This window comes from Xenopus laevis, chromosome 8S, assembly GCF_017654675.1.
Source record: "Xenopus laevis strain J_2021 chromosome 8S, Xenopus_laevis_v10.1, whole genome shotgun sequence".
NCBI classification, from domain to species: Eukaryota; Metazoa; Chordata; class Amphibia; order Anura; family Pipidae; genus Xenopus; species Xenopus laevis.
In genome coordinates, this window is record NC_054386.1 from 23,280,867 (window position 1) to 23,425,045 (window position 144,179).

At 39.8% G+C, this 144,179-nt stretch overlaps 1 protein-coding gene across 1 annotated transcript; it reads right to left on the bottom strand.

Moving 5' to 3' along the window:
* Positions 1–13,152: 13,152 nt before the first annotated feature.
* Positions 13,153–59,920, bottom strand: flrt2.S (fibronectin leucine rich transmembrane protein 2 S homeolog). The gene is made up of 2 exons (XM_018232441.2): positions 59,226–59,920; positions 13,153–15,865 (listed from the first exon to the last, which is right to left on the bottom strand). Exon 2 carries the CDS (start codon positions 15,543–15,545, stop codon positions 13,470–13,472), a length of 2,076 nt encoding a protein of 691 aa, XP_018087930.1. The 5' UTR covers positions 15,546–15,865; positions 59,226–59,920; the 3' UTR covers positions 13,153–13,469.
* Positions 59,921–144,179: the final 84,259 nt, after the last annotated feature.

Here is a 144,179-nt window from a genome sequence, read left to right on the forward strand (position 1 = left end):
AAAATGAGCTGCCAGCGCCTGGAACACCCCTAACTTGAGTGCCATTCAGAATACGCACACTAGGAATAGAAGGAAGAAGACAGAAACCTTGAAATGTCATTGTATTTTTCATCAAGGAATCAGACTGGCATCCTGAAAATTACTGTAAAGCACTGCGCCAATGGTTAAAGGAAATGTTTATTTCAAGCTGTTGATGTTCACTGAACATCTTGTAAATAATCAAAAACATCCATGTTGCACACTGACATATTCCATGGTGTTATAAATATATATAATGGTTTTCTAAGCACCTACAAGGCAGAAGGACTGTGGTAGGAATGAACCTGCAGCACAATAACACCTGCATCTGATACGCTCCGATGCTTCCTGCAACTTCACTTTGCACAGTGTGACATTTTGCAGTAAGAAATAGGAAATATATCACAGAAGGGTATTTGCTTTCTTTGCTGTCAGAGCTGTTCTTGTTCTTCTATCATTCCATAATATGCCTCTTTCAGCACCGTTGTTTACTTTTTTAATACAATCATTGGGTAGTAAATACTTACATTACATATGTAAAATACTGTTTGATTTTCTTTCTTATTGCTACATCGTAAAAAGCATGGCGACTGTGCTAGAAATTACACTTAGCCCACTGCACTTGCAGTGGTGAATGACCGCAGTGTTTCAGACAGGATCTGTCACTTTTCTAGCCGAAAGTGTTAAATTGTGTAAATAACAATTTACTAAGCGTCAACAATATGACAGCAATGGCTTTGCAGGCAGCACAACCCTTCACCAGCGAAAATTCGCTCAGACAATGCTAATTCACTAACATGCGAAGTTGCGTCCAGGGCGCCGATTGCTGGCGAAGTTACGCTATCGTTAATTCGGCAAGTGGAGTGAAGTTGCACTAGCGTTGGCTAATTTGCATACGACGGGAAGTAAATACATTACACAAGCCCGGGAAACCTTAATAAAATAAAATAGAGTTGTTATATTGCCCTACACATGAGCCCAGTGTTTGGTTTATGTGCCATATGTTAGGAAATGTAGGGGGGAAGCCAGTTACCCCAAAAGAAATTTACGCTCTTTTGCAGCCTATCAACCTGAAAAAAGGAAAAGACGCCAGCGTTTTTTGGGACATAGAAACATTTTCAACTAACTTTTTGAGAAGTTCTATCTACTCTATTGCACTTCGCCTGGTCTGAGGTGGTGAAGGCAAGTCTGGTGCAAGAGGTAACGTTCAGTAAAATCCACATCTTAGTGAATTTGCGAAGTTACGTCCCTTCGCCAGAGCGCAACTTTGCCTGGCGAATGAGTGCGAATGAGCGCCAGCTTTAGTCTCTTTCGCAACCAAAGTTACGCCTGCGCCTGTTAGCAATCGGCTAATGACGTCACACTGGCAAATTTTCGCCAGCATTAGTGACTTCGCTCTTTAGTAAATTTGCCTGCAAGAACCTTAATCATAATGCTAAGCAAGAAAGCTTTAGAAGGAGATATTGGTTGATGGCTTATTCTGGGGTATAAATAGCAGTTACTCTGGATCCCAGGCAGTGGTGTTACTTGAGTGTGCCGGGCCCCCCCCTGCAAAAATATCTTAAGAGGTGCCCTCCGATCTCCATCCTCCTGCCCACTTTCCGTCCCGCCTCCGCCCTGCCAATGTTCCACCTCTGGCCCACCCACTCACTGCCCAACTCCACCACTCAAAACCCGACTCCACCCACTCCCGTCTGACTTGCGTCCTACTTCCTCGCTGCAAGTAACAGCGGTTGGGGAGGAGGCTTTTTTGATTAGCTATAGAGGAAGCAGTCCCCTGTTCCCCGGGCCCCCCTGCGACTGTGGGGTCTGCTTCATCTATAATTAGACCACTGATTCCACACCCAGTGTTTCCAAAACCACTTCTTGCTTGTGCTATCTCTTGTATATTGAGTCAGTTTTACCACAACGAACAATGTTTCGGGGGGGGAGTTTGATCCTCCCTTCCCTGATGAAGGGAGGTGCAGACCCCACCAAACATTGTTTTTTTGTGGTAACCTGATGAAGGGAGGTGCAGACTCCCGGAAACATTGATCATTATGGTTAAAGTGGCGCAACAAACAAGAGATTGCATAAGGAAGAAGTGGTGAGTGCTATGACCTCATTTGCAATGTGTTGTACAGTTGTGATGTGGCAAAACATCTAAGAAGCTTGCACCACCCCTAGCATCTGCACATGTGAAGTACTTATAGTGCTCTCAACACCCTTGCAACCTAACAGTCCATCGTGAGGTGCACCACTGTTTCATCTGTTATTAGTACATCTTAAAAATATGTGAATATGCCTACACCAGGTCAATAACAACGCATACAATGTCAAATAGCCACTTCCTTAGAAGCTCAAACACTTTTGATATGGCTTTTGATATTATAGCCAGAGGTGTGCATGATTGGAAACTTTTTTCACCTTTAGGTTCAATTTTAATATGTTAGGTTAACTGGTCTGAATGTTTTTATTTTCAACAGTTTTTTAATTATTTGCATTCTTCTTCTGGCCCCTTTCAGCTATCAAATGGGGAGTCATTGACCCCAGCAGCCAAAAAACTATTCCTCCATGTTATTCTTACTCTTTGTTACTGATCTTTCTATTTAGGCCCTCCTCTATTAATATTCCCATCTCTCTGTCAGACCAATGTCTGGATGCTAGGTGACATTGGACCCTAGCAGCTGCCCAAATTCCAAACTGGAGAACTGATGAACCTAAAGCTAAACAATTCAAAAACAGCAATTAATAACAAAATGAAAACCGATTGCAAATCATTTCAGAATAGCACTCTCACTATCATACTAAACGTTAATTAGTTAATGTGAACTACTTCTTAAGCCCGTTTTTTAACCTGTTCCCTTCCTTAATTTTTCTCCCCTGTGTGTCTTTCCAACAAGGCTGAAGAGGGAAGCTGGTACGGAAGGCAGCTCATTATGTACAAGCATTTCAGTGTGGGGGTGTAGTTGTGAGTTAAATTGGCAGGATACTAGTTTCTTCTGATGTTGGTGTGAGCAATTTTGTAGACTTGTAAGTAAACGCTGTGGCTGCTTTTATTCCAGATTGGAGTGGTTCTTGTGTCCCATGGGGTAACAGGAAGGGGTAGTATTCAAGGGGTAAGAGGGCAGCTTTTAATGAACAGTTTGACGCTGCACCAATCAAGGAATGATATTTTACTGTATTCAAACATAGAACTGGCTTTTTTTCTAGTATTACCTTAAATGGGAACTCCACAAAAATATAATTTAAGCTTTTTGAAATTTCAAGCAACTTTGCAATATACATCAATTAAAAAAATATGGAGACTTTTCATGATTTTTAATGGTTTGGAACAGTTCCCTAAGCCTAGCCCCCTGCTCTCCTGCTGATCTGTCTGACTACTTTGCTGAGCTGACTGACTACTGTTGCTTTGTATCAGCAGCTAGCTGTACTCAGCCTGCATACTTCAAATTCCCTGCACACATGATTCAACAGTAACGTAACTTGGTGGGGGCGGGCCCTGGTGCGGGCCATGCAGATGCCCCTCGTCTGCACGATTTTTCTCTGCGCCTGCAGCCGACTCCAGCCGGCTGCAGCGTGCACGATCTTCCAGGGGGGCCCTGCGGTGTGCGGGCCCTGGCCCATTTGCACCCCCGGTAGTTACGCCCCTGGATTTCAATAAGGAATGGAACATCACAGTGCAATGCATTGTGGGTTATGTAGTTCCTGCATGCTGTCTGTGGAGAACTTGTTACAAATTGTAAAATCAGTGTTTAGTCCCTCCTTCCCTGCCAGGATTTCAAATGATGCAGAAAGAGAAGAACTGTTCACCAGCTGGATTTTATCATAGAAAATGGAGTTTATTCATACTTTTTGAAAAAACAGGTAACTGTGATGGGTATATTAGGGATTTCTGTGTTATGTGGGCTTCTTTATCAAATATTGGTTTGGAAGCCGGAGTTCACCTTTAAGTATTAGCATTTGTTTTCAGGTACAAATACTAAGATTTGCTCATGAATCCTCTTTTCAGGTTTTGAAATAGATTCAGTTTATAGCATTTCCTTACGATAGAGATATCTTCTGGCTACAAATCACTGTCAAGTAGCATGAATTACATTCTCAGTCCACAAACCGATAACATTTATTCTTTCCAATTACTTAAACAAGGGGAAAGTTTTAATGCTTTCAGCAAATCCAGGCGCAGAATGAGAGATACACGACTGGGCCACCCAACTAATTGGATGTAATTCATCTGAAAGAATATAAAAGGAAAAGAATGATTCTCAAAGAAAGAGTTCTTCCTCTCATCTTAAACTGAAATAATTTTACAGCTCTTTCATTTGTGGATGATCTCATTTCAGTTATGGCCTGGACTATAGAACAAATTAGGATAATACTCACAGCAAATCTGGGCATTTTAGAGGAGCATTAAACTGTTTGATTAATCTAAGGGGTCACTTGGGATAAATTACAGGAACTAAACATCCAAGGTGAAAACAATCCACTTTTATACCCATAAAGCTTTGTCTGTCATGTCTATGTACAAAGGAAGGAGCACCAAAGGGGACAACGTGCTTTGTAGCCCTACGGAAGCATTAGTTCTGCCTTTAAAGGAAAAGAAAAGGTTAAATCTAAGTAAGCTTTATCAGAAAGGTCTATGTAAATACACAAGTAAACTCTCAAAGTAATGCTACTCTGAGTTCTCTGTCAAAAGAAACACAGCATTTCTTTTCTTCTATTGTGTACTCAGACTTCCTTCTTTTAACTTAAACCTCCATGGGCTTGAGCATGCTCAGTTTGCCCCTCTCTCCCTCTCCTCCCCTCCATGCTGTAATCTGAGCCCAGAGCTATGAGTGGGCAGAGAGAGACTCAGTCAGGAAGTGATGTCACACCAACTAATATGGCAGCTGCTATCCTAAACAAACAGAGAGAGCTTGCACTATTGTGGCTAATCTATTGGCAACAAACTGTCTATGTAACTTTCCTTCACCCTTAAGTACACCTTGCCAATTTTAATGGGAAACTGTCTTGGTAAAAACACGTTTTTTCAAATGCATCAGTAAATAGTGCTATTAGTGTTCCAGCAGACTTCTGCACTGAAATCTGTTTTTCAAAACAGATTTTTTTTCATATTTAATTTTGAAATCTGACATGGGGCTATATAAGGTGCCCCCAGTCATGTGACTTGTGCTCTGATATCCCCCCTGCCTGGGTGATATCACCCCCTGCCATTCTCCCCCCCCCAGTAGCCCATCATCAGAAGACAGGAAGGTAATCAGATAACAGCTGTCTGGTAGATACAAGAGCAGCACTCAATAGTAAAAATCCAAGTTCCACTGAAACACCTTCAGTTGCATTGATTAGGAGAAACAACAGCCTGCTGGCTCTTTCTGAAAACACATGACTAGGCAAAATGACCTGAGATGGCTGCCTACACATATTACAACTAAAAAATGTACACTAGTTGGTATAGGAATGAAATTGTATATGGTAAAGTGAATTAATTGCAGTGTAAACCATACAAATCATGACAGAAGCCCTTATAGGTGCTTCAACACCTGTGCTGGGTGCAATTGCTTCTTTAATTTCACACTGATGATCAACAAGTGTTTGTTAACTATTATGTGTTTATGTTTCTGAATTTAAATCTATAACTGCATTTCAGCAAAATTGCAACACCTACTCAGCATTAAAGTATATTTTACTGGTATAAACCAGGGCTGGAACTAGGGGTGGGCAGAAGAGGCACCTGCCTAGGGTGCAACAACAGAAGGGTGCCAGGCACGTACCTCTAAAACCATCTTCTGCCTCTAGTCCCTGTTTACTGGTCTGTGTAACACTCTCCACTCCCTTCCCGCCCATGAGACGCTCTCCCCTCATTCACCATCTGCTACTGTGTATGCGTGGAGAGGTTGCGGTCAGGCAAGCTCACGTTCGTGCATGCCTATGTGCAGTGGGGGCAGCTTGCCAGTCGGGATGCCTAGGCCGCCCGGTTGGCTTGGCCCGGCACTGGTTTAAACTTCTTTGAAAATTTAATGCAAAGCCAGATATATAGTTTTCCAATTATGCACTTGCCATGTATTGGAATAATAAGGCCTAGATAGCTAGGAGTTGTGGACTAGACACAAACATTTTCAATATTAAATAGGCAAGTGTTATATGTTTATTTGGTAATCCCACAAGATAATTCAGATCATGATTTCTGGCCACGATAAATAATTCATGAAGACAAAAGACTAGATTTACAAAAGGGTTTACAAAGGGGGGAAGGATCAGGGAGACATACAGTAGAGGCAGATAGGCAGAGCGATGAAGAAGCAGATAGGCAAAATACTGAAGCAGGATAGGACGAAGCAGGCAAGATTTTCACCAGCAGAAATGGAGGAGGAGGTGCATTACATGTCTGTGTTGTAATATCAATATGAGGCACATTAAACCTCTTCCTCAATCATCTCCTAGGCCTTTGGCTAGTGTTAACATACGGGGGTTTGCTGTGAATATGAACGGATTGATGTTTGTGTATCTGTGGGTATTTGGTAAAGTAAGTATGTGATGTTATTGGGTGGGGACTGAAGTTTTTATCTATTATCTTTCTGTTCATGGTCTCTTTCAGTTATGACTTATAACACAGCTATAGGAGCTATCACACTGCATGTTTGGAACCTGGGATTTTCTGGATAAGAGCTTTTTTCTTGAATTTGGATCACTCCACCTTAAGTCTACCAAAAAAATGTGAACATTAAATTAGCCAAATTCAGTTATTTTGCCAAAAAAACATATTTATAAAGCACAGTCACTGTCAAGTACAAGTTATGATTTTATTATCACATATTAAAGGTAAAAAAAAAATAATTATTTGATTATCATGGGACATGGCCTTCATTTCTGAATAAGGGATCCCATACCAGTAGAGCTGTCTACATTATATGGTAATTTTTAAGATGAGCATCCCCTTACGAATATATAATTAAGACAGACTTTTCCCTGCGAATTCTCAACACCCAACAAATCTCCAGGCAGCAGTGTCTGAAACAGACTGTAGAACTACAAATCATTTGTGGATTACACTTCTCTGAAATTAATTTAAAAAACACAGATAAGATGTTGTGTGACATTGTGGTGCCGAAGTAGAGATTTTTCATGTGTAATTCTTCTAAATGAATATATCATTAGCATACTTGTAATCAGGGAAATAGCCCTGGCATGTGCTTCCAATTCTGTATATTCTTGGTAGAAAGGCTACTGTTAGTCATTAACAGAAATTCAAGAAACCCAAGCATAGATACAGAGCATGAAACAGAAAAACAAGCACTAATGAAGTCTTAGCTTTTACTGACAGTACCATGTTGAGAAAAGCAGATGGGTTCTCATAAGGATTAAATTATTTTGTTCCTTTATACCTAATATGTAATCTTGCTACCTGCTAAAGAATCTAACAAGCGTAAGTCAGTTACTCTTTATAGAATAATGCTAATAATACCCTTTCAACACCATCAATCAAACAGGTATTAAGAGAATATATCAAAGTACTTATCAAGAGTATACATAGTACATTTTAATGGGAAAACACGTAAACTGCAAAACTGTTTTTATATACCAGATGGCACATTATCCAACTGTATGTGTCCTGTGAACATAAACCACATAATTGTTAAAGAATTAAAGCAATATTTTTAGCCCAGCTGTTGAAGCAGCCTCCTGGAGTGATAGACTTGGATGGCACCAGATGTATTCCATGAGCTACAGGAGAATTGGACCAAAATAAATGTTGTATCAAAAAAGAGCAGGCACTTCCAAAGAGCAATCTTCCAGACAGACAATTGGTAGTTTATTTTGTTACACAAGGATACAGACTTAAGGTGGCCATAGACATAGAGATCTGCTCATTTGGCGATGTAGCCAAACAAGTGGATCTCTCCCCGATATGCCCACATTGAAGTGGGTGATATTGGGCTGATTCGATTGTGGGACCTAGGGCCCAACGATCGGATCACAATGCATCTGATACGGGTGGTAGGATCACGGGACGGCATACAGGTACAGATGCCCCCGCGATCCAACAGCATTTTTTACCTGTCCGATCAAGATCTGGCCAGATATTGATCGGGAAAGTCCATCAAGATGGCCCCACACAATAAGCTGCCGATTCGGTCTGTTAACAGCTTTTATTGGCCCGTGTATGGGGGCCTTTACGTGTTTCACATTTTTCAGACATGATTAAGGGGGTTATTTACTAAACTCCGAATGCAAAAAATCCGAAAAAAATTGTGTTTTTTTAGTATAAAACTGGAATTTAAAAAAAAAAAACACCAATTTTTCTGCGTTTATTATACACCGATGATGGAAAGACCTGCCGAGGTTGCATATAAGTCAGTGGAAGAAGTCCCAAAGATTTTTTAATCTGAAGTTTTTGGCGTTTTCTGGCAAAAATATGAAAAAAAAATTCTTAAAAAATAGTATTTTTCATGATTTTTTCGCGCAAACTGGTTGAAGACTGTATTATTAGTAACTGAAATAAAATACCAAACATTTTACAAGTCTGTCTGGAAGATTGATTTTTGGAAGTGCCTGCTCTTTTTTGATATGGCTATCCGCTCCCCCAGCTGAAGGTTCAGGGTGGTGGACCTGGACCTCTTGCATTTGGTGAGTTTTACATTTTAAGACCTGAAAACTTCATTATACCTGTTATCAGCTTGTGTTCATTACTTCAAAATAAATGTTGCTTTGTTGCAGCTGTTACAGATTATTGTTTTCAATCTTTGAAGTTAGGGCTATGTGGGGATGTACAGGACACCAATGCCTACATACACATAGTTTTTATGAAAGCAGAAAACTGCTGGCTGGTGTCACCAACTATCTTCCTGTTTCAAGGCCTCAGTAAAGGAGTGTATAGAGTTCAAATGTGAGTACAGGTATGGGACCCGTTATCCAGAATGCTCTGGACCTGGGGTTTTCCTGATAATGGATCTTTCTGTAATTTGGATCTACATACCTTAAGTCTACTAGAAAATCATGTAAATGTTAAATAAACCCAATAGGCTGATTTTGCTCCCAATAAGGATCAATTATATCTAAGTTGGAATTAAGTAGAATGTTCTGTTTAGTACTGTATTACAGAGAATTTTGATTATTTGGATAAAATGAGAAACAGCCTTTCCTTAATCCGGAGCTTTCTGGAAAACGGGTTTCTGGATAATAGATCCCATACTTGCACTGTAATCACAGAGCTGTTGTGCATGTATTGCTATTCATCCGGAATATTGATTTGCTTCTGTGGTCCCAAGGTATGTCTAGAACCCATTAGCAGTCATCTTTTGCACTGTACCGGCCATGTACACCATTCTGCAAAATTAAGTGAAGGTTCATATTTGAGTTAGAGTATCGGAAGAGTGCTTAGCATGACCAAAAAAAGGAACCAAATAAAATATTTACAACTACTTTAAACACCATGTCCCATGTACATAAGTTTTCAAGTCACAAGTTTGGGCTCATTTTTATTGAGTAGCAAATCTTTATTGGTGTTCCAAGGTACAGAAGCCACTTCTGCTTATTACAAAGCAAATATATTTTGCACTGCATGTAAAGTGATGCTATACTGCACCAGTAGTGCACTTACAGCAATCTTTTTGCAGCTGATCAAAACTAATGCTCGATTGTTTGTTGCTATTAGAGAAGGAAAGGTTAAAATTTAATAAGCTGTATCAGAAAGGACTATATAAATACACCAGTAAACACTCAAAGTAATGCTGCTCTGAGTCCTCTGTCAAAAGAAACACTGTATTTCTTTCCTTCTATTGTGTACACATGGGCTTCTGTATCAGACTTCCTGCCTTCAGCTTAAACCTCCTTGCCCTGGGCGTGAGCATGCTCAGTTTGCTCCTCCCCCCCCTTCTCTGCTGTAATCTGAGCCCAGAGCTATAAGTGAGCGGGGAGAGACTCAGGCAGGAAGTGATGTCACACCAAGCTAATACTGCAGCTGCTATCCTAAACAAATATGAAGCTTCTAGAGCTTTTTACTCAGGTACTGTAAAGCATTCTACAGAATAAATATAATGGTGCCCCTGTTGTGCTAGAAAGACTACAATATCACATTAAATGGAATATATCAGTTCTCCAGCTAATCATCATGGCCATTTTGGGGCTGAAATGAACAAAGGATGAACAAAAGGTATTTGAAAGCAAGGAAATAAATCTCACAGTGCTTGTTGCTGATACATTATCAAGAAGGGGAACCTTTTGTTCTTTTTTGGATAATACATGAGTATGTTCCACTGATGCTGATCTGTGTGGCAAAGGTGGCTCTAAATTCCCCTTTCATTCTCTAGCTATGTCAAGAAGACATCTAACATAAGCACTTGAGTCTCTCAGGTAGTCTTCAAAGGTAAAAAAAAAAAAAAAAACTTAAAGGGATACTGACCTCTCTTTTCTCATAAAATGAATTATATCTCCCTTTATCAGGACTGTTTAGAAGTGTGGTAGAACCAGAGCAACCAAACACAGGTAATATATATATTTGTCATGATGGAGAAATGGAAAAAATCAGTGATCAGTTGGGAGTTTTAAAAACAATTGAAATTTTATTTAGTTGTACTTGCTGTGTAAAACAAGAGTGTGTTCCCTTGGGTACTAAGCAAGCATTCTACCATTTTTGCAGTTGGCCACTTGAGACTAAAGTCTTTGGATGAGACTTAAGGTGGCCATAGACTAACAATTACAATCTTTCTTAGAAAAGATCTTTCCAAGAAAGATTGTTTGTTCCAATGCACATGTGTAGAGTTGAATCGACAAATATACAAGTAGAAACAATAGAATTCTACCTGTATCTGACGATTCAGCACTTAACAATGACCGATGTTTGGGTGCTTTCAAAGGCACCCAATTAAAATTTTCTGTCCAGCCCGATCGACGAGCCGACCAATATCCAAGTCTTCTGCCGATATTGGTCAGCTCTTTTCCCACCATACACGCACTGAATATCATACGAAAATTTGTTTAGTGCGATATTATCTGCACATCTATGGCCACCTTTAAAGGCCACTATACCTCCATTTTTTCTATAGAACAATGATTAAAACAAGAGGGAAAATGTTGCAGATGTACATTTCTGCTATCTGATTGTAAAAGTCTATATGAGTTTCTAATATGGAAAGTGCTTTTAAAGAAATTGATGGATTATTTATGCCTCCCAAAAAGGGCACTCCCCATATTCTTCTTATGAGATTGTAACAACATAGGAGAATTACGGAAATTATAAAAAAGCTGGAAGCAACTGCAGGTTCAACCAGTAATAACTTCACAGTTTGGGGCCTATCAAGCAAACTGAAAATAAACATACAATGAGCTCAGTTTACTTTAGGTATCTACGGGGAAAAAATGGAGGTACTGTGGCCTTTTAACTGGTTGCTCTGATAAGCATCTTCATTTAAACCAGTGATCCCCAACCAGTAGCTCGCGAGCAACATGTTGCTCTCCAACCCCTTGAATCTTGCTCCCAGTGTCCTCAAAGCAGGGGCTTATTTTTGAATTCCAGGCTTGGAGGTAAGTTTTGGTTTCATAAAAACCAGGTGTACTGCCAAACAGAGCCCCAATGTAGGTTGACAAATCACATAGGGGCTACCAAATGGCCAATCGCAGCACTTATTTGGCACCCCAAGAAAAATGTTCATGCTTGTGTTGCTCCCCAACTCCTTTTACTTCTGAATGTTGCTCACAGGTTCTAAAGGTTGGGGATCCCTGATTTAAACCAACTAAACTAAAATATGCAGCTATATAAAGATATGCAGCTATATACATCTTCCTGGTCAGCATCACTTGTGCAAAAGTGCCTCACTGTACATGTACATGAAAAAAAAAGTAAAGGTGAAATGTACATATATATATAGGGTATATTTTTCTTTTAAGTCTGTGTAAAAATGATTAGGTGTTGTTTAAAATAAATACATGCCACCATTCTTCATATAGCCATATCTTTAAATTAGGAAGCAGTGGTTTGGCAATGTAAAACTTAGGAACACTGCTATATTTTAATTCTGAGCTGAAATTCGCTTTCGGTTAGGCCTACCTGAGTGATATGGGTGCTTGGTACTCGCTGAACAAGGGTCTCAGACACCAACATGGAATGCAGAAAACATTGCTGTATAAAGAATTAAAGACCTGTTTTTCTGTGTTCAGTGTTGATGCTGGCTCCCATTGGTACAGCTCATGGTCCAACCATTTACAGTAACTTCCAAGCTGAAATTAACCTTCAGACCCCAGCCATCCGAGCACATACCCAAGGGGCATTTTGACGTTCATGTCTATTTACCCTTGATTTCTATGTCTTTCACATTATAATAAAAAATGTGTTCATTGACTGCATTGGTATGTACCCTAAAGGCCCCTATACAGGGGCCGATAAAAGCTGCAGACAGACCGAGACGGCAGCTTATTGGCCCGTGTTTGGGGCCATCCGACGGGCGTCCCCGATTGAAATCTGGCCGAAAGTCGGCCAGATGTCGATCTGGCAGGGTAAAAAATCCCGTTGTATCATGGCCGCATCTGTCCGTTGATGCGGACCTCAATGTGGGCATCCCGGGGAGAGATCTGCTCGTTTGGCGACATTGCCAAACGAGCGGATCTTCCAGTGTATGGCCACCTTTAGGATGAATTAATTTGGAATGTATAATCATTTAGAATTGTGCCATAGCATCAAGGAACCACAGGGTATTGAGAAGACTTGCTACACCTCTCATTCCACTGCATCAAATAAAGCTACACAATTTATCGTAGCTTAAGAACAAATAGAGAAGAAACCTGATTTGATGTACACTTAAGGCCCCAGAAAACAGAGGAACCAAATAAACACAGTTATTATACTTATCTGCTCCAATATTTTATAACTGGATATAAAGAGATAAAGATCAATATGGGGAAAAAGCAGCAACTTAATCTCATTATATTCAGATCCTGAATCTTGAGCCTGCAGCATTTCTCTCTGCAGCTCTTGCAAAAGCAGAGCAGAGGATGTGTAAGTTTTAATAAGCTAAATCTGTAGAGCTGCTGGTTGTTTATCCTTTCCTATGAGAGCATACCTTTCAACCATGATGCTTTATATCTATAATATTAACTTTATGGCTTCATTAAAGCCATTTAGGATTTATATTCGAGAAAAAAAAACACACACACAATGCCTCCTTATCATGGCAAAGGGGTTATTATTGTAGAACCCTGTACAGTACTTCAGCATTTTTTTTTTAAAGATTTAAAAAGCAAAGAGTTACAAAACTGTTTGCGACGAACCGGAAATAGAAAAGATAGCGCTTTTTTTGTTTTTTTTTGTTTTTTAAATTCCATTATATAGTACATTGTATAAATTACGGAGTATTCCGATGCATAAACGCATCTGCCTATCATGTATATCAAATGTAACTTTGTGTATTTGTTCTGGTTTGGAAGGTCTGTATTTAATTGTAGCTTAGCATCTCCCAGAGTCCAAGGCATTAAAGTATCTATCACGTGTGACAGTGCTCCAAGTCTGGAACACTGCTGTTGTTGCAGTACCTCAAGTTATTGGGGATGTGACAATCTGTGTAACCAATACCCCCATTTGGGGCGTAAATGGGCTGCAGTCTAAAATCTCCTTTAAGGAGCTGGTCATTGTTTAAGGAGACAATCTGGAAGCTAGTTTCCGTCATCTCCAGGATGGAGTTGTCTTTCTTGGTGCCTGCTTCACAATAGTCGTCTTTCCGTCGCCCACGGTTATATTTCCACTTCTGAGATGTGTAGCGACCCTTTTTGTGCATGTGCCAACAGAAGATGCTCAGGAGAACAACAAGTACAATAATTACAGCCCCGCCTATCAATCCTGCCAGCAGAAATGGAGAGCCCATGCCGTTAATCGTTGTCTGTTCATGACTGGACGGACTGTTGCTGCCATTATTTAGAAGAGAGACCTTTGTGGTTGCCTCTGCACACACTGTCTCTTCCCCGGCTTGATAGTTATTAAAAGCATCAAGTGGAACCAAGCAAATCCTATAAGTGGATTTAGGCTCCAGATTTACAAGACTGAAATGCTGTCTTTCACTGCTAACTATCCGTTCATGGACAATGCCCTCAACCAGACTATGTCCCATTTTAACCCAAGTGAGCTTGAAGGATATTACTGAAATAAATGAAATCCACTTGACAATGATGCAGGTGTCATTTACATAATAAATGACTACTTGAAGACTATCATGACTTATGGGAGTCACCTTGTCAATAATGATTACTCGGTTAGGTAAAGTAGGCAATATTGGGGCTGGTGATGGGGTGGGTGTTGGTTCTGTAGGTGCTTCAGTGGGTGTTAAGATGAAGACAGTAGATAGTGGTGTAGTTGGTGCAACAGTTGGAGAAGCATATGTAACTGGTGGCAGAACAGCAGTGGTTGTTGGACAGGATAAAAGATTCACATTCAATTCCCTAACAGCCATTCCTCGGAAATGCTCTGGTCCCTGGCACATGAAAGCACGAACATTGATTGCTGCTGGAAGAGATTTAAGCCACTCTGTAACCCATTTAATACTGCAGTCACAATACCAAGGGTTATTTCTTGCAGTTAGCTGCTTTAGATTTGTTAGGTTATCAAAAACTCCTTTAGTCAACACCTTGAGGCGATTGTTGGAAATATCCAATCTCTCAAGCTTGTGCAGATTGGCAAAGGCTGACACTGATATGTCGTTAATTTGGTTGTCTTGTAGATTTAGCTTTACCAGATAAGTGCCCTGGAGATCAGTAGGAGGACTGGTGAGCGAGTTGCGTACCATTGAAAATTCCTTAAGTTTTGGTAGATGGCTAAAGGTACCATCTGCAATTCCTTTATTAGTGAGGAGATTGCCATCCAAAATTAATCGTTCTACGTTAGTAAGATTTTGGAAGGCTTGATCTGAAATTGTGGCTATGCGGTTTTCATCCAGTCGTAACTCTTGCAAACATAATGGAAGGCCTACTGGCACACTACTCAAGTGATTTTTGGATAGGAATAGCATCTTTAAACTAATTGCTTCCCGAAATGCACCATCCTCCACCCCTACAGTTGATATAGAGTTATCATCTAAGTGCAATTCTTCCAGCTTTGACAGCTGTGCTAGTGCCGCCCTTGAAATGGTCTGAATATTGTTCTCCTGAAGGTGGAGCACTCTGACATTTTTGGGAAGGTTCATAGGGAACTCATCTAACTGGTTGCCATACAGGTAAACCGTGTCCACTGACTGGACATTGTGCAGTTCTGCTGGGAATCCAGCATTATTAATTTGGTTATTATGGAGGTAGAGCACGGTTACACCCTCTGGTACTCCAAGAGGCACTGAGGTCAAGCTCCGCTCATTGCAGTAGACAAAGTTCCGGTCGCATCGGCACACGCTTGGACATGCCAAAGATTGGGATAACTGTATAGACAGTGCAAATGAAAACACAAGCCATGACTTCAAAAATGATACCCAGTTTCCGGGCCAAATTACTGTCCCAAGGCCCATTTCTAATTTGCAAAACAAAAAAGGCCTTTGTAGAAATATGAGGTGAGAAAGAAAATGAAGTGCAAATGTCAGCATTTAACGTGTTTTTGTCCAGCCATCTGGCAATCACAGATATCTAGCAGCTAAAGGTATTATAATCCTTTCACACTGGCATGTCTTCTGACATTGGTGAGGCTGCTGAAGTCTTGTTTGCCAGGATTGCACTTATCCATACAAACTGCTCTTCTGACTAATCCTTGCCTCTTTCCAATCTTTTAAAGTAAACAGCCTTTCCAAAGTTCTGTGAAAATGAGAAGGGTTTTGACAGTGTCCTCCTTGAACTTCCAGTAGACTTTGGAGCAATCTTGTTAGACATGGACTCTCATCTCATCTGCTTCAACCTCCAGCTGAACAGCCTGTGTAGAAAAAATAGAAATAAAATGTCAGAAAGTAGAAAAGCCATGGTCAAACACAGATAATATAACACTGAACAATGCTATAAATGTCCATCATTTTAAAGAGTCTTGAGGGATCAGATGAAAGCAGTTCCAGAAGCAAAGTCTTGATCTAACAATCAAACATCTCCCTTTCAGATTTGGGTTATTAAAAATAAAAAGTCTCTCTTTTTCCAACACTAGGATAACTGGGGTGAGTCTCTAATTCAGTCCTGCCTCCTCTCAAAATCTCCTGTAGGCTTGTTAATCAGAAAGCCACTAAGAAACTGCAAGGCACGCTCACATAAAGTAAAATGGAATGTGCCGTTATTTGCACCAGCTAAAATAAGTATGTCCAAATATATCCTCGTGAAGCTCGGAAATGTAACATATGTCAAAGTGGTATGCACATTTAAACCATAATGGCTGTTATTTGTATTCCTGAAAGGTGAGTGTAAATTAAATACATACACACATGGACAAATTGATTTGATTCCATTGCTCACATTCCTGTTTCATACAACTTGAAAACATTCTTTAAGATGATCCTACCCTACAAGGATAACCTAATTATTATAAGCCTGAGCATCCAAGCACTGGTAACCTTTGCTAATGTAGTTGCTGCATGACTAAAACTCCCAGTAACCCCAGAGTCTGGAGTATCATTATCATCTTTTACCACACATTTTGGGACCTAAGATTTGTATGCATATCCAAACACCTGTCTGTTTGTCTGGCAGTGGTCTTTCTTTTATTACTACTATATGTGGTGTTGGGAGAACACTGTAGCCTGAGGGTTCTAACTGAATTCGGGTGGTTTGCTTGCCTTGCACCCTAGCTATTAAAGGACATGTAAAGCATACATTTTCCTACTATGTATATAAGTTGGGCACATCTCCCTCACCCAAATGGCATTATTTGCACTGCATACATCCCCTCCGTTTGCCAGCGTCATTACATTTCGCTAAAACAAATAGCAGCTTTCACCCGGGGGCCATTTTCCCTCTGACACATCATCAGTGCATTTATATCTGCAAACAGCACATATGCGATGTAAAGGTCATGCAATTAAATAATGCAGGCATACACAGGCAGAATTTACTATGATGACAAGTCCTGCTTGGATTGAGCACTGTAATGGTTACTCTGAGCTCAGGAGAGGGGGTTAGGATTTAAAAATAGGATCAGACAGCTAGAGCAGAGTTTCTATGGGAACCAGCTATGCCATCTCTTCATTGGCTGTTAGACAGGAGGGTGTGTTTATTAATCTGAGTTGAGAAGAACTGAGCATGCTCATGAGCCAACAGCCAACGCAAATTCCTGAGGGAGGGGGCAGAGTGGGTTAGAGAAGCAGAAGGAATCCTAAGTGATTAAGGTGGATGCTGCAGCCTTATTATTAACCCTTGAACAACCAGTGGCAGTTATCAAGTTATAAAGATTTCAAAGAGGTTGTTCACTGATTACATTTTTGTGTGAGGGGTTTACATGTCCTTTAAGCATGTCTAGAAAACAGTAGGGATTTCTTCCCTGTTCTTCTTGACCTGTTCATAGCTTTGCTTGCACAAAATGAATAAATCATGTTATCCTTTTTCTTAAAATAATACAGGCCACTGACAGAAGCGATCAGGAATAACCTACATTTCAGCTATCGCTGTAGACTATTAAGGTATCTATCTCAAAATAAAATAATAAAACCATCAACAGGACAAAAGGATAAGCGGCTTTCAAAATTTTTACATGAGCCTGTCTATTTAACCAACCATCACCGGTAAATCACAGGGAGATTTGTTACTGTATATCTCATGCAGTATTATAGGGGTGAAGGGTTTGGGCCTTCTCCAAACATTGATGTTTTCTAGACTCTAGAGCACTGATCCCCAACCAGTGGCTCGTGAGCAACATGTTGGGCAAATTCACTTATGGTCAAATATCGAGGGTTAATTAACCCTCGACATTCAAATGCCGAATGGAAATCCTTCGACTCCGAATATCGAAGTCGAAGGATTTACCGCAATTCGTTTGATCGAACGAACGAAAAATCATTCGATCGAACGATTAAATCCTTTGAATCGTTCGATTTGAAGGATTTTAATCCATCGATCGAACTATTTTTCTTCGACCTAAAAAAGCTTGCAAAGCCTATGGGGACCTTCCCCATAGGCTAACATTGACTTCGGTAGGTTTCAGGTGGCGAACTAGGGGGTCGAAGTTTTTTTTTAAAGAGACAGTACTTCGACTATCGAATGGTCGAATAGTCCAACGATTTTTAGTTTGAATCGTTCGATTCGAAGTCGTAGTCGAAGGTCGAAGTAGCCAATTCGATGGTCGAAGTAGCCAAAAAAAACATTCGAAATTCGAAGTTTTTTTTATTCTATTCCTTCACTCGAACTAAGTAAATGTGCCCCGTTGCTCACCAACCTCTTGGATGTTGCTCCCTGTGGCCTCAAAGCAGGTGCTTATTTTTTAATTCTAGGTTTGTGGGCAAGTTTTGGTTGTATACAAACCAGGTGTACTCCTAAACCAAGCCTCTTGTAGCTGCAAGTCTATATAGGGGCTTTTCACAGCCCAAAAGTGGCACCTCCAGGAAATGTTTTCATGATTGTTTTGCTCCCCAACTCTTTTTACATTTGAATGTGGTTCACGGGTAAAAAAGGTTGGGGATCCCTGCTCTAGAGGAAGCAAGATATATTCGCAGAAAGGAAACTCATTTATATACAGTGAGCACCCTCTGGGAAAATACAAATGTAATAATACTAAAGCAATTACGAATGCAAACTGTGAAAGTAATGACTGACTCATCTGATGCGCTCTCAAACATGACAGTTGTAGAAAAAAAAGGTTTAATTGACGCACTCATCATTCTCCGACTGTTAAACAGAATACGTTGGCCCTTTCACAGGAATGCTACTTGCACTCTGGACAACTGTTGAGCAGGGGTGGCAAAACTTCAGCCTTTGACTGTCACGGGATCTGGGAGCTGTAGTTTAACTGTCTCTGCATGGCCAGGGCTGGACTTACAGACCCAAAAGTTGCAACATACTTCTAATTCCTTTTTTCAGAAACGCTAGAATTAGGCAAAGCAGTGGAGTCACGTGGCAACTGGCTGATCAGGGACAGTGAGGCTCCAATTATTGCCAGTGACGTGAGGCTGCATAAAAAGATCCTGTAACTGGATTAGGTTTCTAACTCAATTCTGGCTGTCACAGTTCATCCTTCTTAACGCAGTGAGGTTTGTGTCTCAATCGTGCTGTCTTGTTTGTGATGGTTTCATCTGTCTGTGTGGACTGAATCTCAATGACTCTGTCTTGCTGTGCAGAAGGTCTTCTCGTTGCCCGTCACATTGTGGTGCAGGGCACACGGATAACACTTACTACCTTTGCCCTGACTGCCAACTGAGATCTCTTTTGCACCCAAGGACAGTTCCCCACAAATAATTCCATACTGTATATTCGTCTCTGACAATTCATCGTCCCAGATATTGTTTCTTCTCCATCCTGCTCTTGTTTTTGATCTGCTGCTCAGAGCTACTCCATCAGCCAAGGGCGGCTGTGCTTCTCAGTAAAAGAAGTCACAGAAGGATAAATAAAGTTCATAGCTTATGTCACCCCCCCCCCTCAAATCCCATAATAGCATAATAGGCAGGTGCTGCATTAGCTCCCAAGAAAGCTTTAGTTGTAAATCCAGATTTGCAGCACCTCTCCAGCCTCAAGAAAACACTTCCCTGTGCAGTCACATCCCACTGCTTACTGACTAAGACAATTCACTCTTCATTCTCTCCTTTCGCAGCCTGGGACAAATCAAATTCCACTTTACTCTATTCACTTGCACAGTCAATTCATTCTCGGCAGGGCGTTTAGCAAGGCGGATGGTGTTTAAATAAACAGGCTGATAAAAATACATTTTTCATTAACTAATACTGCAGCACGCACACAAACGTGTATATTTACATAAAATTAAATATATATTGCATAAAATGATACATGCATAATTAACTGATTTATGACAAACCTTAACTTCTTGAATTACCCAGCATGCACTCTGTGTTAAATTATAACAATGAAATGAGTTAGAATCGAACCCAAAAACACCAGGTAAAAGCAAATGACTAAAAACTGTATCTATTCATAACTGTGAACATTAGGAAACTCTGGCTGTATTTGTTAAGGATATTATTTCTCATATAATATGTGTCCGACTCACTCTCCGTCCTAATGGTATAACCGCATGGCTGTTGCCGAGGAAACTGCAGTACTAGCTTGATCAAACTGTGCACATGCAAAGACATGACTGCACTTGACTTATAAGATTCTCTGCCAATTGCTATACCAACTTAAAGTTATTAGCTGGAATGGCGCTCTGCCGGCTCTCAGACAGTATTAAATAGAGTAAGAATTAACTGAAAATGCTTGTTTGCCAAGCAGGCTACAGTCTAATCCCTGTAATTCATTTATAGCAAGAAAAACAGTGACAGCACTGTCGGATAAACCTACACCATCGACAACAGCCCAAACATTCCATTATGGCTTCTTCCTTATCACATGCTATATCAGACCAATGCTACTATCCCTCTGGGTCAGTTTAAAGGAATGCTGTCATGGGAAAAAAATTTTTTTTCAAAATGAATCAGTTAATAGTGCTGTTCCAGCAGAATTCTGCACTGAAATACATTTCTCAAAAGAGCAAACAGATTTTTTTATATTCAATTTTGAAATCTGACATGGGGCTAGACATATTGTCAATTTTCCAGCTGCCCCAAGTCATGTGACTTGTGCTCTGATAAACTTCAATCACTCTTTACTGCTGTACTGCAAGTTGGAGTAATATCACCCCCCTCCCCAGCAGCCAAACAAAAGAACAATGGGAAGGTAACCAGATAACAGCTCCCTAACACAAGATAACAGCTGCCTGGTAGATCTAAGAACAACACTCAATAGTAAAAACCCATGTCCCACTGAGACACATTCAGTTAAGGTGGCCATACACGGGCCGATAAAAGCTGCCGACAGACCAAGTCGGCAGCTTATTGGCCCGTGTATGGGGGCCCCCGACGGGCTTCCCGATCGAGATCTGGCCGAAAGTCGGCCAGATCTCGATCGGATGAGGTTAAAAATCCCGTCGGATCGCGGCCGCATCTGTTCGTTGATGCGGTCCCGCGATCCGACCGCCCGTTTGGCGAACGCTAGGATCCGATCGTTGGGCCCTAGGGCCCACGATCGGATCAGCCCGATATTGCCCACCTCAAGGTGGGCATATCGGAGGGAGATCCGCTCGTTTGGCGACATCGCCAAACGAGCGGATCTATCCGTGTATGGCCACCTTTACATTGAGAAGGAAAAACAGCAGAAACTGCCAGAAAGCATTTCTCTCCTAAAGTGCAGGCACAAGTCACATGACCTGGGGCAGCTGGGAAATTGACAAAATGTCTAGCCCCATGTCAGATTTCAAAACTGAATATACAAAAATCTGTTTGCTCTTTTGAGAAATGGATTTCAGTGCAGAATTCTGCTGGAGTAGCACTATTAACTGATGCGTTTTGAAAAAAAACATGTTTTCCGATGACAGGATCCCTTTAAGTAACAGCTAATGGCTGTTCCCGGGGCAGACAAATGCGCAGTAGAACTAAATCGCTGACTTTTTTGTTAAAGTTCGGCTTCACGCTCTACTGCGCATGAGCAGCTGCCCAAAGAAAGAGGAAGATGGAAGAGGATCACTTTGTGGTGCTCACTGGAATAACACCGGGCTGGTGCAGTTTTCTGCTGATAGGAGCACCGGCCTGGTGTTTCAGGTAAGTATATTCAATCACTTGGGGGTGCCTAACATTTGGCACCCCCAAGTGCTGTCTGTAGCAATGGGCAAATCTGATCCGTTTCAATGAGCCAAAAATTCTGCAAATGGCAAAAAAAGTTGGCAAACGCATTGAAGTCAATAGGCTTTTTTTTTTTAACACAGAATTTTCCAAGCTGTGCAACATTTTTTTTTTTACTATTCATTTTAGTATATGGGTGTTTCTGAGAAACTCATTGGGCCTAATTAATCAAAGTAAAATTTAGGTGAGGTTTGACAGTGTATGTGTTAGCTTCTACCAGAAGTACAACAAGAAAATGATGTCTTGGGCACAGGCAGTATGTTGAAAGGGGGGCTCATGTCTCTCAAGCAAAAATGCTGTGAGGTCCCCATGTTGCCATTCCGTGTGTTTAAGGTGGTGCTTTTTGTTCATTTTTGTTGGGAAGGTGACTGAGTGTCTTGGACACCATTGGGGGAATGTAATACAAGTCGGTAATGGAAAAAATATTCGCAATGCGAAAAGTTATGCCTCTGTGCGAACAAATTTGCGTTTGTGCGAATTTAATATACCGGTAGCTTCAGCCCATAAAACTGGTTACTCACTACATTTCAGTCCAGGTTCAGGCTGCAAGAAGTTGGGTTTTGATAGGGATCAGGTTCTGCTTATGAGGGCTCACTGTAATTTTATGTAAATTACAGTGATTTTTACCTACACCCTGGCATTTTCCTAGAATTCCAATGTACTAGATGCACATATGTTATGTTCTAGTAATACCAATCAGATGTTTACAGGTGATTTATCGACTGTACCTGCTGATTGGTTGCTATGGGTTAATAGACCTGGCACGAATGGTGCAACTTTTATAACTCTACACCTCTTGTGTTTTTGAGTTTGACATACATTACAAACCCTTCTTTTGTGTATGGGGCATATTTATCAAAGGTCGAAGGTTTTTAAAAAAAACGTTGAACTTCGAATTCAAAAAGACCAATCGAATGGAGGTCGAAGTTTTTTTGGGGTCGATGTGGGCCGAATTCGGCCTACTTCGAATCCTACGTTCATACTTCGATCGTACTTTGATTAGAAGTTTTTTTAACTTCGACCTTTGATCTCCCAAACTCCCCCAATTTCCTCCATACAGGTTGTAGGAGGTCCCCCATAGGCTAAACCAGAACTTCGGCAGCTTTAAGGTGGTGAATGGTCGAAGTTTTAAAGAGACAGTAATTCAAAAAAATTTGAATTTCAAAGTTTTTCCAAATTTGAATCGAAGTATGACTATTCCCTAGTCGAAGTACACAAAAAATAGTTTGAAATTCAAAGTTTTTCCCTTTGAAACTTCACCTCGACCTTTGATAAATCTGCCCCATAGTATGTGTATGTGTCCAATGGTTTACTTTAGAACTTCCAAGTTTTATATTTTACAACATTAGGAAAACAAATGCTTTAGCCAACCAGTGGAAGGTGAGTGATGGCTATTGGAAAGAATGAAGAGAGAACAGGACTACACAAGTCTTTTTATCTGATTTTCAACATTAATCAACGCACTGTAAAGGAATCCCAGCACAGCGCAACCTCCCTGATGGTTATCATTTCAGAAATTCCATTAGAAGACAAGAACACCAGGGGAAACATCTAAGAACCAACTGATGAATAAAAAGAAGAAGAAAAAACTTTAACCCCTTGCAGTCTGAAGCAAAGATGCCTTTGTAAAGAAGATATTGAATGCAAAATTACCAATATAACCAGGGAACTCCTTAAAATGTATTCATGTTACTGCACAGCAACTTGTTCACTGCCCCTAGAAGTTTTACATGTGGAGAAACAGCTTTGCACATTGTAACCGAGTACCTGTAACTGTCTGACTGAAAGGATCAATAATATCCATTAATGTCACTTACAAGTACCCAGTACTGAGATAGAAAATAAACCGGCAATTTGGCCCATGTCATAAAATCTGATGTGTTGCCTTTCGCCGTCTTCCAACAACAAAATATCAATCTGCTAACGGAATGTTTTCTCTTGTAATGGAAACTGCGCTACAGATTACTTTAACTCATGTTAACGCCATCTGACGGGGACATAAGAAACTCTCTATATGGGGGTTTATTTCTCGAAGTCGTTTGTCACCTCAAGCATATGAAAAATGATATAAATAACATGTCTTTCTTATAATAAAACTGTCAGATTTGCAATAGCATTTTTAGCATTACCACCAGCAGGTGTCAGCAGTGCTCCTAGGCTTCACGGTTAGGCTTCTGCCAATTTGACAAGATAAACCAGTTTGTTGAGTACCAGACACCACACATATTAGGTAAACTGTGTTTTGTGTGTTTTCCCCCGTGGAATGTGGCAAACTCTTGCTGTACTTTCACTACAGCTGTCTGTAGATGACAAAGAATAATTACAGTTTGGACAAATGGATGGTTCTTCAGTTGTACTACAACTCCCAAACCTCTGTCAGTCAATGGAAGTCTTAAATACAGACATTAAGTATTTTAACATAAGCCCTGAGATGCAATTAATGACTATACGGAATGCGTAGCATAATCGGTCCAGCAGCCGTCTTTGAAATACTTTCTAAAGATCTCAGAAACCACACGGCTGCTACTACTACCATCAAATATGAATGAATGACATCACATGGTAATTACACATGGTTGTGTGGTTTTCTTACATTGCAAAATGCTCCTTAATGAAGAGAGATGCTCCAATGCTGTCCTGCTGTACTCGCCACTTTCATTATGAGCTGCAAACCTCAGCCAGGCTTCTAAGAACACAGAAGCCTCTAGCAAGGGTGTCGGTCATGAGGAAGCATGAGTCGCACACAGCAGTGATGAATGATCATGTCTGTGCACAACCCCGAAGCGCTTTACTTCTTTTTTTTTCTCATGTGCAAAAGATCCAACAATTAAAGAAAACTAAAAACATAAAATGAACGGAATAACTGTCTCCAAGTTTCCTGACCTAACCTGGCCACACACATATATCATTCATAAATTACTGTAATTAGCTTCCAATTTTACAGAGCTGGTTTTCTGCTGCAGACCCATACTTAAAGCAGTGAATACCAGAACAACAAGCAACCACAGGGAAGTCAGAGATTATACTATAATACAATAATAATAATTCTAGTCCATTGCTGAACTACAACCTATAGAATCACCAGTCAACATTATACATGCACAACACCAGTTTGCTGTAGAGCAGTGATCCCCAACCAGTGGCTCGTGGGTAGGGTTGCCACCTTTTCTACTAAAAAAAAATGTACCGGCCGGTGGGGGTGGAAACAAAAGGAGGTGGTCTGTTACTCAAAAGGGGCGGTCTGGGATGTAAAGGGGTGGAGCCACACACTGTGATGCAAAAGGGGTGGAGCAACACGTGTGATGGACAGAAGCCTGAAAAAAGATACGTTCTGAGCGAATTCAGGGCAGGCCAAGGGCCTTTTTTTAAGGATATTACAAATTACAGGCAAATACATTGCCGTTAAATTTGTAATACTGGCCCCGGCCTTGGCAGGTGGTTTTACCAGCCAGTCAGGTAAAATACTGGCCGGGTGGCAACCCTACTCTTGGGTAATGTTGCTCTCCGACCCCATGGATGTTGCTTCCAATGGCCTCAAAACAGGTACTTATTTTTGAATTCCTGGCTAGGAGGCAAGGTTTGGTTGCATAAAAATCCAGTGTACTGCCAAAAAGAGTCTTTTGTAGACTGCCAGTCCAGCTAGGGGCTATCAGTAGCCAATCGCAACACTTATTTTGCACCACCCAGGGATTTTTTTTAATGCTTGTGTTGCTCCCCAACACATTTGAATGTTGCTCATGGGTAAAAAAGGTTGGGGATCGCTGCTGTAGAATAAAGCAAAGGATTGGATATGGATGCCAAGCATCATGCCCTCTAGTGTTCTAGATGCAGTCTCTGCTCACACTGAAATACTCGCACACTTTTCCTTAACTGTCAGCATTTAGTTCAACTCTAGCTCCCTGCTGGCGTTTTCAACTCCTTTCTCTGCACTTATGTGCTATTGTTGTTCTACCAACTCGTACATCAATGCATTCACAAATTTGCGTGTGCGGCAAGTATTTATTGTGGCAACAGAAGTTTAGGAAATTCCTATGAAACATGTCTAATTTTGAAAACATGCTGAAATTCCCAGACAAGCTTCAATAACAACAGAACTGAATCCTCTAGCATCGGTCACAGCCTTATATTTTAATCATGTGCCGGTCTATTTAGCTCTATATCTGAACGTGAAATACATTCTAATATGTGACTCTGACTTGAATAAACAAACGTACGTGGCAGCTGCGTGGGGGTAAAGGGAAATATATCCTTTTTAAAGGAAGTGCCCCTTTTCTCCCCTTAAACAGACAGTATTTCAACAGGAAGCAAATCCTTATGACAGGCCCCACTCAGATGCACAATTGTGAATATAGAGAAATGTGCATGTAACAGGGCATGCATAAGTCAAATCACAGGGCAAATCGCTTAGATTAAGAGCATAGTTCCCCCTTCAAAAAACGTGCCTTAGAGAGATGGAGATGGCTTATTAATGGACTAGTTAATCCTCCTTCTGCTGATCTTTCTAAATCCCAAAACCCATCATATATGTTTTTTGTTTTAAAGCATAACCATGCTTAATTTGCACATTGATTTGTATCTCTGCAAAATGGTGCAGCTTACAGCTTTTTTTCCCTGCATAAGAAAACTAAAAAATCAGTGTGCATTAGTGAGTGACTCTTATACGAAAAATATCACCAATATAACATGTTCAGAGAAACCGATTAAAAGGGTTTTTTACCTTTATGTTAGCTTTTAGTATTTTATAGAAAGGCCAGTTCTAAGCAACTTTTCAATTGGTCTTTCATTATTTATTTTGCATAGTTTTTAAATGATTTGCCTTCTTCTGTCTCTTTCCAGCTTTCAAAGGGGGGGTCACTGATCCCATTTAAGAAGCAAATGGTCTAGAAGGCTACAAATGTATTGTTATAGCTACTTTTTACTACTCATCTTTCTATTCGGTGGTTTCCTATTCAAATTCCAGTCTATTGTTCGAATCAGTGCATGGTTGCTAGGGAAATTTGGACCCTAGCAACCAGACCGCTGACATTGCAAACTGCTGAATAAAAAGCTAAATAACCCAAAAACTGCAAATAATAAAAAATAAATTAAAACCAACAGCAAATTGTCTCAGAATATCACTCTCTACATCATACTACACAATAACTCAAAGGTGAACAACCCCTTTAAAGTTGTAGGAACCCGGAAAATACATGCAATGATGCAAGGCTGCCTACTGCTGCAGACTAATAAAGCCCTATAGAAAGCTCTTCCTAGGTTTATGTGAGTGGATGTCCACCCAAACAAAGCAAACACACAAATCACTTTTAGTGAGTCTAACTTCTCCCAAGGGACCTGATATCTTATATTGTTACAATTACTTATTTGCTTATCTCAAAATTGTTACAAAAGTATCTTATCTGCAGCTGTGGCTGTTCTGGGCTCTCTGCCAAAAGCAAATTAAATTTTTCTGGCTTTTCAGTGCATAGAAAATCAGGACTTTTCAATACAAACGAGGGACTGCGGGTTGAGCTGTCAAAAGAGGGACCGTCCCTCTGAAAATGGGAGGTATGCTATAGAGGGACGATTTTATATTATAGGCCTACAGTATTTATGAATTCTACTGAGCACTAAGCCACCTGTTCTAAAATAGAAAAGTAGTTCAGCTATCTCTTTACAGGCTTTGCTAAACAGTGAATATGGGGGAGGGGGGCGGATATGCCTTTTTCTCATTAAAAATAAAACAGTAGCTTGTATTTGATCCCAACTAAGATATAATTAATCCTTATTGGAAGCAAAACCAGCCTATTGGGTTTATTTAATGTTTAAATGAATTTCTAGTAGACTTAAGGAATGAAGATCCAAATCACAGAAAGATCCATTATCCGGAAAATCCCCTGTCCCGAGCATTCTGGATAAGAGGTCCCATACCTGTACAAAACAATGTAAATTCTAGAATAGGAGAAGTGAAAATGTCACCTCTCCTCTGCTGTGAAAATGTCAGCAGTCCCAGATGAGGTTGTGATTCCATGCCTGCTCAAGATACCAGCCTTGATAAAATTGGAGCCACAGCTGTTGTGGCAGGGACAACTGGTCCACATTTCAGTCCCAGTCACCAGGAGATTATCACATTTTGCTTGAGCTGGGGATTCAAGTTACTCCAACCAGTGAAAAGAAAAACCATCACTCAACATGCCTTCAGAATCTGAGCTTAGATAAAGTGCTTCATTAGTAACAGGCATGTCTTGGGTATCTTAACACTATTTCCTGTGCCCTGAAACTGATGCTCCAGCACTGTGTGCGGCCACAAAATGCCATTATCATATAGAGGGCTTCAAATAAATAGTTAGGGTTAATACATTCATAGGTTTAAACTTTTCCATTCACTTTAATGGGAATACTGGCCCATGCAATGTACCCCTTAGCCAGGTTTTGGAAATTTTAATTAGGGCACATATAGTTGCATAACTGCCCAGTATGGCGAATTACAAAAAGCTTTCTTGGTGGTGGTCTTCAAGAAGCCATTTACTAAACCTACGTACTTGTGCACTACATGGTATGATAAGGCATGAGATGCTGCTAACCATAGCTCCTGTGTAGTGGTGGGCGAATTTATCCCGTTTTGCCACGAAAAAATTAAATGCGAATTTTCACGCTGTCGACAATTCCCCAGCGGCAAAATTTATGCCGACGACAACTTAGACGGCAAATTCGAGAATTTATTCGCCGGCGAAATGTGGTAATTTGACGCAAGTTAGCGCCTGCTGAAAAAATTCGCCCTCACTACTCCTGTGCCATAAGCATGTACAAGTCGTATCACTAAAGAAAAACTATTAGCACTCACATCCTATTGCTCCCAGCACAGCAGATCATCATATTCACGTTTTTCCTCATTATGTAATGGGGAAAAAAGTAAAGAATGGTATATTTCATAATTTGCTCTCACAATGGTAATATATCAATGGAAACCAATAGGTTAGGAGGGTGTTCATTGGCCTCCAATGAGGTTTCTTGCTTTGAAGTTTAGCAGCAGATAATTGCTTACAGAATACCAGCCTATATGTTCCTTTTGCCTTGAAGATTTTTGCTGTAATCTGAATTATGTCACATTATGTCCCTCACAATCCCAACAGCTGGATGGAGTGGCTTTAGTTAGTCAGGCAACACATTGTGACAAAGCTGTGAGCCATTTCATACTATCTGGATTTTTAAGGAGATCCCCAACACATGGTAGGTCACTTAAAGGAGACCTACCTCCTTTAAGATTAGCCACAATAGTGCAAGCTATACCATAATGTTTATTCTGCAGAATGCTTTACCATACCTGAGTAAACAGCTCTAGAAGCTCTCTCTGTTGAGAGTCAAAGACTATGACTAAAGGAGAAAAAACATTAGGATAGCAGCTGCCATATTAGCTTGGTGTGACATCACTTCCTGCCTGAGTCTCTCCTTGCTCATTCATAGCTCTGGGCTCAGATTACAGCAGGGAGGGGAGGAGCGAGGGGGGAAAGGGAGGGGAGAGAGAAGCAAACTGAGCATGCTCAAGCCATAGCGCTGCAGGTTTAAGATAAAAAAGGGAAGTCTGATACAGAAGCCCATGAGTACACAAAAGAAGGAAAGAAATGTTGTGTTTCTTTTGACAGAGGACTCAGAGCAGCATTACTTTGAGGGTTTACTGGTGACCTTTCTGATAAAGCTTACTTAATTTTAGCCTTTCCTTCTCCTTTAAATGTGACAGTATGGGAGGATTTTCTATATAATTAAGTATTTGCTCTGCTCAGCAATCACATCCATTACCATTAACAGAATCCAGAGAGGATGGCAAAAGTTACATTTCATAAATGATGTTTTAAAATCTTAAAGTTGAATATATAAATATGACATTGTCAAAAATTTCAGACTTTACATGCCATCCACTGTGGTAGTCCCTCTTGACAAACGCTTGTGTATGAACAAAGATTTTGAAACGTATAAAGAAAAGTATCAGAAATCAGTAAATCTTAGTTTGCATAACCATTATATTTACAGCGATATATATTTAGCTTATATTCATCTTGTACTTCACTAAACAACAATAGATTTTAAAAGTAGCAGCTCATATCTATGCAATATTCCGCCTTTAGTGTTTTCTGCAGACAACCTGCAGTTGTTCAGTAAGTAAATTGCTCTCCCCATATGAATTATTCTGCACAATGAAGCTAGCAGTTTGCTTTTATCTTGCGAGATGTGGGCAAAATGTGTCTTTAGATAATTTGAAAGACGGCTTTTCAGAGAGCACAGACACTGCTGAAAGTGATTTTAGATATCTGGAGGTTTATAATGCACCATTAGGACAGATAGGAAGGTCTGCAGTTACAAGTACACGCTGGTCTTTTGTCCCAAAGAATAATGTGCAGTGAGGTTGCCATAACCCTTTGCTGGGAAAAAAAACGAAATGGAAGGCAGAACAAGTTCTAAATGTTAGACTTTACAGCAAAATGAGACGATTAAGTATAGGGCATCAACTATTGTGCTGTCCCCATACTATTCCTTGTTTTTGTCAATGTAACTGCAATAAATGTGAGTAATCGGACATCTATTTCTAGATTTGGAGATGGAAAAATATATTCTTGCAAGTCTGGAAACCTGTGGATTTAGGGGTAAATTTACTAACCTGTGAAAATTCGCCAGCGACGGCTTCACACCCATAACTACTCTTCGCCAGGCATAAAATTTGCTCAGACAACGCTAATTTACTAAAATGTGAAGTTGCGTCCAGGGAGCCGAACCTGTAGAATTTTCGCTAGCGTTACATCGGCAATCAAAGAGAAGATGTGCTAGCATTCAATTATGCCTAGCGCAACTTCGTTGGAGGTCTTGCTCAGGCTAATTTGCATACGGCAGCAAATTATAACGTTTAATGGACGTATATGTTGCAGCAAATACGTTACATTACACAAGTCCAGGGAACCTTAATAAAGAAAATATAGTTGTTATAATGCCCTACACATGAGCCCACTGTATAGTTAATGTTCCGTATGTTAGAAAATGTATGGGGGAACCTGGTTACCCAAAAAAACATTTTTAAGGACTTTTGCAGGCTATAACTCTGAAAAAGGAAAAGACGGCAGCATTTTTTGGGACTTAGAAAATTTTTCCACTAAAAATTCGCCGGAGCGAAAATTCGTCTGGCATTAGAGTGCAAAGTAATGCTAGCATCTATCTCGTTCGCTAGTGAACTGATGCCTGCACCCATTAGTAAATCAGCGAAGTAACGAAATGACGTCATGCTTTTGTAAATGTGCCCCATAGTACCACCCTGTAACTGCTAAAGGATTGACAGTGGAAGAAGAAACTAAAAACTACTCTGAGGACTGAAAAAAGAAAGAGGCTAACGGACAGAGAAAGGAGAAAATTTGTGAAAGGAAAGCAATATGGTAAATAGGAAAAATGTTATAGAAAAGGGATATGAAGACAATAAACTGGTATACCTGTTATCCCCAATGCTCAGGACTTAGGGTTCTCCAGATAAGGGGTCTTTCCGTAATTAGGATGTCCATAGTATACAAAAAAATTATTTAAACATGAATTAAACCCAATAGGACTGTTTTGCCTCCAATAAGGATTGATTATAGCTTAGTTGGGATCAAGTACAAGGTACAAATTAACGGCTATAGACAAAAAAGAACACCATTTTAAATAATTTGTTTAAAATGGAGTGTATGGGCCTCCAGTAATTTGGAGCTTTCTGGATAATGGGTTTCCAGATAATGGATCCCATACCTGTATCAAAATATCTCTGCTAAGAGAGTGAAAGCACCAAAGGACAAGAGGTATGAAGTCAGTATAAGAATAAGTAAGTACAAAAGACAAAGTAATTTTAAGGCAATCATTACAACCCATTGTACAACCCATTACAACCCATTACAAAATATAAAAATAGGCCCCATCATTTAAAAATCTACCCATTGATAAGCTCCCTCATATGAAATTTTGATCATCAAGCTAGATCTCATTTTAGGGCATAAGATATTTTGCTTAGCAAAGGTATTTTGTTGCCAAGTGGATTTAAACGATGTAGAAATGTAGACCCAAGCAGAAACGATCTTAGGGATATCAAACAGAAACAGAATACCCCTCTTTCTTTTATATTCATTTAATCATTAAAGGGAAATTGGATGGCAATTAACCGAATTAATCTAAAATGGACTGATTTTTGGCAATGAAAACACAACTATTAAAATGCACCTTGTGCATGGGAGAGAGAATTTTTTCTCTGTAAAAGTCCTGTTTTATTATTGCAATGCTTGAGATACAATTCCACTCGTTTGTTTATACAAACCTCTGTAATTAGTAAGGAAAACTGTATTTTAAAAAGCTTATGTTTTTGCTCCAATGTACAAGACCTGTACGTACAATTAAGCTTCTTTTCCTAGGATACTTACAAACCCAAAGAAAACTTTTTGTGAATCGTAGCATCCCCAAGGTAGGCAATATGGAGGCTCCAAACATATATATATATATATATATAATACTGGCTTGTCTGACCATGAACAAATATAATTATATAGTTGTACAATCCAATGCGAATAGGATCATTTTTAGTTTGAAATTCAATATATTTTCATTTTATATGATTAATAGGAGAATAGATACATAGATAGCTATATAAATAAATGATGATGAAATGATGATGATAGACAGACAGACAGACAGACAGACAGACAGACAGACAGACAGACAGATAGATAGATAGATAGATAGATAAATAGATGGATGGATGGATAGATGTATGTGCATGTATGTATAGTTACATTTACAGGTACTTCTGCATACTTGCTATTTTAATTTTTTTGTTTGCTATTTGCTCATACTCTTTACAGGAACAGTTAAAATGTTTGCTACAAAGTGCTCTCGTCTCCAAAAATCCAAGGACATGCCAGGATTCATCCAGAGCACGCCAATAAATTATTTATCTCTCCATTACAGCAGTGCAAAACGAGCAAATCAGTGTTCTTTTGTAATTTCAGAAATCATATTATTCTCTTATTCCTCTTATTGCACTGGAAGAGAATAATGAAGGCTCTGGGGGTTTTGTCTCACCAAAAACTAACTAAAATATATTGGTATACAATATTTTAAAGCACCTGGAGAATTTGATTTTGTCAGCAACATTGAACCAACTAACTGCTTTATATTATGAGACAGAAAACAACTGCATGTTTGTTTGATTATCATTAGTTGATTCCATGTCTCGTAGATTGCATTTTGTGGCAACACCCAGAACTTTTGTCAATTACTAGCCTTACATGGGTCAATACTGGCTTCTGAATTAGCAAATCCTGACCCCTGCCCCTGACCATAAATAAGGACTCTCCTGCCATGCTAACAAGCTTGAGTGCTGTAAAGTATGTAGACCCCCAAATGTATCCAAATGTAGTTCCAATAGACCCAGACCATCAGTTAAAACACTGGACCTACAGAAGGACTCATGTCCGAGGTTTGAAAAATATGCACTTCTGTTGTGCCACAGACTTTTTAGTCAGAATTTTATCTACTGGAAGGCAATGTAACCTTAAAACTAGGATCTGAAATTCATGCTTTAAATCATGAAATTCAGCTTTATTCATGGCTGTTCCCGCCACACACTCTGCTCCTTTCCTCTCCCTTCACTTCCCCTTCCTGTCTCCATAACCGTTCTTATAACTCCACCCAGTGCTAAGCTGCTAATTCATATTAAAATGACCATTTAACATTCTTATAGGAACGGATGGAGCAATATTACACTGAGCAACACACATTGGCTCCCCCAAGTAATAAACACAGGTGGAATGTACTACAACATATAACGAATAAATGGCCTCACACACTTGTTAAAAATATGTTCAAGCTGATATACATTACTGTCCAGTAAATGTTGGCACACGTGGAAAATAGCACAACAATTACTCAACTTGTATACAGGATTTTTGTATGCCACAGCCACGTTCCAGAAAGAACCCAAGATAAATAACTTCAACCTTTACCTACAAAATACCAGATAAAACACGTAAAGCTTGTCTAGTTTGATAATAAATCTCACACCACCAGAAAAAAGTTAAAAACACAAACAAGCCTACTGTTATCTTTTCTGTAATCTGCAGGGTTTTGAGAATGCATTGCAGGACGCTGATGGTTATCTTTTTCAAACATTTTAAGGGCAGAGACACACACTCAGATTCGGGGAGATTTAGTCGTTCATCGATAATTCGCCTCCTCATTCAGGGGCGACTAATCTACCCGAACAGCCTCCTGTCGGATAGAATCTAAATCGCCGGCTGGATGGCACTCGGATTGCTTCGTTTTCAGAAGCTGCCCGAAGTTTCCTCTTGAGGTAACTTTGGGCGACTTCGGATAACGAAGCGCCCCGATTGCCATGCCTCCGGCGATTTACATTCTAGCCGGCGGGAGGCAGTTCGGGGACGTAAGTCGCCCCGAAGAAGAGATTTGTCACTGGGTGAATAATCTCTAGGGATGCACCGAATCCACTATTTTGGATTCGGCCGAACCCCCCAATCCTTTGCGAAAGATTCTGCTGAATACTGAACTGAATCGTAATTTGCATATGCAAATTAGTGGTGGGAAGGGGAAAAAATTTTTGCTTCCTTGTTTTGTGACAAATAGTCCCACGCTTTTCCTACCCGCCCCTAATTTGCATATGCAAATTAGGATTCGGATTCGATTTGGCCAGGCAACACAAATCCTGCTGAAAAAGGCCGAATCCTGGCCGAATCCCGAACCGAATCCTGGATTCTGTGCATCCCTACTAATCTCCCCGAATCTGATTGCGTGGGTGGAGGGTTTTTCTCAATAAACCTCTGAATTTGGGAGTAATCTAATCCAGTTTAATAATTTAGGCTTCATATCTAAAAAAAAAAAAAAAAATAATACAGTTTTTTAAAGTGTATTTTATACACTTTAGTTCAATAAAATTCTTTTCCCCTTCCTGTAGAGGTGTTGAAATGAAAATTAACAGACAGTGATGTATCTTCATAGCACAAAACAATTCATAGTTTATCAGATGAGCTCTGATTTGGTGATACCAACACAAAAGGTGACCTTGAGGGAGATATTCTGTGTCTGTGACCAGTCAGGTATATGTCGACAGATGAATATACTGAAACGGCTGTTCTACTTAGAATCTGCTAGAAATATTTATTGTTATGCCACATTCTGCACAGTTTCTATAATAGTTTCTATTGTTTTTGCTTGAAGTGTGATTCTAATGTTACAAGGTTTGGGCTGGTTCAACATTCCTTTTCATCACAGAGCAACCTTTCTTTGCACTCTGTTTTTACAGCCTGACTTTGCACAAAATATCTCTAGAAATTCTAAATGTTTTGATACTAGCAAACACATATCAACTTCAACTTACAAAGTTGCTACTAAAACGTAGTGGCACATTTTGACTGCTGCTCTATTTAGGTGGAAACCCTGTTCCCACTTGCTCAATTCAGAAACATGGAAGTGACTTGCAGGGCCAGAGTCCACTAGTATGCACAAAGCAAGCAGACATATTAAAACTGCAATACCCAGTGTGCAATGCTTGTACACTTTCATATAAACCCAGTTGCATATCACTAGTGAAGCCTAGAGACCTGCTTGTCTTACGCAAAATGAGAAGCACCCTCTCTTTTTTTTTAAAGAACAAGCAAGTTGGTACCTTGTGGGATGGTTCCATTATACCTAACTATAGCCTTTCTTATGTGGCAATACAATGCCAATTTAAGTTACCAATTTAGGGGAAGTAAAACAAGTATCTCTAAATGTTGCTTGAGTTAAACTACTAATCAAGGGTTGAATATGAAGGGACCTGTAGGCAAGCAGCCACATATATGGATATTTAGGCTCATGGCACATGTGATGGTAAAGTACCTGAACCCTGGTGTGCAGCCTGACATTTACATGAATATAAACAGCCTGTCACTATTAGTGGCAGCCAGACTTCACCAGAAATTGACCTGAAATCCACCTGTCACCAGGAAGAGAATATGTGCCATGACCTTAGAGTACTAATGCGCCATAAAACTTTTTATTAGTGCCAAACACACACACACCCCCTTTTATGTCCATTAATGAATGAGCATTTTTTATTCGCAACTTAATTTACAATGTACAGCTGTGCTTTCAACAACATGGGTTGTTACATTCCAGGAAGGTAGAGCTGCCTGGAATTGTGACATTCATTGAATATTTCTCCCATTACCCAACAGTGCCCAGCATACAAATATTACCCTCTGTTTGAGACATCCTTATTCCACATCCACTGACCTTTATGTCAATACATTTTGATACTGTCAGAACGATGTCGCCAGTCTTAAGTCCATTTTCCATGCACAATCGGGGTAGGATTAGACGAGCAGCCAGAATTCTGGATTTGAAATATGACAGCAAGGAGTTACACTGTCATTCTCATATGTCGGTCTGGATGTGCTCAAATAGCAGTATGACTGGAACAGCAGGACCTTAAATTCCTGCATGAATCTTACTCACCAACTGCATTCTCCTAGCATTCTCCTAGCATATGTACACTGGAAAATGAGCAAATGGCTTTGAGTCATGAGGAAAGGTTGAGAAGCAGCCTATTCACTGTTAGACACTTGGGTAAATTACCTCCTTGGGGCAAATGTCTAGCTGGCAAACCACCAAAATACCATTTACCTGATGGTACACCCATGATCTTGTAACAGAAAATAAGGAAGTTAAAATTACAGTCACATGGCATCGTCTAAAACAAGGTTCTTTTTCGATATAGTTTGACAGATGATCCATGGGGGAAAAAAGGTAGCAAATTTAGAATTAATCCTATGTGGCCTTTGCACAGGAACACATTAATAACCCGTCTGTCAGAAATGGCTTATTATTAGCTCTGATTTGGACCTCATTCCGTCAAAGATGAAAATGATATATTTTAAGGCAGCTGTGAAATTTTGTGTTACATGCTTGAACGCATTCGGTTTTGTTGCGATTGTGATATACGTTGCTAAGTACTAAGTTGCCTCCAGCCATGTCACATAAGCTGTGTAAGGGAGACAATGGAAGGTACAGTTCTATTACTCAATAAGACTAAATAGCTAGATAACATCAAGTAGCCTTTGGCCTCGTGTCTAGAGAACAGACTTTGTACTATAGGGTTTCAGGACTCTACAAGTGAGGGCCTGCACCCAGTTGCAAGAAATATGAATATGGGACAGACACCAGAAGAACCTGATACCAAATAACAAAGTCTGCTTTCGATTTCCACCATGACCGCATGCGGACTTGCAACAAAATTAGGGGTTAGCTTACCTGCTAATGATATGGATCATACATAAGAAATCGGTAAAAAAAAAAAAAAAAGGGGATAAAATATAAATATGCTTCAATTAGATTGGAGATATATATGTGAACTATTTGAAATAGTCACTACTGGGACACTTTGTTTGTTTGAACAGAAGTATATTTTTTTATTAATTAAAGGAGAAGGAAAGGTTATAAAACTAAGTAAGCTTTATCAGAAAGGTCTATCTGAACACACTAGTAAACCCTCAAAGTAATGCTGTTCAGAGTCCTCTGTCAAAAGAAACACAACTTTTATTTTATTGTGTATGCATGGGCTTCTGTATCAGACTTCCTGTTTTCAGCTTAAACCTCCAGGGCTTGGGCTTGAGCATGCTCAGTTTGCTCTTCTCCCCTCTCCTCCCTGCTGTAATCTGAGATCAGAGCTATGAGCAAGCAGGGAGAGACTCAGGCAGGAAGTGATGTCACAGCAAGCCAATATGGCAGCTGTTATCCTAAACAAACAGAGACAGTGTCTAGAGCTGATTACTCCGATATGGAACAGCATTCTAAAGAATAAAAATGGTGTTCTAACTTGCACTGTTGTAACTATTGGCAATAAACTGCCTTCTGGCTTTCCTTCTACTTTATTTTTATAATTGTTTGGGTCCTTCGTTAAAAAGCCCTAAGCAAAATCTTCTACAGGACAGTGCATATGTTTTAATTCTGAGGTTTTTACTGTGCTATCTGAGGGGCAGCAATCACCTCCATTACCTATTAGTGCAGGGAGCTGTTCTATTCCATCTGACATGATACTTACTACACCATGCAGTTGAGTGTAGAAATGAAAACTGCTTATGTATGTCTATATAAAAATAGTATGCTTTTCATAAAAATGTGGGTATGTGTTCTATTAGTAACCCCTTTTACAATAAGTGTCCTTCCTATAAACACATAGACAATTTAAAGTGACGTTTAGAGTGTTTGTTTTTTGGGCACACATATATAAAGAAAAGCCCAAGTGTATAACTTACATTATAGGACCCCTTTCATTTGTGCCTGAGATTTATAGTAATTGTTAGTTCTTTGATAGGACCTTCAAAAGGGTATAGTTTAACAAAACCCCTCATGTCAGTTGAATATCTCTTGAAATAAAATAACACTGCTTTCTGTAAGAACAGTGAAGAATAGACAAACATTTCTTAAGGGTGGTTATTGCCGAGCTCTTTCAAACAAGGACTTTCTAGTTGGCACAGGTGTTTAATCTCAATTATAAAGGACATTCAATCTCCTAATAAGAGTAAAAGGCTTTTTTTGAGGAAGACAAACTTTTCTCTCTATATGAAAAAAGAGCTTGTAGTTGAAATCACATAATTCCTCCACAACACAGACGAGTGTCAGAAAAGTAGGACAATAGATACTACGGAGGGGGCAACTGCAAACGTAATCAGCTGCAAGAAAACTATGTTGTGGATTTAGTTGGGCAAGCAAAAGTTAATGAAGTATTCACAATACAATCAATAGATCGGGTTACCTTTTCTGGATTATACTACTTAAAATGCTTGAAACAAACAGATATTCACCTTACATCGTTCCTGTGTACGTAACGTTGTACTTTGTAAGCTGTTTAATACTTGGCAGCTTTCTAGGGCCAAAATCTCATTAACACTCAATATCTTTTTGTAAACGCCTGTGTGACTATTGTTGTTAGAGATCAAGTAATCTTGTTTTTATTAGATGCTTTCTAAATTAAATTCTACATTCACATAAGATTAGCATTTAAAGCATCGCTATTATTTTAGATGTCCTGTCTGTATGGAAATATAAATAGCTAAAAAAAAAAAAAGCATAAACCCTTATTATTACCTTTGTGCATTCGTTTTCACTTGCTGTTATGCAGGTGTTACTAATTTAGTGCAAAGAGACTTGCTAATCTGCAATCTTACACAGTTGTACTCATCAGTTCCAAAACCCTTTCTCTTGTGTTACAAGAAACCATAAAAGCATGTGGCCTAGTGGTCAAGGTTTATGGTAGGATGTCATCCCATGGGCAACTAGATGAAAACAGCCAAACCCACAATTCTCCTGGTTAAACGTCAACAGAAGCAACTGCCTAAGTCTTTTCATAACCTGTACAGAGAGATTCTATAGACCTATAGCAACTTAAAGGGATTCTGTCATGATTTTTATGGTGTAGTTTTTATTTCTAAATTACACTGTTAACACTGCAAATAACTCACCCTACCATGTAAAATTTATAATATTGGTGTGTAGGTGTAGGTCATTTTGCCTGGTCATGTGCTTTCAGAAAGCGCCAGCACTTAAGGATGGAACTGCTTTCTGGCAGGCTGTTGTTTCTCCAACTCAATGTAACTGAATGTGTCTCAGTGGGACTTGGCTTTTTACTATTGTGTGTCGTTCTAAGATCTACCAGGCAGCTGTTATCTTGTGTTAACTCCACAACCCAAACAAGACCTACTCTTTTTATGCTTCAGGCTACTTTGTCATGATTTGTTACATGAAAAGTTATATAGAATGATGCACACAAGTAAAAGGAATTCATCCCTGATGGTCCTGATGACCTTGCTAAAACAAACAATGCTCTCAGCAGTACATTGATGCCTCTCCAGCACTGTCCTAAAGCCTCATGGGAAATACTTATCTTGGCAAGAAGCACTCCGCATCCCTGCTCTCGGATGTTATCAGAAAACTCCTGTAACATCATAGTGGGATGAACCCACACTGACATGGATTAAGGTAGATTTGGGGGGGAATTACAACACAAGCTATGGATCAGAAAAGCAAAATAAAGAAGGCAGGAGGTCAGTCCTTACTTTGTACCTCTAGAAATTCTGGGAAACACTTAAATGAATCCTGTGAAAGTAGACTTTAAGCTTCTGTTAAATGAACACATCAGTTCACATTTTTGTAATAATACTTAACTCTCAGCACAGGGTTACAGGACCAGTAATATTTTTTTTTTTAAAAATGATGCTAAAATGTTTGCATAACTGTTACAACTACTTATTCTTCTTAAAATGTTAAAACGCAATAAAAACTATTGAAAGAAAAAAATGATGCTAAAATGTAGTCCTGGGAAACTATCCCTTCTTTTTTTGCTGTGAGTGAAGGAGAGGTTCATTACAAGTGGCATAACAATGGAAGATGGGGTGTTATGTTAAAAATGGAGCAAATGGTCTTTGCAGTCACTGATTATTTAAAATGCATAAAATATATAAAGTGCAGAATGTATTTGCTTTGATAGCTCTAGCAGTGGCATTTTTCTTTTTAACTGCAATACAAATCTGTTATTTAAATTATGTGCAGAAGTGAAACAATGGTGAAATAACACACCCAGTAAAAATAGAAGATGCAAACAGCCGTGTAAATGGCATAAAACTGTGTACTCTTTATAGAGCATTTTCACTAGGGGAAGGGACTTTATCGAGAGATCTTTTTCTCCTCTTCTTTATTAGAAGAGGGAGATGTATAAAGGATAACAACAGAAAAATGATGCTTAAGTGCTTTTTAATAAATAAAATTAAGACCATATTGGTTATTTAAAGGAAAAGAATATGGCTTGGTTGTTTAAACAAGATGTATGTGCCTAATGTTCGATGATCGATGTATATCCCCCTATATAATATTTTCTAAAAAAGGATGTCAAATAGATCTCAGCTTGGAATGATTCAAATTCTCTTATCAGATAGTTTGGGAGGTTGTAGTTCAAAAACTGCTGATGAGGAGTGCTTGAAATTCCTACAGTGTGAAAGAATTCAAGTTATATTGGTTTATAATTGGATGATGTGTGCTGGTAACCATTTTCATGTCACACAATTTGTTCCTTGCGTAGCTCATCCCTGCAGAAGTCAGTTAAGCACAAACATGTTTATCATGCAGGTGGAATGCCTCTAGCTTTGGAAATAGGTGCTTGTAGGGTAAAATGCATAATGCAGCTTTGTTTTCCTTCTGTTTTTTTCTAAGCAGAGTACATGAAGTCTAAAAACACATTGATTTTGCTTTAGATATGAGGCAGTTATTGACATGCCTTTAAGCAAAGAAAGAGAAGCATTGCATTCAGTCATCACTGACACCTTTGCCTGCTCGGGGCAGAAAAGAAAATCTGTTTCACTGTTATTATAGCACTGTAATTTCCATTTACAATTCTAAATGGATGTTCTACTTTGCTCTAAAAGATGTAGTTTCATCTCAGCCAATTCAGAAGCTGTAGATAACGGAACAGTGAGCAACGTCTTTTAATGTGGCCTGGGAGATTTACTGCGATTGGTAAAAAAAACGCAGAAGGGAAGGGGAAAGTGGCAGGAGTCATTGCAGAATGTGCAGCGCCAATGGAGGGGGGGGGCAATGGAAAAAGAAATGATGTGTAGATTTGCCAATGAGACACTAACAGCGAAGGAGAGAAGAATGAAAAACTTCATGAAGCGATGATTTACCTACAGATTCTGGCATGTTCCTACTAGCTGCACCAGGCTGCTGTAACTGAGGACACCACGGAAATTACATAGTGTGCACAGAGTAAGGACATTAATATAGGTGAATAGGAATTGCTATTGCTTATATGAGCTAACGAGGAATGTTCCTGTATTATAAATCATGTATGTTCATTTTCCAAATAAACAGTGGCGTGCAATAAGTTTGCGTTTCATTAATAAATAATAACAATGATAATTATATAAATAAAGAAGCGCTCATAACATATCTGTGTCTAAGTCCTGTATGTTACATCATGTCTGTCCTGGCTATAGATACGTGGCTTATCAGATCTCTGTACAAATGTGTTATTATCAGGGATAGCTACAATTACAAGGTAGTGTAGTAAGGTAGTGTTCCAATGGAGACATGGGTGCACCTGAAAAACTCACAGATTTCTGGGAGTTTAAGATCCTCTGTCAGGCTCTGCTGGGATTTGAGCCAGGGTCCTTCGGGTTTCTGGCTCAATACCTTAACCATTGGGCCTAGGTGAGCAGCCAGCAGGGCTGCTCACTATCTTTCACCTAACCCTTGCAACCCTTCCCCAGCTGCAGCCTGATTAGTGGGTTGGGACCAACCAATCAGGGCTGACCCTGCCCTATATAAGGCCAGCCCTCCTCACCATTAATGCCTGAGCACTGACCTACTTGAGAACTGTGACTTGACCCTAGCTTGGGTTTTACTGCTCCAGCCTTACACCTTATCTTACCTTGCTTTGTATCTTGTACCTTGCTCCTTGACTTAGACCTTTCCTTGTCCTGCCTGTATCTTGTCTGCCTAGCCTGATTCTTACCTTGTCTTGACTCACCTAGCCTGAACCTTGCTTTTTACAGTGCTCTGAATCTTGCTCTGCCTTGCCCTCCCGTTCCTGCTCTGGTCCCGTTCCTGCTTCAGTCCTGTTCTACCCCTGCACCGTCCTGTTCTGTTCTGTCCTGCCCTGTCCAGTCCAGTTCCATTCTACGACTGCATCGTCCTGTCCAGTCAAGTTCTGATCTATGCCCGCTCTGTCCTGTCCTGATCTATGCCTGCTCTGTACTATGCCCACTCCATTCTGTCCCGATCTTACACCCGCTCCATCCTGTTCCACTCTGCACCCGCTCCACCCTGACTGTCCCGTAGGCACATACAGCTCCTGCCTCAAGGACTCACCCTTCCCTCATTTGTGTCCACTGTGCCCCCTAACCTCACCCCTGACACCTTCTTTGTAGTGGTAACAACATTGAATTCCATAAAAAAAACACCCTATTTTTATTTTATATATTCTTTATGAAGCTTTTTTTCATAAAAAGACGTATAAACAACTAAAATGAGCCAAAAGTCCCATTAGTGTGTCATTAATCGCATTCATACACCAAATAGTTCCTTTCTTTAAGGTTCAGACAGAACAGATTGGGTTCTGAATTCTGATGCTCATTAAAACTTGAAAATCTAGGAAGTGCACCAAAGCATTGCAGTTTGAATACCAGTGACTGTGGAATGTTAAGGAGAGTTAAAAAGTTATTTCAGCTAATCTAATCAATTCATATAGGATAATACAAGCTTCATTTGTTATTTTTTTGACTATCGGTAGGGATTTTATAACAAAAACAGCCCAAGGCAACTTAACATTTTAATACAGCCCTGATTGGGGTGCAGATTTCTTCTTCTGGTAGTACAGCCCCTGGGGCCAGGAAAACTCATTACTGTATGCCCAGATGGTAATAAACAAGTAAATAATTCTCTATGCCATTAGTTGTTATACTTTCTATATGACGAACAGCGGCAGTTTTGTTAGGGTGGGATTGCACAAAGTACAGCGAGAGAGTAGGAGGAATGGTACACGAGGTCAGTGTATCTGGGGGAAGATTGTAGCCTACGTGGTGATAACAGCACTGAGCAACAATCTCTATTCTCTTTACTGATGTGACCAACAGCATGTGATCGGCTGCAGTCTAATGAATCATATAACTGGGTGAGACTGACAATTGTTCTGTGTAACAGAAAACTCCCACACCCCATTCAACCCCCAGGTTACATGTAACCACTTTGTTCTTATTAACTCATTCAGACAAATTAATTCTTATAACGTAGTAGTATTTAACAGTCCAATAGCGATAGAATAAGCTGTCCCTATATCATACACTTTGCTTTCTTAGATGAGGAGAGAGCCTGCAGTCTCACTCCCTTTGGGAATCAGACTGAGTTCATCTCATACTTTCATATGCACAAAGCAAGGCTTATTATTCCGGCTAAGGCCACAGCAAAATGTCACAGCGCAAACAGAGCACAGAAATCAACAAACTAAATTTAACCCACAAAGTCCTGGAGCTCAGTGGCACTGGACCACCAACAAAAAGGCAGTGAAGTAAGAAGCCTCTATTTCCAGTGTAAGCTAATAGGCAGGGTCAGACATTCCTCTTTGCATTGCTTACTTTGCTTACTTTCCCTTTATACCTCATTCCCTCTCAGCGTGAAATTCTCTTCACTGATATTACTGAGAGGAAGGTTACAAAAATATCATACATTCAGCCTGCACACAAATAACTATTGCAGCACAAATCCTCCCATAGACGTTAGCACATGGAGGCGGCCAGCAAGTTATATATAGCATAGGGGAACTGGACACGCTATTGTTATTCATTTTAACTATTCCAGTTATGGAAGATTTTGTTGTACAGCTGACCATTCCCTAGCTGGTCTACATTAAAGGAACACCAAAAAATTAAAGTGTTTTAAAGTAATGAAAATATAATGCATTGTTGCCCAGCACTGGTAAAACTGGTGTGTTTGCTTTTAGAAACACTACTATTGTTAATATAAACAAGCTGCTGTGTGGTCATGGGGGCAGCCATTCAAGCTGCAAAAGGAGAAAAGGCACAGGATACACAGCAGATAACAGATAATCTCTGTAGTAGACAATGGGATTCTTCCGAACTTATCTGTTATCTGTTTCCCTGTGCTTGAATGGCTGCCCCCATGGCTACACAGCAGCTTGTTTATATAAACTATAGTTGTGTTTCTGAAGCAAACACACCAGTTTTACCAGTGCAGGGCAACATTATATTATATTATCATTCATTTAAAACACTTTAATTTTTTGGTGTTACTGTCCCTTTAAATAAATAATTAGGAAATGGCATGGTGCAGTCTATAGTTTGCCTGGTATCAGTCTTTACTTTGCATTTCCTAAATGTATCCATTTTAAAGGGTTTTTTTAGTTTGCCTTTACTAAATGTATCAGTTTTAAAGTGTTTTTTTAACACCGGTAATTATTGACTTCTTCTGCTCTATGCAGTACAACAGGAAAGCAGCTATCCCTTTGCATTTCTAAATGTGCTTGGTAGTTAAAAAAGTTATGATAAATACTTGGGAAAACAGGGAAAGTATCCCTTTCTCTATGCATATTTTTTTTGGGGGTGGGGGGCAGGCAGTTGTCTTTCAGGATGAAAGCAGCACCACTGTTTAGTTTGCCTTTTCTCTGCATTTTAATCAAAGTCTTCCCCTCTGGCTCAGCAGCTGGGAGCCTGTGTTTAGGCCGCATTAACAGTTAGTTCTGCTTACAGCAGCAGAACAAGATAAATTATTGGTAAATAATTCAAAAGGCAACTGGAACAAATGATAGCTCCTGCACAACTCTTGTTTTCCGGCGCATCAGTACAATCCCTGAAACCACATTAAAACTGACAGCTTGGTCCACCCAAAGAAATCTTCATTTTTCTTTTAGAAGCCTAATTCCCTGCTTCATTTTTTACTTTAGAACATGATCTAACCTTGCAGTTCCTTCTCAGCCCATAATTGTCTTATTTTGCTGCATCTATCACAGGGTTTCCAACACGCACCGGTCTTATTTTTTAATTTCTTTAGCCAGCAGAAAGGTTTTTCTCCTCACCAAACACCACATATTGCCCTTTATCGTTTATTTTCTGTGACGTTACATTCTGCCGTATGAACACGCGGCTGGAAAATATGACTGACCCTGGTGAAAATCATTTTTCCTGGCATTAGCTGATAAAAATGAAAGCGAAGAAAGATTAATTAGCACCGGGGTAATGTTAAAGTTACAGCAGGGCTTGGTCTTTGTTCCACACAAAATGACAAAAATCACAGGCAAGAGTATATAACGCTGCTTTTATAATGATCGCTTTCATGAGCAGAAGATATTTCATGAATGGAGCAACAGGGGGAGCTGGTGAACTGAGAAACTGAAGGAGAAATTAGAATTCTGCAAAATGAAATCGTTACATTAACAGGCAAGTTGGCCTCACATGAAAGAACATGCTGTAACCTTCACAGGTATGTACCATCTCTTATCAGAACTTTACACGGGACAATGTGACAACTGCTGTACTTTACTGTAATTTACTACAATTAGTAATTGAGAAGTTCTCCGCCCAGTCAATTCCAGTGCTGAAGGCTGAACGCATTAATATGGGTAATGGAACTGAGGTCATTTTCGATATCCTTGCAAATAAAGTAATAAGATACACACGGTTTCAGATTTCATGCTCATTTGAATTAGAACCAAAAATTGATCACGGCTAGAGTGCGAGATATTAAAGGGAATACGGACCCTAAAATAAAAGTTTGCCCGATAAAAGATAATCTATCCAGAAAGCTCTGAATTATGGAACGGCTGTCTCCCATAGACTCCATTATAATGAAATAATACAATTTTTTTTAAATGATTTCCTTTTTCTGTGTAATAATAAAACAGACACTTGCACTTGATCCCAACTAAAATACAATTAATCCTTATTGGAGCCAAAACCAGTCTATTGGGTTTATTTAATGTTTTCATGATCTTCTAATAGAGTTAAGGTATGAAGATCCAAATTACCAAAAAATCCATTATCCGGAAAACCCCAGGTCCTGAGCATTCTGGATAACAAGTCCCGAGCATTCTGGATAACAGGTCCCATACCTGTATATATATATATATATATATATATGTTTGTGTTTGTGTGTACTTTTGTTCTTGCTTCACTGACTGCTTTCCCAATGGAAATTGCTTGCAACGTCTTTGGTGTTATATTCGATTAGCCACAGCAGTTTGGTCTGTCAGATATCCTATACTTCCAATTAAACTATGATGTGAGATGAAGAATTTTAGCTCGAGAAACTGTGTGTGTGTGTGTGTGTGTGTGTTGTTGTTGTTGTTGTTGTTTTTGTTGTTGTTGTTGCACTCTAGGGGCTTTGTGAAAAAGTAAAAAGTCCTGTGAGGGTCGAAACATTGATTTAACGTTTTCTAATTTATATATACTCATTCTGTTGGCACCAGGACGTTATTTCCTTATAAGTGTGTGCAACAGTATCACAATCCGTATGTGTATATATATATATATATATATATATATATATAAAATCCTCCAAAGTAGAAGCCGCACTCGCAGGTCTGAATAAAAACATTTATACATTCATAAGACCTGCAAGTGCGGCTTCTACTTTGGAGGATTGTGTACATTACCGGTGGCGCGCACCCAGGCAACAAGTGACTCCTAATCGTGAGTGCTGTGAATGTTGGGATTTATATTTCTATATACATATATATTAGGGATCCACCGAATCCACTATTTTGGATTCGGCCGAACCCCCGAATCCTTCGTGAAAGATTCGGCAGAATACCGAACCGAATTCTAATTTGCATATGCAAATTATGGATTGGAAAGGGGAAAACATTTTTTACTTCCTTGTTTTGTGACAAAAAATCACATAGTTTCCCTCCCCGTCTCTAATTTGCATATGCAAATTTGAATTCAGATTCGGTTCGGCTGGGCAGAAGGATTCAGCCGAAATCCGAATCCTGCTGAAAAAGACCGAATCCTGGCCGAATCCCGAACCAAATTCAGTGCATCCCTAATATATATATATATATATATATATATATATATATATATATATATATTTCATTGAAAATAAAATTATACTTACAAATATACTTTACAGCAGTTTGCAGCATTAAACGCATGAGATTATGTCATTTTATATATTAATCAGACTAGACTATAAAGTAGGCCGTGGTTAAGACATTTTCTCTTCTGCTTGTTTTACTGTACATTTTTACTATCATCATTTGATAAGTGACAACCCTGTTGTTCTTACTCGGACGTAAGTTCTGACATCATCATGAAAAAATTGTGGGGCACACAGAAAATTCTGCATGTACATAAATGTATGAGCATATATGTATAAGCATAGGTGATCATCCACTGCTTACAATGAGGATCCAAAGCTGACACTTTTCTGAACATCCTTGTACCACAACTGAGCCACTATGGTGAACTGTTTGCATTATTGCACTCTCCAGGAATGATCTTCAAAACACCTATTGGAGCTGATCTGATGGACCCTGAGATGCCTCACTAAAGGGTTAACCCTTGGAGGCCTGTAACTCATTACTACTGATCGCTTTCAAGTCCACAAGATAAACCCTCAATTACTGATGAGTTGTAATCCAGTCCCTCTAGAAAGTATTTTTATGGTGCCTAATAGATTCCAGATTTGTTCACGGTTTATCGCGCTGAAGCTAATCACAGATATATCCTTAGCAACACATCCCACAGACAGTTGTTTAAACAAAAGGATCCATTAAATCTGTGTCATTTAGAATATAAAACCCCCACACATGCTTTCTCTCTCTTATTTGAAATTTCATTATTAGACTAAAATTACAAGTGAGCTTTTTATAAAAGGGTAAAAACTGCCATGTATATAAAATGCCTATTCTTTATAGCAATCAGCTGCATTTAACTGTACTGCAAGCAGGGCTGGTCCTATGTTTTCTCCAAAGCAAATGCAGATCTGTAACATGTATATATATATATTGTTATGTTGCACCTTGTGTAAGCAAGTAATATATTGTGTAAAACTGCTATTATCTTACCCTCATTATATTTTCTTTATGAAGAAAAAATAGGCAGAAACACATAGGAGATGACATAGGGGGGTTATTTATCAAAGTCATAAGGGGTTATTTATCAAAACATAGGGGGATAAGTCCGAATTTATCTCAATATTTTCTGCTACAGACTCCGATCAAATCCGCTCGGGTTTTTAACGCTTATTTATTTCCCGAAAATTTGCTTTGCGGAAAAAAAAATAGTTTTTCACAAATTTTTCGGGCTCTTTCATCCGGTTTTTGTGATTTTTGCATTCGGAGTTTAGTAAATAACCCCCATAGAGTAACAATTGTAGCATATATGTTTAAAGCCCCAGGTAAGGTCCTGACTTGCAAGAGATTTAAGGGGCAGATTTACCTAGGGTCGAATATCGAGGGTTAATTAACCCTCGATATTCGACTGCCGAATGTAAATCCTTCGACCTCGAATATCGAAGTCGAAGGATTTACCGCAAATAATTCGATCGAACGATTAAATCCTTCGAATCGTTCGTTTTGAAGGATTTTAATCCATCGATCGAACGATTTTTCTTCGACCAAAAAATTGTTGGAAAGCCTATGGGGACCTTCCCCATAGGCTAACATTGCACCTCGGTAGGTTTTAGGTGGCGAAGTAGGGGGGTCAAAGTTTTTTTTAAAGAGACAGTACTTCGACTATAGAATGGTCCAATATTCGAACGATTTTTAGTTCCAATCGTTCGATTCTGAGTCGTAGTCGATGGTCGAAGTAGCCAATTCGATGGTCGAAGTAGCCAAAAAAAACATTCAAAATTCTAAGTTTTTTTTATTCTATTCGTTAACTCTAGCAAAGTAAATGGCCCCCCATATGTATGAATAACAAACAACTCATCTTCCCAAGGTTTGGAATATACTAAGACAAATATTTGCTGTGGTGTCCAGGAAATGTTACCATTCCTTTTATAAAAATAATAAATTAATAAACTTCTGTGCAACTGTTTTGCAAAGCCTTTTACGGTGCTTTATTTTTCACATAATAAGCCAGGACTGGATCCATATGGATGTGATGGTTTGTTGTATCCATATATAAATATATAAATTGACTTGTCTATTTTGCCTCAAATAGCTATAGTCTCTCTATAGATAGCTCAGTGCAGTTGCTTCAGTAACACCAGTTATCTAGGCTTGTGGACAATCTGACATTTTGATTGGTGGGAAAAGTAACTGTGAACATTCTCATCTTGTTATACAGGTATGGGACCTTTTATCCAGAATGTTTGGGACCTGGGGTTTTCCGGATAATGGATCTTTCCAAAATTTGGATCTTCATACCTTAAGTCTACTAGAAAGTCATGTAAACATGTAAACATAAACCCAATAGGTTGGTTTTGCTTCCAATAAGGATTAATTATATCTTAGTTGGGATCAAGTACAATGTACTGTTGTATTACTACAGAGAAAAGGGAAATCAATTTTAAAAATTTGGACTATTTGATTATAATGGAATCTATGGGAGATGGTCTTTCCATAATTCAGAGCTTTCTGGACAACAGATCCCATATCTGTACACAAGGATCAACATATTTGACACAAACATACTCATTGCAGTAGAAGCCCAGTCCAACCTGTAGGCACAAAGATGCACTTACTCATTTCGGTATGTATTATCCTATATACTTTTCTCGCAGGGCAATATCATACTTCTGGTCTGCCAGTTAATTCCCGGGGGGGACTGGAAGTGATTAAAATATTGGTAAAATTGTGAATCTGAACATGAAACTGACAAAATACTTGTTACTCAAAAGGGGTCTAAGACAAATGTTGTTAAGACAAAAATAAAATCCTAATTATTAGATTGTTACTATGAAATGTTATTCTTCTTCCCCCAAAGCAAATTTCCATTGATGGAAATGTAGTGACGACCCACTATGAAGTTAGCTCTGATTAATATACCCACATGTCTACTGGATTTGCTCCGTACTCATCCCTTCCTTCCAAATTTATGATGCATTAGGAATCCTTACATATAATGAGGACAAATCGGCTGCCTGTATTAAAAGATAAAATGTGAAGCACTGGAAGGAGAAAATTAAAGCAGAGAGTGGAAAAAAAATGTTAAATGGAACTGAAAGGAGCTGACAACGTTCTGTACAGAACAATCAGTCCTTCAGGTAATAAAGGCCTCTGACTCTACAATAAAGGCAGAACATAAATCTAAGATGTCTAACCTGCGGCCCTCCAGCTACTACAGGTTTACAATTCAAACCATCCAAGATCTGTTTATTCTTTAATATCTTTGCAAACATAAGCTATCAAAACATTTTGTCAGAATATGCATTTCTAGTGCAGGCCCCCGAATGTACCAATTAGGTATATATTTTAGGCATTCAAGCTGTTGCAGCCTCTGTATATATCTACATTAAGCTCTGACAATTCCATTTGTATCACTCTCTCCCCCTATAGCCAAATTCCTCCCTTTCGCTTTGCACTATTCCTCTCACATTGTTCTGCAGAGCAATATAAATGGAGCAGGAGAATGACTAGAAGCCAAAACACATATTCAGCTTAATGAATACTTCCTGACCAGATTCACAAATCTATTCAGTTCTGTGCAGCTACCTACAACCTTCTGCAGTCTTTTTTCGTATACTCGGGCACAATATTCCTCCTCAAAAAAAACATATAGAAAATACATTTATATACTAATGATAGAATCATAAATGTGGCAATATTTAAATATTGGAGACTCACATCACTATGTAGTTGACGTTTAGTCCTCAGACCCCAGAGGCCACGGGTCACACATGTCCCACTATTTAAAGTGAGAGCAGAAGCTACAGAGCAACAGTAAACTTGCTACTTTGTAGTACAAAAGGAAGTGCGTGAGCTTGCACACTCTTTATTAGGAGAAAGAGTTATGAATTCAGCCAAATGCCGGTCTGTCATTTCCATTGGGCTTCATAAGAACTCTATTAACCAGATTACACCTTTCCAACAAAAGCTACATTTCAAAGCCCCTGACATGACCTTTGCTCGGCAGTTTTTCTTTCCCGCAGTCCTCATTATCAGCCTTTCGAATGCCTTGCACTTACATAAAATGGATCTTAAACGCAAATTCCCTTCAAACTCAGTAAAATCAATGCCATCTTTAAAATGGAAACTAGAGCTACAATCCATTAAATAACGCAGTCCCAAAAACATAATTTTAGGCTGTTACAAGGCAGAATATATATTTGATGGACTGTGAAAACTAAGAATGCATCTCCCCCTAGCTTTGTCAAACACTTATCTTTGCTAAGTTCTAATGAATACGAAAAAATTTTTTTTTCTATATTCAAGTATTTTCGAAATTAAAGTAACAGTAAAGCATTAAGAAATACCTTTCTCTGATTTAAAGTGCTAAGCTGGCCATAGAAGCAAAGATCCGATCGTATGAATCATCATACGATCGGAGTTTCCCATCTCCCAACCTGCCACTAACCATTCCGATCAAATAAAGTAGAAAAGAACAGATCAGCCAATGTTCTGCCCATGACAGCAATCGTACGAAAGTTATATCCGACCAAAGCTAGTGACAGTCTTCCACTGAAAATCGTACGATCGGCAATACATGCAGAGATATTACCCGCAAATCTTTTAACCTGTCCGATCGACCAAACGATCGATCTCCGCCGTACGAAAAATGTCGGGACTCTCCACCCACGGTCCGAAAATCGTATGAATCCTCGATTCGTACGATCAGATCTTTGCGTCTGTGGCCAGCTTAAGTTAGAACTTTTTATACTTAAAGGCACAAAATGTATGTCAAGTGTCTGTGAAAAGTGAGGGCCTCCGACAGCTGAAACATTGCATAAACAAATTCATTATCTTCTGTGTTCTGAAAAGCGTTACACATACACAAACATACACACACACACGAGTGATTGTCACGCAGGCATTATAGCATCTTCAGCACAAAAGAAGACTTTTCCTGCTCAACCAGCTTAAAAAAACATATGGATTTCACATTCAATGCAATGAGAAGAACTTTTATCAAGATCTATAAGGAAGACTAGAATTAAATTAAGAGATATGTTTTTCTCCTGAAATAGTATTTGACCCACTGGCACTTTGAGATGTATAATATATTATATAAAGCAATGCAAGGTAAGTTATCCCAAGCCTGTTCACATACAGTAATTGATTTGTACAGGTATAGTGATAGAAAGGAGGTAATTGCAGGAAGTCCACGGCAGCAAGCTGAGTCTGCAAGTGTATCTTTATTGGGGTAGTGAACAGCACACTACATGTTTCGGGCAAGGCCCTTTATCAAGTGTCATCCAGAATGCTCCAGACCTGGGGTTTTCTGGCTAACGTATCTTTCTATGATTTGGATCTTCATACCTTAGGTCTACTTGTTTCATGTAAACATTAAATAAACCCAATAGGCTGTTTTTTCCCCCAATAAGGACTAATTATATCTTAGTTTGGATCAAGTACAATGTACTGTTTTATTATGACAGTGAAAAGTGAAATCATTTTTAAAAATCTGGATTATTTGGATAAAATGGGGTCTATGGGAGACAGCCTATCCTTAATTCGGAGCTTGCTGGATAGCGGGTTTCCATATAACGGATCCCATACCTGTACCATCAAATAAAACTGCTACATTTTCTTTCTTGTTAGCTTATAAAGAAACATTGGTCTGATTAAATTACCGATAGTAAAACCACGCCCCTACCATCCAAGTGCCACCACCTTGGTAGACAATCACTGATATGGCAGAAATATTCAAGTGGGTGTGCAGATATTACTTATTCTACATGTAATTCCTAGACCTGCTATGTTCGTTGTGATCCAAATCCCTTCTGAGTGTCCGAAACTCATAATACTGAGACTTACAGGCAGATGAAGCATGTAATAAGGAGGTCTTGCTTAATTCAAAGCAGATTTTGGAAGCGTGATTATTCTATTAACTTTAAAAAATATATATTCTGAATCGCACTGAAATATTCTGAAACATGCGGAAAACACATCCTAAAATTAGTAACGTTTTAATCCTACCTTGACTGACTTCTAACATTAGTTCATTTTCAAATATAATGATATCATTTAGCATAGTAGCGTTTCTTACAATTAGAATGTAAATAAAATCATGCATTTTTTCCTTTTATAACTAATACACTATGAAAAAAAAAAATCCATTTTGGACATATTGTAGCTGGTGTAGCTGTCTCTGATCTTACTCTTAATCTATTCTGTATGTTTCTTGTGTCAATGGACACATTTTTGGGATTCCACGCAGAGCTCTGCTCTGGATAAGGGCAACAAGGGAAAGCTATATTGAAAAAAATGCTGGTTTCACCAATATGTATCATTAGAAAACACACTACCAGAGAAGCAGGAAATAATAATCGCTTTCCAGGTTTTTCTCCTGACACTGTGTCATTTCCCTTCAGGGTTTACAACAAACTTTTTTGACACGTCTCCAGTATTAACTGTACAAATAACATTCTCTTTCCATGCCTCTGAGTTCAATCTCTTAGGAGTCTAATATGATGTTGGGCCCAAGAAAAAAAATTCATGTTCATTCTTGCACTGGTAAAACAAGAGATACCTATGCCCTTTGAATGTACTGATGCCTTAACCCGATTGTTATGCCATGTACTGTGCCAAACGTGCCCTCTATACTTGCTCCCCAATCAGGTGCACCCTTGGCACTGACTACCCCCCTCTCATATAATTTTGGGCTAAGTGCAATTAATGGCTGTGTCCCGCTTTTGCACCCTTGATTTTATTACAGTAATGTCAAATGCTATTCTAATGAAAAAAACAACACAAATCCAATCTGAAATGCTTAAATTAGTTTATAATAGCTTTAAAATTTAAGAGAAATGTAGAAAACCTCAATCAAATATAAGATAATTCCACATGGTTTTGAATCTTGAACTGAAGTCCTTTCCTTTAACGGCAATATTCTGTATATGCTTTTTTTAATATTATATATTATACATGTGTGTGTGTTTGTGTGTATATATATATATATATATATATATATATATATACAGTATATACAGTATATATATATATATATATATATATATATATATATATATATATATATATATATATATATAGACACAGAGAGTACAATGTGTAATTTGCCCAGGATTAATAAAAAAAAACATAAATTCTGGTTACTAAGCGAGAACTTGGCTTCTCCTAATTGCATTTTTCCATAGACCTGAAAAACAATGAGTGCACAGTCCTTGCAGATAGAGGTCAGTAATGGACTGAATTTGAATCAACTCAATACAAACTGCTCAGTCAAGAAACTGCTTTAACTAGCTCTGCAAGAGAGAAACACGAGGAGCTGGAGAATTTTATTTCTGCTTCCAATAGACTAACATAGGATTATGAAAATTTAATTTAGTCCTTTTGGACCACTTGCGTAACTGTTCCATTTCCTCAAAGTGGACAAAAAAAATCGGTGCCGTCAACTCAAAGAAGTAAACAGTTTTTTTTACTAACCAGCTGAACTAACTGGCTGAACATTTCTTAAATAAGTGATATTTTTAAAGCCTGTCGCAATAAATCTTATCATGGACGTGTACAGGTTTTCTTTAATGCCTTGAGGACAATAAGATGGAAATGTTTTCTGCTTTTCATTTTTAGGAAGCCTTTCATGTTCTAAAAGTAACACTGGGGAGTCTTGGCAACGGCAGAACTGGATCTTGAATTCACACATCCCCAAGTGTTATTGGTAAACACAACAAGGATGTGTCATTAAGCCTAATTTGCTTAGTTTCGGCTTTCCGATTCTCTCTTGGGCCCTGTGACTGCATAATTTCCAACACACGCCGTTAGTAAATGCACATTATTTATGCAAATAATTGAATTTCTGACAATATATAAGCACACAGACACACACATTCCCTTATACCACTTTAAAGGTACCTATAAACCCACAAATGAAAAGTATATCGGCTTATACATCATTAGTTGAATATATTTATGCATATGTTATATATCTTTGTTCTCTAGTCAGCTGCACTCACTTTCCGACCCATGCACTTGCCTGAGCGCTAGATAAAAGTATCAGCCTCCTCTCCAGAGATGAAGGCAGGACTCCCAGAACTTCTCACATCAGCAGATTAAATTTTACTGGGAAGTGACCAACATTTAAGAGTTTGCTTAAACTTCGCCAACGTAATGGCTCCACCCAATTTTTTTTGTTCTGTTATAGGTATTAAACTGAAATTGCTTCCATTCAAAACAACCCCACCTCCCCAAAATGAAAGAACAAAAAAACAGAGGAGGAAGGACAGAAGAAGAAACTTTATTTACCAATGTAAGACAAGGGCTATTGTTTTTCCTACACACTTAAGCCACAGCTTCTCATTTTTATGACAAACATAATACAACACTTCTCTGTCCTTATAGTTTATAAGGCAGATATATCTTTCACAGAAAACTATAAAAATGTTGAAATTTATAGGCCCCTGACACCAAGGTTACTGAACATACTGTAGTCAGAGATTTAAGGGGGTATAAGTCACATGCCCTTAACACACAACCCATCTATCATATTAAAGATATGCTCATTGTGATGCTTTTTATTCTTCCAAAAAACGTTTTTACGAAGACAATGTTAAGATGTCACAGAAAGGGATGCAAGGCAACTGAATGTTAATTATACCATTTACCAGAGTTGACTGGCATGCAAATCATTTGCCATTGACGGAGATCAGTTCTCTAAACCCACAGCTCTCTTCCATCAGAACATGAAGATCAACTGTGCATTACAATGGGATTTTGTGGCATTCAACATGAATGCTCATTTGCCATAAAGTCCAGCCGGAATTTAAATGTTGTAAAAAATCACCTTTAAGTTTTTCTGCATTATAACCTCCCTAGCTGAATATTTGCACTGCAGTCCTCTCCCATGTCTCTCTATAACCAAAGGAAATACTGAAATGCCTTGCCTGTAACTGAATGAATGCAGCACTCTGTCTGCACACAGGGGTTAACAGCACTGAATAGCTTCCCCGCTTCAGACAGGGAGAAGATGGCCCTCCACCTCATAACCCATAATACTGTAATTTGTTCAATTTGTGCTACTTAAATATAATGTGAATATCAGCTTTAAACTGAGAATGGAAGAATTTTGCTACCGCTGGATATAGTTAAGGCGATAATGGCCCATATGGCGTTCAATTATACGGCCGTTTGCTGGGCACGGGATCAACAGAAGGAAGTTAGACCTTGTGCAACTCAGATCATGCAGAAGATTTCTCCACTTGTAAAAAATGCTTCACTGGCATTGTAAACGTTACCATTTGGAGAACACTCTGCTGAAGGTCTTTAAAATTAGATCAGCGATGTGTTTTACCCACCCAAGAAAAATTGCTTCATAAAATGTGAAAACATGCAAACAGCGAGCAGAGACCTTGTTAAATGCCCCCTGCGAGAATCCACAACGTAGTCAAGGTACAGTCTCACAGATCTAAGATGAGATGGGACCATACACAGGCCACTTATACATGCACTACTCCGAAACATGCAAATAAATGTGTGCAAGTGTGTGTCTGTATTTATGTTTTTACTAAGCCTATATTTAAAGATGGCTAATTAAACAGGACAGGGTTTCTTTGCCAGGAATTCCAACAGAAAAAGCTTTGCTTGCCAAAAGGCACAGTGTGAGTTAAAGCTTTCAATAGAATCTGTATGGAGAGCTCTGAGACTGAACAGTGGAATAAATCAGCCCAGCACTGGAGAGGTGAAAAGAGCATTTCACACAAGTCTTGGCTTGTGTTATTGGTAACATTTGGATCTCTTCTGTATATGTAAAAAGCTGTGCTGTGCATTTGTGATTTTTGTGTGTGTGTGTATATATTTGTGTGTACTGTAGTTCGTCATTTTTTTACCCTCTTTCAGTACCTTCACAGCGCTACCTTTTTAACCATAGTTCTTGTTATGACACAGCAATTAGTATGTATTCTATATTTAAATATATTTGTTTGTTGCTAACAGAAGACTGCCCCCAAACAGTAAAAAAATTATAATAAGACAAATAAGTCATATGTCAAGGTAGGAAAAACTGTGTGATGCAAATATTGCACCGGTTATGTGTTGCATGCCAGAGATGCTGATACACCTACATGCTAAAAAGGTAGTCTAACCATCACTCTCCCTATTAATCTGTCCACTTTCACACACCGATCTCCTCCAGCAAAGACCACTGCCCTCCTCTTAGTATTAGCAATCACTGTGTTCTAAACAGAAGAGTTGCTCTCGTCCAGACTGCTCCCCTACTGCATGTCATATATACTCCTCACACTGTTCCTTTCCTACTTCTACACTGAACAACACAACTTCACTGAGCTCTTCCTCCCTCACAGATACAAGAACATCCTTTTTCTCCAGACATGCTTGTTATGTAGCTATATTTTCTAAAATCCTGTGCTCGCTCATACCACTGAGATCATCTGCGTTTTGTCCTCCACATAGAAATCTTGCTTGAGCATCTATATTTCCCCCGATACCATATTACACAGGTAATTGCTAAATCCAGGAACCACAGATCTCCCTTCACTTTGCCATGGATTCTTCTCTACACTGTAGCATTCAGCATGGGTGGCGATGCTATTTCTACTCACCAAGTACCATGTTGCCTACTCTCTGATGATAGATTTAAGGCACTGACACAGTACAACCAACACCCCCTGCCCCCATGTTCCTCATAGTTTTATACTAGTTGCCTCCCAAATCATGCATTTTCTCCAAAGGCAAACGGCACCTATCCTTGTCTTCAGTGATAGCATTTCTTTACCCGTGGCCCAATTTCTCCAAGTGACACCGTTAATGCACTCATTGGCCCATTTTCCACCAGTACGACTGTCTATGAACCCTGATGCCTATTCCTCTCAATGATTCTATTTACCCCACAGGCCCATTTTCACCTAGTAACACTGATTATGAACTCAAATCACACATTTGCCCTCAGCTATCATCCAACCCCACTGGACCGGGCTTCCACCTCCAGTTGCATTAATTATGTAATCTGGAGGCCCATGAACCCCAGTAAAACTACTTATGAACCCCAATTATCCATATACGCAAAGTAATAAAGCTTATGCACTCCATGAGTCCATTCTCCCCAGTAACATGTTAAGCATCCGTCAGGCACATTCTCTTTCCCTGGCACCCAACTGGCTCATTCTCCCAGGGTGAAACTATTTATGCACCCATGTAGCACATTCTCCCCTGGTCATACTATTCAGATGTTCCATGGGCCCATTCTCCCTAGTGACTCTCTTTATGCACCTATGCTGTTATTTATTGACCCCACTGGCTCATACCCCAGTAACATTGTTGAGGCATAACGTTCATTTGTTCTCTCCAGTGACACTGATTATGCAATGCTCCCTAGTTGCCGCTATTTAAGAAGCCCAGTGGCACAGGCTTGTCCAGTGGCCAAGGTTCCAATGGTACATAAGCCAGAGGAGCAAGACGTAAGTACACGCACACTTGCCAATGGCACATTCTCACCAAGAAATCAATTGAGAAATGTAAGTTAGAGTTCTAACCAAACACCAGTCAAGGTTCAAGGCTCCGCAGTGACATGCACATATAAATGTATAGAGAAATATATATATATTGGGGGTCCTCAATTGCAACCTGCTTGTACACACCAGTGATACATTTCCACAGACAATATGTTCCTACCCAGAAAGACATTCTTTCTGAGGAACAAAGTCACCTCACACTCTCCTGGGGCACATTTCCCCTGGGCACCAAATGAGACCCCCCCCCCGGCACTCCAATGGTATAGCCCCATCTTCTGACAATGAATCCCCACTCCCCAACAGTGAAACCTTGTCCCCCCACAGCCGCCGTACAGAGAATAAGTCATTACGTACCTGACAGGGGCTCTCAGTCGTCTCCCTGAGCTCAGCATAATCCCCAATTTGGATCCTTTCGCCAAACAACCAAAACACATGAATTGAAATTCCAATGAAACTTTGCGGCTCCTGGAGTTGTTTTTCATGGGCGCTATCCAGATGTAAGAAGCAGAAGAGCGCCCGCTCGGTCGCATCCCAGGCAGCCGGGAGTCAGAGCATTGACCCCCCCAGACTCCTGCTGCTTCCCGCGGGGGGTGAGATACAGATAGAGACCCAAAGCCCTAGCACAGGGGGGCATCTTGCTCGCCGACCCTCGTCCAGCTCATCACACACGAGTGGGACATATCCGCGCCCCTGATCCGCGCCCTCACTCACTCACACACGGGGTAACCAGCTCCAGCCTGTTGGATTTAATCCCAGGGGGAGAGATTCCCGGATGCCAATTCTAGTTTTACCCAGAGCAATGGATCCCACAGTGTCCACATAGAGAACTAACTGGATCCCAGTCCCGCTCCCAGGTAGGAGGCTCCGTTAAGAAAGTGTAGGTGCCCCTAATCCCAGTGTCTGATGTGAGGGAGCTGAGCTCTGGCTGCTGCTCGACTCAACTGACGGAGACGATAGTGTGTCTGTCCCAACAAGTCGTGTGATCGCAGCACAGATTAGCCCAGCCTCACACACTGCCTCCCGCTCCTGCTGGTCCTGCCTCCCAAATCCCCGCTGCGTTCGCCACTGCAGACATTAAAAGATTCGGGGCGTGGCTATGTAAATGAGCACATGGAATGTGTCACTTCTATCATTGTGGCTGACCCCGACCCGGCAGCGAGAGACGAATGGATTCTGTCTGATGTATCATCTTGTATTGCTCTGCCTGCCCGCTGCCTGCTCTCTCCCTCACAGACTCACACAGGGAGCACGTTTCACCAGGGACAGCAATACTGCCCCCCCATCCTTATACACATCACCCCCCCATCCTTATACACATCACTCTCCCCCCATCCATTATACACAATACTCCCCCCATCCTTATACACATTACTCTCCCCCCATCCATTATACACAATACTCCCCCCATCCTTATACACATTACTCTCCCCCCATCCTTATACACATCACTCTCCCCCCATCCATTATACACAATACTCCCCCCCATCCTTATACACATTACTCTCCCCCCATCCATTATACACAATACTCCCCCCATCCTTATACACATTACTCTCCCCCATCCATTATACACAATACTCCCCCCATCCTTATACACATTACTCTCCCCCCATCCATTATACACAATACTCCCCCCATCCTTATACACATTACTCTCCCTCATCCTTATACGCATTACTCTCCCCTCATCCTTATACGCATTACTCTCCCCCCATCCTTATATACATTACTCCCCCCATCCTTATATACATTACTCTCCCCCCATCCTTATATACATTACTCCCCCCCATCCTTATATACATTACTCTCCCCCCATCCTTATACACATTACTCTCGCCCATCCTTATATACATTACTCCCCCCATCCTTATACACATTACTCTCCCCCATCCATTATACACAATACTCCCCCATCCTTATACACATTACTCTCCCCTCATCCTTATACACATTACTCTCCCCCATCCTTATACACATTACTCTCCCCCATCCTTATACACATTACTCTCCCCCATCCTTATACACATTACTCTCCCCCCATCCTTATACACATTACTCTCCCCTCATCCTTATACACATTACTCTCCCCCATCCTTATACACATTACTCTCCCCCCATCCTTATACACATTACTCCCCCCATCCTTATATATATTACTCTCCCCCCATCCTTATACACATTACTCCCTCCATCCTTATACACATTACTCCCCCCATCCTTATATAGATTACTTTCCCCCCATCCTTATATACATTACTCCCCCCATCCCGCACTCTTATGGGCAATCTGTCCCCCACTCACTTTCGCACGCTCCCTCCCAGCCAGCCATTCTAGGCACAAGTGCAGATAAAGGGTGCCATCCAATAAGGAACAAATTGACTTTTGCAAAGTTCTGTAATTAACCCATTGTTCCCCTTCCCCGCTCGCACATCTCACCATGAGTCACAAACTGCAAGAAAGAAGCACGTTTGCATTTTGTGATCAATAATAAGAGATGGAGGCATGACAAGGAACTCTACGTTATCTCCAATTGTGTTATTTAAGTCATTCACGTCTGTCCCAGTTAGTTCTGGGCGAGAATGTGCTTTCTGAGAACTATGGCTATGTGTATCCCCTATTATACTTTATATGTAGGAGAGGGGGTAAAATGCACAGTTGTATGTGTGTTTAACTAATAATAAACACTAGCGATTCCTGGCACATGTCACAGCGCAGTAGCCACCCATGCAGTCATTGGACACACTGAGGGTGGAAGCTGGATGGCCACAGGTGGGTAATTAGGTTGGTAATTAGGAGCTTTCCCTGACACTTGATTCTATTGATGAGAAGACCACCCTGCTCCAGTAGAAGGATCCAGCAGACTGACAGTTTTTCTTTGGGCTACAAAGTGGTTAGCATGCGTTGTTGTTGCCATCGATAAGATCTAGCCAATCACAGTCATACCCAGAGCACATGAAATCTCATAGTGTCCCAAAAGTGGCAGTCATGTGACAGGCCCCTTGCCACCGTTATTATGAATGGTTACACACACGGCTCTGGCTTATCTCCCCGAGAATACAGAGATGCTGTAGCAATTAGGGGAGGAGGTGATTTAGTAGCAAACCGTCTGAAGAGGGAAGAGCTGCAGGCCTGGGTGCCAATTCATATGTCACATTTTATTTTCTGACCCCCAAGAGACAATTGGCTTGTGTCAAGAGACAGCTCCCAAGCCACAGAGACAATATAATAGTGTAAGAGACAGCTCAGACTCCCCTCAGAGACACCAGGCCCATGTAAGATTACATTACATTCCAATAAGAAGAAAAGAGGTTCCACCTAAATATTCTTAATTATTTTTTTTACAGTTAGAGCTGTGAAAATGTGGAATTCTCTCCCTGAATCAGTCGTACAGGCTCATACATTAATATTGAGTATAGTAGCAAGTGATGGAATACAGGGTTATGGAAGATAACTCATAGTACAAGTTGATCCAGGGACTGGTCCGATTGCCATCTTGGAGTCAGGAAGGAATTTTTCCCCCTCTGAGGCAAATTGGAGAGGCTTTGAGTTTTTTGCCTTCCTCTGGATCAACTAGCACTAGTTAGTGGATGTGGGTCTTTTTTCAACCTAACTTACTATGTTACTATGTAACTATGTATGTTACTGTGTAAGGGACAGCTCTGAAACCCCAGAGACACAAGGTTTTTTTGTAACGGATCCTTTGAACCACCAGAGACGTTAAATAGTATAAAAACATCTTCAAACCTCCCAAAGACACTAGACATGTGTAAATGACAGCCAAGAACCCCCAGAACCACTAGATTTGTGTAATGGAGAGCTCAAAACCCCAGAGACACTTGACTTGTATAATGGGGGGGGGGGCTCAGAACCCCAGAGACACTAGACTTGTGTAAGAGACAAATCAAAACTCCATAGAGACACTAAATAGCAAAGACTTGTCTGTGTAATGGACTGATAGATTTAAGGTGCCCATACACTGAGAGATCCGCTCGTTTGGCAATGTCGCCAAACGAGCGGATCTCCCTCCGATATGCCCACCTTGAGGTGGGCAATATCGGGCTGATCCGATCGTGGGCCCTAGGGCCCAACGATCCGATCCTAACGAGGCCTTAACGGGCGGTCGGATCGCGGGACCGCATCAACGAATAGATGCGGCCGCGATCCGACGGGATTTTCTGTCCCATCCGATCGAGATCTGGCCGACTTTCGGCCAGATCTCGATCGGTGAAGCCCGTCGGGGGGCCCCATACACGGGCCAATAAGCTGCCGACACGGTCTGTCGGCAGCTTTTATCGGCCCGTGTATGGCCACCTTAAGAACCCCTACAAATAGCAGACTTCTAGTGTAATTGACAGTTCAGAGCCCATAGAGACATTAAAGTTAAACTAGGCTTTATGTAAGGGACAGTTCAGAACCCCCAGAGACACTAAAGTTAAACCAGGCTTGTTTAAGGGACAGTTCAGAGCCCCCAGAGACACTAAAGTTAAACTAGGCTTGTGTAAGGGACAGTCACAGTTCAGAGCCCTCAGAGAAACTAAAGTACTAGGCTTGTGTAAGAGACAGTACAGAGCCTTAGAGTCACTAAAGTTAAACTAGGCTTGTGTAAGGGACAGTTCAGAACCCCCAGAGACACTAAAGTTAAACTAGGCTTGTGTAAGGGACAGTTCAGAACCCCCAGAGACACTAAAGTTAAACCAGGCTTGTGTAAGGGACAGTTCAGAGCCCCCAGAGACACTAAAGTTAAACTAGGCTTGTGTAAGGGACAGTTCAGAACCCTCAGAGACACTAAAGTTAAACTAAACTTGTGTAAGGGACAGTTCAGAACCCCAGAGACTCTAAAGTTAAACCAGGCTTGTGTAAGGGACAGTTCAGAGCCCCCAGAGACACTAAAGTTAAACCAGGTTTGTGTAAGGGACAGTTCAGAGCCCCCAGAGACACTAAAGTTAAACCAGGTTTGTGTAAGAGACAGTACAGAGCCCCCAGAGACACTAAAGTTAAACCAGGTTTGTGTAAGGGACATCCACATGACAAGCAACATGCAGACACACGGTCACAGACTGCAATAGGCATGGGATGATGTATTAGTAAGTCATAAATATATATGAGAAATGTGTTGGACATTAGCTCTAATTAAAGTGCCAGTGGGAAGAGACATACGCACGTGTAACACAATACTGTCCATAGGCTTATTGTGGGAGCTCAGAGCTGGACTTAAAAAATAGTTCTCACATGAGAATGAAATGGAGTTTTATTGGGGAAATGGGCTGTGAAAATAGGAGCATTACCTGCAACAGAAACATCCAGAATGCTTACAACCATCCTAATGTAAAGTGTCTGTTAGTGCAATGCACACGCTTTGTGTCTGTGGGGCAGATTTACTAATAGGCGAATTTTCGCTCACAACGCACCACTATGCCAGGTGCAAATTTGTTACCAGTATGCTAATTCACTAATATGCGAAGTTGCACCCTGGGCACCGTACACGGGCGACTTTTTACTAGCGTTACTTCGGCAGTGCGAGCATTTTATAGCAAAGATGTGCTAGCATTTATGCTAATGAAAATTCACTAGTGATCGTGTGCTTAGGTTAATTTGCATAGGGCCGGAAATTTAAAGTTGTATGGACGTCTTTATTTTAAATGGTGCAAATGCTTGAAGTTACCACTTTTTATTACCAATGTCCAGGGAACCTTAATAAAGACAAGAGAATTTATATAATGCCCTACACGTGAGCCCACTGTAAAATAGGGATGCACCGAATCCACTATTTGGGATTCGCCCGAATACTTTGTGAAAGATTTGGCTGAATACAGAACCGAATCCGAATCCTAATTTGCATATGCAAATTTGGTGCAGGGAAAGGAGAAAGTATAAAAATGTACACTTTTTTTTCACTTCCTTGTTTTGTGATAACAAGTCATGTGATTTCCCTCCCGACCCTAATTTACATATGCAAATTAGGATTCTGATTCAGTGTAGAGAGAGAGAGAGAGAGAGAGATATGAAGGATCAGCACTCACTGTCATATGGTGAACATATGACAGTGAGTGTTGATTCTTCATCTCTATATATATCAACAATATTGACCATGCACCACTGGCTCTATTGAGTGTGGGTACTGTGGAATATTATATATATATATATATACATATATATTAGGGATGCACCAAATCCACTATTATGGATTCGGCTGAACCCCCGAATCCTTGGCGAAAAATTCAGCCGAATACTGAACCAAATCCAAATTTGCATATGCAAATTAGGGCTGGGAAGGAGACATTTTTTTTACTTCCTTGTTTTGTGACAAAAAGTCACACAGTTTCCCTCCCTGCCCCCAATTTGCATATGCAAATTAGGATTTTGATTTGGTTCGGCTGGGCAGAAGGATTAGGCTGAATCCTTCTGAAAAAGACGGAATCCTGGCTGAATCCTGAACTGAATCCTGAATTCAGTGCATCCTTACTGTATGTTCCATATGTTAGGAAATGTCTTTTTTACCCAAAAAAAGTTTGCAGGCAATCCCGCTTAAAAAAAGGAAACTTTAATGCATTTCTGGCACACAGGATATAATGTAAGTGACATAAGATTGAGGAAGATCTAGCTGCTTTATAGCACTTCACCTGGTCTGAGGTGGCGAAGTCAACTCTGGCAAAAGTAAAGTATTAGAGTATTTGCGGTGTAACGATCGTTCGCCAGAGCGGACAGTCGCCTGGCGATAGAGTGCAGATGAACGCTAGAGACGGTCCCGTTCGCTAGCAAATTGGCGCCTACACCTGTTAGTGAATTGCCAATGTCTCTGCGGGTGGCAACGCTGGACAAAAAGTCGCTAGCGTTAACCACTTCGCCCTTTAGTAAATCTGCCCCTCAGGAACAATCAATCTTGTCTGTACTGTTGTTTCACTGGTGATGAAGATGTATGTATTGGTAGTGGGTTGGAGGCTTTTGGGGACCGACACCCCCTCCTTATGGAAGCAGATATTTTGGACAGATCAGTCAATACAAAGAGGCTGTCGATAGCGCCTGCCTAGCGCTGGATTGATGTCATTGACAAAGAAAAACATGGGATTTAAAAGGGGTTTCTAAAGATTCCAGGGAAACGAATGATCTTATCTCGCTGTATGAATCACAATGACAATGCGCGATGTCGCAGCTCCTCAATATTCCCAGCGCAGACAGATAAAGCCGGTGAGTGACAGACTCGTGTCTAATCGTCGCAATTGCCGGGCAGCCCCACCCCGCAGCCCAATTACCTTAATTACTCTCTCTCTCCAAAAGGAAATGAGACGGTGGTTTAACTCGTCTGAAATGAACAGTGACTGATTGGGGTGGAGCAAGCGCTAACTCACCCTGCGTGCTCCGATAATGAGCTGCGCCTTTGCCCAACAAATCTCCCATACAGGCATCGCAGCAGCTTCTCCCAGGGATCCGATTAATAGCGAAGGGCTATAGACGCAGTACCTCTTGTTGGTCGCAGGTGGCGCTGCAGCACAGGGGTTGCGATCGGCGGCGGTGGGAGCGAATCATCATTGTGGTTCCCAGTCCCTGCTCCTGTTATTTGTTCTGAGTTTTCAGCTAATTGATTTCGGGTCCGTCTGGTTTTATTACTGCAGCGCGTTAACCTGTTCGTGTTTCTGGAAAACGTCTTTGGACACAAGAGAAGAGATGCTGGTGGTGGTTCTGGCCAATTCTTGAGGTTATTTTATTTTTAGTGACTCAGGCAAGCAAAGGAAGCCTCACATAGCAATTTATTATACATACAGGGCCGGATTTAGACCCCTAGGCCTGATGTCATTTGACGCCCCCATACCTCCCAACATTTTGGAAGTAAAAAGAGGGACAAAAATTTTTTTCCCGCACGTAGCGCAGCAATTTTTTGACCACACCCCCTAATTACCATGTTTTTTTTACAAAATTTGGCAGGTTATGAAAGTTTGAAAATATTTCTCCTTATCTAAACTGTGTTTTTGTGTCTCAAAATTGTTACAAAGTATCTTATTTGCACCTGTTAGCTGTTCTGGGCTCTCTGCTAAAAGCCAATTAAGTGAGAAACTTTGTTTCTTTTTCTGGCTGTTCAGTGCAGAGAAAAGAGAGACTTTCCAGTACAAATGAGGGACTGCGGGTTGAGCTGTCAAAAAAGGGACTGTCCCTCCGAAAAAGGGACAGTTGTGAGGTATGGTGGCCCTCCTCTCCTCCTTTTCATTCGCTCAAATTTTCATCATTGGGACTGGAGAAATGGGGATTGGTGCAGGGAGAACGTGTATCCCCTGCTCATCCCCAGTATTTCTGAACCAATGTGGGTGTGGTTGGGCAGCATTCCGCCCCCTAAAATCCTGCCGCCCTAGGCCCGGTCTTTGGTGGCCTCTCCACAAATCCGAGCCTGTATACATACACTGAGGATCATTTATAAACACCTGTAGTAGCCAATCAGAAATTCGTTGTTTTAGCCAGCTGCAGGCTGAACAGTGAAAAGCAATCATATGATTTGTCACCATGGATTACTGCCCAGTTGCAAATTTTCTACAGTGTTTGTAAATGACCCCAGTGTGTACTATTGTGGAAACTCTAAGGGCACTAGGAAACTTCTGGCGACTTCAGAAAACAAAGCGTTTTGAGTGCCATCCTGCCGGCGATTTTCATTCTAGCTGGTGGGGAGGCAGTTCCAAATTGAATATTGTACGAAAATTGGTTTTGTACGATATTATCTGTGCGTCTATGGCCACCTTAAGGAGTGTTTGAGTAAAGCACAAACCATATAATATGTTCTTAAAGAAGAAGTAAACCCAAAAGTTAAAAACCCCTACCCCCCTATCCTACATAGACCTCCCTCCCTCCTCCCCCCAGCCTAAGTGTTACCCCGGGCAAATACCCCTCAAGGTGGCCATACATGGAGAGATCCGCTCGTTTGGCGATGTCGCCAAACGAGCGGATCTCCCTCCGATATGCCCACCTTGAGGTGGGCAATCCTAGGGCCCATGATCGGATCCTAGCGAACGCAAACGGGCGGTCGGATGCGGGACCGCATCAACGAACAGATGCGGCCGCGATCCAACAGGATTTTTAGTACCATCCGATCGAGATCTGGCCTACTTTCGGCCAGATCTCGATCGGGGAAGCCCGTCGGGGGCCCCCATACACGGGCCAATAAGCTGCCGACTCGTTCTGTCGGCAGCTTTTATCGGCCCGTGTATGGCCACCTTAAATCTTCACTTACCCCTCCATGCAGATTCTGTCCAGCGGAATTCACGGGCACCATCTTCTTCTCTTCGGAAATCTTTGGAATGAGACAGGCGGAGCGGCACATGCGCAGTTGGAGCAACCCACGAAAATTGCCAAAGCGCTGGTCTCATTCCGAAGATTACTGAAGCGGCTGAAGATTTCGCTGTAAACTCCGATACCTGAATCTGCACTGAGGGATAAGTAAAAAGTTAGGGGCATTTGCCCGGTGTAACATTTAGGCTGGGGGGAGGAGGGAGGGGGTCTATGAAGGGTAGGGGGTAGGGGTTTTTTAACTTTTGGGTTTGCTTCTCCTTTAAGGGCATTAGGCAAAGGAACAAGTTAGTGAATCAAACTATTACACACTGCTACCCAATAAATTAATGGTGAGTCAATGGAAAGATATGTTTGCATATCACGTTTAACACATAGAATTTCCCATTCTACATCTTAGTTGCTGGGAAATGTACTTCAGCAGTTGAAGGGCCACATTACAGAAACTCAGAACCAGATTTAAGAATTTTGGCTAGTGGGGATATCAGACGTGAGACTGAGGTTATATAGATCTCTGATAAATTCAACAACTAGACTTGAGAGCAGCTAATAGGTGACCCATTTAGTCTAACAACAGGATGGGGAACATTGAATTTAATTAAAAGGTGCTGGCCTTGCAGGAAAGTTTGATACAGTGACGGTTTAGAGAGCCGGTTTATGTCAGAGCAAACAGGGCCGCCATAAGAAATCGCAGGGCCCCATACATATAATTTTTTGGGCCCCCTGGGCTGCGCCCACCACAAGCCCCACCTGCAGGTCCGCCCTGTTTCATGACAGTTGAGAAAATAAAATGACTTGCTGGTGTACACCCATTACCCATTTCTCCATGAAATATCTGGAGCTATGGCCATTACTAGGAAAAATGCTATTAGATTTCTGCTTCATTAGACATTATTCTTTACTGTCAATGTATATATTCTTGATCAAACAGAGTGTGATATTTTGCACTTTATGTTACTCCAGTGAGTACGTATTTCTAAGTAGACTTCATTCTGAGCTTGCATTTAGGAAATCGAGTTTAAAACAGTAAATTAAAAAATGAGGACTAAATGCTTTCTGGAAGGATTGTTCTATTAAGTACATTGGAGAAACACTTCTACCTGGGAATTGTTCAGAAGTGCATCATTACAATAAAGCACTTTAACAATTAACAGTCTCTTCTTTAGCACACAGCAGTGTTCTAAAAAACAACAGAAATTTAGTTAAATATAGTAACAGAAACATTCTGCCTCAGAGAACACTTTTGTGTGTTTGCATTTATCATTCATTTGAGATTTTCTTTAGCATTTCTTATTATTTTCTTCCTTTTATTAAACACTAGGGATGCACCGAATCCAAGATTCGGTTCGGGATTCGGCCAGGATTAGGCTTTTTTCAGCAGGATTCGGATTCAGCTGAATCCTTTTGCCCGGCCGAAACCAAATCCTAATTTGCATATGCAAATTAGGGGCGGGGAGGGAAATCACATGACTTTTTATCATAAAACAAGGAAGTAAAAAATGTTTTCCCCTTCCCTTCCTTTTCTCCAGATTCGGTTCGGTATTCGGCCAAATCTTTCACGAAGGATTCGGTGGATCCCTATTAAACACACACCCTAGATATTGTGCACCACAGTATTTTAGAGAAACAATTGTTCTTTTTTTTTTTCTTTGGCCTTTTTTCTCCCATATTTTAAAATCAGTATTTCCTGAACTGTTTTTTTTCCATTTAGGTCCCCTCTGGCTTCATGAACATGTACCATGCTGCTGGTGTTGCTATTTTAGTTCTTGCAAAACTGGGAGACTGAGAAATACTGCCCCGGGACAGTTAGTTTGTCAATTAGATGTGGTCATAATAATTAGACTAAGAACAGAGCACGTAAATGCTAACAATGCCACAAACACACCATCCTACTGTGTGAAAGTATCTAAACAAACCCTCACTTCAGCCTGGGTAATAAACGTGTTTAACAAGCTACTGAATACAGATAACTTTGTTGCCTGCGCTGTTGTGAGCCTTCCACCTGGAGACTGTTTAGATAAGATAAGCTTTACAGGCTCATCAAAGTTATGGGGAAAACAAAGGGAGTGCTAGCAATGGATTTATCAAGTTTCACTTCAGAATGAAGGTGGAGGAGAGGCGCTCAGACATCCATGTGAACTGTATTTATATAATAACTAGCTCACAGTCTGATCTTGTACTTTTATGAATGCACAAGGCTGTGACACTATATAACTAGTGATGGGCGAATTTATTCGCCAGGCGCGAATTTGCGGCGAATTTGCGCGATTCGCGTCCAGCGAATAAATTTGCGAAACGCCCGCGAAAATTCGCCAGAAAAATTCGCCGGCGTCAAAAAAATTTTTTCGAAAAACGGACGCCGGCGTAAAAAACGGGCGCCGGCGATCTGGCCGAAAGTAGGCCAGATCTCGATCGGATGGTACTAAAAATCCTGTTGGATCGCGGCCGCATCTGTTCGTTGATGCGGTCCCGCATTCGGCGAAGCGAAACGGCGCAAATTCGCCCATCACTATATATAACTACATGAGGTTTGCCTTTGTTTTAAGGTACTGTAGGTCGCTTATGCATCATTTTCCCTAATTTAGCTATAATGATTATATTCATGTGTACAGAGCCATAAGGATCAGTTGCCCTATTTTACATGGGGTATCATTTAAAACAGTGGCATGTCACGCAGAACTTGGACTTCCGTACTGTACATGGAGGGAAAATTTCCATAATGGAAAATTAAATGTGCCACTGTCCCCAACAAAATGAAAATTACAATGGAGGGGCGTGGGTAAGATTATTAACCCCTCACTTGCACAAGATTTCTTTAGTACAAAGATTAAGTGCAATGGGCACCTTGTTCTTCATGCATAAAATGCAAGGCTTCCTTTGCCTCTGCACATTGCTCCTAGAATTTGATTAACATAATGGACATATTGGTTCTAAGCACAAATAGTTTAGGTACAAATTAATATATACAATTAAACCAATGTATACTGTACTTGTAAATGATGCCAAAATGGCAATAGTGATTTAAAGGATGCAGAAAATAATTTAGTTTGGGATTTGTGCATGTGTATTGTAAAAAGAGTGTAAAAAAATGTAGGTACAATATTTGTAATGTAATGAGCAATGCTGTACTGTTTCATAGTATGGGACGGTATGGGATGTTTTTTATATTTGGAAAAAGGTCAATTATAGTGCTTTGTTTTCATGGATAACATCTTCTATGTGAATAATGGGCAAACATTTACTGCTAAATATTTTTTTGGTCACTTTAACAAATTTTCCGTATTTTACACTTGCCGTGAGCAGTGAGATAGTTGATAAATTCAGTCAGGCACTCTAGCCATATAAAAATCACAGCAAATAAAACACAAATAAATGCAGCCAATCACTTCTCAGAGAACTCTTAGGGCAATGGCACACCATAAATCTCTGCCTTTGTGGGCAACAAATTTCCTGTATAAGCTTTCCCACCAATAATAATGTGAATCGCAGGTGGTAAAACCCAAGTGTCGCTTCAGTCGGCTAAAATCGATTGAAGTCCAAAACATTTTCGGCGCTTAGTGAATTTGCCCCATATATGTCTTCATCCTTATAGAGACATGGATGGTTATTGTCTGAGAATCTGAATGTTCCCCTGCTATGATACTTTTATTCAGTAGATGAATGAAATGAGAACTATTCACCTATAATCAATACCTACCTACCCCTGCAGAATTTTGGTGAACATTAAGCACATTGACCTTTCAGTAGAGTCCAATAATCTCTTTAAAGGGGTTGTTCACCTTCAAAACTTAATTTAATTTAGTTGATACATTCCTTGTCGTTGGCCCTGCCAAGCAGAATCTCTGGGTTTCATTAGAGGCAACTGTTAGAATTGATACAATAGTTGCTAATACTCCAAAGATGCAGCTGAGAAATGTATCAACTAATGGTATCAACCAAATGTAGGAAATTGTAACAATTCATAATCTGCTCCTGGATTACTAAACTGCCAGACTGAAACACCAGAGACAAGAACATTAAACTTTACACTTCAATTTTGAAAAAGATAGAAAGCAACTAAAAAAGTCTTTACTTTGGTAAACAATCTGAAAACAGCGTAACTGAAAAAAAGTGTTTGGAAGGTAAATCCCCACTTTAATAAATAGGTAACCCTTGGTTTGGACAGGGTCAATGCACCCGAAGACTGGACTCATGTACGTAAAAAGGGGATAAATGTTAGCAGGTACAGCATTCAAACAATAGAGTCATAAACACACATACGTCATCTAGGGTTTACTTTTCTATTCATAGTAATCCATTCTGGATGAATACACAAGCCTTCTTGCTGGGTGTAATGTTAGGTTGCAGTTACACTGTAGAAAATAAAATATAGATGTTTGTAAACAGCTTCCACTCCTCCTAAATGGTCCCTGGTCTTATCTGTGTTTGGAAGTAACAGGGTACATTTAGGCTCTATATAGCAAGTAGCACAGTGATCTGAAATCACAAACATTTGGTTGGGGTTAGAATTCATATTATGACATTCAGAATTGATATTCATTATTAAATAAAACTTCAAGCAAAGCAACTACTGCCTTTTGCATGCTGTAGATCTTGGCTTTTGAAGTAATAACTGCTGAATATACAACATATTCATTTTTTTAGGACTTGTGCAGTCACAAAATGTACAGTTGCTGAATAATCTACTAAAACAGAACAAGAATAAGAGAATGGCAGGATGCATCAATGTATATTGTTCCTAAAGAGAATTACAAAGCGGTGATCTGCTTAGGAAACAGCCATAGCTTAGTTCTGTGCCACCTACAAGTTGAAACATACTGTAAATAATGCTCATTCTCACAATCAAATTGGTAAACTGACACGCTTGCTGCATGTACTTTCCTACAGTGAAACGGTATGTATCAATGTATCAATGTCTGGCTTTGTATCTTTGTGCCCAGTTGTATAACTACACACAATGCGTTTGCATTCTATCAATGATAACTTTATAAATTAGCGTTATATATTGTATTCCTGAACTATTCAAGCACATTGTACTCAGCTGTTTGCATTCTTTACAGATAGTGTTACATATAAAGTTACATTACAAATGATATAAATGCCACTAAATCTTCTTTGATATACTCAACCCTTTTGGGTACTTTGGTTCTTTTTATCCCAGGCATGTATTAGCTGGAAAGAAAGGCTATTTGATTGCTGTATTGCACACCCTTTGCATTCACTGGTAAGTTGGTGTTGAACCGTTATCAAATACCCCATGAAAAATTCAGAAGTTGTTTGACAGGGACACTTATATATATAATAATAATATAAGCTTAGTCTTTGGCACCAAACTGACAAAAAAACTCTAAGGGGCAGATTTACTAAGCTCGAGTGAATTTTCAAAGTTAAAAAAGTTTGAATTTTGAAGTAAATTTTTGGGTACTTCGACCATCGAATAGGCTATATGCGACCATTCGACTTCGATTCGAACGATTCTAAGTAAAAATCGTTCAAATATTCGACCATTCGATAATCAAAGTACTGTCTCTTTAAAAATAACTTTTACTTCATACTTGGCCAAATTAAAGCTACCGAAGTGCAATGTTAGCCTATGGGGACCTTCCAGAGCACTTTTCTAAGTTTTGTTTGGTTGAATAAAAATCCTTCGATTGATCGCTAAAAATCGTTCGAATCATACGATTCGAACGATTTAATCATTTGATCGCATGATTTGTATTCGATTGTTCGAACGTTAAATTCGGTGAAAAATCCTTCGACTTCGATATTCTTTTCGAACTTCTTTTTAACTTTGAAATTCGACCCATAGTAAATTTGCCTCTAAAAGTGTAAATTACTGTCACAGAATTAGCCAAAGTTAGTCAAGCAGTTTATCACCAATAGATTAGCCACAATAGTGCAAGCTATAACACTATATTATTCTGCAGAATGCTTTACCATACTTGAGTAAACAGCTCGTGAAGTGTTCTTGTTTGTTTAGGATAGCGACTGCCATATTGGCTTGGTGTGACATCACTTCCTGCCTGAGTCTCTCTTACTGCTCGCTCATAGCTCTGGGCTCAGATTACAGCAGGGAAGGGAGGAGGAGAGGAGCAAACTGAGCATGCTCAAGGCCGTGCCCTGAAGGTATAAGCTGAAAACAGGAAGTCTGATACAGAAGTCCATGTATGCACAATAGAGTGAAAGAAATGTGACAACGGTTTCAGAGCATCTTAAATGTGAGGGTTTACTGGTGTATTTATATAGACCTTTCTGATAGCTTACTTAATTTTAGCCTTTCCTTCTCCTTTAAAATTACATGTGCTCCTTTTTTTTTCAATTTAGTCACTTTGTATCTAATTTGTATTACTGTATGTGGGAACAAAAATCAACATCCAAAAAAAATAAATGAAAACTAGTGATGACCCAGTTCAGAGCATGTGTAAGGTCATTAAGATCTGTAACCTCATGGTTTTGCACTCTCCAAGTGATAAGAAAACTGTGCCTAAACGGTGATCCATCAATCAGTGCAATTTGGCCATTTGTGTTATCCATTGGAAAATTGGCTGAATATTACACAACCTACCCCATTTGATGCCAGCTATACATTTAGTAATACCCTGGGCACATCACTAGTTGAACTGTCAGCTGTTTTTGAAAGGCCTAAAGGGATACTGTCATGTGAAAAAAACTTTTTCAAAATGCATCAGTTAATAGTGCTGCTCCAGCAGAATTCTGCACTGAAATCCTCAAAAGAGCAAACAGATTTTTTAAATTCAATTTTAAAATCTGACATGGGACTAGACATTTTGTCAATTTCCCAGCTGCCCCCAGTCATGTGGCTTGTGCCTGCACTTTAGGAGAGAAATGCTTTCTGGCAGGCTGCTGTTTTTCCTTCTCAATGTAACTGAATGTGTCTCAGTGGGACATTGGTTTTTACTATTGAGTGCTGTTCTTAGATCTACCAGGCAGCTGTTATCTTGTGTTAGGGAGCTGCTATCTGGTTATTTGTGATTGTTCTTTTTTTGGCTGCTGGGGGGGGGAGGGAGGGGGTGATATCACTCTAACTTGCAGTACAGCAGTAAAGAGTGATTGAAGTTTATCAGAGCACAAGTCACATGACTTGGGGCAGCTGGGAAATTGACAATATGTCTAGCCCCATGTCAAATTTCAAAATTGAATATAAAAAAATCTGTTTGCTCTTTTGAGAAATGGATTTCAGTGCAGAATTCTGCTGGAGCAGCACTATTAACTGATTCATTTTTTTCCCATGACAGTATCCCTTTAACATTGCCCCCCCAAAAAGAAAATCTGTGGACAGCTATAAATTAAAGTTCTGAGGTATTGAACACATTTGTTGTATTCAGACCAGAGACAGAGAAACAGGTATTAATTTATGATTTCACAAATAAGTACAGAGTTTAAATGTTTAATGTACTAATTATCTGTCTTTTTTTTCCTTCCAGGAGATTTGCAGTGTATTTGTATCCACATATGAAAAAAAGAATGAGACAAGGGCGGCATTAAAAATATTCCTTACCTACAACGATGCTGAGAAAATTGTGCCCATCATAGTAAATGTTGGTTAATCCTTAAACTGAAGGGAATCAGTGCTAGTCACATTTCGATGGTGCAGAATTGCAATTTTTTTCTTTTCACTGTCATCAGTCAAACAGAATACTTCTTTCTTGATAAACATGGAATCTGGAAAGAAAGAATCAAGAAAAATACTTTAATCTGTGCCTTTACAGTTTGTCTAGCATACCCTAAAATTGTATATTGTTGTGAAAGAGTAATCTATGTCTTTTTTTACCACATTTATACTCTTTTTTATGTTTAAAGTGGAACCGATCTACCTGTTTCACAAGTTGTTTTTATCATTTGAGTGTTTGTATGTAAACCACCCCCCCAGTTGCAATGCTGATTTCTACTTGTAGATGCCCATGTTTCTTGATGCCATAAGTAGCATGCGCACGAGGTACATAGATTTTATTACCCTAGAGCCCATTTTATATTCTGTGGCCAGCACAGAATGCCAGAAATGAGCTGATAAAGGTGCTTGGTTATCCAAGACTGATGCTTTCATTAACTTAAAGGAACAGTAAAAAATGAAAGTGTTTTAAAGTAATATAAATATAATTACATGTTGCCTTGCACTGGTAAAACTGTTGTGTTTGCTTCAGAAATACTACTATTGTTTATAAAAAATAAGCTGCTGTGTAGCAATGGGGGTAGCCATTCAAAGGAGAAAAGGCTCAGGTTACACAGCAGATAGCAGATAAGCTCTGTAGAACATAATGGTGTTTTCTGTTATCCACTATTTAAAAAGGGATTACGATCTCAGCCTGGCAATTATAGGCCAGTAAATTTGACATCTGTGGTGGGCAAATTATTTGAAGGCTTGTTATCATATTCAAATTTTTGTCCTAGTGAATGGCATTATGAGCAGCAATCAGCATGGCTTTATGATTGGTCATTTCAGACAAATTTGATTGCTTTTTTATGATGAGGTAAGTAAGATGCTGGACAGTGGGGGGGGGGGGGCAGTAGATGTGATCTATTTGGATGTTGCCAAAGCGTTTGATACCGTGCCCCACATATGACTGCTTTCTAAGGTCTGTTGGGCTTAATGAAGTCGCTTGCACATGGATAGGAAACTGGCTACAGGATTGGGTATAGAGGGTGGTTGTTAATGGGACATTCTCTACTTGGAGTAAGGTTCTTAGTGGGGTCCCTCAGGGCTCAGTATTGGGTCCAACTTGTTCATTAATGACTTAAAGAAGGGTGTTATAAGTAATATATCAGTGTTTTCAGATGACGCAAAACTATCCAGACCAATTAATTCCATCCAGGATGTGGCATCCTTGCAACATGATCTTGACAAACTGACAATCTGGGCAGCTAAGTGGCAAATGAGATTCAATGTTGATAAATGTAAAGTCATGCACCTGGGATGTAAAAATATCCAAGTCAGCAGCATCAAGGGCAAATAAGGTCTTGAGCTGTATTAAAAGGGGCATAGAGTCACGGGAGGAGGGGGCCATTCTTCAACTGTATAGAGCACTGTTAAGGCCCCATTTAGAATATGCCGTTTAGTTTTGGTCTCCATCACTCAAACAGGACATTATTGTATAAGAGAAGGTACAGAGAAGGGCAACTAAACTGGTAAAAGGTATGGAAAATCTTAGCTATGAGGAAAGACTGGCCAAATTGGGGCTGTTCACACTGGAGAAGAGGTGTTTAAGGGGAGATATGATAACTATGTATAAATATATAAGGGGATCATATAATAATCTCTCTAATGCTTTATTTACCAGTAGGTCTTTCTAGCTGACACAAGGTCACCCATTCCGATTAGAAGAAAAGAGGTTCCGCCTAAATATTCGGAAAGGGTTTTTTTTACAGTGAGAGCTGTGAAGATGTGGAATTCTCTCTCTGAATCAGTTGTACAGGCTGATACATTAGATAGCTTTAAGAAGGGGTTGGATTGCTTTTTAGCAAGTGAGGAAATACAGGGTTATGGAAGATAGCTCATAGTACAAGTTGATCCAGGGAATAGTCTGATTGCCATTTTGGAGTCAGGATGGAAATTTTTTCCAGTTCTGAGGCAAATTGAGAGACTTCAGATGGGTTTTTTTTTGCCTTCCTCTGGATCAACTAGCGGTTAGGCAGATTAAAAAAACCAAAAAAAAACTAAAAGGTTGAACTGGACGTGTGTCTTTTTTCAACCTTACTTACTATGTTACTATGTTACTATGTTAACCTGTGCCATATAGCCTTTTTTCAGTTTCCACCATTGCTACACAGCAGCTTGTTTATATGAACTACAGCAAACAGATCAGTTTTACCAGTGCAGTGCAACAGTACATGATATTTCTTTAAAACACTTTCATTTTTTGATGTTACTGTTCCTTTAAGGTGGCCATAGACATGCGAATTACAATGTTTCCTGATAAAAAAGGTCTTTCCAAGAAAGCTCGTTCATTTCAACACACACATGTTGAGCTGAATTGTCAGATATACAGGTAGATGTTCAGGTGCCTTCAAAGGCACCCGATCAAATTTTCCACCTGGACCGATCGCTGAGCCAACCAATATCCAAGTCTTCTGCCAATATTGATCGGTTTGATTGTCTCCCACTATACACGCACCAAATATCATATGAAAATTTATTTTGTACGATGTTATCGGTGCATCTATGGCCACCTTAACTGTCTCAGAAGGTAACCAAGCTTTTGGATAATAGTGAGCTCATAGTCCTAAAGGTGAACATTTTATCTGTATGTATTAATATTATTTCAAAGATAATCTGCATTATCGGGGTCAGCTATCTTTTTCATTTTAATACTGTATGACATCTGTCCTCCATTTTGCATTGTAATCCATAAATCATACAATCACATGTTATTTACTGTTAACTGATTTATATCAGTAGTTCCTCAGCAAAATGCTTCATGGGATTATTTTAGAAACAAAATGTTAATACATCAAATTTGCTAGATAAGGCTACTTGTTTTGGGAACTTCTCATGTGCCGACATGGCTACCATCTGGATTGTATTATCTGGCTTTTCAAGGCTGATTTTTTTCTGGGTTTCTTTCTCTTTGTAGAGCTGAGTGTGGCTGGCTTTCCTGGAGCAATCTTCATATGCTTGTTCTATTCTTAGCAGACACCAGTCTATTCATCTCTATTTTTGCATTACTGAAAAAGCCACAAAACTATGATTTCCTCCAGCATTGAAAATAAACCTTAATTCCTGTGCATAGCGTTACAGCTGAATTATCCCATTGTGTTTCATGAAACAACTTCAGTTATATAAACAACACTTCAGCAATATGGAATAACGGAAGGAGTAAAAATAATCTGTTATCCATCTTCTCCTGTTTGCAATATGCTCTCCACTCTGCGGGGACAGGTTGGCCTGGGGGTGGAGGTGCAGCAGTATGAGCAGATATGGTAAGTGACTTGGCCTTAGTAGCAATACATTTCAGAAGCTGCTGAAGGAAGACATACATTTGAACCATAAGAATTAAAGAAAATCTGTACATGGAGTTTTTTAATTGATTAAATATTTTACATGCAAAACACTGCCCAGCTTCCTATGAAAGCAAAGCTGTTTAAATTACCGTAAATAATCATTTGGCATTAGACATTCTGGTTAACCCCTTTGAGGCATAACAGAATTATCATGACACATGACTACTTCATACAGATTCTGCTATAGATTGAATAAAGCTAACTATATATCTACTCATTAGGTGAGGCTGTCAAACAAGCAGATCTTTGCCCAGTTTTAACCAACCACAGACAGAGGCATGTTGGGCTGATCCAATTGTCGACCCTTGAGTCAACTATCACATCATACATGGGGCCTACAATCAGATATGCAATATACACATATAATACACAAAAGCCATGAATATCTTGTAAATTATATCCTCATAAACGGTGACTAGTGATGTATTCAGTTATAAATGGTGAGTAGTGATGTCATTTCTGTCACATGACTCACTAAAACTTGTGCATTATAATTGTTAATACAGATATGGGATCCGTTATGCAGAAACCCATTATCTAGGAAGCCCCAAATTGCAGAATGATGTCATTTCTGTCACATGACTCACTAAAACTTGTGCATTATAATAAATAATGTACCCCTTGATGGAAGATATAAGGATATTATAAGTAACCTCGGAGTTCCATGACCTGTATAAAAGCATGGACATGGAACTCCTCGGTGACTATAATATCCTTATATTTTACAATAAGGGGTACTTTATTCAATATATATTTATTGCATATTTACTGTGAAGCACAATAGTTTTAGAAGAGTCTTTAAAAGAGTGAGTAAGCAACACTACATTTGCCTTAAAGGGGACCTGTTACCCAGACATAAAAAGCTGTATATAAAAGTTTGATTAAATTGTTTAGTACAGATATGGGATCGGTTATCCAGAAACCCATTATCCAGGAAGCCCCAAAATTGTAGAATGAATCTCCCATAGACATTTTATCCAAATAATCCAATAATCATTTTTAAAAATGATTCCCTTTTTCTCTGTAATAATAAAACGGTACCTTCTACTGGATCCAAATGAATATATAATTAATCCTTATTGGAAGCAAAACAATCCTATTTGGTTTATTTTTATGTTTAAAGGATTTTCTAGCAGACTATGGTATGAAGATCCCAATTACAGAAAGATCCATTATCTGGGAAACCCCAGCATTCTGGATAACAGGTCCCATACCTGTACAAGTAAAGTGAATTTTACTCAGTTAAAAGAAGATGATTTGAAAATACTTCAGAGGGTGACAGTTCCTTTTTTAGTTCTCTGCTTCAAGTGCGGCACCATGTTCATTCCAGACAACTATGCAGGTAATATGTTGCAGCTGCCTCTTCTGCATACTCCTAGACCAGACCTGGCACTAGACTTGTGCCTGAGAATGGTCCTTATGCTCATGCGTGCATGAAAGCTGTTGGCGCCAATGCACACGCGAGCGATGATGCCGTGGATACGTGTGAGACATGGATGTGGGGCGAGCCATCTATAGGCCCACCTCTAGACCTATAGAAGATTAAAATAAAACATTGGTGGCCAGAGGTTTAATTTAAAAAAAAGGTGTTCAGTGGAACTTACCTAAAGTTCTTCCTTGTCCTTGGTGATGGCAGGTTCTTTGGTTTTCTCCAGCTCCTTTCGTGGCTTCAGGTCTTTTCACAGTTTCGGGTCTGCGGCTACGGCTCCTTTTGTGGCTTAGGGTCTTTTTGCGGCTTTGGCTCAGTTTTTAGTTTCAGCTCTGTTTGCAGCTTCAGGTCTTTGGGCTCTTGAGGGGGTTTCAGCTAATTTGAGAACTGCAGCACAGCCGGTCCCCCTTTAACCGGGCCCTGAACTACTGTCCCCCCAGTGGCAGCCCTGTTTGTGCTTACTTCCTTACCCTATCTGCTTATTCTCTGGTTTTATGGCAGAAAGGAAACGTTTAAAGTTGAACTATATTGCAGACTCTGTGACCATTTCAGACCAATCTTATTCCCGGACCAATCCACCGAAACGTGTCTGGCATTAGTATTCATTAATGTAATTTCATATATATCAAAATTGCTTCACGTCAAGGAACATTGTTACCTCAGGCAAATCACAGTATTTCAAGTGAATTAGACCTAACCATGCAGCTCTGACAAAAATAACACTGTAGACAGCTACTCCTTTTATGAATAAATAGGCCTCTTGGTCAGAGTAATCATGTTACTAGCTTATACGGTATATCAGAGCAAACCAGAGATTAACATGGGACTTCATTTGTAGCAATATGTTGTGTCCTAAACAGCTGTTAGTGGGGACATGTTTTGCCTCATGCAACTGTCATACTGCCAGGCTAGGAAATCAGGCTTTGAGAAACAGCATTGTCTCATTCTGTTTCCATTTCCACTGCATTCAGACTGGGAAAGCAAAACCTGCTTTACATTTCTCAAGCCTTTAAGGGTTCTTTGAGTCTAAAAGTCTCCAACCAGTGCCACATAGGTTATCTTCACATTTCTAGGTTTACTTCCAGTCCTAGTTCATGGGAGTTATGTTTTATACTGCTTGCCTGGAAGCAAGTCCATCCTCATATACACATCATTTTCCTACTAGAGATGTCGCGAACTGTTCGCCGGCGAACTTGTTCGCGCGAACATCGGGTGTTCGCGCTCGCCGGAAGTTCGCGAACGTCGCGCGACGTTCGCCATTTTGGGTTCGCCATTGTTGGCGCTTTTTTTTGCCCTCTCACCCCAGACCAGCAGGTACATGGCAGCCAATCAGGAAGCTCTCCCCTGGACCACTCCCCTTCCCTATAAAAACCGAAGCCCTGCAGCGTTTTTTCACTCTGCCTGTGTGTGCTGAAGAGATAGTGTAGGGAGAGAGCTGCTGCCTGTTAGTGATTTCAGGGACAGTTGAAAGTTTGCTGGCTAGTAATCGTTTTGATACTGCTCTGTTATTGGAGGGACAGAAGTCTGCAGGGGTTTGAGGGACATTTAAGCTTAGGTAGCTTTGCTGGCTAGTAATCTACCTTCTACTGCAGTGCTCTGTATGTAGCTGCAGTGGGCAGCTGTCCTGCTTCTGATCTCATCTGCTGACTGCTGCAATAACAGTAGTCCTTGTAAGGACTGCTTTTATTTATTTTTTTGTTGTTTTACTACTACTACTACTACTACTACTATAAGAGCCCAGTGCTATTAGTCTAGCAGTGTTGGGGAGTGGGACTGGTGTGCTAATCTGCTGCTCCTAGTAGTTCAGCAGCACCAACTTTAATTTTTTTTTTTTAATATTCTTTTTTTTTTATTTTACTTTTTTTTATTTTACTACCGCTGTAGTAGTGTATAAGTTGACCTTTTAGGCATTATTTGCCCTGTAGGCATTATTTGCACACTGTTTTCTTCAACCCGCCATCGAGCTGTGTGACCTTGTTCACATTCTGTCTAAATATCCATAATATTACCGTCTCCAGAAAAAACACCGGAGTCACTTTTTTCAAGCAGCCATAATATATTTTACGTAATCCGTATCCACCGCTGTAGTAGTGTATACGTTGGCCTTGTAGGCATTATTTGCACACTGTTTTCTTCAACCCGCCATCGAGCTGTGTGACCTTGTTCCCATTCTGTCTAAATATCCATAATATTACCGTCTCCAGAAAAAACACCGGAGTCACTTTTTTTCAAATCCCTGCAGACTTCTGTCCCTCCAATACAGAGCAGTATCAAGCAGATTACTAGCCAGCAAACTTACTATCATCTGTCCCTGAAATCACTAACAGCTCTCCCCCTACACTATCTCTTCCAAGCACACACAGGCAGATTTTTCAGATACATTTTTGCCCTTGATCCCCCTCTGGCATGCCACTGTCCAGGTCGTTGCACCCTTTAAACAACTTTAAAATCATTTTTCTGGCCAGAAATGTCTTTTCTAGATGTTAAAGTTCGCCTTCCCATTGAAGTCTATGGGGTTCGCGAACCGTTCGCGAACCGCTCGCATTTTTGCGCAAGTTCGCGAATATGTTCGCGAACTTTTTTTCCGACGTTCGCTACATCCCTATTTCCTACCTGTGTGCTGTCCATGCAGCATTCTCCAGTAATTGCAATGGGAAACAATTGGAGACAACTTAAAACATGTCTTGTCATTACTTCACACACACCTTTAAGTTCCTATATTCAGGCCCAGGTTTATGTTTAGATGCTGATAAACTGAAAGAGCTCATGATTATCTATTTGTGATTTGACTAATCTAAAAAAGTGAACTCAAATTTATAATTGTCCAGATTTTGTTAAACAGTTGGATTTTTTTTTTTCAAATTTTAAGCACTTTGAGCCTGTTCTGGAAGCTGTTTGTTGCATAACCATAAATTTGACCAAGGCTAAAAACAAAAACTTTTCCTTAGCTTGAAACAGTTCCATATTGTTGTGCAACTGCATTTATTTTCTTCATTTGCCATTACTTTTGCTTGAATATTCTGAACAAAATGATTTTGCTGTCAGTTGCAGATAATTTAAAATGCTGAAGTCACCAAACTGCACAAATCCAGATTGTTCCCTATAGGGAAAACAATGACTTGTTCCAGACGAATTATGTTATTTACGTTTTATTTTTTTTGCACTTCTTGCATTACATAAAATATTTATCTGTTATATAATACACACAAGCCATGAATATCTTGTAAATTATATCCTTATAAACAGTGAGTACTGATGTCACTATGGTGAGTAGTGATGTCATTTCTGTCACATGACTCACTGAATCTTGTGTATTATAATAAATAAAGTACCCCGTGTTGCCAAATAGGAGGATATTATAAGTTACATGATCTGTATATGGTCATGAAGCTCCTCGGTAACTTATAATATCCTTATAATTGACAAGAATCTGTATTTTATTTACTATATAATACACAAAAGCCATGAATATCCTGTAAATTATATCCTTATAAACGGTGAGTTCTGATGTCATCAGTTATAAACGGTGAGTTCTGATGTCATTTCTGTCACATGACTCATTGAAATTCGTGTATTATAATAAATAAAGTACCCCCAGTTGCAAAATACGAGGATATTAGAAGTTACCTCGGAGTTTCACGACCTGTATAAAAACACTCGGCCTTCGGCCTCGTGTTTTTATATGGTCATGAAACTCCTCGGTAACTTATAATATCCTTATATTTTACAAAAGGGGGTACTTTATTCACTATATAATGCATTGCATATAAATGGTAAACTGTAGTCCATAGAAGGCAATAAAACGATAACACTTAAGGAAAACTACATGATAGTCTGCCATCAGTAAGTTTTTCATATATCCATGTTGCCATCACACCCATGTTTTTTTAAATTTTAACTCGAGCTGTGCAACAGACAGTAGTATAAATATTAAGGAATTTCCAGTTTACTTGAATATTATTTTAATCACAACAATATCTTACCCTGAAACATTTGTGTTTACAAATATTGCACAATGAATAGAAGATGTGCTTTCCCCCAATGAATTGTTGAAAGCACAAGATGAACTTTGACACCAGACATACCAGTTTCGTGAGTCAGCCCTAATACCTAATTCAACAAATAGTTTTTCCTGTAATTCAACATTTAGTTGGCATTAGATCAGAAATGAACATCTGTTTGTTTTATGTAAAATCAACAACTCATCACTAACAGAATAAGGGACTTACCCCAAACCTTTCTGGTTGTGTCGTTCCAGTCACTTGCACAAAAACACAAAAAATACCTTGATTTTTTTCTAATGGAGCACCATAATAATCAGCTACATTAAACATAATATTGGGTTAATATCACACAACTGGCCATAAGATATGGTATTTTATGCCTTATACAAAATTATGGTACAGGGCATAATAGGATGCATCAGCATCAACAATTGCTCATGAACCGTGAATAAAGTAGGGATGTGAATGCTTGCAGTTCACTGTCAGGCACACCTCTTTGATGGTGAGTTTGGTGAGCCTTAAATCCTGGGGTATACCATAGATGTGGATTGTGCACAAAAAAATAAATATGGTGCTTTGGCCTATATTTTAAGCTGCCACTTTGTGAGCTTTTGGTGTTAGATTATAATTAATGCCAAAATATTATCAGGCTAGCTGATTTCATAATTTCATGGGCTACAACCAGCTGATGAATATTAAACAATAACCAGCTGATGATATTGCATGTCTGAGGACAAGGTTATAGTAAAATGATATCAAACATTATGGTTATGGTTCAAAGGTTATGGAGCCCTTTAAAGGAGAAGGAAAGGTTAAAACTAAGTAAGCTTTATAAGAAAGGTCTATATTGATATACCAGTAAACCCTCAAAGTAATGCTACTCTGAGTCCTCTGTCAAAAGAAACACAGCATTTCTTTCCTTCTATTGTGTATATATGGGCTTCTGTATCAGACTTCCTGTTTTCAGCTTAAACCTCCTTGCCCCAGGCGTGAGCATTCTCAGTTTGCTCCTCTCCCTTCTCTGCTGTAATCTGAGCCCAGAGCTATAAGTGAGCGGGGAGAGACTCAGGCAGGAAGCGATGTCACAGCAAGCTAATATGGCAGCTACTATCCTAAATAAACAGAGAGCTTCTAAAGCTTTTTACTCAGGTATGGTAAAACATTCTACAGAATAAATATAGTGTTATAGCTTGCACTATTGCTGTTAATCTATTGGCAATAAACTGCTTTCCTTCTCCTTTAATAGACCAGTGAGCATCACGGGAGGGTTAAATCTGGCCTACAGATCTACAGTTGGAAAGCCTGATCTATAGTATAGATAAACTCACACCAATTTACTTTCTGGGCTTATACATTATACATTATCTGCCACAAATGATGGTATAAGACACACAGGTATGTAGCAGCATCAATTTCTCATGAACCTGTTTTTTTTGTGCTCTCCTTTTTGTGTAGGAGCAAGAAATGTCTTCCTTGGACCTCTTGTGTCTTTTGAGTCGGACCAAAATGGGCAATAGTTCTCTCAGGAATAAATGAGGTTCTCTTCTATCTTAACTGAAACAAGTAGTATCTTTCTTGGTTGTAAATGGAACGTATGCTGTCCTCCTTAGTTTTATTTAGAGGTAAGAGGTGATCAGTGTAATATAACAAGAAAACAGTATAGAGGCATATGGTATAGGACATTGGGTATTTGACAGATGTCATAATCACACTTTTTCTGAGCAGTTCATTGGCATTTAAAAGCATGCCCCATAATAAATTAGAGGAGAGCACTCCAAATTCCCACTGGGGATCACGTATGATAACTATGTGTACTATATAGGTCATGGGCTCAAAATTTATGGAATTCTTGGCTCAAGAAATATTTGACTATGTTGGGCTATTGAAAGAGCCTGTCCAGGATACATATTTGCTCAGGGTCCAGCCCTGGTATGGTTAAGAATATCCTTACCACAAGTTACGATATGTATAGGTCCTGTAACCCAGTCATCTAGGATGAGGTGTCCTAGATGAAGCAGCAGTCATATTTTGAGAATTCTAGCAATGGGAATGGTGTCTGATACAAACTTTTATTGCAGTGGAGAGGAAAGTTTAGTACAAAATTGGGGATTGCTATCCTCAGTGGCTCCAAGAAAAGAGTCCACCATATTTATAGTTACAGTATGTCCTGTTGAAACCCTCAAGTATGACTGCAATTGTTGACAACTCTGATGAGACCAAGTATAAAAAATTATTCTTTGTGAGGTTTTTTTTTTAGCACTCATTAGGCAATCTGCATAATCTGCTGGATATTTTGATGATTTTTGTTGGTGCTTTTGCACATTACAACACATATCAATATTTTAAATGCGTTGTAAAATAGTACTTGGAATTAAATGGAATTATAAACAGTAGTTTAATATCATTGTATTAATAAACAATGAATTCACTATTAATACATTGATAAGCATAATTCTTCAAAAAAGGACTTTTTTTTCACTGCTTGTGTTTCAATAACCAAAGAAAAAGCTCCTGTAACTCCTGTGTATAAAGAGTAAGTGAACACAGTTTTACCACTCAGTAAAATTTAATACTAGCACCTCAATCTTTGTAAAATGTATTTAAAGTGATTAACACAGGCTGTATTTGAGCACTGGTAATTTTTTTTCTGTTGTCTCCAGGATTCGGTTCGGGATTCGGCCAGGATTAGGCCTTTTTGAGCAGGATTCGGATTCGGCCGAATCCTTGTGCCTGGCCGAACCGAATCCTGATTTGCATATGTAAATTAGGGGCGGGTAGGGAAATCACGTGACTTTATGTCACAAAAGAAGATTTTTTTCCACTTTTTCCTTTCCTGCCTCTAATTTACAAATGCAAATTAGGATTCGGTTCGGTATTCGTCTGAAACTTTCACAAAGGATTCAGGGATTCGGCCGAATCCCAAATAGTGGATTCGGTGCATCCCTAGTCTTTAGTAAACCTTGTGAAACAACTTACAAAGCACGGGTGCAATAATAGGCAAAAACATACGTGCGTTCCAAAAATCTGCAGTGATGGGTGTGATTGCAGTTTAGTAAACCAGCTATGTTTTTTTTTCTGATACAAGTCATTATGGTCATCTATCACACATCAATAAACAGACGCCCTAGTTTGAGGCAATTTTCTGGGATATGGGATGATGAAAGAAGATGTGTTTGACCAGCTGGAACTTGTCCCTGAGGAGATGAGATTGGAATTCCTAAAATCTGAGGCTGCAACAGACAGTTTTAATATTCCAGAGCAAGTACTCTTTGCTACCTAAAAATCAAGTAGCTGGCATTGGTAAAGCAACTCTATTACAATAATATGTTGGTCATGCAGTTTTTACAGTCCACACAGATACCATACATACATGCTTACAATAATGTTGTTGCTAGATACAGCATCATGATTCATGGGACATTCATTAAAGGGATACTGTCATGGGAAAAAAATGTTAGTTTTTTTCCCAAAATGCATCAGTTAATAACAGATTTTTTAATATGTAATTTTGAAATTTGACATGGGGCAGGACATATTGTTAGTTTCCCAGCTTCCCCAAGTCATGTGACTTGTGTTCTGATAAACTTTAGTCACTCTTTACTGCTGTACTGCAAGTAGGAGTGATATCACCCCCTCCCTTTCCCCCCAGCAGCCAAACAACAGAACAATGGGAAGGTAACCAGATAACAGCTCCCTAACACAAGACAACAGTTGCTTGGTAGATCTAAGAACAGCACTCAATAGTAAAAATCCAGGTTCCACTTCGACGCATTCATTTACATTGAGTAGGAGAAATAACAGCCTGCCAGTAAGCAGTTCCTTCCTAAAGTGCTGGCTCCTTCTGAAAGCACATGGCCAAGCAAAATGACCTGAGATGGCTGCCTACAAACCATCATTACAACTTTAAAAAAAATACACTCGCTGGTTTAGGAATGCAATTTTATATTGTAGAGTGAATTATTTGCAGTGTAAACAGTGTCAGTTATAAATAGAAAATACATCATAAAAAATCATGACAGAATCCATTTAAGCTTTTATATTAAGTGCCAAAATTGAGCTGTTATTGCTGCTGTTCAACATGGGAGGCCAATTTGTTTAAGTGAATCACAGCTACTTAAAGGGATACTGTCATGGGAAATTCTGCACCGAAATCCATTTCTCAAAAGAGCAAACAGATTTTTTTATATTCAATTCTGAAATCTGACATGGGGCTAGACATATTGTCAATTTCCCAGCTGCCCCAAGTCATGTGACTTGTGCTCTGATAAACTTCAATCACTCTTTACTGCTGTACTGCAAGTTGGAGTGATATCACCACCTCCCTTTCCCCCCCAGCAGCCAAATAAAAGAACAATGGGAAGGTAACCAGATAACAGCCCCCTAACACAAGATAACAGCTGCCTGGTAGATCTAAGAACAACACTCAATAGTAAAAACCTATGTCCCACTGAGACACATTCAGTTACATTGAGAAGGAAAAACAGCAGCCTGCCAGAAAGCATTTCTCTCCTAAAGTGCAGGCACAAGTCACATGACCAGGGGCAGCTGGGAAATGGACAAAATGTCTAGCGCCATGTCAGATTTTAAAAAAAAAATCTGCTTGCTCTTTTGAGAAATGGATTTCAGTGCAGAATTCTGCTGGAGTAGCACTATTAACTGATGCGTTTTGAAAAAAACATGTTTTCCGATGACAGGATCCCTTTAAATAGTAAAAGGTTCTACTCTGTTTTGAGTGCATTGTGTTTTTAAACAAAATGAATTAATTAATTCAGTTCTTTAACATAAATAGATTTTCTCTACTCTAACCAGGAAATACCAACTGGACTTACCCATGTTATTACTGAAGCCAACTCCCATAATCCTTTGACAGCCAAGCTGTAGACTGCCAGTGTGATTTGTTAAACCACAGCTCTAGAGAAACCCACTGAGCTCTGGATTTTGTGGAAATGTTCGGCACCCATCCATCAACTGTCCACAATTAGCAGGCTTTATTGCTAGTAGAAAGCTTCAGGCCAGTTGCTTTTACAGTGGTTTTACATTATACAGACTTCCTGGGACAAATGAGCTATAAAAAGAAGCCTTCCCAACATTTTCTTTAACAATCAGCAAAATAAGCAAACAGTATATCATGAGTCAGGTAACTGACAATTCATCCAGGTATTGCCAGGGGGATATGTCAGAATTTGTTTTGTCTTCGCTCTGTGCTTCTTGTATTGCAGATAAAATGGGTCAGCTTTCGGGATTCAAACATCAGATCATAAACTCCATAAATTACTGTTATTTTTATATAGATCACACCTCAAACTGTACTGGCGCTGACCCAGGAAGCTACAAGCACATTGATAATTAAATATATTTTACAAGCTTTAAAAGCTGTGAAAGTCTAACATCGACCACTGGCTGCTGGATATCGCTGTCACAGGGTGTGGGCTTGAAGCAATTTCAGCTGAACGCACACAAATATAGATTCCTAGCAGGAATGTGCCACGAACAAATGTTTGTGTGGCAGGACTTGTCTGTAATGAAAATAAGGGTTGCTTCTATTATCTTTGTTACTTGGAATTACTGTCAGCAAAAGGTAGAAAAGTTCACTATTACAGATGTGGTTTAATACACAAATATTGTATGTTTTTGCTACAATACATGTGGTTTAATACACTCAAAGGTTAAAGGGATTCTGTCATGATTTTTATGGTGTATTTTTAATTACACTGTTTACGCTACAAATAATTCACTCTTCCATGTAAAATTTTATTTCTGAACCAGCAAGTGTATTTTTTTTAAATTTATAATATTGGTGTATAGGCAGCCATCTCAGGTAATTTTGTCTGGTCATGTGCTTTCAGAAAGAGCCAGGACTTGGATGGACGATGGAGCTGCTTTCAGAAAGAGTCAGCACTTGGATGGAGGATGGAGCTGCTTTCTGGCAGGCTGTTTCTCCTACTCAATGTAACCGAATGTGTCTCAGTGGGACTTGGCTTTTTACTATTGAGTGCTGTTCTTAGATCTACCAGGCAGCTGTTATCTTGTATCAGGGAGCTGTTATCTGGTTACCTTCCCATTGTTTTGTTGTTAGGCTGCTGGGGGAAAAGGGACTGGGTGATATCACTCCAACTTGCAGTACAGCAGTAAAGAGTGACTGAAGTTTATCAAAGCACAAGTCACATGACTGGGGCAGCTGGGAAACTGACAATATGTCTAGCCCCATGTCAAATTTCAAAATTAAATATAAAAAAATCAGTTTGCTCTTTTGAGAAACCGTGTCTTTAAAGTGAATATCCAATATCGGCCATAGGTAAACATATCATGCATAAACATGGGGGGGATTTCAACCAGATTAAATTGCAAGGCATAGAGAGTGTAAAATTGGGACCACGTGGAGGCGATATTAAGAGAATAATTGATCAAAGAGAAACTTTAAAGACACGGCATCCACTTGGTCTTGATAATGACTGGGAAGTAACATGCTTCTTCCAGCCATAATGTAAGTATAATACCACATAAATGGATAGTATTGGACATTTTTTATAAGTGTGTACAAACTAATCTCTCTAATTTATGATAACACCTGTTGTAACTTTTTAAATTGAGATTATTTTAATGAACACGGGTAAATAAGGCACAGGATTTCCTGTGACCTCACCTCTGATGAAGTGCCAGAAAGAGGCATGAAACGCGTCAGGTGACCAAACATGTCATAGGGTAGGAGTACAACTGTAATGGATGCCTGTTTGTTAAAATACCCAAATAAAGCTGGATTTTTGATTTTATTCTACACGTGTGGAATGGTTTTCTCAACCACTAAATCCCTAATACTTGATGTCCACTGGAATGGAGACCAGCAAGAGAAAACCAACACATGGTGCAGAATGTACACAATGGAGGAGTGACGTCCTGGACAGGGACATGTGAGTCTTTTCCTTATCCAATATAGTTATTTAGCCAAAAATGTAATCTATAAAGGCTGGAGTGACAGGATATGTAACATAATAGCCACAACACTACTTCCTACTTCCTGCTTTCCACTGATTGGTTACCAGGCAGTAACCAATAAGTGACTTGAGAGGAGGTCACATGGGTCATATCTGTTGCTATTAAATCTGAGCTGCATGCTAAGGATCAATTGCAAACTCACTGAACAGTTATGTCCCATGTGGCCCTCCTTCAAGCCACTAACTCAGAGTTAGAGAGCTGAAAAGCAGGTAGTGGTAGACAAGTAGTTTTCTGTCTATTATGTTAGACATCCAGTCACTCCAGCCTTTATACATTACATTTTTGGCTAACTAACTATATTAGAAACATTTTTTTTATTTTGCACAGCCTATCTATTTACCCAGTTTTTATTTTTACACTGAACTTTTCCTTTAAACTCTGCCTGATCATTCATATGCAGTGAGCGGGCCTGAAAGGGGAAGGGGTTGGGTTTCAGCATGAGCTCCGGACCCCCTCCAAAGAGCAGGGGAGCCCAAGCTAATCAAGATAGTCTACTGCTATAGAGATGGACTTCTTGCTAACTGTACAAAGTGACTAATTCATTTGCCTGGAAATTTTCAAGGCCGGCTGGTCATCTTATGATATGGGTGTGATTTGACTTTACAAATGTGGAGCTTAAGGATACTGGTACACAAGAAGAATTGTCGTTCCTGTTTAAATCTGCACTACTACGGGTGACAAATCTCTCTGGAATTATTACGTGGCTTTTCATTTTCCAAAGTCACCCAAAGTTTCCCCACGAGGCACCGTAACTGTACCAATATGATCTGATTGTAAACAAGTGGCTCCTGTTGTATTCAGGGGAAGTCTGTGACATCTGTTATGTATCAGCGGGAGGCATTAACCAACTGGAATTTTCCTTCTATAGACTATAATGAAAATATTATGAAAATCCCCTTTTAGTAAGTCCCAAAACAAACATTTCACCAAAAAGCTACCAAATGTTCTACTATTTTTCTTTGGGTATAGCCAGGCCATATTTGATGACTAATTCTTACAGATGAGCTTTGGTGGCAACCCTAGTCCTGATACATTGGTATTTATAATATCTCAAGATATTAAGGTTGGGGAAGGACTGAGGAGAAATATCAACAGTTTGTGATGGCAGTGATTGTGCAATAAACAACACAAATGCTCTATAGTAAGGCAACAACATTATGTTTAATTCCTAATACAGCCAACAATTTTCAGATCTTCACTTACCATAAAATGCCATCATTTTGTGATGATAATTATTATGATAATCCATTTTAACCATAGATATATTTCACGTTAATGATGCTATGTGTTTGATTTTATCTCATAATATCAATAAATTAGTGAATGCAAACACAGTTCATTTCTCATTCAGTTCTAGGCTGGAACTAACCAATTTTCTACATAGTCTGTGTTTATAATTCACATTCCTAAACTTATATTGATTCTTGCTAATTACCTTAGCACTGCCCTTGCATGTTTCTAAATGCTGCCTCTTCTCTTTCCGTCTGTTTCTAAGGCCGTGGGCTTGTTACACATAAGGAATAGGTATTCTCAGCTGTGTTGCTGTTTATATTGTGAATCAGTGACTGTGGGAACAGGTAATTTCATAGTTGGGTAATCTGTCTGTGCTCACGTGACAGAATCACACTAATTCATATGCTAATATAAGAGAAATAAATTCCCTGTGACTCATTTTGTATCTGATTTAGTTTTTGAAACAGCAAACGACTCAAAGTATGTTCATCTTTACATAAGGGTGTGTCTGGTAACATGTTCAGCATTTACTCATACAATTAGGTGGGAATGATGCCTTTAGAAGTCCAATGGTCTTTAGACGGGCAAATCTCACTTATATGCAGGTTCATTTGGCAAGATGAATTACCCAATACACAAGTACATATTATACTGTATATGTATAGTATATATGTAATATGGCTTCAAATCATGTGTGGATGTTGGATGAAAATTGTTAGGGAAAATTGCTAAAAATTATATAGTTAGATCAACAAGTAAATTCCTTAAAGGGATACTGTCATGGGAAAAAAGATTTTTTCAAAATAAATCGGTTAATAGTGCTGCTCTGAAATCCATTTCTCAAAAGAGCAAACAGATTTTTTTATCTTCAATTTTGAAATCTGACATGGGGCTAGACATATTGTCAATTTCCCAGCTACCCCAAGTCATGTAACTTGTGCTCTGATAAACTTCAATCACTCTTTACTGCTGTACTGCAAGTTGGAGTGATATCACCCCTCCCTCCCCCCCCCCAGCAGCCAAACAAAAGAACAATGGGAAGGTAACCAGATAGTAGCTCCCTAACACAAGATAACAGCTGCCTGGAAGATCTAAGAACAACACTCAATAGTAAAAACCCATGTCCCACTGAGACACATTCAGTTACATTGAGAAGGAAAATCAGCAGCCTGCCAGAAAGCATTTCTCTCCTAAAGTGCAGGCACAAGTCACATGACCAGGGGCAGCTGGGAAATTGACAAAATGTCTAGCCCCATGTCAGATTTCAAAATTGAATATAAAAAAACCTGTTTGCGCTTTTGAGAAATGGATTTCAGTGCAGAATTCTGCTGGAGAAGCACTATTAACTGATTCATTTTGAAAAAAAAACATGTTTTCCGATGACAGGATCCCTTTAAGCATGAGTAATAGCTACATACCTAATCTGATATATTTGTCTAGTCCCAAAGTCATTTTTGTAGAGCTGTCTGCAGTGAACATTCATTTCCTAAGGCCATTGTACATACTGTATAATCCCCCTCTCCCAGAAATGGACTGCACTTTACACTTGCTAAATTAGTCATATTAATTTTCCCTCTCTGAGGATACTGGGAGTTGGAGTCAGTGAGGCACACCATGCTTATCCCTTTCCAAATATTTTTTTGCTTTGCTAATAGACAAAAATGGTTTAAGGGTAAATATCTGTGTTGGGTTGTATATGTTTGGACTTGATTCTGAGCGAACAGGAAAACAAAGAAGTCTGTTTAGCTCACTCTGTTTCTAACAGTGACAAGGTTAAACTTGTCTTTTATTTGTAATTTGGCACCAGATACAATCCTACACTTTTAATGTTTTGTTATCTGTTTACACAGTCCGGATCTAAAGCAGACATTCAGTAATAGAGGCAAATATTAAGAGAGTGGATTATATTTGAAAGGATTCATGGGGGGGATCTGAAATGGGATACAGTCCATCTGCATCTGGCCTGAATTAGGTGCAATATTCCAGGGCTTATCTCAAGAGCTGGCTATGTTCATAAATTGTTAGTTGCCGAAAAGATGAAGGTTCTGCAAATCTTCCTCCACCCACAGGATGAACTGGAAATTCCACTCCTTTCTTATAAGCAGAATGCCTCATTGATGGATGTAAAGATGATGAAGTGCCCTGCCTGTAACCATAGTACAGTGTCTTATTCGAGAGTACAAATGTTCCTGTTTCCTAGCTTGATGCGTTCAACTTTAGGGGGCATACTTATCAAGGGTCAAATTTAGAATTGAAAAAACTTCGAAATTTGAAATTCAAAAAGACCAACCGAAATTAAGTCAGTTTTTTTTTTTTGGTCGAATAGGTCCGTTTTCGATTGAATATGTCCGTATTCTGCTGAATTTGAATCGATCGAATCGAAGGAAAAGCGCATTCGATCTAATTTGATTCGAAGTTTTTTTTAAAAAAAAACCTTCGATTTTTCAAAGTCCACCACCAATTGACTCCAAATAGGTTGTAGGATGTCCCCCATAGGCTAAAACAGCAATTAAGCAGATTTTAAATGGCGAATGGTCGAAGTCAAATTTTTAAAGAGAATAATTTCGATATTCGAATTTTCACATTTTTATCAAATTTGAATCGAATTTGGACTATTCCCTAGTCGAAGTACACAAAAAATAGCTCGAAATTTGAATTTTTTTCATTCGAAAATTCACCTCGACCTTTGATAAATCTGCCTCTAGTAGTGAAAATAGGTTGCAACCAGGCAGTTGAGATTAAAAAGACAGTCTATTCCATATAAAACTCGTACAGGGCAGATTTCAGGTCATGTTTGAGAACTATGAAACAAATAAGATTCCAAAGCCCCACCCATGAATACACTGCATTTATTACGATGATTGAAATGTGGTTAAAATTCCGATTGTGTGAAGTATGTCTGTTCTTGCATCACAGCATATTTCCCTGCATTGTATCTTGTAGGTTTTTGATACCTTTCTCAGGATATTTTTCAAAACACAGACACCAATTTTACAAATTGTTGAAAAAAAAAACCACCCAATATATGACAGATTATTTTGCTATTTAATAAAAAAACTATTTAATATAGGTGAAAAGGTTTCTGTACCTCTGGGGTGAGTCATTAGTTTATTGGTACAGTGTATAACATACAATTTACCGTTTTAGTAAAACCCCCATACAGTATGTAAAAAAAGGCACTAAGTTTCCCCAAGAGCAGAATCCAGGTCGTTTGCATTTAAACAGGTGACTGGTAAATGCTACCTGCAGATTGGTTGCTATAAGTTACTGCTCCTGGGCAAACAGTGCCTTTTATTATATAACCCCAATCGTTAAAGGAAAACTATACCCCCAAACAATGTAGGTCTCTATAAAAATATATTGCATAAAACAGCTCATATGTAAAACCCTGCTTCATGTTAATGAACCATTTTCATAATAATATACATTTTAAGTAGTATGTGCCATTGGGTAATCCTAAATAGAAAATTGCCATTTTTAAAAATAAGGGCTGCCCCCTGGGATCGTATGATTCATAGTGCACACAAACATGCCAAACAAACCATACATGTTAGGTTACATGAGCCAATTAACAGACAGAGTTTCTTTTGCTTTCACACTTCTTCCTGTTACAGTAAGAGCTGCAGTATTTCTGGTCAGGTGATCTCTGAGGCAGCACACAGACCATCATGAAATGTTGATTCAAGGCAAGAGATGTAAAAGGGCAATTGGTAATGGTAAGATTCTTTAATATGCCACTTAATTTGCTATAAATTATCTGTTGCTTAAATATCCATTTTGGGGGTAATGTTTTCCTTTAATAAATGCATTTTCATTAATTTGTACAATTATCTGTATGTATTTAAGTATCAGTGAGTCAGTGTCAGTTCATCATTTAGACTTGTGAGGTGTTCTGTCTCCTAGATCTGGGGAAATATTCATCCACATTATCAACCTGTTCATCTTAAAAATGGAATGGAATGTGTCTGGTACATTCATATATCCAAATTGTTCCAATTAAATTATACTATGGTAGTGCTACATGCCATGGAGTCATTTGCCATTACTACTCGGCCTTAACCTGTTAACTCATCAGTAAAAAGATCCCGATGTTGCAGTTGTGTTTCATATGTGCAACTTGAGGCAAGCTGGAGAGCAGTTTGCAGATGAGCCCTCAGGAATACAAGCTCGATTTTTTGTGGTGTAGTTGGTGAGTTTATATCAAGTCACACAGATCTAGATGAGCGGTCAGCAAGTGATGCTGCTAATGATCACTTTCACACATCACTCAAATCAAGAAAAGGGCGGGTAATCACACAATTCAAATGACGTCAAAAGAGCTATGGGGCAGATTCACTAAAGGGCGAATTGTCACCAGCGACCGCTTCGCACACTTCACCAGGCGAAAATTAGTTACCGCTACGCTAATTCACTAAAATGCAAAGTTGTGTCCTGGGTGCCTCGGCAGTGCGAGCGTTTCAAAGCAAAATTACGCCAGCGATCCCTTCTGCCTAGCGAAACTTCATTAATCCTCATACACTTAGGTCAATTTGAATAGGGCGGGTACATTGAAGTCATATGGACGTCTTTATTAGAGATGTTGGAGCAAATGCTTGAAGTGGCCACTTTTTATTACAAATGTCCAAGGAACCTGAATAAAGACAAAAGAGATCCTCCAATACCCTAAAATGAATGTTCCATGCCCTCAAATGTCTGGGGAAAAATGTTAATCCAAAAAAGTTTAATAGTTAGGGCTTTTGCAGGCAATCCCGCTTTAAAAAAGGGAATGTCGCCAGCATTTTTACAACTTTAAAGCATTTCGGGCAACAGGATATGATGTAACTGACATAAGATTGAGGAATTTGTAGCTTCATTTTAGCAGTTTGCCTGGTCTGAGGTGGCGAAGTCAACTCTCGCGAAAATGGTAACGTTCAGTAAAATTCTCACTTTACTGAATTTGCGGAGTAACAACCGTTCGTAAGAACGAAAAGTCGCCTGGCGATAGAGTGCGAATCAACTCTAGCAACAGTCCCGTTCGCTAGCGGAATGTCTCCTACACCTGTTAGTAAATTGGGGATGTCCCTGCAAATGGGATTTCTGGCGAATTGTCACTAGCGTTAGCCACTCCGGCCTTTAGTAAATCTGCCCCTAACTGTATAACATATTAGTCTGAAATTAAAGGGATACTGTCATGGGAAAATTTTCAATTCTGCACTGAATCCATTTCTCAAAAGAGCAAACAGATTTTCTTATATTCAATTTTGAAATTTGACATGGGGCTAGACATATTGTCAATTTCCCAACTGCCCCAAGTCATGTGGCTTGTGCACTGATAAACTTCAATCGCTCTTTACTGCTGTACTGCAAGTTACAGTGATATCACCCCTCCCTTTTTCCCCCAGCAGCCAAACAAAAGAACAATGGGAAGGTAACCAGATAGCAGCTCCCTAACACAAGATAACAGCTGCCTGGTAGATCTAAGAACAACACTCAATAGTAAAAACCCATGTCCTACTGAGACATATTCAGTTACATTGAGAAGGAAAAACAGCAGCCTCCCAGAAAGCATTTCTCTCCTAAAGTGCAGGCACAAGTCACATGACTGGGGGCAGCTGGGAAATTGACAAAATGTCTAGCCCCATGTCAGATTTCAAAATTGAATATAAAAAAATCTGTTTGCTCTTTTGAGAAATGGATTTCAGTGCAGAAATCTGCTGGAGTAGCACTATTAACTGATGCGTTTTGAAAAAAAACATGTTTTCCGATGACAGTATCCCTTTTTTTTTTTTATTATTCAAAATTTTTATTGTTTTTCAATATGACAATCAAAAAGGATGCAATAAAGTACAACATAAGCACGGCAGCAGACTTGTTTATGTCCCAATACGGTAAGCAATTCTTCACATAACACTTTCAATGTCCGACCACAGACTGTGATCTAACAGGCGTAGGACTGGATAACAGCATTGGCCTTAGAGGTTCTTGCAAAGGAAAACCTGCCGTGTTCGAGATAGCTCAGTGTTATGCTATTCTCGTAGCTAACGTGTAAGGGGGGGGGAGAAACAGGTGTTAGAAGAGAAAAAAGAAGGAAAGGGTGAAGAAAAGGTGGAAAGAGAGACAGATATCCCAACGACAATGTATAGTTACCGAATGACATCATATTACCCACAGTGTTCAAATAGTTCCAGCTTCAGGTAAATGAGGCTCAAATTGGGCGTCTTCCAAGTATCGGGTCCACGGGTACCACTCCAGCTCCCCCTCATAGGCCCTGTCTAAGAGAATGTGTCTGATGGATTCCTTCGCGCGGATCCAGTTTACCTTGGCTATCAGTGATCGTAAGCCAGGCAATTGTGGTCGCTTCCAATTAGAAGCTAGGAGGGATCTTGCTGCTGTCAAGATGTGTGTGGCTAATTTATGGGACAATTTAGAAGTAATGCTCTCAATTTTCATGCCCAATAGAAAGGTATGTGGGGTAGCCGGGATAGTGCTATGTAGAATCTCGGAGAGCAGAGAGGCGACCATCTTCCAGAATTCCTGGGCTATTAAACAGGTCCACCAAGTATGGAGGAAGGAACCTTGGGCACCACATCCTCGAAAACATGTAGCATGTTCCGGGTTGCCACTAAATTTACTTAAGCGTGTTGGGGTATAATACCATCGATAGATGATTTTATATGCCCTTTCGCTGGAACATGCACAAATAGACGTTTTTTTGGCCGTTTCCCATATATATAACCATGTCTTATCCGTAATTGGGAGATCCAGATCTGTTTCCCATTTAGTCATGTAAGGCTGACGTATGTCAGTGGTATCTGATGATATGCGGCCGTAAAGTGTGGATATCAGATGTGTCGGGTATTTGTGGTTGAGACAGATGTTTTCAAAGTATGTCATAGGTTGGGCGTTCTGAAATTTGGTTTCGGTCTCCACATAGTGTCGGATTTGTAAATAGCGAAAAAAGTGGGGCTGGGGAATGTTATGTTGTTCCCTAAGCTGTTGGAATGAGAGAGTAATTTTATCTGGGCAGAAATCCGCTATAGTGACCATGTTCACATCTATCCACGGCTTAAAATCTAGGGGGTGGCATCCTGGGAGAAAGGTCTTATTGCAAAAGATTGTCCTACATCTAGTTAAATGTGTGCTCAATTTCATCTTAAGGGCTATGGAATCCCATAGATCCAGAGCTTGTTGCGAGGGGGTGTCTCTATGTGCTCTAGGAATCCAAAACAGGTGCGCCAGCTGCATGGGCGCAGAGAAGTGGTTTTCAATCAGCTTCCAAGATTCTTCCGTAGGAGCGTGTATGTGCACCATGGATTCTAATCTACTCGCCAAGTAGTATCGATAGATATGTGGAACTCCAAGACCCCCTATTGTTTTCGGTTTGGTCATAATCACTGACTTAATTCTGGGCCTCTTTCCTCTCCAGACAAAGGCCGAGATAGCTTTTTGAAGCGAGAGAGCCGTTTTTTCAGGAAAGTTAATAGGTAGAACCCTGAAGAGATATAGAAGTCTGGGCAATAGAGTCATCTTCACAGATGCGATCCTGCCAAACCAAGACAGGGAGTAAGTATGCCAGACAGATAGATCCTTCGTAAGCCTATCTATTAACATTGGATAATTAGCTTTATATAAGGATTTGTAAGACGGAGTGAGATTGATTCCCAAATATTCTAGATGGTCGCTTTCCCATTTATAGTCAAAGTTAAGTTGGAGTAGCTTCAGTTCGGGTCCGGGTAGTGTCAAGGGGAGAGCATGTGTCTTTGTAGAATTGATTTTATATCCTGAAATCTGTTGGAAGCGTTCTAGGATACGTAGTAGATTAGGCAGAGAAGTTTGGGGAGAAGTAAGTGTAAGGAGAATGTCATCGGCAAATAAATTTATTTTATGTTCCTCAGTTGATATAGGGAAGCCTTTGATATCTGGGTTTTGTCTAATAGCATTGGCCAAAGGCTCTAGGGATAATGCAAAGATTAATGGTGATAGGGGGCAGCCCTGTCGTGTCCCTCCCTTGATCTCAATAGGTGTGGACAACAGGCCCATGCTAAGCACCTGTGCGGAAGGGGAGTCATATAATTGCCTGAGCCCCGTAAGGAAGGGTTGTGGTATTTCCAACTTTTCGAGGACTGCAAACATGTATTTCCAATCTACCCTGTCGAATGCCTTCTGTGCATCTAGAGACAATAGAAGGGAGGAAGTGGGAATCGTATGCGCTATACTTATTAGATCGATCACCGTGCGTATGCCATCTGCTGCCTGTCGCCCTGGTATAAACCCCACTTGATCCCTGTGAACTAACTTGGAAAGTAGCGGAGCGAGTCTGTTGGCCAGTATTTTAGCGAATAGCTTGATATCAGTATTTATTAACGAAATCGGCCTATAGCTGTCACAATTACAGGGGTCTTTTCCTGGTTTTAAGATCATTGTTATGGTTGCCGATTGCATATGCTTTGTCAAGGGGGAGCCATCGAGGAGTGACTGAAAGAGATCTTTCAGGTGTGGGCCTAAAAGTGTGACAAATTTTTTGTAATATCTTGCCGTATAGCCGTCTGGGCCTGGAGCTTTATTCGATTTCGAAAGTTTTATCACATGGTCTATCTCCTCTTTTGCTATGGGTGCAGCTAACATATCCAGGTCGTCTGCAGTGAGCTGGGGCGGGTGCCATGTAGACAAGAAGTCGGAGTCTCGGGCCAGGTGGGCTTGTGGGGCCTTATCTGCGGAGTACAATTCCGTATAGAAGGCACTAAACATATTGAGAATTTGTGTCGTGTCTCTCGTCACAGTCCCTGAGTGGGTTCTAATGGCGTGGATAGTTTGCGTAGTGTGGAGGGCTCTTAGCTTGCGTGCTAACATTGTATGGGGTTTGTTTGCATATTCATAATAATGGTATTTAGTCCTACGCATTGTGTAGGCAGCTGTATCCGAAAGCAATTGTATGAGGTTCGTCCTAAGTTCTTGTATTTCCCTGTATTTTCCCGGGGTGGGGAGTTTTTTATGTGCTGTGGCTACATCGTGGAGTTTTTGGGATAACTGTGTAATCTTCTCTGCCTTGGACCGCTTTTTTCGGGAAGCGTGTTTAATCAAGATTCCTCTAATTACAGCTTTGTGGGCGTCCCATCTGAGAGCGAGGGAAGTATCCGCCGGAGTATTATTGTGGAAGTAATCTTTAATGGAAGTGGATATCTCCATACAGATATCCCTATCCAGCAATAAGGAATCATTAAGTCTCCAGTTCCCCCCTCCCCTGATCTTGTCCCATCTTTTGAAAAGCGTTTCCACCATACCGTGGTCAGACCAAGTAATATCGTGAATTTTAACCGTGTGTATATAGTGTAATAACGTAGGTTTGGTGAGGATGAAATCTATACGTGAATAGGTGGCATGAACAGAGGAGTAGAATGTATAGTCTCTATCTATGGGATGTTTTTCTCTCCAAGCGTCCACCAAAGCCTCCTCTTTCAGGTGGGTGAGAAGGTGTTTCGCGTCTCTATCGCCTGTGCCAGTTAGCTTTGTGTCCAAGATGTCCCGAGATCTATCTAGATTGTTATTCAAAGTCGTGTTAAAATCGCCCCCCACAATGACTCTGCCCTCCGAGATTTCTGACAATTTTTTAAAAAAAATTCTGAAAAATTTCTGCTTTGAATTATTGGGGGCATAAACTGAAGCAAGTGTAGTCAGATGGTTCTGGAGGTGTCCCTTTAAGATGATGAATCGGCCATCGGGGTCTACATACTGCTGTAGGAGTTGAAATTTCACTTGTTTAGCGATAAGAATGGCTACCCCTCTCGTTTTCGAGGTCGAATTTGCCAAGTAAATCTGGGGGTAGTGTTTGGAAAGGTATTTGGGTGATGAAGTTCTACTGAAATGTGTCTCCTGCAGCAGCAAGATATCAAGCTTTAATTTGGAATATTCAGTGAAGGCCATAGTGCGTTTTTGGGGCACATTGAGGCCATTGACATTGTGGGAGCCTACCTTCAGGTCAAATGAGCGGGGATCTGGGGGCACCCGTGCAGCCATCTCGGAAGAGTGTCGAGGGATCGAGACGTCACTTCGATGATATGCTGGTGATAAAGAAAAAATAAAGAAGGGGAAAACACTCAATGAGAAGTGTTGAAGACAGGAGGCAAAGGAATCGCTTAGGTAAAACAGTAGAGAAAAACTAGTAGGTAAGAGAAAAAGGAAAGGGGAAGGAAGAAAAACAGAAATAAAAATGTAGTGATAGGTCAGAAGACAGAAAGGGGAGGAGGAGGGGGGAGACAGACAATTAAACTGCGGAAGGAAGAGAACAAAAAAAAACCAAAAAAAAAAAACCAAGAGTACGTCAATCGACGTTTAATCTTCCGAAAAGGGGAAGAGTGGTGAAGGTTCCTAAAAATAAAAATAAAAAATTATAAAAAAAAAAGGAATAGAGAGGACAGGTTTGATGCCCCTCTCTAGGAAACCTTCTGTAGGTGGGGTCACGGAGTGGAGTCTAAAAGGGAAGCCAGTCCGCGCTGCCCACCCCATAATAAAGCTATCAATACCCTATATCAAAGCGGCAAGATAATTTAACACAAATGGTGTTAAGTATTAGGAGATTCAATTTACCACTAACAAAAAAAAACAAAAAAAAAACGTGTGAGCCATGGCAGCTGTAATTAGGGAATATCCACAAAAGAATCAACAGGTCCTCATAGTCGTAGGAGCTCAATTGTCCAGCATGTACTAAGGCATGGAAACATCAGAAATCCGTAGGTAAAGTTGTTTCAAGGCCCAACTAGAAAACTGAACGGACCAATAGTATACGAACTTTAGGCTGCTCAGGCAGAGATCGTCAGAGACATTAGTCCGGTAGCAAGTAACTGAGGGGGTACCCAGTGTCCCACCTGCCGAGTCCGAGGGCCCAGAGATCAGCTTTCATCTGAACCCAATGTATGAGTGGAAGTGGCAAATGGGCCATCTAGGTGTAGCTGTAGTCAGATATCGGCAACGAGTCAAAGGTTAGGTGCAATGGACAAAACATCCTCCTATAGCCGTCTCAAGAAATCTTCGACCGTACTGCAAAGCGGACTTAGTCTCCGGTCATGCTAGAGTATCCTGCTCCCGGGGAACCTGCGGCTCCGTCTCAGAGGAGTCCATTGGAGGATCCTGAAGATAAGGCAATGCCTCCTCAATTTCGCTAGGGTGTTTGACAGTATATGTAAGGCCATTGTGTTGGTACGTGAGTTTAAAAGGAAACCCCCATCTGTAAGGGACGCCTTTTTGTCTCAGCACTTCAGTCAGAGGTTTTAGGTCTTTCCGTTTTTGCAATGTTGAGGAAGCCAAGTCAGCGTAAATTTTCGGAAACACGCCATCAAGCTCCATGTGCGCGGTTCGGGACGCCTTCAAGATAGCCTCCTTGGTCTGAAAGTAATGAAACCGCACAATCACATCTCTGGGCGGCATATTCGGGTGTGGTCTAGCACGGAGGGCTCTATGGGCTCTATCCAGCAGATGGTATTTGTCGTCGATTCCTGGCAGCAAAGCTTTAAAAAATTTCGGTAAAAAAGTGTCCAAATGCACCGTTTCCGGAATATCTCGAAAGCGCAAGTTGTTTCGTCTAGTGCGATTCTCCAGGTCCTCGTGAGCATCCTGGAGGTCTCGCAATTGTGTCTGTAGATCCTGAAGCAGAGTCTCCATGTTAGATGTGGAGTCCTGGATAGAGTCTTGAGCTTGTTCCAGCACTTGAACTCTATTGTCCAATGTTGCAATGTCAGATTTTACATCCGTAAGTGAGTTTCGTATTTCGTTTTGGATCTCTTCCTTGAATCCCAGGAGTAGAGCTTTGAGTTCATTTATATCTTTTTTAGTGCAGGGTGAGTCTGGGTCCATGGGTGTGCTCGGAGTTTTGGCAGGCTTAGTAGCTTTGCTTCTGAAAAAATCAGACGCTCCATCAGGAGGGTTAGCTGTCTGTTGCTGTCGTCTGCTCGACATATCGAGCCAATGGTAGGTGGGGGAGTGACTCTTAGGAAGTCCAGAAGAAGGATCCAAATGAGATGATCGAGATTTAGTGGAGGTAGGTGCGGACAACAGGTGTGAGCCTCCCTAAGCTTGTCGTACAAATGGCTCCAGGTCTGATCAATCGAATACACGGGCCACGTGTGTCTGTATGACCGTTGGTCAAAGCGGTAAGTAGGCTAAAAAGAATTGCAGAGCCGTTGGTACCTCAATGAGACTCGTCTGGACCCATCAGCAGGGGGAGACCGAAGTGGCTAGGAGATGTGCACTGCATCCTAGTAGTCTCCACCTCAGCTGTCCAAGGTGACCCTTGAGAGAGGGTTATCCAAATGAAAGTCTGTATGGCCAGGTGCTGGGAAGGTGACAATAACGTGCAGGATGTGGTGTAGTGTCACAACTGAGGGGTGCTAGGCTGTGGACGCAAGTAATAGCAGGCGAAACAACTCCCCTGCTGACTTCCGGAGGGTCCCGGTGCTCAGCAACGTGGGGAGGTACAAGGGCCTAATGAGCCGCCTCATGGGGAGATACCACGATATCCACGTGGTCGGGGCGCTTGGGCCGCAGTCGCTGGTTCACAGAACACCGGTTCACAGGACACCGGCAGTAAGAATAAACAGCAGGTTTGCGCTCACCGCCCGATCCGGATTGCGGGTATAGTGGCGGTCCGCGCGTCACAATGCAGGAGCCGGCTACGTGAGCCGCACTGGAAGATGGCCGCTGCGTTCCACACCCTTCCCCGAGATCCGCCGGGATGGAAGTGCTTCTGGCTGCGAATAGCAAGTATCGGAGGGCTCAGGGTAGTTGTGGGAATCAACGGTGAGGGAGGGTAACAGCATATAGGGTGCTAATGAAGGCTTAGGGTGGGTATTTCAGCGGAGCTGCGAGATCAGGCGGCCATCTCCTTCAGCGTTCAGGCCACTCCCCCAAAGACAGTATCCCTTTAAGCACAAATAAAAAAAAAAAAAAAGATTCAGCTTTTTTTGTTTTGCTTTATTATAAAGTTGTCCTGGTTCATTATTACGTTCACAACGTGGCACATTTTACAACAGACACATTGCTTCATACTTTGGAAGATTTAGGAAGATACCAACAATTTCTCATGTATTTCTCATTTAGTCCTTACATTTTCTAAAGAACTGCAAATGTATTACTGGCAGGCATGCTGTCTGGAATGACAAGGCTTCTGTAGGTCATAAGAGATCAGTGATGTGATGGGGCAATGTTCTGGACAGTGTCTGCTTGCGCCTCGCTCATAATTTTTCCACACGTTTGTCCTCCCCTGCAGGACACATCATCACATTCACCTCATTAAAATATCTCTTCTGCAGCAGCATAAATCACATTTGGATGGGAAGCTTATCTTAAAGTTCCAAAGCTCAGCTAGGGTGACACTGCTTGACGGTCACTTAGTTCTCCCAAGCTCTGCGATAGTGCATAGAGGACACAAAGTTCGTAGGTGCTGAAAATAATTACATTTCATAAATTAGTCTATGGGATATTCAGGAGGTATTTCTGTTCTAGGGACAAAATGAATACAGGTATAGGATCCCTTATACGGAAACCCCATATCCAGAAAGCTCCGAATTACGGAATGGCTCCCATAGACTCCACTTTATCCAAATAATCCAAATTTTTAAAAATGATTTCCTTTTTCTCTGTAATAATAAAACAGTACCATGAAATTGATCCCAACTAAGATATAATTAATCCTTATTGGAAGCAAAACCAGCCTATTGGGTTTATTTAATGTTTAAATGAATTTCTAATAGACATAAGACATGAAGACCCAAATTATGGAAAGATCCGTTATCCGGAAAACCCCAGGTCCCGAGCATTCTGGATAACAGGGCCCGTACCTGTACAATCATTCTTATAAAAAAGTCATATCATTATTGATGTAAATGATGACAAATTTAATTGTAATAAGTTAATAGGGCTAATGCTTGTGCTTTGTGCCACGTTTTATGTACATAGAGAGAGACAGACAGACTGAGAGAGCAACATATAGTACTACACTCAACAGGGCAAAAGAAAATTATTTGTTGAATTAGTGGTTTAACCTTTCAGTCACAGACTGAAAGGTTAAAATAATAAACGTCCCAAAGTTTGCTGCAGGGCTAGAAACAAAGAAGCAATCAATTATAACAGTACTGTCCAAAGTATTACATTTATTGGGCCAATAGTGAATAAATTCGCAGCAAATTTCCACATTTCGCCACACTTCACCCATCATTCGCGAAAATTTGCCGGCAAATTGAAAATTTTTGGACACACATCTAAAAAGTTGCTTATGTCAAAATTGCCGTGCGTTAAAAATATTCGGATGCCCATTGACTGTAACGCTGCAATCAAAACTGACGCGAGCGAAATTGACGCGGGATCATTTTGTGCCATTCCAAGAATTTCGCAAGAAATTCACAAATTTTTGCTCAAGAAAAACGGGAGAAAATCGCCCATCACTATGGGCCAATAATATCTCATACACACACATGCATGTTGGAGTGCAGGATTAAAATAAATGTATTATGTCATATTGTGAAGTCTATGGAGCCTCTGAGCAGACTAGGGACCATAAAAATCCATTTCAGGGCCACATCTGTCCCATGGGCCCCAGATGGATAGCCCTGAATTAGAAAAAAAAATACATATATATATATATATATATATATATATATATATATATATATATATATATATCTATCTATCTATCTACTGTATCTATCTATCTATCTATATGTAATAAAGAAATATAAAAAATATTCCTGTACTATACTGTACTTTGGTGAACTCTAGTTCAAAAATTCACATTTCTGCAAGGCCTATACCAAAATCTAGAAGCTTTTATAATGCCTGTTTCTCTGTTGTTTCACAAGCAAAGAAAATAGGAATCCAGTTTTAGGTTAAATTCAAATTTATGCCTCCTATATTATTTATAAAGCTAATGGTGCCCAGATGAATAAGATGAAAAACAGCACTTATAAGGCACTCATAAGGGAATATAATAAAAGTCATGAAAGAATAATAGAAGGTTTTGCAATACATTAAACATAGATTTTTTTTTTAAAAAAAAGCATTTTCCTTTTAAAAAATACATTTTATTACATGCACTGCATACAGACATGCTGGTTTGCAAGCACAGCTGAGTTACCGATATATTTGCTTTCATTTTCCAATTTATAGTAGAGTGCTGATACCTAATTGCTGATTGGTTGCTATGAGCAAATGACCAGGGCCCTTTAGCACCTATGTTAAGCCTAGTGTTTTTTTCTAACAGTAGATTATTGGCTAAACACTTTTGCGGGTTCTTAATGTGCAAAAGAAAAAGTGTTTGCATTAGGCATATTTTTCTGGTTAACATATTTTGTTATGTGTAATTAGTGATGGGCGAATTTGCGACGAATTTCCCCCCTGAAATTCGCGAAATGGCGAAAAATTCACGAAATGGCGCCGGCGTCCATTTTTGACGCCAGCGGGCGTTTTTTCTACACCGGCGTCCGTTTTCGAAAATATTTTGACGCCGGCGAATTTTCGCCAGCTATTTTTCACGGGCGTTTCGCGAATTTTGTTGCTGGCGGCAAATCGCGCAAATTCGCAGTGGATTCGCGTCTGGCAAATAAATTCGCCCATCACTATTTGTAATGAGTACTTGTTCCAGTGCTTTCCCATTGTCTCTGTCACGTTACTCAGACATTTGCTTGCCTCTCAGTTATTCCTTATACTCCTTTCTTCTAGGGCATAAAGTGAAATGGTGCAGAACCATCAGTATCCACTGAAATCTATGACCATATGATAAATGCAAGCCCTCGAGGTTTTGCTACTTAGAGACTTTGCAAAATGTTTTTTTCTCTGTTTCCTAAAACTTTTGGGAAACGCTGCAATCCCAAATATTTGCAAAATGTGTCAAACACTTATAAAATTATTTTTTATACATTTATTGCTAAAAATATTATTGAGTCGACCTTATATAATAAAAAAAAATTCAAAGCACACTTGGAGCTTCCTTATGTTTTTCTTGAGAAAGAAAATGTTTTACAAGTCAGGTTTTACAGGAGGAAATAGAAAGTTCAACTGAGGGTGTACAGGAAGAAACAGAAGGTTCAGAAGACTAACTACTGTGTAAAGAAGGGTCAGGGGCTGTAATCACATGGTAACAGGGGAACAGTAGGTTAACCTAGGACATACCTTCCAACATTTTAGAAACAGAAAGAGGGACAAAAAGATTTCCCCTAATTGCCATGTTAATTTTACAAAATTTATAAAAAGGTTATGAAAGTGATTTTTCTGTGTTATTACAGTTTTGCTAATGAAGGTGAATTGCCCTTTAAGCTGCAAGTCACAGTTTCCCCAAGAGATCTGCTTATCTTAAATTGTTACAAATGTATCTAAGGGCATTTGCCACTAGGGATGGGCGAATTTGACCCATTTCGTTTCGCACAAAAATTTGCCGCCGGCGAAATGTCGCAGATGCACATTAAAGTCTATGGGTGTCAAAAAAATTTTGTTGCACCCCAAAATTTTTTTTTTTTACACAAGCCACAATACAAGTCTATCGGCGTCATTTTTTCGGCGAAACAATGCAAAAAATTCGCCCATCCCTACTTGCCACATATTCTGGGCTCTCTGCCAAAAGCCACTTAAGTTTTAAAAACTTTCTATCTTTTTCTGGCTGTTTAGTGCAGGAGTTCAAAGAGATAGTCGGGAGATTTCAGTAACAATCCAGGACTGGGGGTTGAGCTGTCAAAATCAGGAATGTTCCATGAAAAATATGACAGTTGGGAGGTATGACCTAGGCAATACCAGCTGTGATTTGACCTCTGTTTTCAGGACTCAGTCAGTAGGTAACACACAGGGGTAAATTTACTGAACGCTGAAAATTCGAGAGCGACGGCTTCACAGCCATCGCAATGCTTCGCCAGGCGTAAATTCACTAGGACAACGCTAATTTACTAAAATGCGAAGTTGCGTCCAGGGAGCTGAACGCTGGCGAATTTTCACTAGCGTTACTTCGGCAATCGAAGCGAAGATGCGATAGGGTTCAATTCTGCCTAGCGCAACTTTGTTAGATGTCTTCGCTCAGGCTAACACAGCGGAAAATTTAAAGTTGAATGGATGTATATGTTGCAGCAAATACATTACATTACACAAATACAGGGAACCTTAATAAAGACAATAGAGTTGTTATAATGCCCTACACATGAGCCCACTGTATAGTTTATGTTCCATATGTTAAAAAATGTATTGTTTCTTAACAAAGGACTTTTGTAGGCTATCACTCTGAAAAAAGGAAAAGACGCCAGCGTTTTTGGGACTTAGAAAATTGTTCCGCTAAAAATGGAGGAAGTCCTATGTACTCCAATGCACTTCGCCTGGTCTGAGGCGGTGAAGGCAAGTCTGGCGAAAGAGGTAACGTTCAGTAAAATCTTCATCTTAGTGAATTTGCAGAATAACGTCCATTCACCAGAGTGACAATTCGACTGGCGATAGAGTGCGAATGAGCGCTAGCGTCTATCTCTTTCGGTAGCAAAGTTACGCCTGAGCCCAACAGTAAATCCGCAAAGTGCCTGAAAGCGGTAATGCTGGCGAATCGTCACCAGCGTTAGTCACTTCGCCCTTTAGTAAATCTGCCCCACAGTGCAGTCAACGTGGGACCCCCACACAGTCATTTGCAATTATTATAATCCAATATAAATTGGGTGTGAGTCATACTTGTCTAGTGTGGGCCAAATGACTGACACCCCAACTGATTGATTCATGTGTGTTTAATCTTACTTGCTAATGATTGTATCTTCTTCTTTTGAAGTTAAGCAGATCATTTATGTCCCCTTGCCTCAGGCAATTAAAATATTCTTCTAATTTTATTGTCTACAAAGGCTTTACATCAGTGAACACAAAATCATAATGAGGGAGATCACTGGGGCAGACTTCAAGGCCCCGTGCAGCCTCTGTTACTTGCAAGCATTGCGTAAATGTACTGTAAGGCTAAGGCCACACTAGGCGATAGCGCGGCGATTTGACTCGCGGCGACTTTTCGCCGCGACTTTTAAGCCGCAATCGCTGGGGAAACTTTTGCGCTGGCGTCTTTTTTCTATTGTCGCTCGAAATCGCCTAGCGAGGCAATTTCGAGCGACAGTAGAGAAAAGATCGCCGCGTGTGTTTTTACGCTGGCGATTTTTCGCGATTCCCCAGCGCAAAAGTTTCCCCATCGATTTCGGCTTAAAAGTCGCGGCGAGTCAAATCGCCGCACTATCGCCTAGTGTGGCCTTAGCCTTAGGGGCCGATGCATCAAGGGTCGAATATCGAGGGTTAATTAACTGGGAATGAAAATCCGAATATCGAAGTTGAAGGATTTTGCAAAAAATCTGCGATCGAACGATTGAAGGAATAATCACTTGATCGAACGATTAAATCCTTCGAATCGAACGATTCGAAGGATTTTAATCCAACGATCGAAGGATTATCCTTCGATCAAAAAAAGTTAGCCAAGCCTATGGGACCTTCCCCATAGGCTAACATTGGGTTCGGTAGCTTTTAGGTGGCGAACTAGAGGGTTGAAGTTTTTTCTTAAAGAGACAGTACTTCGACTATCGAATGGTCGAATAGTCGAACGATTTTTAGTTCGAATCCTTCGATTCAAAGTCGAAGTCGTAGTCGAAGGTCGAAGTAGCCCATTCGATGGTCGAAGTAGCCCAAAAAACACTTCGAAATTCAAAGTTTTTTTACTTTGAATCCTTCACTCGAGCTTGGTGAATTGGCCCCTTAATCTTGGCATTCAGCACAGGTAGTAAGTGGATGCTCAACCCCCAATACTGGTTATATTTGTGAAAACACCAAGTCACCCTTTGTAGTCTCAGCAGGCTTTAAAAAAAATCCATCTTCATAAAAACTCTGGGTTCTATTTGATTGAGAATCAAGCTGTTAATAGCAACCAGCAATTGTGGTAGACAATGGCTTATCTAGATAGGAGGGGAAATAATAGCTGAAGTATATCCAAGGCACAGTTTGCACACAATCTGTCATACAGGAATGTAAACACATAAAGAATCTATTGCTCCCTAGAGAGAAGCGAGAAATGTGAGTGACATCTGAAAGAGACACAGCAGAAAGCCTGGTACAAAGAGTGCAACTGAACTAATAATAAAACGTTATTAAAAACTCATTCTCTCTCTCAGAAGTAGACCAATAAACAGGTACAGGTATGGGATCCGTTATCCGGAAACCCATTATCCAGAAAGCTCAGAATTACAGAAAGCCTGTCTCCCATTGAATCCATTTTATCCAAATAATCCAAATTTTTAAAAACGATTTCCTTTTTCACTGTAACCATTAAACAGTGCCTTGTACTTGAGCCAAACTTAGATAAATTGAATCCTAATTGGAAGCAACACCAGATTATTGGGTTTATTTAATGTTTACTTGATCTTCTAGAAGACTTAAGGTATGAAGATCCAAATTACAGACAGATCCATTATCCGGAAAACCCCAGGTCCCAAGCATTCTGGATAACAGGTCCCATACCTGTACTAGTATATTTATAGCACAGTATTTCCAGAGCCACCATATAGCTTTCCTTGTGATTTAGGAGGCATTTCAAGTGCATTCCCTGGGTTCCACTAGTTAATGATTTATTTAATTACAATTTTGCTAAATAATTTATACAAATCTACATTTCGACTTCTTTTTATTCAATAGATCCATGGTTGGGCCATACTGTGTCTTCGACTCAAACTTCAGTCAGCTTGCAAATACGATTGTTGCCAATTTGGCCAATGACACTCTTTGGGGATCCTGTAGAAGAAAGAAATTTGGAACATCTTATGGATTTCTCAGTTATTTAAGATATTTATTTGGAATGAATTTACAGATAAAGTCCATTACAGTTGTGGCTCCTGTACCCATAAGATACATCCAGCCTTCTTATACATAAAACATTAAATCTGAATGCAGGCGATAGATTCTTTATATTCAGTGTCAGACTGGGGGACCCAGGGCCCACTGGGCCTTCAGCCACAGGTGCACCCCACACCATTCCATAGGCCCTGCAGCTGCAAACAACTCTGTGCCACTGCCAGGGCCGGATTTATATAGTGGGTGCCCCTAGGCCCACTGCCGTTCGTCGCCCCTGTCCCCTCCCCTTTATTCATGCAAATTTTCATCATCTGGACCGAAGCAATGTGGATTGACACATGGGAAATTTTAAAAATTATTGTATCTCCTGAGCATCCCCAGTGTTTTTGAACCAATGTGGGTGTGGTTGGGCAGCATACCGCCCCCCCTCAAATTCTTTCCACAAATCCAGGCCTGGCCGCCGCCAAGCGCATGCCCCTCCGGTTACCAGGATCCTCTTGCTGAAGCCCACAGGCTGCTCTGAGCGTATTGTCTCTTCATAGTGGCAGTAAAAGAGTCCTAGTCAACCAGGCTAACAATAAGCTAAAGCGTCAGTGGTTGGCGACTCATCACGTGATAAAACACCCTGCCACATTCAGTCCAGACCCAAACTTGCCAATCTACTCTTCCTTGCTTCATGAGACAATCGCACAAAATCAGCTGTCACAACTTATTGCAACATCTTAGAAAGGCCTTGCTTTTCGTCAGTGCCTTGACCACATCCAGGTAGCAGTGGCGCGCCTGAGAATGCTTTCCAGGAACCACAAACCATATTGGTGACGTCAGAGGCCCTCCTGCTTTCGCTGTGCAGATGTGGCAGCTTGAGGTACACATGTTACCGGGAACTAGGAAATAGCAGAGACTGAGAGATGCTCTGGAGTTTTTTTGTGGTGTTGCAGTTGGTGCACACGGGGAGAGCTATTACTGTGCCTGGGAGCCTGGATAGTGGAGTGCGCGTGCTTTTTACCGTCACAGCATAAGCAGAGAGGGAGTGCAGGAGCGGGTCTGGGCCGCCGGCCCAGTCCAACCCGTTTATATTATAAAATCCTCAGTTTTAGTGCGCTATAATATTGCTGCAATCTTCTCTCTTGGACATCGTTGAGGCATCACTTGCCTAAAGTCATGACAAATATATGTATTTAAGACCACAATAAGGGACTAGAGTGGGTACTACTCCAGCTATTGCTGGACTTCACATGTGGAGGTCAGTTATGTATTGCAAGTAGTAATATAGCCCCAAACTAAAATGCAAACACACAATACCTAATTCCTAACAAATTCAAAGGTGCTCAGCATTTAAGTTCTGCGATGGTTAAAATCTGGGCATTTATGATGTCTTCTCTGAATTGTGTGACCTGTATAACTGTGTAATGTGTTGACCAACAGTATAATAACTTCAGACACAGACATATATATTGGGCTATTTGTAAAGTTTTTAATGGCTAAAAGGAAAAACAGGTCTGATTTATTGCTGGATCTGAAACTTCACATTTACATACTGTACATCTATATGAGTATGGGACCCATTATCCAGAAACCTGTTATTCAGAAAGCCCCAAATTGCAGGAAGGCCATATCTCACAGACTCCATTTCAATCATATAATTCATATTTTTTTAAAAAATGATTTCCTTTATTTTCACTGTAATGATAAAACAGTACCTTGCACTTGATCCAGGCTAAGATATAATTAATCATTATTTGGAGACAAACAAATATTGGGTTTTATTTATGCTTAAATTTTTTTTAGTAGACTAAAGGTATGGTGATCCAAATTAGAGAAGGGCCCCTTATCTGGAAAATCCCAGGTCCTGAGCATTCTGAATAACGTCCCAAACCTATACAATGTTTTAGCTGCACAATTTTGTCACCCCACAGCCCATAGCCCTTCTGTCTGATATCCTGAAAGTTGTGTAAAACAGCAGACAGCAGAAATTTGCATATTTAAAGTGGTGGTTCACCTTTAAGTTAACTTTTATTATGTTATAGAATGGTAAGCAACTTTTCAATTGGTTTTGATTATCTATTTTTTATATAGTTATTTGCCTTTTTCTTCTGACTCTTTGCAGCTTTCAAATGGGCGTCACTGACTCCCTTCTACAAAACAAATGCTCTGTAATTTATTGTTATTGTTACTTTTTATTACTGATCCTTCTATTCAGGCCTCTCCTATTCATATTACAGTCTCTTATTCAAATCAATGCATGGTTGCTGGAATAATTTGGACCCTAGTTACCAGATTTTGAATTGAAGAGCTGCTAAATAAAAATCTAAATAACTTGAAAACCATCAATAATTAAAAATGAAAATCAATTGCAATTTGTCTCAGCATATGACTCTCTACGTCACTCTAAAGGTTATCTCAAAGGTGAACAACCCCTTTAATATCAAAGAGAAACTCTCAGTCCATAGCCATGAATTGTTCAGCAATGGAAAGTGTTTAAAACAAACAAAATAAATGGCTGCAGTAAAGAAAAGTGAATTTTTTAGTGCTCTTTTAAAGTTTTGTGCTTGTAAATACGCCTTCCGTTAATTAGGGGAAAAAGTATTGTAAGCAAAATGGGCATGCTGCCTTCAGCCTGTTATCTGCTGTCAGTTTCCATGTTCCTACATGTATGGGTGGCAGGAAATCTGTGTCTGCCAAAACTGTTTATATGGAAGCGTTTATTTTTGAACAATTTCTAATTACATGCGGCTGAGTTAGACATGTACCTTCTGTAACCTTGATCAGAGTTCTCTCAGGCTTGACAGGCACTGAAAGGTGCGGCTGTACTGCAGTGGAGACCAATTTAATATTCTATTTTTCTCTTGCTGTAATCCAAGATTTGCCATGTGAAAACAAAAGCAGTAAAATATCCATATTAACCTATTCTGTTTCCATTTGGTATTTTTGCCCTTAACTGCAATAAACACTACTCACTAGGCCAAAGGGAAAGGTCCAGGAGAAGAGGTGCCATCAGCTTTTGTTATCTCATCATATAGACATTTCTTTAGAGAGACTCACCATGTGAACGAGGAGGATCAGGTGCTCTGCCCCAAGCCTTCGGCATAAGAAAGAGCACATCACTGTATTGTTTTGTAGAGTGGGCCCTCAAAGCAGGGCCACTGTTAGAAATCACGGGGCCCCGGCCCCCAAGCCCTGCCACAGATCCCGCCCACTCATCATCACAGTTAAAAGACCACACAGGTAACCCCCCCACACACAAGTTTAACCCCCTTACAAGTTAAAAAAAATTGGGGCCCCAAAGAATATTTAAAAAAAAAAAACATTGGTGGCAGGGGCCTATACAGTATTAAAATAATACATTGCTGGCCAGGGGATTAAAAAAACACACACACATTGGTGTTCAGAGGAATTGAACTCATGGCTTCAGGACTTAAACTTTGCCTCCTTTCGTGACTTCGGGTCTTTTTGCCACTTCAGGTCTTCAATTTTGGCTGTTTCCGTGACTTTGGGTATTTTCGCCGCTTCAGGACTTAAATTTCGACTGTTTTTGTGACTTTTTGCTGATTCCGGACTTCGACTATTTTCGTGGCTTCGGGTCTTTTCGCCGCTTCGGGACTTTGGCTGTTCGGCTTTTCGGCACTTCCGCATTTCGGCAGTCAGGACTTCGGAATGAGGCGGCATGGAATCGACGCTGGCAAGGCCCGGGCCCGGTACACTTGTACCCCCTGTGCCCCCCTGATGGCGGCCCTGACTCAAAAAGCAGTCCTCTATGCAGAAAAACAGGTCTTTTTATTGAGTTATTGGGTTTTTACTATTGAGTGTTGTTCTTAGATCTACCAGGCAGCTGTTATCTTGTGTTAGGGAGCTGCTATCTGGTTACCTTCCCATTGTTCTTTTGTTTGTCTGCTGGGGGGGAAGGGAGGGGGGGTGATATCACTCCAACTTGCAGTACAGCAGTAAAGAGTGGTTGAAGTTTATCAGAGCACAAGTCACATGACTTGGGGCAGCTGGGAAATTGACAATATGTCTAGCCCCATGTCAGATTTCAAGATTGAATATAAAAAAGTCTGTTTGCTCTTTTGAGAAATGGATTTCAGTGCAGAATTCTGCTGGAGCAGCACTATTAACTGATTCATTTTGAAAAAATGTTTTTTCCCATGACAGTATCCCTTTAATCATAGAGCCTATGATTAAGTGTTGTGAGAACACGAAACGTGTTAGGCTGTGATCCACGCTTGTACCTCAATAAAAGACCTGGTTTTTGTTTACTACTACTGCCTGGAGGACTGCTCTTTGAGTGACTACCCCACAGAAAAATACGGTGACATCAGCTTTTGTTACTCTGGAAGTTTGTCCGAGAGTTTAGGAAAGAGACCAGAGAAAAGGAATGAATCCCAGCTAGAGTGAGGGATGGGTGTAATAGTGATTAATGAGAAAGCAACTGCAGGAAAGAACATGTAGCTGTAATAAGTGTTTTCAGTGGTATTTTAATGACTTTGTTTGATAATGATTTTTTAAAAGTCATTTTAAAATAAGGTGGGGATAACCCAAAGCCGAGGAAGGAAACTATACAGACAATGGCTTAACAGGTTTATAAAATAACCAATTTCTATACACATTAACGTGTACAGACTGCTAATGTCATCCGTTAAATTAGCTTTCCATTATGCAAACATCAGATGGGACATACTGCATTGTGCTAGTGCAAAGTGGGATTTGGCAGAAGCTCAGGCGTTTGTGCAATCTTTAGGTAAATCCTTAATAATCTCTGGAATACAATGTAACCCCTTGTGTAACTTTAAAGCACTGAAAATTATAAGGTTCTGATTGTGACTTTGTTCCCTTTTTTGAATCCAAAAAAAGTATTTACTAGGTTCCTCGCTGCCTTATTGTTCCACCATTCTACAATGAAATAGTTCTAATGCTGTAGCAGAAGAGAACACTGCGAGCTGTCAGAGGATTCTGCTTAGCCGACCGACCAAGGAACATTACGCAATGTATCGGAAATGACTGAACTATTATATTAAAACTGCCATATTCAGTTATATGTAACTGTTTTGTTTGTTTTACTACTGACAGAGACTCAAGAGGCTTCATACCTTAAGACACCATACTTGTAAATTCCTATATAATCCACTATATATTGTGTTATATAGTGTGTCTGGTGTTTAAGAAAATCAAAAGAGAGGCTAAGCAAATCTATCATCCGCTATAGGAAGCTGCAATGCCATTGAGGCTTTCCTGGATGATTTTTTATTGAACTTGAAGTTCCAATGAACTTTCTGTGATGGACAGACAAAGAAGTTTCTTCAAACAGGATTACTCTTTCTTTTCATGCAATATCCTTACTCAAACACCAATGTCAGCATGTAAGAAGAGTACAAGAGTCTTCATCAATCAACACGACATTCCAATATTACATCTTCAAGTGAACTCTTTTGCTAACCTCAGAAAGATACTTCTGATCCATACAAGTTACAATATACTGTATATTTCATTTCTGATTACAACACTATTTAAGGCTGTTTGGCAGTTCTTAACCTTCAATGTTTAACATTCTCTATGAAATTATTTTTCTCAACAGGGATGGTACTAACTAACAGCTGATACATATTCAGTAGCCCCCAGGTTACCGTTAATGTAGACAACTGTCAGTGTTGGAAAACTTTTTATAGAAAAGTACATCCTTACTTATTTCTTTCATTTCAATCATATATTTATTTAAGACATCTGAGAGAGCCCAGAGAAATATTATTTCAGTTGCGCTCTCCATTATATAATATTTGGGGGGAATGAAATGTAGTGCCTTAAACAATAGGTACAGTATATATTCAAAGTGAATAATTTTTTCTCTGTGCAAGAAAGTTGCATGTATAAGCATCCATTGTTTTGAAAAAATCGTTGCCACATTAGCAGATTATAGAAACTAGGAACATAAGAATTACCTAAAATAGTAAGCCAGAATCAGCAAGAACACCTTTATATATATAAGCTAAATATGCTTAGCTATAGATATATAGATGATATATATATATATATGATTTCTATTAGACAGGTACAAAGGGTGAATATAAAAACATAAAAAGGCACTTCTTGAAAGCTTTATTGATTGATTAATGCAATCACAAGCCCAACAGGCATCTGTATGAACATAAGCAGAAGTTTTTCTGGTTCAGTGACCCATAGCATCCAATCAAACAACTGGATCTACACCATTATAACTGCACTATACTGATAATCTTGTACTGCAACGTGACATGTTATTACTAATGATGGGCGAATCTGTGCTACATTGAAAAATTCAAATTTACAGAGCATTGAAGTCAATGGGCGTCAAAATAATTTTGTTGTGCGTTAATTTTTATGCGCACGACTATTTTGCCGCATGTTGATTATGTTTTTTGACGCAGCTGATTTTTTGTCTGCGAATTGTCGCCGCTGGTTGGCAAATTAATTCGATTTCGGCGAAACTTGGAAATTCAATGCAAATTTGTATCTGCCCATCACTAGTTATTACATGAACCCATACCCATTTGACAGAAGCATTGTAAGACATGTTGTATACTATGTGAAAAGCACAAGCTAGGGCATTCACGAAGGAAGTGGCTTTTAGACTTCTTGGGTTCAGTTTCCTTTTTGGGGTTCAATACTTGGTGAGACACACTTAGCTCTCAGAATTGTAAAATATACTGTACATGTAGTGACTGGAAAGCTCAAAATAAGCATTTACTCTAATGTTATTGCTTGCTATTGCTTTTCCTGCATTTTGGCATGTTATCGCATAAACCTATGAAAGAGATGTGTTATGAATCATAAATTGTATAACCTATTTATAGGGTATTCTATAAAGTATTTGTCTTCAATCTTTCAATATTTTTGTATCAAAGAGTTCTGTTTAGTTCTGCTATTTTATTATACATTATACAAAGCACTGCGTATCTTGACAGCGCTATATAAATTGATGATGATGATGATACATTTGTAGTTTTCTATTTTTTGGAAACATTTTTGTTATAGATTATTTTCTGAAGCAGCTGCTTTTGCCTTGCTTCCCATGCACTTCCCAATCAGAGATTTAATAGGACGCTTCAGTGAGACTCCAATATTTTCTGCAGCAGGAGGTTTCAGAATGAGGCCATGTTGAAGTACAGTATGGAGACCTTAATAATGAGAACTTCCTAAAAAAAGGGTTAGGGCAGGTCCTATGTTCAGGTGTCCTCATTGCTAATAATGAGTGCAATTTCACTCCACTGGGCGTGTATTGTAAGTGGATTAGTTCCCTCTTTGTAAGTAGTTCACCAGTGTTGGGACTAAAGTGTTTAGTCTGCAGATTCTACAGTATAAATGCTGCTGTTAGGACCAGGAGTGAACACTGTATATACCTTATTCCAAAGTAAGCATAGTCACTCTCTTAAATTATATCACAAAGGATTAATACAGTCATTAAAAAATAGTTGTTATTTTTAAAGGAGATCTAAACCCTAAAAATGAATATGGCTATAAATGCCATATTGTACATACTGAACTTATTGAACCAGCCTAAAGGTTCAGCATTTCCATAGTAGCAATGATCCAGGCCTTCAAAGTTGTTACAGGAGTCTCCCATCTGTGACCCTCACATGCTCAGTGGGCTCTGATCAGCTGTTGAGACGCTAAGTTTAGGGGTCGTCAAAAATCATCAAGCAGAAAATGAGGTTTTATCTACCTTATAAGTGGATGTCACAGTGCTAATTATTAAATTTTAATGCAAACTGCACTGGTTTATATACCAATAATTAGAATTATTTACTAATAAGCCTTATAGTGTAACATTTATAAATATATAGTCAGTACATTGTGAGTTGGTCCTTAAAGGAGAATTCAACCCTATTGTTAAAAAAAACCCTACCCTACATAGACCCCCTCCCTCCTCCCCTCAGCCTAAGTGTTACCCTACCCCTAAAGTTTTACTTACCCCTTGGTGCAGATTCAGGCTTCGGAGTTCACAGGTTGCATCTTCAGCCGCTTAGTTAATCTTCGGCAAGAGACCGGCCTTCTGCAATTTTCATAAGTTTCGGAGCATGTGCAGTTGTCGCAAAACAGACTGCGCAATCGCCGCAACGCCGGTCTCATTCCGAAGATTTCCGAAGAGAAGAAGATGGAGCCTGTGAACTCCGATGCATGAATCTGCACTGAGGGGTAAGTAAAATGTAAAGGGCGTTTGCCCGGGGTAACACTTAGGTGGGGGAAGGAGGCAGGTGGGTCTATGTAGGGTAGGGGGGTAGAGTTTTTTAACAGTAGGGTTGAATTCTCCTTTAAGCTCGGGTACGTGACAGCAGCACAGATCATGTGCAGTGAAACAGCAGAAAAGAAGATGGGGAGCTACTGGGGCATCTTTGGGGCACTGGTCTAGAAACCCAAAACCTAATGTTCAACATTTCTTCTTTAGTTCACCTTTAACAATATGAGATTGCACATAGAAAATGTTAGAAACAGGTCTGATAACCCGAAGCAACTAATCAGATATTTGCTTCTAAACTTGTGTCTAGTAAATTCTACCTGCTGTTATTATGGATACCAAGTCTCGTTCAAGCTTTACATTAACCCCATAGAGGATCTTATGGATTCAGTGATAAAAGTAAGTGCATAACCCCTTTCAAAGCAAAACACATAAATAAACAGAATAGGCAGAAATCTGTAACATCCTGACCAAAGAATAATACTATAGCTGTGATATGGGTGAGTTAGCTTGAAAAAATGCATGGAATATAAATAAATAAATACAAACTTTGCAGAAGGCTGTGCAATGAGCTATCAGCTTGTATTACATTACTACAATGCAGTATTTCATAAGCTGGGAAAAATAAATATTATACTGGGTACAGACTATAACTTCAAACAACCAACTTGCTGATATTGCACAATGCCACTTTATATAAATTATCTTTATCAGATTGTCCTTCACCTTGAATGTGGCATCTTTCAGAACTTCACTCTTTGGAAACTCAGTCAAAACTCCTATTTATCACTTCACTGTTTCCATAACATCTCCCTCATGTAAATCATCCCTCAGATCAAAGCAGAACATGTACTTCATAGGCCACTGCATAAAAGCAGAAAAGAGAAATTTAAAAAAAAAAAAAACAGCCCCAACAATGCAAAAGCCTTCAAGGTGATTAATATTAGGAAAGGTCTCCGACTGAGTTGAGTCTGTAGCACAAGAATTACACCCTTTAAACAAATTTGTTTCAAGTGACATTGGTTAAAAATTACTCGGAAGTTATCTTCTGTAAGCATATTTGAATTATGAAAGACCTACACCAAGGGGACATTTCTGAAGTATTTACAACACCGTAACAATGAGTATATTTTCAACAGGAAAACAAAACAAGGTTAACTGCTAAACAGAGTCTTTGTTGGATGTCTTTCTCTGCTAGAAACAATATAATTAAATCCAGTACAGGTATATTTTCTCTTTAGGTTGCAGTTCTTGAAAACATATAAGTAAAGTTATCACTAAAACAGTATAATGCTAATATGATAACAATGAAGATAATTAGGGATAATTTGGGTTTCTCTTGCATCACCAGGGACAGAGGAGAGTCAATAAAGTGTTAACATGTTTATCATGCACAACAACATTTTCTGGCCCCCACTTGCCACTCCTCCCTCACCCATCAGTACAAAGGCCACACAAGACACAAGCGCTAAAACATTAAGTGCTCCGCTACAAGTTAAAGAAAAAAACATTGGTGGTCACAAACCGCCTGAGGTGCCAGGGCCCCTACAAGTTTTTTTAAAAAAAAAAACTTATATGGCCAGGCTAGCTACAAGTTATTTAAAAATAAAAACATTTGTAGCTAGGGCCCCTACAAGTTATAAGAAAAAAGAAAACTGCACTTACTTTAACCAGGGAGCTTAGGTGCCTGTATCTTCAGTTTCCTGTGCTGTGATTCGCTAGTGACATGGTGGGGTGGGCCTAGATGCAGCGGGGGTGGGCCATGATATTGGGGGCGGGGCTATGACAGAGCGATTGGCCGATTGCCGTGTCAACCATGGGGAATCCTGCCTGGTTTTCCTAATTTGGAAAACCGGACAGGAAGTTTTGCCCTGGGCAGCCCATCAAAATACTGGGCTGTCTGGGTCAAAACCAGACAGGTGGCAACCCAAGGCCCAGCTATGCAAGTAAGTGCAGCACAGCCGGGCCCCCCTTAACTCAACAAACCATAAGGGCCCGGGACAGCAGTACCCCCTTTCCCCCTCTGATGGTGGCTCTGTTCATTACTATCTATAGGAGAGAGAGTGTTTATTTGAGAGAGTGTTGTTTTAGTTAATGATGAAGGTCCCTGTGCCAAACCAAACTGAAGATGTTTCCCTTCCATCAGGAGCTTCTCCACCATCTTGTACAGCCAGGATTTTAATCCTAGTCCTATATAAATAAGTCTCTTTATGTTCTTAATGTTTTGAGACCTTCTCTTTAAAAATACACCACATTGTTAAGCTGCTGAGCATTTACTCGCAATCCATCAAATGCTGAATGCCAATTGGAGATAAGTAATGCTGAAAGGAATGATTGACCCTTGGCCAAATGGCCATGAGTATTACAGTCAAACCCAGTCTTTTCTTTTAAAAATGTGCTATATATGGATATGTGGAAAATATACATTTGCAGTTGCAATATGTATGGAAATACTGGTTCCACTTATTGTACAGAAATTGGATGTTTAAATACTGATTTGGGACCACCAGATTTCATATGAAATTTAGGCCTTCTATTATCTAGTGAAAGGTGCAGGGTGCATATATTTTAAATACATTTTTTTGATTGGTTGTTTTTTTCTTTTTGCAAGATTGGTAAAGGTGATGATTAAAAATAACGCATGAAAACAATTCACATTTAATGTTAATGGAATATGCAGTAAATAACATTAACAGAATAAAAATGTGCAAAAATAAAAGTAAAATTTTTTTTAAAAAAAAATGTTTGCATTGTGCATTCTTTTGCTAACCCTGTTTATTACCTACTAGAGTAAATCAGAAACTGTATGCACCAATGTATCTGGAATAATTGCTGCTGCACCAGGCTGTTATTGCAGAAAGGGCATTTGCCCTGGGCCCACAGCATTAGATGGACCCTTTAAAGGAGAAAAATGTTTTTTTGGAAAGTCCTGAATTGTCATGAATATTTATTTATTTGGACGGTTAGACTGTTAGCTGTTGAATAATACAGTATCAGCGCTCCTGGCAGGAAGTCATTATTGGTTACTGGAGTTATACAACAACCAGACATCCCAGATTACTTCAATGTTTGCCTTCAGATTGAAACCCAATGGCATGGATGTCATTTTAGATAAAATGTGTTCATCAGATGTTTATACTCAATACAGCAGGGGTTGTCGGACACTTGATGATTTTTTTTTATAAAATCAGACTCTTTTTTGGAATTTATTAAACCCCGAGGATGGAAAAGGGCGAATCTAAAAATCCAGCATCTCAGACCTGTTGAGGTTGAAATAAATTCAATAGGAGAAGTCCCAATGATTTTTTGATGTGTGCTGGGTTTCGAGCAATACCCCAAAGTTTTCGGGTGAAAATTACGAAAAAATTGTGAAATTAAAAAATCCGAAAAATTCGTGAAAATAGGATTTTTTTCCCGCAAAGCACATTTTCGGGAAAATGTAATAATAAATAACCGTAAAAAACCCAGGCGGATTTGATTGAGTTTGTAGCAGAAAATATTGAGATAAATTTGGACTTTGATAAATATCGCCCTTAGGGTAAGGGCAGACTCAAATATTCGGGGAGATTTAGTCCCCCAATTGCCATTTACATTCTAGCCAGGGAGAGGCAGTTCAGAGAGATTAGTCGCCCCAAAGAGGAAGCAATTTGTCGATGGGCGACTAATCTGAGCGAGTGTCTCTGCCCTTATAGTTCAAGCTCACCTTGCAGGCCCATCTAATATTAGAACAAGGTTTCAGATATAGAGAATTATTAGTGTATCAATTATTCAGCCACAGATCTAGTAAAGCAATTGACCCCAAATATTACATGGACTGTCCCCCAAGCTAGGCTTTTAGGTGCACGTAGAAGAGCAATGCTGAAAGAATATCCTTGCTTAAGTTTGGGTGTGCCTGTGAATTGAATGAGACATTAATGTAATCATCGGCTCTTAAAAATAGATGCTCCTAATTCGTTAGTGTCATTTAAGAGTGATATAGTAGTTCCGGTTTTGTTAACAAAGCAATATAATGCTATAGGTAGGAAGTCCTGTTGTCACTGAATGTAATTCTTAGTTGTTTCTGTTAAAGGGTGGTTTACCTTTAAGCTAACTTTCAGCCCACTATGGCTAATTCCAGGCAACTTTTCAATTGGACTTCGTTTTTGAATTATTTACCTTCTTCTTCTGACTTTTTCCAGCTTTCAGATGGGGGTCACTGACCCCATCTAAAAACAAATGTTCTGCAAGGCTAAAAATGCACTATTATTGCTACTTATTGTTGCTCATTGTTTTATTCAGGCCAGTGTCAGACTGGGACACCAGGGGCCCACCAAAAACCCTTAGACCAGGGGCCCACCCAAAAACCTTTAAACCAGGGGCCCACTCAAAGTATTATTTTCTTCCTTTCTTTACTCAACCTCTATTCTCCTATTCTCTTTTCTTTACATGCTATAATCTATTATTCCATCTATTTAGCCTCTTTATTCTCATAGAAATAGGGAATGGCCATGAAATAGGCCAAATGTTTAGAAGCAGGAGGGCCCACTGACACCTGGGCCCACCGGGAGTTTTCCTGGTATCCCTGTGGGCCAGTCCGACACTGATTCAGGCCCTCTGAGTCATATTCTATTCTCTTATTCAAATCCATGCCTGGTTGTTAGGGTAATTTAGACCCTAGAAACCAGATTACTGACATTGCATCATATGTTTGTAAGTTATTTTTATAATTTCTACTATGCTTTCCTGACAGGATCAACTAGATTTTACTAGATACTTCCCAGTCCTAATTGGATAGATTACTAATAGCCATGTCATGATGCACAGACTAGTCATTCACAGTTACCTGAGTAATGAACAATTCTCAGCAATTGCTCAATCACCTACATGACGTGAAAAACCTTCCCTAATCTTTACACAATCCCATAATGACAGGGACCAAAGATCCCTCTTGTGCAACCTGAACTGTCTCTGTATTAAAGGCAAATTTATCAAATTCATATTTTATTTTAATAACTGTCTGCTGAGTATATTTTCCTGTTGCAAAAGTCGAATCATTTCTACAATATTTTTTTCTCTGGAATAATATTGCAGGTGCCTTGCAGAAGATTTACATGATCATGGAAATTTGTCTGGCAATGATTAATTTCATATTTTAACGCAATTATTTGCATAGATAAGTGAAAATGATGTGCTGTCTGATAATTTGCATGAGCAACAAGCATCATAGAGTAGTTTATTTGGGGCCTCTACAGCAGACAAAACGGGCTAAGTCTCATTTTTGCTTCAATAGACCCTTTCTGCTTATAATTTAGTATACAAGCACTCATGAACTTGATATCCGTGATGTCTGTCTGTTCAATTAATCTCAGTGTATTTGATAAACAGGTGCTTTCCGTAGAAAGAATCTTGCTGTAAAAAGACTCCTTTCTTTGCTAAAGAAATTGATATCTCTTTCCAGCTAAAAAGTGAAATATACTCTAATATTTAGCAGGCTTGTTTCATAATGAGCTAAATTAAGGTAACAGACCAATGGAAATCTATTTAGGAGGTGATACAAACCAGTACATGCTGTAAATTCTAACACCCCTTTCTAATTAATGCTTCCTGGTACAGCACTAGGATGTCACCCACAAATTTGCCAGAACCAGTTTCAGACTATGTTTATTTAAAGGACCAGTAACACAAAAAATAAAGTATTTTACAAGAATTTAAATATTAGGCACTTTTAGGGCAGAGACACACATGGAGATTCAAGGAGATTTAGTCGCCCGTCGACAAATTGCCTCTTCTTCGGGCGATTAATCTCCCCGAACTGCCTTCCCGCCAGCTAGAATCGAAATTGGCAGCGGGATGGCACTCGTAACGCTTCGGTTTCCGAAGACTTTTGGAAAACGGAGAGATCCAAGTGCCATCCCGCCTGTGATTTTGATTCTAGCCGGTGGGAAGGCAGTTCGGGGAGATTAGTCGCCCGAAGAAGAGCCGATTTGTTGCCGGACGACTAATGCAAGGGATGCAAGGGTTGATTTTGCCCTTTTTGACACCCGCTGCAATAAATAGTGGGATAAACACTAGAATTCCACCTTGTGCTATTGGCCTTAAAGGGATACTGTCATGGGAAAAATTTTTTTTCAAAATGAATCAGTTAATAGTGCTGCTCCAGCAGAATTCTGCACTGAAATCCATTTCTCAAAAGAGCAAACAGATTCTTTTATATTCAATTTTAAAATCTGACATGGGGCAGGACATATTGTCAATTCCCCAGCTGCCCCAAGTCATGTGACTTGTGCTCTGATATATTTCAATCACTCTTTACTGCTGTACTGCAAATTAGAGTAATATCACCCCTCCCTTTCCCCCCCCAGCAGCCAAACAAAAGAACAATGGGAAGGTAACCAGATAGCAGCTCCCTAACACAAGATAACAGCTGCCTGGTAGATCTAAAAGGATACTGTCATGGAAAAAAAATAATTTCAAAATGAATCAGTTAATAGTGCTGCTCCAGCAGAAATCTGCACCGAAATCCATTTCTCAAAAGAGCAAATAGATTTTTTATATTCAATTTTGAACTCTGACATGGGGCTAGACATTTTGTCAATTTCCCAGCTGCCCCTGGTCATGTGATTTGTTCCTGCACTTTAGGAGAGAAATGCTTTCTGGCAGGCTGCTGTTTTTCCTTCTCAATGTAACTGAATGTGTCTCAGTGGGACATGGGTTTTTAATATTGAGTGTTGTTCTTAGATCTATCTACCAGGCAGCTGTTATCTTGTGTTAGGGAGCTGTTATCTGGTTACCTTCCCATTGTTCTTTTGTTTGGCTGCTGGGGTGGGGGGGGGGAAAGGGAGGGGGGTGATATTACTCCAACTTGCAGTACAGCAGTAAAGAGTGATTGAAGTTTATGAGAGCACAAGTCACATGACCTGGGGCAGCTGGGAAATTGACAATATGTCTAGCCCCATGTCAGATTTCAAAATTGAATATAAAAAAAACTGTTTGTTCTTTTGAGAAATGGATTTCAGTGCAGAATTCTGCTATTAACTGATTCATTTTGAAAAATTTTTTTTTTCCCATGACAGTATCCCTTAAGAACAACACTCAATAGTAAAAACCTATGTCTCACTGAGACACATTCAGTTACATTGAGAAGGAAAAACAGCAGCCTGCCAGAAAGCATTTCTCTCATAAAGTGCAGGCACAAGTCACATGACTGGGGCAGCTGGGAAATTGACAAAATGTCTAGCCCCATGTCAGATTTCAAAAATAAACTGTTTGCTCTGTTGAAAAATGGATTCAGTGCAGAATTCTGCTGCAACAGCACTATTAACTGATGTGTTTTGAAAAAAACATGTTTTCCCATGACAGTATCCCTTTAAGCCCAGACACATTTCCAATGCAAGATTAATGCTAATGGGACCCCTATCACACTGCTTTACAAGTATTAAAACTGGACCGGAGTGATTCTGCCTAAAAAATAACGTTTGTCATTGTGACAATGAGAAATGACACAATTCCAGAACCGAAAATTTTCAGCACAATTGCCATTACGTTGTTTGTGGATATTATGAAGCAACTGATGCAATTGCCTCCGCTATTGTACTTAACACACTGCACTTGTTGTCGTAAATGACCTTTTATAGCTCTCCGAACAGTACTTAATATATAATGTTTTTTAGCTGCTTTCCATCTTTTATTTTTTACCATTTTTACCAAACTTGAATTTAAAGTTTAATTTTCCTGTCTCTTTCAGTCTATCACAGCGCTCCCCAACCTTTTTTGCCCGAGGGACCGGTGTAAAGTCAGAATTTCTTGCAAATACCGTGAGGAGAGCGTGTCAACTGTGCACAGCGGTAAAATTTCATATGTACCGCGTCAAATTCGGGCACGCCAGTGTCAAATTTGGGTGTGTCCGCATCAAATTCGGAACGCCTGAGTCTATCCCGGGACGCCCCGCGTCAAAGGCGAGTTTGGCTCAGTAGCACAGTTCAGGTATGTTTGTGGCCCGGCGTTTGGGGTACCCTGGTCTAGGAGCTCAGTAATCCAGGAGCAGATTCCATTTTCAATTTGCTACATTACTTGATACATTTCTCAGCAGCATCTGTTGCTAAGAGAAATACATAAGAAAAATTTAACTTCAATATTAGAAAATGATTGGAATATTCTTTATTGCTGGTGAACTGCCTGAAACCAACTGAACTGAATAAAAGTGTTTGAAGGTGAACATCCCCTATAAATAGATATTGGGTCAAATTCAATACAGTGAAAAAAAAAAGTTATCCTGTGAAAATTCATAGACAAGATTCAATGCAGAAAAATGTATCTCACGGTTTATCACGTGAAAACTCTATTGAAGTCTATGGGTGTTAGCTGGAATTGAATTTAGAGAAATGATTTTTTTCTCCTCAAATTTAATCTTGTCCAAGACTTTCCAGTGAGATGACTTTGCATCATTGAATTGAATCTGGCACATTATTCTTAATCCGAGTTATTTTATTTACTTACATTTTAATCAGATTCATTCTAAATATGTTTAATAGATCACTTGAATATGACAATATATATATATATATATATATATATATATATATATATATATATATATATATACATATACAGGATATGTTCTCTCATTGCAAACACCCTGGAAAAAATCCATGTCAATTTTAAGTGGGTTTACTAACTATAACCCTATGTAATATGCCAAACCATGACTGTCTGACTGCTTTTGGACTATCCTGGCATTTGTAGCAAGTCTGGATTGTCGGAGGATTAGCAGGTTAAAAGCTGTGAGACAATATTGCTTGTGGTGGCTTAGAGACAGTAGTTCTTGAACATACCTGAACTAAAATGTGCCGAATCATTCCAGCTGTTGTGGATCTACAGCTTTACACATCCCTCAATAGCCACAGGAGTAGGAGTTTAACAACAGCTTGAGGGTCATAGGTTAAAATTAAATCAATATTTCGTCTTCCTTCCAGCTGAAGGTTGGTATAAATAAAACCCGAAAGAAGGAAAGAGATGATAAAACAAATGCCTGTCATGCAAAGACACCTATATGTCTGTCTGTCTCTTACACTTTCTAGAAAGGATTTTGTCTGTGAACTAAATTGACATATTCTTTCTAAATCATATGTTTGTGTTTTCAAATTCTACCTCTCATTTTTATTTAGGAAGTGCCAAAGGGAACCAGGTGACTATAAATACTGGAACAACATTTTCGTGGAACCTTTCCTTTGTGTAACATTTTGATCCTTTATGGTAGTGACGTCCTCAGTGTGACAGGACAAACCTAAAGCTGGCCATAGATTTTTAAAAGATCCGATCATCTAGGAACGATTGTACGAATTGTCCATCAACTAAAAATACCAATTTGCCAGGAAAACAAAGGGGAGCTGCCTGCTTGACTCTGCAAACATAGATAGATTGCACTGGGACCAACAAAGATTTTTTAACCTGGGCGATCAATTTCCTGACCGATGTCAGCCGAAAAATCGTAAGTAGTGATGGGCGAATTTATTCACCAGGCGCAAATTCACGGCAAATTCGCACGATTCGCAGCCAGCGAATAAATTTGCGAAACGCCCGCAAAAATTCGCAGCGTCAAAAATTTTTTTGGAAAAAAAGGTCGCCGGCGTCTAAAACGGGCGCCGGGGTCGAAAAAATGGGCGCCGGCGTCAAAAACGAGACGAAACGGCGCAAATTCGCCCATCACTAATCGTAAAATGTACGATCATTCTAATCCCACTAAACGCACGATAATTTCTAAGGATTGGTTGGACTTCGCTAAAATCGGTCGTTCGGCAAGAAAAATCTTTTGGTCTATAGGGACCTCAAGTCTTCAGAGAGAGAGAAAGAGAGATGAGAAAACAAGAGCCGGGACATACAGTTCCTGCTCAGCATTACTCATAAAGGAGAGGCTCCTATCTCCAGCCAAGCACACACATTCTGTAGCTGTTATCTTCTCAACAGGAAGACGTGAACAGGAAATTGATTTATTTACCTGGCTTCCCTTTCATTTAATTGGCGTGACACAGAGCATTATGATGGCTATCTATAAAAGAAAACAGGAAAGCAGAAGGCCAGTTGCTATGTCATACTAATATGTCAAGACAGTCCGTCTAGCAGATCCACTCTCTGGATGGAATGAAGCATAACTCTGCCAGGATGCAATTGAGTTACCTGGGGGCTGGTTCTGGATTTCAGTGTGGTTTCAATTCTGCTTTGAAAGTTAACTTTTCTTTTTTAAGGGAAAATATTAATAGAGGTTGGTAGAAGCTTCCTTCCCTATTCATCAGTTTGTTACATCAGTTTGGCTAAAATTGATTTCTTCTAATAATACAGCAGTCAATTCTGCAGTGACGTGTGAGGGCTTGTCTCCTGGAATAACCGCTATCCCATTTTCACCCACACATCCAAACACCCCCCCACAAGCAGTGCTTTATCTATTACTACTCATTAGGAATAAATATATTTATGCACTGAAATGCTTGGGTTTACACAGACATTTATAGAGCTTAAAGAGAAAATATACAGTTTGAGCATATAATCATGACCTCCTTCCCCGATAATTCAGTTTTAGGAATATAAATATATATATATATACCAACTCCAGATCTCACGCAAACTGACATTGAAGCAAATAATCTCCAGGCTGCCCTTTCCTATCCACTGTTTACACAGTGTGAGCCACTGCTTACTTTGCTTAATCATAGATGTAATATAGTGGTGTGGAGTAATAATAACAACCTCATGATGGGAGCTAGACATTTTCAAACAAATTGATAGCTTTATTAACACACCGACAGTGTACCACAGGGGAGCTTGTATAGCTTTGTGCCTCGTTATTACAGAAATCAAGACAAAAGTCCACTTAACCCAGGCTGTGCCCCACCTACCTCAGAGTCAAAGAGGGTGTCATTTCTCACTAAACCCAAGGGGGCAAATTCACTAACAATCGTAGTTTCGCCAGGCGCAACTTCGCCGCACTTTGCCACACTTCGCCAGGCGTAGTTTCGCCAGCGCTTCGCAAATTCACTAAAATCCGAAGTTGCACACAGGGGTAGCGTAAGGTTGCGAAGTTGCGCTAGCATTGATTCGCTAAGAAGTTACGCTAGCGAAGGCTAATTTGCATAGGGCGCCAAATTCAAATTTGAATGGAGGAACACGTATCAGCAAATGCCTAGAAAACCTTCAATTCATCAAATAAAATTTTTATTTTGCCCTACACATGTGCCCACTGTCTAGGTAATTTGCCATGAGTCAGGAAATGTAGGGGGGAAGGAGGGGAGCCCCAAAAATTTTTTTGATCTTTTTCAGCCTATCACCCATAATGTAGAAAACACGCCAGCGTTTTTTGGGACTTAGAAAAAATTTTTGACTTTTTTTGAAACAATCCCTATCTACTCTATTGCGCTTCGCCAGGTCTGAGGTGGCGAAGGAAGTCTAGCGTAAAAGGTATCGTTCAGTACACTGCGCGCGTTAGTGAATACCAGCATAGATGTGGCAGTGGAGGGAGTTGCGCCTACTACAGTTGTGACTGATGCTCCCTTGTTCCCCTGCATCAACAGGAGTACTTGTGCAGCAGAAGACAGGCCCGGATTTGTGGCAAGGCCACATAGGCCCGGGCCTAGGGCGGCGCAATTTCAGGGGTGGCCCAGCCGCATCAGTAACTAGCACTGGAGACTCACGTCAGTCTCCAGTGCTGTTCCCAAGTGTTAAGATGTGCGCATACGCGCGCACACGCTGAGGGGGAAGAGGACGGCACCTGGAAGGGGAGGTACATCGCTGGACAGGGGGAAGCGGAAGTGGAGGCGACAGTGCTGGACAGGGGGAAGCGAAGGGGACGGCACAGTGCTGTCCCCGAGTGTTAAGCTATGCGCACGCACAGAAAGCAGAGGGCCCTGGAAGGCAAGGGGACATCGCTGGACAGGGGGAAACCGGAAGTGGAGGTAACAGTGCTGGACAGGGGAAGCGAAGGGGACGGCACCGGCAGGGGAGTGGGGGGGATGAGTAGAGCCGGCCTAGGGGCGGCAAGTTTGTAAATCCGGGCATGGCAGAAGACCCAGTGCAGAACAGATCCAATGATGCTTCACAAAGCTGCATGGGCAAACCTTTTAACCGAGTAATAACGATGTGTGGTTCCTAGAATAACAGAAAAAATGTTTACCTTCTCTACTTCCTGTACCGGTCAGTATCTGACAGTAATTTGCATTTGTCATGTGCGCATACTGCTAATAATAATGACAATGCACCTTAGACTGCCTACAGTTGTTTTTGGTCCTACTCAAAATGTAGTGGCCAGAAGGAAGACAGGGTTTAATTAGTGATAGGCAAATTTGTCCCGTTTTGCTTCGCTGAAAAATTCACTAATTTACTTTGAAATTTGTGAAAAATTCGTGAAACGCATTGAAGTCAATGGGCGTCAAAATAATTTTGACTAGTGTCAATTTCAACGCTTGTGACAATATTTATACGCACGCATATTTTGTCCAAATGCATTGAAGTCAACGGGCGTCCAAATAATTTTGATGTCAGACAATTTTTATGTGAATAGCTTTTCTGATGCGTGACGTTTTTTGACGTAGCAGATTTTTTGCCCGCGAATTTGCAAAAGTATTCGCTGGTGGGGAATCGCGGAAACTCGCCGCAAGTTCAAACCTGCCGAATTTATTTGACAATCACTAGGTTAAATTTGGGCTGTGCCTGGAATTAGCGCACAAAGTTGATGCATACTAATGCATTACAGCCAACAATGTTTTTTGGGTATTGTAAATGATGTCCAGAATCAGAATATATTCTCTATGAACTTAATATAATACAAATGCACTGGAGGTGCCCACTGGGCGGATTGAAAACTGTGCAGGAGGTTTGGACAAAAGTACTTTACCTTTAAGGAATATTGTCACTGTGGGCAACAGTTGTGCCCATTTTGCTGCGACCATACTTGTAGCTGCAATTGTAAATGAGCCTTAAAGGTATAAATCATCCAAACGGAAGACAGAATTGATTTAATAATTGTTTACGCAACATTCAAACCAGAAAAAAAACATTTGTTCAATTCAAAGCAACACCTTAGAGGAGTGGCAGCTCATAACATGTATTGGTTAATGTTAGAGGATTCAAAGTTCGAAGCAAGTCACATTGCAGCACATTAATCATTTCCTTAGTACTTGCTGGTGCACCTTCCAGTGTGACTCACCTAACATTACTTTGCTGTCGCTCACTGCTGTAGAATGTCTAACTTTCTATACTGGAACTATATCAGTAAACTATTTAACATTCAGGTAGAATAGAAATAGAGAAGAATAAAACATCATAGGATTTAGATAATTTAACAATCTTGCATGTAGGAAAAAAAGCTTCATGCATATTAAGCATTAATGCCAAAAGCTTAGGACCTACAAGAATATCTTCTATTTTTAGGAGTGTAAAATCAAACCGGTTATTCTCCACTGCAGCCTGATTTCCATATATATTAACAAGACAGCGCAGATATAGACGAGATTTATAGTTCATCAAACCTGACCCTACCTCTCTCAGATGATCGCTATTAGATATAAAGATTGTGTATTAAAAATGTTAAATGGAATGAATATCTTTCTCTCTGCAGACAAGTGGAGGAAAATGAAATGCTCTGGACTGGCTTGGGTTACATCTCCTAATAGCAACCCAAATATAAAAAAAATTACTATGATTGCTGTAATGTGCACTGCCTAGTTTTCCATTTTGCCCTTGTTAGTATGAGCATTTCTACCACCCCATTCAGCCCAAAAACATTGTTTTGTAGTTGATCACATATGAGAGAAGAGCTGTGTTCTGGCAGGGAAATTAATGGTTATGGGTCAGTTGCTCAGAATTATATATTGATTAGTAATATGTTACCATAAAATTGCACGTAATACAACAAATTTCTGATTCACCTCATAAATCTCCACTTAAAATCAGTTAGTGATTTGTGGGCCACTGTCAGTTAAAGTGACCGACGAATATGGATCTAAAAACTGCAAACTGAAATTTATAATCTCTCTTTAAAAAATGTGGATCGACCTAGTTCCACAAGGGAAACTATATATGCAATTTGCTAGTAATATTGGATACTGAATGTGCAAACTCTTATAAATAAAATGCAATGAAAGAGTTCAGAATATTGGGATAAATGATAGAGGCATTGTCCTTCATGGCAACACATTATCAGACATGTATCTTCCAATAAAACATACTTCTTATAGTGGAAAATATATATATTTCCCCTTATTATCTATGGGGGTTATTTATCAAAGTCTGATTTTATCTCAACATTTTCTGCTACAAACTCCAATCAGGTTTTCTACACTTATTTATTATTACATTTTCCAGGAAATTTGCTTTGCAAGAAAAAAATCAGATTTTCACAATTTATTTCGGATGGATTATTTTGGATTTTCCACCTGAGATGCTGGATTTTCTAATTTGGATTTTTCCATCCTCGTGGTTTAATAAATTCCGAAAAATTAGTGATTTTTCAAAATTCTGATTTTATAAAAAAAAAAAAAATCACAATTTTTTTGGGATTTTTGTATTCAGAGTTTTGTATATAACCCCCTATGCCTTCTCACAACTCTTACTCTGCCTCAGCTGATTTTCTGATTTTTCTGATACTCTGATTTTCTCACAGAACTCAATTTGTTAAGATTGGGAAATGCACTTCTACTACAATACTTACCAGCACAAGTACACCACAAGGATGCTGTCTCAGCCCCAAGCTTTTCTCCCTCTACACCTTCAACTGCTCATCTTCTATAAACAACTGCAAAGTCTAAGTTTGCAGATGACACTACTGTGCTCGGGCCTCATCCCAGACAATGATGAAACCGGATACAGACAGCTAGGGGCAAATTTACTAAGGGTCGAAAAAACTTCAAAAACTTCGAATTCCGAAGTAATTTTTGGGTACTTCGACCATCGAATAGGCCAAAATTCGATTTGAATTGAAAAAACGTTGAATATTAGACCATTTGAAAATCGAAGTACTGTCTCTTTAAAAAACTTCGACTTCAACACTTCGCCACCTTAAACCCGCCGAATTGCTATGTAAGCCTATGAGGACCTCCTAGAACTTATAGCCAGTATTTGGCTAAGTTTTTAGAAGTTTTGCTCTTGAAAATCGTTCGATCGATCGATTAAATCGTTAGGCTCATTCGATTCAAACGATTTGAATTAGTCCGAAAACGGCTAAATTCACTCAAAAAAAAACTTTGACTAACGAATTTCTACAATTCGATGGTCGATTTTCGAAGTTTTACCACTTCGAAATTCGACCCTTAGTAAATGTGCCCCCTAGTGTACAACATCGCAGAATATAGCAAAGAGCATGACCTGGTCCTAAACTCAGTAAAAACAAAAGAGATGATCATAGATTTCAGAAAACATCCAGATCAACACGATCCCTTACAAATCGAAAATATCAAAATAGAGCAGGTTGAAAGCATTAAATTTCTAGGTCTACACATTGCAAATTTTTTAAAATGGACTGATAACACCAAGGCCATAATCTGGAAAGCTCATCAATGTCTTCAATTCCTCAGAAAACTGAAAAGGTGTGGAGTCAACAGGTCTGCACAAATCACCTTCTACAGAGCCATGATTGAAAGCATTCTAACTAAAAACATAGCAATTTGGTTTGGTAGCATCACACAGCAGCAAAAACCTCTCTCCAAAAGACTATTTAATAGCTTCTTTCCTCGGAGTTCCATGACCTGTATAAAAACAATCGGCCTTCGGCCTCGTGTTTTTATATGGTCATGAAACTCCTCGGTAACTTATGATATCCTTATATTTTACATGGGGAGACAAATTACAGAATAAATATATACAGAATCATGTCAGGACAAAGAGATTAAGTGATATGTGGTAGGAGACATAGTGGAAAGGAGGTCCCTGCCCCGTAGAGCTTACAGTCTAAGTGGATGGGAGGCTAACATACAAGCACAAATTGGAGATGAAAAAGTGAAACAAGGTAAGGCATAGTCAGTAGGCACAAGACTAGGCTAATGTTCTAATGCTCCAAAAGGTAAACTCTTAGCTGTGTGTCCCCAGTTCACCGTCGCTTATGCGCATGCGCCTCGTGTGAGAGGGAGGGGGTAGTGCAGGCGGGTGATTGGACCGCACGACCTTGGGGTGCTCGCCACAGAAATCTGGCCCTGATGATAATACTGTATATACTCGAGTATAAGCCGTCCCGAGTATAAGCCGAGGTACCTAATTTTACCTCCAAAAACTGGGAAAGCTTATTGACTCGAGTATAAGCCTAGGGCGAGAAATGCAGCAGCTTCTGGTAAGTTTCTGCTCCCATTGGAGGTGCCGGCGTCTCGTTTTTGGATGCCAGCGACCATTCTTGGACGCTGGCGGCTATTCATTTTTGCGCTTGACCTCAGTATAAGCCGAGGTAGAGTTTTTCCCCATATTTTGGGGGCTGAAAAACTCGGCTTATACTCGAATATATACGGTAATAACAATAACAAATGTGCCAGTATAGTTGACATTGGAAAGACTGCAGAGTGCTTGTGTGCACTTCAACATATCTTGTAGTGAAGTGAAGTGTTCCTGGGATGTTTACACGAGGACAATTGATAAACTGGAGGACTGAGTTAAGTTACTGTCAACATTTTGATGTCCCGTGTGATTAATCAATGAGAGCCACTGTTTATTCTCTGCCAACATGCATTTGCACAAAGTGCTTCTTGTTGATTTTCCTGTCCTGGTGACCTCCTGTACGCCACGTTCCACAGAGGTGTCTCCTCCAACAGATGGTCAAGGGTTTACTAGATCAACTCAGATTTTATGCCTTTCATCTTTCATATCGACACAAACTTCCTCACTCATTTATCCTTCTTTGTGCCTTATGACAGTATTTGGCAACATTTTTGCATTCTTAAGCCCTGTAATATGTCACTTGGCCTCCCGGAGAGGATTTTTGATAGCAGCGCTAAGAAATTGGAGGAATCCACAAAACCCATAAACTGTTTTATCAGTCGAATGTAATTTATCTCCTAAATGCACGTTATAAAAGTAAAACATAATCCTATGGCAGTGGAAGAATAAGAACACATGTTTCTTCAAAAACAATGTTCCCATCGCTGCCTTGCACTTCTAACACAAATCTGCTGATTTTGCTGTGGTTTTGATCTTCTGTATCTATACGGTCAGTATGTGGTAATATAAAAACCACGTTATTTATCTTGCTTGAGTTTTTGCTTCTTAGGCCTATGGCACATGTAGCGATTCTCGGTACTTTGCCCACTGGATTCTCTTCCCTCAGACCATGCGCTGTCAGAACTCAATGGGAATCGCATGAATGCGGCAGCACTGATTATTTTTCTAGGGTTTTTCCTGAAAAACAGTAGCAAGTCAAATAAAAACTACTGGTGTTGGCATTTTCACTTGCTGCCATGTGAAGGGAAGTAATTATGGCTATTTTAATGACAAAGGTTGTGAGCAGAATCACTATGGGGCAGATTTATCAAGGGTCGAATTTCAAATTCAAAAAACTTCGGAATTCAAATTAAAATAGACCAACCGAACGTTATTAAAAAAAAAGAAGTTTTTTTGGATGAATAGGTCCATTTTCGATCGAATTAGAATCGTACGAATCGAAGTAACAGCACATTCGATTGAATTCGATTAGAAGTTTTTCCAAAAAAACCTTAGATTTTTCAAAGTCCACCAAATAGGTTCTAAGAGGTTCTCCATAGGCTAAAACAGCAATTCTGCAGGTTTTTAATGGCAAATGGTCAAAGTCGAATTTTTAAAGAGGCCGTAAATTTCGATATTCAAATTCTTTTCAAATTAGAATTGAATTTGGACTATTCCCTAGTCGAAGAACACAAAAAAATAACTCAAAATTCGAATTTTTTAAATTCGAAAATTCATCTCGACTATGGGGCAGATTTATCAATGGTCGGATTTTGGATTTGAAAAACTTAAAAATTTGAATTCAAAAAGACCAACCAAAATTTAGTCAAAGTTTTTTTTTTGGCCGAATAGGTCAGTTTTCGATCAAATAGGTCCGTATTCGGCCAAATTCGAATCACGCGAATCGAAGTAAAAGCACATTAGATTGAATTTGAATCAAAGTTTTTCCCAAAAAACCTTCGATTTTTCAAAGTCCACCAATTGACTTCAAATAGGTTCTAGGAGGTCCCCAATTCAGCAGGTTTTAGATGGCGAATGGTCGAATTTTAAAAGAGACATTACATGATAAATTTCGATAGTCAAATTTTCGGATTTTTTTTCAAATTTGAATCGAATTTGGACTATTACCTAGTTGAAGTACACCAAAAAATAACTCAAAATTCAAACTTTTTAAATTTCGAAAATTCACCTCGATCTTTGATAAATCTGCCTTACGTGTACCATAAGACCTGAATGCTGCTACCCTGCACTGAACTTAGGGGAAGATTTTTCAAGGGTCCAACTTCGAGTTCATGGGAGTTATTTAAAAAATTATTATTTAAAAAACTCAAACTCAAATGGAATTTGATTCAAGTTTTACAAAAAAGTTTTTCTGTGCAAAAAACTAGAATGTCAGGAAGGCTGCAAAACTCCAAATTGATCCCAGGACATCTTCCATAGGCTAAAACCGCAATTCAGCAGGTTTCAGGTGGCGAATAGTTGAATTTGAGTTCTTGAAGGGCTGCTGTATGACATAGCTCGAAAATCTAATTTGAATCTTTAAAAAAACTCGAATAGAATTTTAATAATTCCCTAGTCGAATTTGACAGTTTTGGCCATAAAAAATACTCGAAAATTAGAATCGGAAATTCAAATTTGAAATTCAAATTTTCACTTCGACTCTTGATAAATCTGCCCATTAGTGTTGAATAGTACAAATTGCTAAAAAATACACGGGAGAATTTGGGATCAGAAATAAAATAAAAGGGCACACAATCATATTATATTAGATGCATAACCAAGATATTTTCTATGCATATTGGTGATTTGCCAAATACATGTCATTGATGCTTTATTCTCTCCTCGGGGGACATTGTTGCACAGACTTTCATCAGGAAATGTCTATAACAATAGAAAGTTCTATGTAATGTCAGTTGAATGATGCATTCTTTCTAAGTGAGCATATGATGCTTTAGAAAAGTATGAAAACCGCACAATTAAAACTTCCCAGAATTCTTTGGCATTCGTTAAAAAAAATAAAAAAAATTAAAAATGGGTAGTTATAATTCAGCTATGTTCCCTTCTAACCTTCTTCATAAAAGGGAATAGGCTTACATATTTTTGATAGAAAGAACCTAAGATGATCAATTTCGGTAAGTTCTAGCATGAAAAAAAATACCATTGTTCCCTTGCCTTTACTCGTTTTTACCATTTTAGGGCAATAAAAGGCTAATGCGGATTTATTGCTGCGGATTATTAAACAAATGTTATTTTTACCATATTACTATAAAACCGCTGTTAAATAGGATGACTAAATTTAAATTCATGTTGTAACATTTGCTCGGATCATTGGCTGTTGTCACTTCTGGTATCATCGGAGGTTCTTGATAAAGCTGCACTATCTCATATTCTTACATTCCCTGCTTCTTGCTCTCGTCTGCATCAGTAAGTAAAGATCTAAATGTTCTACTAGCGAAATATTAAAGTCTCTGCTTCTTATTTATATTTGACCTCTCTGCACCTTTTTTGTTTTTATGGAGAATGTTTTTTTTTTGTAAGGAGAGGGATAAAGAAACTGAAGCATTGTATGGAGAGGGATGCAGAAGCCCGGAAATTTAATGGAAAACATGAGATCCAGAGGCTGATATGATAATAGGAAAAGAGGCTAAAATCAAAATAAATGGATAAAAGTGAGGAGTCCGTACATTTGAAACAGTGAAGCTGCTCCAAGAACAAGTGTGGATTTGAGAAAGCTCGAAATCTGGACCACAGGGAGAACAACTGCACGGAGTGGGACCAGCTCTGGGCACTAAACACACAAGGAGTGGGGCAGAGTGTGAGACACTTGGAAAGATAAGGAATTTATATGCGATTACTATTTTTTATCCGGTGAGTGTAATTTTGTATGCGGGGATATGCTGAACTAAAACGAAATACTGCACTTAGAAAAGTCTTTTCTTTTTTACTACAGATTTCTATATATTTGGAGCGGGAGTACTCCATTACCAAAAGCTGCAGAGCGGGGAAGTGATTTTGTTGAAACAAGCGGTGATCCCCATTAACCTCAACTTCAAGAACGCCGCAGGTGTTAAATTGGTGTTTTAAAATCAAAATACTCTCCTGTCAGTGGAATAACTAGGGATGGGCGAATTTATTTGGCAGCCGCAAATTTGCCGCGAATTTCCACGTTTCGCCGCCGGCAAATAAATTCTTGAAATTGCTGCAAAGTTTTATGACGTCAATTCTGCCGCCGGCGATGATTTCGATGCCGACGACAATTAAACAGACACCCATTGACTTTTATTTCTCGAAATTTTCTCCCGTTTCGAGAATCTCACTGGAAATTTGCAATTTTCGCGATGAAGCGAAACAGGATAAATTTGCCCATCACTAGGAATAACTGCTAGCATACTCTGCAACTACAGGGTTGCCTGTGTAAACAGGGGAGACCAAATCCCCCCACACCATCCCTTCTGTCTGCCGCAGCAGCACTGTCCAGTCCATTCACTCGCAAGGGGGGCTGGGAAAGGGTGCATGGTATCACAGCGAGGAGTGGGCCTGAGTTCAAACATTTTTGTTGCTGGGGGACTAGGAAAGTAAAGCTACATCAGTGCCTTTCTTGTTGCAATCCATTGCAAGTTTCCTATGATAGATATTAGTGCAATAACTTGTAGGAATAAATGTAGGATGAAAGTTGGTGTTGGTAATCTTGGCTATGAAGTGTCACAGCTTGGCAGCACATTTCAAGGAGGTTTTGAATGCATTGGTAAAACCACTCTGTGTGCTAAACTCCACTTTGTTGTACTGACTGTACCCCAAGGTTCTGACTCCTATACTCTTGATCCAAACAAACTCCCTTGGTTAACTCATTACTAGTGATGGGCTAATCGGTGCCATTTTGCCAAAAAATTCACAAATTTAACGAAAAATTCACAAAACAGCGAAAAATTTAAGTCAATGAGCGACAAAATAATTTTGATGCACAACAATTTTGACACGATCGTCAATTTTTATACATGCGACTATTTTTTTTTTGTCACGGCAGATTTTTCGCCAGCGAATATCCACCACAGTTTCACAAATTTATTGGCTAGTGGCGAAACTCTGAAATTCGCTGCAAATTAGTACCTGGCGAATTTATTCGGCCATCACGACTCATCGCATCAGTTGGCTTTAATTGGCAAATTTATGCTGGCAACACAGAAAGCTGTCTCTTTTCATCAGAACTCTCAACTAGTGATGAGCGAATCCGTCCCATTTTGCTTAGCCGAAAAATTCACGAAATTGAAATGTGCGAAACGCATTTTATTTTTTACGCGCAGCTATTTTGTCTTACTCGAAATGCAATGGACGTTTTTTTCTGATGCAGTCTTTTTGTCTCAGCGACAATTTTGTCTTGGCAACATTTTTGTCTCTGCAAAATTTTCCATGGCAAATTTTTGCTGCAGTTTTGTGAAAAAATTTGCAGGTGGTGAAGTCTTAGGATTCCCAGTGCCTGTCTGGAAATACTAAAAAGACTTAACAAATCACCTTATCTCTTAGATCATCCACAGATGAAAAATCACTGTTTCTCATAGTTCTTTTTGTGTCAAATTTACCTATTTTTTCTCCCAAAATGTACAGATCACCTGTAGATCAGTGTGCTAGTCTCAGTTTATTACCCAATATGCACGTTTGACCTTGTTTAGAGACTCTTTCCCTAAACTTATAGTCACTCACTTTAAACATTACATAAAGAAATTTCTCAGTCACATCTTAATAAACAGAACACAATTTTCTTCACAAAATAAAAATATGTCTTCTTTTTTGAATGGTATTATTACTATTATTTGGTAAATACCTGTCACACTAAATCACTCATAGTTAAAACTGGATGGCTGCAAAGCAATTCCACTGTATGATTCACCTAGAATATCCTGCTTGAAACAAAATAACTCAAACACTGATAAAAGATTTGGCCTAGTGTCAGACATAGAATATTTTGTGAAACATTTTCCAATTTTGCTTTCACTCTAGGAAGCCATACACATCCTGCCAATTCTTAGCTTGTACAACACAGAGTCCTCTGCCCTGTTTTATTTCTAATTGCCAGGCTTAAAGCAACATTCCACACTAGAAGTAAATGTGTTTGTTTGTGTCTCTGGTTCCATCTGATTTCTTTTGTCCTTTATTATTTTGATTTTCATTTGCTATACTTTTGAATTTTGCCTGAGAAGGAAGTCAGAAAAATTATATGCATATGAATGAATTAAAACCTATCTCTAATAAGCAAGGAATACTTACCACTGGTCTGGCAGAACAGAACAGTAGTGTCACGGCCGGCACCCAATACCAGAACAGGTGCCAAGTACCCTGGTCTCGGCTCAGCTTCACCAGTAGTGTGACCACCGTTGGGCTTCGGGAGGAGCCCTCAGCTTACTTGGGTGCCACCTGGACTTAACGAGGGGTACAAGGCAAGATGTTCTGGCTAGAAGAGGGGCACCACAGGTAGATAGTCTTTTGGGCCGAAGGTGACGATACAAATGGAGCAGGCAAGAGAATCGTCAGACAGGCTGGGTCGAGGCAGGCAGATATCAAGAATTGTCAGGCAGGCAAGGGTCAAACTGGGTAGTCAATCAAAGGGTTAATCAGAAGAGGTAGTGGGTAATCAGGCAAGGGTCAGGATCCAGAAGTCAGAATAGTCAAAAGCCAGGCAGGGGTCACAACAGGAATCACAAATAGGTTCAGACAAAAATAGCTTCAGCTCAGAAGCACCAGGAACAAATCCTATCACGGGCAAGGTGCTGTGGAAAAAATGGCCTTAAATACTTTTTGAATTTCGCGCCTTTGCGCGCTGACGTATGCCTGCGCCTTTAAATACAAGGGAACGCACCGCGCGCTCTTAGGGAAGAGCCGGCGACAGCACATACACGCTGGCACGGCTAGAGGACAGGATGGTGCGGCGGGTGTCCCCGCCGATGGCGTGGCGGACGACCCCGCCGCACAGGTATTATTACAAGTAGGAATGTAGGACATTTATACGGTATGCACCTGTTTGCCCTTCAGCAAGCCCCCAGGCTTTTCAGTCAGCAATAGTGATGAGCAAATTTATTCGCCAGGCTCAAATTCGCGGCAAATTCCGTAATTCACTGCCAGCAAATAAATTCGCAAAACCACCGTGAAAAAATGGACGTGGCGCTAGCAAATTTGCGACGGCATAAAAAAAAAAAATGGACGCAGGCGTCAAAAACGACACCGGGGCCATT

What these genes read in the sequence shown, in the direction of transcription:
- flrt2.S (XM_018232441.2), bottom strand. Translation starts at nt 15,545, where the DNA reads ATGCTGACATTTGCACTTCATTTTCTTTCTCACCTCATATTTCTACAA.